Consider the following 144179-nt stretch of genomic DNA (forward strand, 5'->3'; position numbering starts at 1 on the left):
ACATCTGTGAAATCAGTCAGGAGTAAGGATATCGAGATGTTGATCATCCTTTGGATACAAAAGGTGTTATTAAAAAGGATAATCAGGAATTACTATGTAAATTTCCATTTTCAAACCCTCCAAGTACAGGGATTTTAGCTCCCACAACCTGCCCTCTTATCACCCTGGCTTTAGGGACAAACAGATTGGTTAAAAAATATACATCCTGTGCAGAGCTGGTTAAATTTTTTTGCATCAAAACTTTTATTTGATGGACAATGCCTTTTCAGTGAAATGAAGCAATTTCAATTGCTTTCAATTTATATTTCAATTAAACACATGGAAACTCAAACCTAAAAAACTTTTGGGTTTTGGCAACTAAAAGCCACATTTTTTGGATGAAAACAATTGGTGTTCAGACTTTATTTTCCTCTGAAAACATAAAAAATTTCAAATAGAAATTTGAATGAAAATTATTTTTGTTTCATTTCTGTTGACTTTTTTGCGGGGGGGGGGATAATTTCCTACCAGCTCGAACTCTATGTGCAGCAAAAGTGAGGATCACAGCTGGTAAGAAATTGCTGAGGGAGAAGAATAAGAAAACTAGGGTGATGATTAAGTTTAAAGTAGTGAATAAAAAGTGTAAGGATCCACTTAAGTCCCAGTGGATAGATCTGGAAAGCAAACATATAAACGTTTATGAGTGCTGAGATGTGAAGTTTTGCTTTAATCCACAACAACATTGTGCAGAAGACCTACAATTGAGTTATGTTTGTACCAAGATTTGAGTGACCTGTGAAGGGTTACACACCTCCTGCATTGCATGGGGACCCCCTGAGAGCTGTGGTCTATGGGAGAACTGGGGACAAGGCTGGGCCAGGATGGGGAAGGAGCAGAAGTGGGGCAGCGGGACTATAGATTTACTTTCCTTACTTAAGATTATCTCTAACAACTCTCCTTCTGCAAATCTTTCACTTTCTTGCCTTTGTGTTGCTATGTAAAACTCCAGTGTAGGTTTGCACAAAGTGCACAAAATTAAGAAAATGTGAAGGAAAGTACAGATCGCCATCAATACCTGTTTTTTATCCACCCCATGCAACCAAATAAAATGCCTTAGGACAAAAGAAGATCATGCAGACACATTTTCCTTTGTGCACTCCTTCATATAAAACAATGTTAATTGTACTTTATAATCAAACAACAGAAACAGTAATTTTTCTTTGATCTAGGTGCATAACACATAGTCTCTCTCTCAAGGAGGAGACATACATTTATACAGTGACTGGGAGGCAAATGCTTGTTGTCAATTTTACTTTTTGTCCAATAAATGGAGACACTGCAACTTGCAAGTGTAAATCGGGGCCTGAGTGAGCTCTCCCCTGCCATCTACTGATGACCTGAGGGAAGAGACTTCAGGAGCAGTGTAAAAAGAAAAGGAGTACTTGTGGCACCTTAGAGACTAACAAATTTATTAGAGCATAAGCTTTCGTGAGCTACAGCTCACTTCATCGGATGCATTTGGTGGAAAAAACAGAGGAGAGATTTATATACACACACACAGAGAACATGAAACAATGGGTTTATCATACACACTGTAAGGAGAGTGATCACTTAAGATAAGCCATCACCAACAGCAGGGGGGGGAAGGAGGAAAACCTTTCATGGTGACAAGCAGGTAGGCTAATTCCAGCAGTTAACAAGAATATCAGAGGAACAGTGGGGGGTGGGGTGGGGGGGGAGAAATACCATGGGGAAATAGTTTTACTTTGTGTAATGACTCATCCATTCCCAGTCTCTATTCAAGCCTAAGTTAATTGTATCCAGTTTGCAAATTAATTCCAATTCAGCAGTCTCTCGTTGGAGTCTGTTTTTGAAGCTTTTTTGTTGAAGTATAGCCACTCTTAGGTCTGTGATCGAGTGACCAGAGAGATTGAAGTGTTCTCCAACTGGTTTTTGAATGTTATAATTCTTGACGTCTGATTTGTGTCCATTCATTCTTTTACGTAGAGACTGTCCAGTTTGGCCAATGTACATGGCAGAGGGGCATTGCTGGCACATGATGGCATATATCACATTGGTAGATGCGCAGGTGAACGAGCCTCTGATAGTGTGGCTGATGTGATTAGGCCCTATGACGGTATCCCCTGAATAGATATGTGGACAGAGTTGGCAACGGGCTTTGTTGCAAGGATAGGTTCCTGGGTTAGTGGTTCTGTTGTGTGGTGTGTGGTTGCTGGTGAGTATTTGCTTCAGATTGGGGGGCTGTCTGTAAGCAAGGACTGGTCTGTCTCCCAAGATCTGAGAGAGCTATGGCTCGTCCTTCAGGATAGGTTGTAGATCCTTGATGATGCGTTTGAGAGGTTTTAGTTGGGGGCTGAAGGTGATGGCTAGTGGCGTTCTGTTGTTTTCTTTGTTGGGCCTGTCCTGTAGTAGGTGACTTCTGGGTACTCTTCTGGCTCTGTCAATCTGTTTCTTCACTTCAGCAGGTGGGTATTGTAGTTGTAGGAATGCATGATAGAGATCTTGTAGGTGTTTGTCTCTGTCTGAGGGGTTGGGGCAAATGCGGTTATATTGTAGCGCTTGGCTGTAGACAATGGATCGAGTGGTATGATCTGGATGAAAGCTAGAGGCATGTAGGTAGGAATAGCGGTCAGTAGGTTTCCGATATAGGGTGGTGTTTATGTGACCATCGCTTATTAGCACCGTAGTGTCCAGGAAGTGGATCTCTTGTGTGGACTGGTCCAGGCTGAGGTTGATGGTGGGATGGAAATTGTTGAAATCATGGTGGAATTCCTCAAGAGCTTCTTTTCCATGGGTCCAGATGATGAAGATGTCATCAATGTAGCGCAAGTAGAGTAGGGGCATTAGGGAACGAGAGCTGAGGAAGCGTTGTTCTAAGTCAGCCATAAAAATGTTGGCATACTGTGGGGCCATGCGGGTACCCATCGCAGTGCCGCTGATTTGAAGGTATACATTGTCACCAAATGTGAAATAGTTATGGGTCAGGACAAAGTCACAAAGTTCTGCCACCAGGTTAGCCGTGACAGTATCGGGGATACTGTTCCTGACGGCTTGTAGTCCATCTTTGTGTGGAATGTTGGTGTAGAGGGCTTCTACATCCATAGTGGCTAGGATGGTGTTTTTAGGAAATTGTGGAAAAGCAGCATCGCTTACCCCATAACCTCAGCCATGCAGAACACAGTGCCATCCACAGCCTCAGAAACAACTCTGACATCATAATCAAAAAGGCTGACAAAGGAGGTGCTGTCGTCATCATGAATAGGTCGGAGTATGAACAAGAGGCTACTAGGCAGCTCTCCAACACCACTTTCTACAAGCCATTACCCTCTGATCCCACTGAGAGTTACCAAAAGAAACTACAGCATTTGCTCAAGAAAATCCCTGAAAAAGCACAAGAACAAATCCGCACAGACACACCCCTGGAGCCCCGACCTGGGGTATTCTATCTGCTACCCAAGATCCATAAACCTGGAAATCCTGGACGTCCCATCATCTCAGGCATTGGCACCCTGACAGCAGGATTGTCTGGCTATGTAGACTCCCTCCTCAGGCCCTTCGTTACCAGCACTCCCAGCTATCTTCGAGACACCACCGATTTCCTGAGGAAACTACAGTCCATTGGTGATCTTCCTAAAAACACCATCCTAGCCACTATGGATGTAGAAGCCCTCTACACCAACATTCCACACAAAGATGGTCTACAAGCCGTCAGGAACAGTATCCCCGATACTGTCACGGCTAACCTGGTGGCAGAACTTTGTGACTTTGTCCTGACCCATAACTATTTCACATTTGGTGACAATGTATACCTTCAAATCAGCGGCACTGCGATGGGTACCCGCATGGCCCCACAGTATGCCAACATTTTTATGGCTGACTTAGAACAACGCTTCCTCAGCTCTCGTCCCCTAATGCCCCTACTCTACTTGCGCTACATTGATGACATCTTCATCATCTGGACCCATGGAAAAGAAGCTCTTGAGGAATTCCACCATGATTTCAACAATTTCCATCCCACCATCAACCTCAGCCTGGACCAGTCCACACAAGAGATCCACTTCCTGGACACTACGGTGCTAATAAGCGATGGTCACATAAACACCACCCTATATCGGAAACCTACTGACCGCTATTCCTACCTACATGCCTCTAGCTTTCATCCAGATCATACCACTCGATCCATTGTCTACAGCCAAGCGCTACGATATAACCGCATTTGCTCCAACCCCTCAGACAGAGACAAACACCTACAAGATCTCTATCATGCATTCCTACAACTACAATACCCACCTGCTGAAGTGAAGAAACAGATTGACAGAGCCAGAAGAGTACCCAGAAGTCACCTACTACAGGACAGGCCCAACAAAGAAAACAACAGAACGCCACTAGCCATCACCTTCAGCCCCCAACTAAAACCTCTCAAACGCATCATCAAGGATCTACAACCTATCCTGAAGGACGAGCCATCGCTCTCTCAGATCTTGGGAGACAGACCAGTCCTTGCTTACAGACAGCCCCCCAATCTGAAGCAAATACTCACCAGCAACCACACACCACACAACAGAACCACTAACCCAGGAACCTATCCTTGCAACAAAGCCCGTTGCCAACTCTGTCCACATATCTATTCAGGGGATACCATCATAGGGCCTAATCACATCAGCCACACTATCAGAGGCTCGTTCACCTGCGCATCTACCAATGTGATATATGCCATCATGTGCCAGCAATGCCCCTCTGCCATGTACATTGGCCAAACTGGACAGTCTCTACGTAAAAGAATGAATGGACACAAATCAGACGTCAAGAATTATAACATTCAAAAACCAGTTGGAGAACACTTCAATCTCTCTGGTCACTCGATCACAGACCTAAGAGTGGCTATACTTCAACAAAAAAGCTTCAAAAACAGACTCCAACGAGAGACTGCTGAATTGGAATTAATTTGCAAACTGGATACAATTAACTTAGGCTTGAATAGAGACTGGGAATGGATGAGTCATTACACAAAGTAAAACTATTTCCCCATGGTATTTCTCCCCCCCACCCCACCCCCCACTGTTCCTCTGATATTCTTGCATAATCACAGGTTTCAGAGTAGCAGCCGTGTTAGTCTGTATTCGCAAAAAGAAAAGGAGTACTTGTGGCACCTTAGAGACTAACAAATTTATTAGAGCATAAGCTTTCATGCATCCGATGAAGTGAGCTGTAGCGCACGAAAGCTTATGCTCTAATAAATTTGTTAGTCTCTAAGGTGCCACAAGTACTCCTTTTCTGATATTCTTGTTAACTGCTGGAATTAGCCTTCCTGCTTGTCACCATGAAAGGTTTTCCTCCTTCCCCCCCCTGCTGTTGGTGATGGCTTATCTTAAGTGATCACTCTCCTTACAGTGTGTATGATAAACCCATTGTTTCATGTTCTCTGTGTGTGTGTATATAAATCTCTCCTCTGTTTTTTCCACCAAATGCATCTGATGAAGTGAGCTGTAGCTCACGAAAGCTTATGCTCTAATAAATTTGTTAGTCTCTAAGGTGCCACAAGTACTCCTTTTCTTTTTGCGAATACAGACTAACACGGCTGCTACTCTGAAACAGGAGCAGTGTGTATATTTGCATAGAGTGATGGTGTAGCTGTGTCAGACCCAGGATATTAGAGACAAAAGATATTACCTCTCCCACCTTATTGGAAGTTGGTGAGAGAGACAAGCTTTCAAGCTAACAGATCTCTTCCTCGGGACCTGTAGTAGGAAGAGCTGCTTTGCCAAAGTGTTCAATTTTGGCTGCTTTGGGTTAAAATTCACTATAATATTGAATGCAGGGTGATTAAATGTTGTTATCCTTATTGTGTACATAAAGAGCAGCAGAACTGTACTGATCATGTTCTGATTGAAGGCTCACTGTAAAATTAACCTCACTTGCTAAATAGGGGGGAGCAGTGCCAAATCCAAGTGAAAGTGAGGGGGATGGGAAGGTCTCTGTTTAATAAGTCCTTGACACCATTTGACTCTCCCCTCTCCAATGTTTAAATACAGAACAGATCAAACTCAGTTGAGAGTCCTTGGTTCTGTTCACTGATTCCTGGAGCTCAAATCACAGATGGGCCTTAGACCTGGCGTCAGGTGTGGGGACAGCGCTGCAGTGAAAGAGAACGCAGAGACTGCATTAGCAGCGAGGTTCCCTGTTGCCCAGCGAAATCACTCAGAGCTGAGCTCATTAAGAACCGGACTAAGTGGTGGAGCCTCAGCTCATGGCATTACAGAGGCGGCAGCAAGCAGTGAGAGATATAAGGGCGGGAGCAGCGGCAACCAGCCGCAGACATAGCAGAGAGTGGCCGACGGGGGCAGAGGAACAGCGAGCAGCAGCAGAATGGCGGTGGGGAGTGGTGGAACACTGGCAAGTAGAGGCAGTGATTACTGAGAGCAGCAGAGGCATTGCTCCATGTTCCTCCCTTCCTCCTTTCAGGGTGGGAGGTGATCTGACGTGAATGCACCCTTGAGTTCCAGGACTTGGCTGACCTCAGGCAACAGAGAGTGGGGTACAGTGGAGGGAAAGGGGAGTGGCATGTTAAAGGGACATTCGTCCATCAGACTTTCACACTGCAAGGTGGGAAACCGAGGCAAAAGCCACTGCCCCATATACTGTGGAGAGGGTGTTTGTTTATGGTTTACATTCTTTTGAATAATTTGTTTCAGTATTTTCCCAAATTAATTCTGGGTTCCTTCTTCCTTTTAATAAAACTTTTCTTTTGTTATACGCAGACTCGGGGCTTGCAAGTGGGGAAATATTGCCTCTTAGATGTGCCCAGGGGTAGTGTTTAGTTTTCCCAGATTACTGGGTAGGGGCTCGAACCAGGTCTGTTTGTCATTGTTAAGAGGAACCCCTAGATATTGAATCTGGCCCCCATTGCTGCCAACACCACCTCGCAGAAGCGTTACGCAAGCCAAGCCATTGAGCTGACAACTGTGTCTTGTAACCCTTGTTTTTGAAGGGAAAGAAAGAGAGGGAAAGAGAAAGCAAGAAAGAAAGCAAGACAGAGTGTTCTGGAGAGTCACACCTGCCAAGTGCTGGCAGAGCAGAGCTCTCTCTCTCTCTTCCCCCTGTGTGTTTGTATATGTGTCTGGCTGGTGAGTCCTATGATCACATGCACCTCGGGCTCCTGCCTCCCTCCCTCCTCAGCCCTCTCTCTCTCTCTCTCTCACTGCACTACTTGCAACTTTTGCAAACTAGTCTAAGCAGAAGCACTTATCACAGACCGGACTCTTTATCCCTCCACAAGTCCTGGAATTCACCAGTGACCAAGGCTTGCAGTTTTTCCTGCTGAATAAGGATCTGGGACTCATAGTGGAGCTTTTGTGCTGCTTTAAAAAAATGATTCCCCTTAGCAAGAAAGGCTCCTGTTCGTCTCAACTCTGTCTTGCTCTCTGTGCCTTTGGGTTAGCACTGCTTGGGGATTTATCCCAGGCTTTGCCTGTGGAGGAACAGGATTATTACCTGCAGGAGATTATAAACAGGGATCATTATTATTCCTATCCAGGTCCCGATGAGGAATTTTCCCCTTTCACAGAGCAACCTGGACAGGAAGAAACAGCCCCCGTTGCAGAAGCAGAGGAGTCCCCAAGGTTCAGACCTGGCAAGAAAGAGTTAAAACAGAAGAAAGGCAACAAAAAAGAAAAATCCATTCTAGAGATTCCACCAGGTAACTTTCCACCTCTTCCTGCAAACTTTAAGAGCTCTGCTGAGTCTCACACTGACTCTGACTTTTAACATAAATTAATACTCTAATACTGATAGTAATAATAATAAATGCGCTGGTGATGATGACACATACTAACTTCTAACACCAAGCTTTTCAGCTCTTTGGAAATCTCACGTGCACTTTTACCCTTTCCCTCTCACCTGCCACATTAAGAGCTTTCAAAAACCCTGCATTTCATTAATCAAATGAGATTCCAGGTGGTGCATGAACTTCCCTTCTTATCATATTTCACATTTGGCTTGTTGTTGAAACTCCATTTTTGCAATCAAATGAAGAGAGACTCACTCCATGGTAAAACTGTTTGTCTGTCTTATGGTGATTTCTTATTGTACCCCGGGTCATTTTAACTCTAAATGTTCTTCACCTTTGAACAGGTGAATCACTGTCAGATTTCACTTAAAGCCCTCCCATGGAAGAAATGTAAACAGGGAATTTCCTTAAGAGAGATCAGTTACTAGGGGGATTAATTTTAATTATTAGGAGGTACTAATACATAATTTCATAAATAAATGAAAAGGCAGCCATATCATCTATCACTTCAGTTATTACATGTAATTTCTTCGGCTGAAAGAAGACAAGCTATTGGAAACCTACATATTACTATAATTCCCAAAACTCTGGTCAGTAAGCACAGTAGAGTGGTTTCTATTTCGACACAGTTACACTAAGGTGGCTGGGCAATTTATTCTACAGGCATTCTCTGATTGCATTTGTCTTGTTTAATTTCTTTGGAGGAAATTCGAAATCTAAATTATTTCACGAAGTAAGCAACAGTCTTATAAAATTAAGGGCCAAAGCCCTCACTCAGGCAAAACTCCCATTGGCTTCAGTAGGAATTTTGTATCCTTAAATACTATGGGATATGGCACAACATTTTCAAATTAAAGACACCCACATCACAGCAAATTGGAGAGATAAGGTTTTCAGAGTGGCATTAACTCTTCCCAATTGCATATAGGTGATATTAAATTAAGGGTTGCAGTTTGATTTTTACCGGTTTTACACTTAGTTACTTTCTGATCAAGAAAAAAATTGAAAACAGCTTTTTATAAGTTATGCCCCAAATTTACCATTTCTGCAGTGTTGAAAATTGTTAGAGGGCCAGCAGATCTTAGCTGCAGGTACAGCCCAGGGCAGAGGACCCTAGTGGCAGAGAGTCTGCCTGGGTGAGGGTAGCTGTGGTACAAGAAACTTATAACCTGGTGCTCCACTGGGGATCAGCAGCTAGACAGAAGGTTCAAAAGCAGATGGCACTGGCGGGGTATCTCTGGGATGTGCTGATTCAGCTTATCTGGTAGTGCATGCACTGTCTTTCCTCCCATTTTCTGTGGGGGGCGGGAGTCATGAGGGTTCCCCCGAGGTGCAGTGGCCCCTGTTTGTGTACAGGGTTCAGTTCACAGCTCTCCAGACTCCAGCAGGTATGTAAGAAGCCCCACATATGTACAGCCACATTATCCCCTTTGATCCAAATGGGTGTCTAGAAACTTTGCATGCTTGCACTTGTAGAATTTACTGAAAAGTCTTCCCTTGGTGAAGTTTGGTGAGGAAGTGATAGGCAGCTCATAACACTAAATCAGTTGATTCTCCAAGATCTAGAGCTCAGGTGATCTACCAAGCCCTGAGCCATCTCCATGGAGACTCTGTAGCTCCATACTGCCTCCAAGCTCCCTGCTGGCTTTCCCCCAACTTTCCTAGCAGCACAGTAACATACTCCAGAAAGCCCAGCATCACTCAGGAGCTCTGTGGCAGAGGCAAGGATAGCATTTGATTCTCTTCTCTTCCTGCAATCTTCTTCCTCATTCACACACTTTCCAACTTCTGCAACAAACAAGGACAGAGTCCTACAGACAGCAACCCCCTTTACACCACACTGATTCATTCCCAGGACAGGTCTCTCCTGTGAGGTTAATAAGATAGGGGTCCTGTGGGAAAAAAATAGTATGTGATCATGTAATTAAAAACTCTCGTAATGCATATTCACAAGGGGACTGAATTAATGGCTGTAACAGGGTGGCTTGTCCCTTTAAGGGCCAGAGGCCTGGGCCCATCCAATCCCAGTTACTAAGGAGTCACATCTGAATGGGGATCAGCTGATAAAGAATACAAGGAAGGGGGGCAGAGGGTCTGAGGAAGCTGAAAAAACTGCAGAGAAAGGAAGGAATGGCAGGGTCTGCCAGAGACAGGAGGCCTGGCAGCAGCCTTAAGGGCAGAGACTAAGGTCAGAAAGATAACTGCTTAATGTTTTCATTTTTGTTTGTTTTAGAAAATAAATAAAGCCCTGTGGAAGGGCCTGCAAGGGTGATCTGTTTTGAGTTTAGTTGAGGAGCCCTGAAGAGGGGTGAGATTGATGGAAGGGGGCCTCAGAGCGACCTCATGCCACAAGGGGGCGCTTCCTAACTTTTGAACACTTGGTATCCCAACTTTAATGTTCTTTTAATATAGTTTTTCTTTGTAATTTCCTAGGATTTTTAAAAAAGAAAGCTGTAAAAACAGAAATTCCATGCTATGGCATTGCATTGACACCCACATGATTCATCAGATGGGCTGGAGCCTTTAGATCTACCACACAGACTTCTGCCACTTGAACTAAGGGAGTAACTGGCAGCAGTATTAGGTGGTCATCCTCTATGTGGACCAGTATTAGAGGGGGATATGAGACACATTCCACACACATTTGTTGCCAGCAGAGGAATGGTGAGACTTGGAAATGTTGGTGCCCTTGTCCCCTCCATGCTGTCCTTGTGCCATTCTTGTTCCTCCCTCCAGTTTCTCATCCTAGTGTCTACCCCCTCATCCCTGGCTCCTCCCAGTTCCCATCCCCTCACCTAGCCAATCTCAGTCTCCTCATTCCAGTTTCTCTCTCCTTGACCAGTCAGTCTCAGCTCCGTGACTAAGTCCCAGTCTCTCTGCCCCCACAAGCTCCCAGTCTCGGTATCCTCATGCTAGTCCCAGTTGTTCCCAATCTCCTCTCCTCTCAGGCTTCCTCTTCCAGTCTCCATCACTCATTCTTACCTCCCTGGTTCCCAGTCTTCCACCTCCAGATTCCTTGTCCCAACCCTACCCACTTCCTCCCATATCCAGCTCCTGTTCCTTCTGCATTTCAGTCAGATGGCTTCCTTCTCCTCGCTACCTGGGCACTGAGAGCATGACGGACAATTTCCTTGGTTCTGATGATTGGTGCCACACAGCCTGAAGCAATTACAGGGAAAGTCCTGCTCAGCTCTTTCAGCCCTGGACTGGACCATGTTCAGTGCGGAGAAATTGAGCTGCCAACCTCTAAGAAGTCTCTGCTGAGCATGTGTGAATTGAAATTTTTCAGGTTTCAGAGTAGCAGCCGTGTTAGTCTGTATTCGCAAAAAGAAAAGGAGTACTTGAGGCACCTTAGAGACTAACAAATTTATTTGAGCATAAGCTTTCGTGAGCTACAACTCACTTCATCAGATGCATTCGGTGGAAAATACAGTGGGGAGATTTATATACACACACACACAGAGAACATGAAACAATGGGTTTTATCATACACACATACATACTTTATGTGACCATCGCTTATTAGCACCGTAGTGTCCAGAAAGTGGATCACACAAGAGATTCTTGTTAACTGCTGGAAATGGCCCACCTTGCTTGTCACCATGAAAGGTTTTCCTCCTCCCCCCCCCCCCCGCTGGTGATGGCTCATCTTAAGTGATCACTCTCCTTACAGTGTGTATGATAAAACCTATTGTTTCATGTTCTCTGTGTGTATATATAAATCTCCCCACTGTATTTTCCACCGAATGCATCCGATGAAGTGAGCTGTAGCTCATGAAAGCTTATGCTCAAATAAATTTGTTAGTTTCTAAGGTGCCACAAGTACTCCTTTTCTTTTTGAAATTTTTCAAAGACTTCTAGCATAGCCATATTTGGGCATTTTTTTTCAGGGTGACAGCAAAGGGCACATCCCCGACACCCACGTGACTCTCTGACAAATTTCAAGTCCCTGCTCCAAAGCATGGAGGCTCTAGAACATCTTAAATAAATTGTCATAAGATTTTTTTTTTTTTTTTTTTACATGGGGAAACACACATTTTCCTCTTACTCATGCTCTGGAATGTCTGAAACATTTCAACTGAAACTACCCAAATTAATTCAGCCTAAGGCAGATACCCAACATGTTGAAGCTCAACCTGAATGCCTAAGGACTGGCAAAGTTATAAGCAACTGAAAAAAGGGATCTTATACGGAGAAGTGTTGAAGAACCTTAACTATAGATGGCACTAGCAGCTTTTCTGTAATCTACACAAAATAACTATCCAAGGCACTTAGCGTGATCCAGCAATTATGTAGGTTAAATCTAAAACACCATCCAGTACAGTGCTACATGGATTAGTACCATTAAAATAAATTAAAGCTGTTAGTTTTCAGCACTGCTGAAAATCAAGCCACTTAAGTGCCAAAGTATAAATGTAGGTGCCTAGAATTGCACACCCAATTTTGAAAAATTGGCCTTATAAAGGTACAGATCATGCTGAGCTCATGACTGATTGGTGCTTAACTAATAATTATGAATCTAACTGTAAATAGGTGTAGAGGTGTGAGTATGTATGTATTTATATTTTTACATATATAAACAAACACTTTTCATTGAATAGAGATTAAATCAATGGACATACAGGAAACAAAACGCTCCTTTTTTGTGAAGCTTAGTGGAAGCAGGGGCATGTTGGATTAATTATATGTTGTAGCAAACAATAGACTGGATCTTGGCTGGAATGAAGGAAGGCAGAGGAATGGGAACGTGTGATCTGCCCTGTGGCTGGGCAGCTGGTAGTGATCAGTGCTAACTTTGAATTAAAGTTGGACTGAAATCATAACTGTGTAAAGGCTACAGCAAATTGCATATGACATGTACTTGATTAATTTAAGCTAATTACTGATGATGACTTGCATGCAGCTGTTTTACATTGTGAAGTATTAATATAAGTACAAGTTCATTTCCATTCAAGTCAATGGGCAAGTCTCCCATTGACTTTAGGTGGGCAAACCCAGGATCATGCTGTGGATTTATTTTTTATTAAAGCAGCATTTGCGAGCACTTGAGTTGCATAACAATACATCAGTCTCATCCTGCCCTTTGCCTCCCTTACGACTCTTATAAATTCAACGGTACCATGTAATCCTTGGAAAGTAAAAGGTTGGATTGACAGATCCCATCACAAGTGGATTTGTATTTTCTAATCCATTCTTGCTTATTTATGACCTGATCCAAAGCCCACTGAAATCAACTAGTCTTATTGGCTTCAGTGGATTCTATTCTATATCTGTGCCTACACCACATTCGTGGCTGTAATATCTGAGCATCTTCCAGTACTGCATTAAGCAACATGACTACATAACTCTCATTTGTTCTTCTCTCACCCTCTCCCCAGGGGCACAAATGTGTAGTGGAGTGTCTTGTTTTGGTAGTTTTTTAAATAAATATTCACATTACTATGTGTGTGTTAGGGGAGGCAAGTCAAAAAAGCATGTCTTGCACTTGAATAGAAAGGTGATGCGGTTTGTGATGGACTTTAGTTCCTGGGGGAATTTATTCCAAAGTCTCAGATGAGCCCCAAAGAGAGTTTTGACTCCTGCACAGACAAGCTTTACCTTTATTTACCTTCCTTTGTGCCAGAGGGGTGTAGTTATTGATCACAGTCTTCAATCAATTCAGAGTTTCATTTGGTTTTTTAGATATGTTCAAGGCACTCTATGGCCTGGGACAAGTATAAGTACTGAGACCTTGAACTTGATTTGAAATTCTATGGGAAATCAGTGTAGAGAGTAGAGAACAAGTCTGAAGTTCTTGCAGTAGCCTGTGTTGCTGAGGAGATTCTCTGCAGAGTTCTGTACCAATTGGAGTTTCCTAGGTGCTGAAGGCTTCATGCCCAGGTACACTGCAGTGCTGTAGTCCAGCCAAGAAGTGTTGAAGGCATGAATAACTGAGGTCAGGCCATCATCTGCCAGGACGGGACAGTCTCCTAGCCAACAAGAGATGATAGAAAGCATTACGCACAGATGTTGCTTTGTGAGAATTTAGCATCAGTGAGGAATCCAAGAGTATTCCTAGATCATGAACTGAATTGACCAAATGTGGATGAGTACCTTCGACCAAAGAAGAATGTGCTGCAGCTGCAAACTCCTCCAAATGCTTCCCTCTGCCCACCAGCATCACCACTGTCTTGCTTGTATTCAGCTTCAGCCAGCTGTTGGGTGTGTTCCTTCAGAAAGGACTCGACCCGTTTTAGCACACTACCTTGGATAACAGCTCTATATCCAAACCTGATCTGAGGTGAGAAAAGGGCCTTTTAAAAAAATTAAGATTTCATTTAATAGACTGGAGAGAGATAAGCATGAGACTGAATCTGCTTCTGGCATGCTGGTAGGTGGATTATGATTTGCTCCAGTTTATTAATTATTTCAACGTACTACTTTTTGGAAGGAAATAAGAGAGGATTTGCATGCATGATGGACTGAATTTGAACAGTTTGGCAGCAATATCCAGTAGCCCAGATTAAAAATTCAACCTGATCTTTTTAGTTGTGATTGGTCAGATAAATCGCATGCTATTGTTTCTGTTCTCTGATTGGATGAGTGTAACTCTAAGGCTTGAGAGGAGGACTTCAAGAAGCCATGTGAGCTTTGATTCTCTCAGGGAGAGGTAGCCATTTATGGTGAGGGAGGAAGATATAAGCTGCATTAGGTGATTTGTATAAAAAGTGAAGAACATCTGTGCTGACTCCGTGGGTGTGCCAGGATTGGAACACCCACATAAAAAATTAGTGGGTGCTTAGCACCCACTGGCAGTCAGTGCCCCCCTCCCAGTGCTTCCCAGCAGCCCCGCCAATCAACTCCTCCCCCTCCCTCCCAATGCATCTGCCCGCTGAGATCAGCTGTTCTGTAGCATGCAGCAGGTGCTGGGGGGAAGGGAAAGGAGCAGGGATGGGGCACACTTGGAGGAGGGGGTGGAACTGCGTGGGAAGAGGAGGGGTGGGAGTAGAGCAGGGGCGGGAAGAGGTGGGGTGGGCATGAAGGCTTGGGGGAAGTGGGTGGATGGGTGGGGGCGGGGCACCCCTGTGGCCTGGAGGAAGCTGCGCCTGTAGTGAAGTCTTTTTCCTTTGTGGGATACGCAGGCAGGGATGCCACAAGGAGGGCAGGGGCAGAGCGGGATGAAGCCCCCACTCACTGCCAACACATTCGGTAAAATTTTGTCCTCCAGCTGGGAATTCAACTGCGGCTGCAGCCTCAGAGGCAGTGCAGTGCCAAGCTGGTGGGTGGAGAACAGTGGTGGAGGAGCTCAGGCTGCTACTGGTGCCAGCTGGCTAGGGTGGTGCTGCCACTAGGTCTCTGTGCATTCTGCCTGGGGGGGCAGAGGGGATGCTGAGGACTCGGAGCTGGTTCTGGGGATGCTGGTTCTGGGGATTGGAGGGCGGGGGCGGGGGGAATGGCATTACCACTGCCAGACCTTTTTTTTAACTGTGCAGCCCGCTCAAGAGTCCAAGCTCTGCTGCTGTTGCCTAACAACATCTGAGGAGGCCCAGACTGGCACCAGGCTGGCTCAGTACCAAGCATCTGGCCAGATTGAAAGGACCAGACTGGCCACCACAGGGTGCTAGCGCAGCGTGGGGGCATGGATCAGAAAAACAACAACCCCATCCAACAATTCAACTTTGTGACTCATGATCAGATCTGGTAAGGCCCATTCCCCCTGCCCCGCCCTTGACCCACCCAATTCTAGCCCTTTATCTCTCCTCCAGGAGCATCTACCCCAATCTCCTCCATTTGCCAGGATCTCCTCCCCCGAAACCCTCCAATCCCACTCTGCCCTCCTCCAAATACCCCCCCCCCCCCGAACTCCAATTCCTGGTCCCCCACAGACTCTATGCCAGCCCCTGATTCTAGTCATCCCCAACCACCTTCACCCCAATCTCACATAAACACATCTCATGGCTCCAATCCTGCAAACACAGCTGTGGGACCCACACCTCTCTTTCTGTCTCCTTAAATACATTCCACCACTTGCCGCTCACTTCCTGAAGGCTGATTGGACTGTTTGCTCCTTCTTGCTTGTGAAATGGACATAGGCAACTCCCTGGATATTGAGAAAATAACCAAAAATTAGACCGCAATGAAATCATGGAAAATTTCCTTTGATTAACAATTTATCAGTCCAGACATTTAAAGTAAAAATGACTATATAATTTGTTGCTTCTTCATAGGCTGCAGAATTGCTGTTTTAGTTAGTTCACAAAGCTGGTATCATTCAGTAAACTCTCAGGAAACGTTAGGTAAGTTTTTGAGACTTCACCTTCCCATCCATCTGAAGCCCCAAGTGGTGCCTGACACGTCGTCCTTGTGATAATTAGGCTACTGAAAGATTTGTTGTCAAGTGCAAAGTTTAAATTTGATTTTTCTCTCATCATATTCACACAGAGGAGCTGCTTGTGCGTGTGCTGTCCTGTATTCAAAGGGTGCATCAGATACTTATCTGGCTCATTTTAATGTCCCATGCAAAGGCCCTGGTGAGCAGTGTCTCCCTGTTGTGTGAAGCAGCATCTATTGCCATATAATCTATATCATTCCTGGTATGAATATGTGAATGTGAGAGCTTAACATTTCACTTTCTGGACGTTCATGGAAAGTAGACATAAAAGGAGTCCACGCGTGGCTGACATGAGTTCATTTTAAAATTCAGGTGGAGAGCTCTTTGGAGCATTTGGCCAGCTCAGATACACGTGGACAGAAAGATAATTAATCATTGTAGTGGCACAAAGCCAGATGAGAAATAGAGCACTACATTTGCCCCTTTATTCTCTCCATAGAACCACTCTTGGACAATCTGGAGTACTGCACTAATATCAAAAGCCTAACAGAGTGGGTTTATATTTAAAAACAATTAAGAGGGGATATGCCATAAAGATTTGTACAGTGTTTTCAGGCTTCTTTTCTATTGGGATGGGATTGTTGAATGTTCTCTGCAGATGGTCATAGTCAACCTGTCTCCTGATTTACAAATTACCTCTATGCAAACCCAACCAAACATACTATTCATTCTCCTGGCAGGAATAAACTGCATGGAGATGAGAAGGGTTGTGCATGGAGGACACTGCACCAAATCAGAATATGGGTGCAGAACAATGCTGCTTTTGTGCTCACCAACTTTGGGAGCATTCTTGCCTTAGGATAGAATATTGGTGATCTGTGAAGATGTTGGATCACTGCAGATTAAATATACTCACCCCTTTTAAGGTCTGATCCAACTCCATTAAAGTCCAGGGAAGTCTTTCTGTTTACTTCAGTAGGTGTTGGATGGGGCCCTTATATGTTTGATCAAATGATGAGGAGGATTGACCAATAAATGTCACTGGAGCATGTGTAGACATTAAAAAATGAATTTCATTTGTACAAGAAAGAAATGCATATCTGGTTCCTTCGTACTGCAGCAAACAAAAGGACACTTCTGATTCCTTGCACCCATATTTCTATAGTTCTCATACCTGGGAAAAGAATAACAGGATATTCTAAACATCTGCTGCATTGGAAGGATTGGAATGCCATCATACAGAAGCAAACTGTTTTATTCATTGTGTAGTTAGCCATTGTTAAATACACTTGACAAAAAGTAAAACCTGTTTTTCTTTTCATCCTACAGCTAAAAATGGCAACAAGAAAGGTGAGAAAAACAAGAAAGGGAATGAGAAGATGCCAGATGATGGCTATGAAAGTCAAAAGGGCTATGAAGTCATCAGAGAAAGTACGTGTAGAGTTTCTAAAGTACCTTTTGGAATTCTTGGTTTAGCTGTTACTCTCTCCAGTCACATTTAAATTAAATTACAAACGATATTGAAGATATTGCTGTGAAATATCTAGATGCTGCGCTGGTTATGAAATGGCACGCTGAAATACCCTGTTAGCACAGCGTGCGCCAAAAGATGGGGACAAGGAACCACACCGTGTTAGTGTGGGATGAAGTGAGCTACAATTTAAGGTAAGGAGCCTAATTCTCATTTCCATTAAGATCTCTTTTAACACCATTCCAACAGTAAAAAGGCCCTTACAGTAAGTATCCCTCTTTGGAGTGATGTTTAAAGGCACCTTAGTGTAAATGAGAATGAAGCCCAAGATACTTTTATAATTTATAAAAGAACAAGGTATATTTTCATTTAAAACTAAGAGTTTGATGCTTTAAGAATGGTGCTAGATTAAGAACTGTCTTTCCAGAACAGCAACCGTGAAATATTTCCCATTCTGACATACCAATATGCCTTAAATCTGATCTGGAGGTCTCACCTCAACGTATGTAAGACTGGAACAGCCAAATGCTAATTGTGAGTGTGGTTTCTGTATTATGGATGTTTGTCCACTGTGACCTGAACTGATATTCCAGTTGATTTCATGAAAGCTAGCAAACTCCAGCAGACTGTCATGATTTGCAATTATTACAGACCTCAGGTGGAATTGAATCAATGATCTAGCAGAGAAAGGCTTTATAATATCTTGAGGAAATCCAGCCTTCCTTATATTTATGGGAATTTACAGCATAGGCATACTATAAACTTCTATTACTAGCATGGAGATTTAGACCAGCACTGGGAGTAACATGCATCTGATCTCTGCTCCTGCCTCTCAGAGTCCTAAGGTGTTTTTAAAAAGTTGCAGGTTTTGTTTTCTTTCAATTTTTAAAATATTTTCACATGTAGGTGTATGAACCTAAATTTCTCTCTCAGTATGTCTATTCAGTAGCTTCTCATTCATGGAGATGGAAAATATTGCATTCCTAGTGAATAGTTGCTGATTGATTAAATCATAATGGGAAAAAACTAAATTAAACATTTTGATTTTCATTAATGTGAATTGTCCAACAAATGTTTTATGTGAACATATGTCACCCTATAGGCTGTTTGTGAATTATCTGCAGTGTGTGGCTGCCAACAATGTTGTTTGGCCAAGATCAACTTAATATTTCTCTAAAAAAGAAAAGGAGTACTTGTGGCACCTTAGAGACTAACAAATTTATCTGAGCATAAGCTTTCATGAGCTACAGCTCACTTCATCGGATGCATTCCGTGGAAAATACAGTAGGGAGATTTATATACATAGAGAACATGAAACAATGGGTGTTACCATACACACTGTAACGAGAGTGATAAGGTAATGTGAGCAATTACCAGCAGGAGAGCGGGGGGGGGGGGGAGGAATCTCCACACTGTATTTTCCACTGAATGCATCTGATGAAGTGAGCTGTAGCTCAAGAAAGCTTATGCTCAAATAAATTTGTTAGTCTCTAAGGTGCCACAAGTACTCCTTTTCTTGTTGCGAATACAGACTAACACGGCTGCTACTCTGAAACCTGTTAATATTTCTCTGATTCTCCAGAAGAAGAACCCCGCTACAAAAAATACTACAGTTGAAATTCTCACAAATTTTAGATTAAAGGAGCTGAAATCATTTGGATGGTTTTGTAAATGGGTGAATTTTTAAGACTCCAGGTATCTTGAAAGGAAAGACAGTGTTGTGATTAAGACAGTAAACTGAAATTCAGGAGATATGGATTCATTTCCTGGCTTTTCCACAGACAATGTGTGTGGCCCTGGAGAAGCATTTAATCTCTCTGTACCTCAGTTCCCCATATGCAAAATGGAGATAATAACATTTCCTATGTTTGATTTCTCTATTCAGATTATAAGGTTCGACAGCACTATATAGATATTCCGGAGAGTGATAATTTCTTTCCCACCTGCCACTGACAGAGTAGCTCCCTGAGCCTTCCCCATCTTTTTACCACTGTGAGCTCCCTAGCTCTCTCTCTCTCTCTGGCTTCTCAGTTCTCCTGATCCTTGGATCCATGTAGGGGATATGTGTGGGCTTCCATCCCTAGCTGCTTCATGCACCCCCAGGGAGGAGACCTGAGGGACCCTCCAGCCCCACTAATCTCAGTGCTTTCCCTGGGGCCAGGAAGCAGATCTTCAGCTTCTGCTGCTTTCCCTGGTCCCACTGAAGGGGCCAGGAGGAATCTTGAGGCCCTGCTGCTTGGCACCTGCTATAGCCACCAGCCCCATGGAGACTAAGGTTAAGTGTTTTGTTCCCACTGCTCTGCCCAACTCAGACTGAGCAGGAGACTAAGGGGAGTCTCGAGCCCCTAATACCTCTGATTGGTTTCCAATATTTTGTTTGGCCCTGAAGAGGTGTCCTGGAGGGAGTCTACAGGTCCTTTGCTCCTCAACCTCATTTCTTTTACCTCCTTGTATATGCTTCAGGAAACAAAACAATCTTCCTCCTTGACTCCATTCCCCTTGATTTCTATGGAAGTTACGCTTGAGTAGGGAGTGTTAGGCTAGGCCGAGTATCTCCTGCCTCTAACACACTGAGTTTTACTGTAAACCATCTGAGTGTATGACTCACTACAGTGTGTTGGGAAATGACACTCTTTGGAATGTGAACACTTGAAAACCAACTAGTTCATGTTTTTTCAGCAATTAGAGTATATTTATGTTCACCTCTTCAGAGAGAGCCTATATTATGCTGACAGTTTTACAGCCTTGCTTTACTGTCAGTGTCTTCCTAAAACATCTGTCAATTGAGGGAAAAAGTTCAAAATATACTGAAAAATGCAGATGTGCCTTAACCACAAATGTCAGATCCAGATTGTGAACCTCTCTCCCCGCACCCACTTTTGAAGGGTGGATTGAGATTATCCCATAAAAGTGAGGGACAGCATCTACAAAGCTCAAAACTGGATCCAGGATCAGATTCAAAATCTCCAAAAGATTTGAGGGTTGTTTGAATCTGAATTTTGACTCAGGCCCATCATTCTTTGTAAACTGTATTGTAAGCCTACACTTATGGAAATCAAAATGGATTTACTGGGACACTGCAGTTAACAACTCCAGCACGCAAATGGAGCTTGAATTCTCAGCCTTTTCTTTCTTTTCATAATTGATATATGATGTAAAATGTTACCAGGAACAAATAGAATGATAGTTGACATCCACTCAGCAAGCTGGCATGAGCACTGTGCTCTGAAATATAGATTCAGCTCTGTTCGCCCTTGAAATTAAAAAAACCAAAACCAAAACCCTTTTCTTGTGTTCTTTAAATTTTTTTATGCTCCAAGACAAAGTTTCATTTAGAAGCTCTCTGTGCCAAAAATATAACATTACTTAAGCAAACTGTTCTGAATGTTGAAATATCCAGAAGAGACTCAGACAACTCATAGGTCAGTCATCCCAGCATGGTGAAGCTCAATCTTAAACTGCGTTCCAAACAATCCCAGTGGTGCTCTACTGGTGCAGCAGCCTTCAATCTGCCTGAGCCAGTCACAGGAGGTTCACCCAAGTCTAGGGAATCATCTGGAGATGTAAAGCCAAAGTAGCAGCTCTTATCCCACGCATGTTCCCTGGTGCTGGTGAATTGGGTGTGGCCAGGGGAACGGGAGAGTAGCCAGGGCTTCCCTCTGTCTTGATGATTCCTGGCTGTCTAATGGACCCTGGGGACTCTTGGTAGCAAGGAGACCGGTCCAGCGCGTCGTCAGCCTAAGCTCTAGGGAACAAGGATTTAAAGCCACTTATGCAGACAACCTCCACCTCTCCTCCAGTTGCTCTGTATGCTCCTTGACAGCAGTTAAGGATTCCAGCCTCAGACTCTTCCACATTCCTCATTTGAAGGGTGAGATTCTCACTGCTGCTCCAGAGTAGATAGCCTAGAGTGGTGTAATGGGCCCTAAAATCATGATTTCATCTGGTGGGAGGATTCCGGCAGCTCAGGTACTGTGGAAGCCAGCTGTAAGGCTGCCTTGCAAGGACCCCCTGCAACTCTGACATAAGGGGTAGAAAGAGGCATGATGGAGATGAAAAGGGTATGTCAAGGGAAGAATCACAGCACATGGTACTGCAAGGATTCTAGGCAGTACTGACCTGTAGGGCAGCTCAAGGAGGATAAGGTGAATTTGACAGACCCCTGCAGCATAAAACTTGCAGGCCAGGGCGAAGAGAGGCTAAGGCAACTTTTATACCACCATTGTGCTTTCCTCATCCCAGGAGGCCCCCACAGCCTAACTTACCCTGAGTTCTTTGCTGCCCATTCACCCAGGGAGAGCAGCACCAAATGGTCAGCTTTTCCGGCACTGCAATGTAATTCCTAGAAGTGGTGGCAATGACAGAAATGGGTATTAAAATTTACCAAAGGAGACAGCAGCATCCCAGTATTGCAAGGACAAAAATATCTTCCCTACCATATAGTACATGAGCTATGTTAATGGGAAGTTCATAATCAGAAATACCAAAGCCTTGGTTTGTTTTAAGAGAGAGCTGGACAAATTTATGGATGCAATTACATGTTGGGGTTATTTGTGATGGTAGGGGCCAGGACTCAACAGATCTGGGACTTCATTTACATTCCAAAAAGCTCAGGGTTTCAGCTGACCACCTGCAGTGGGCAGGAAGGAATTTCCCCCCTAATGTATTCTGGGATTTTTTTATTTCCTTCCTCTGAAGCACCAGGTGTGGTCACAGCTGGAGATGGACATTGGACAGGTTGGGGTGCACGGCTCTGAGGTGGCACTGAACATTCTCTTGGTCTCTTGGCTCCCATACTTAGTGTCTAACTGATCGCGATATGTGGGGTTGGGAAGGAATTTTCCCCTAGGTCAAAATGGCAGTGACTTTGAGGGGTGGGGGGAGGTTACCTTCCTCTGCAGAGTGTGGATGCAGGTCACTTGCAAGGATTTTCTGTCTATATTGCACTTAATTATTTCCCTGTCAATGTGGGGGACCTTGGGCACAGGGCCACCTTGGTCCCTCCTAATCTCTGCCTATGGCTCATAACAGTCTAGTCTCCTGTGGACTGTAATATGTTGGGCTAATTTTGGTTGTTGGGTTTAGTGTGTGTGTGCTGGGTGGTGTTGGTGGCCTGTGATATACAGGAGGTCATAGCAGAGGATCTGGTGGTCCCTTCTGGCCTTAGAGTCTGACTCTTTGTGCCCCTCCTTTCTCTTTCCTGCTTCTCTGAAAGTTACTGAAAATGGTGGTAACTCTTCATGTAAGCAAAACCAACAATGGAATATCAAGAATATTTGAGGGTAAGTTGACATATTTGTAGAATACGGGAATATTGTAACACTGAAAGCTTCCAACATTCCCTGTTACTTATAAATTGCCACAGCTATGTCAAGTTTGCTTCTGGTGTACTTATTCCCTAAAATGTGGTGTTTGTGAGATGTAACTGGTCAGGCAAGTCATAGGGCATATTGTTTGCTTCCTGACTGGAGGACTGAAACTTGAAAACAAAAAAAGGAGACTACTGAATTGTGACTAATGCACTTTCTGTAGGAATTTTCTGCAAGATAGTCTTTTGTACTGGAATTCATTCAACGCTCTGGACCTGAGACCCTTTCCACAAGTAAATTGGCACTTATACGTCAGTGTTTGTGAACAACAAATAAAACCCCAAAAAGTACAGCAGAGTTGTCTCAGTAAGCTTACTTACAGAAATACTCACAAATCCGCTCTAGGCATTTAGCAGTATTTTAGGATTATGCAGTTAAAAGGGAAAATGATGCTTAAATATCCTTTGTGTCCACTTTCCAAATCAACCTAAGTAATGACCCTTTATATTGTCTGTGCACAGTTCTGCGAATGGATCTGAATTCTTTGATATTGCCAAATAAGCTGTAACATGTAACTTTCTGAATGCTAGTCAAAAAGCAGTCATTTACTGGGGAAGAAGGAAGCTACGTGGCCCTTTCAAAGAGAACAACACAAACTTTTTCAAAACACAGCAAAAATGTTAGCAGCAGAGTCCTCACTAAACTGAAGGGTAGTTTTGTGGTTATAACACCACCCAGCCCCTTAAAAATGCAGAGATAAAATAGCACAATATCCATCCTCCATGTGCTCATTGCTCACTTTCATTCCCTGTTTCGGAGTCAGATTTCTTCCCCCTCCACATCTGAGTTAGAGAGTATTTCTTCATGTTAGACAAGCCCTTGTAGTGTAGTACAGAATGGGCCAGATTAGGCCTTCAGGCAGCAATAAAAGAGCTAGAGGGACAGAACTAGGCACTTGGGGTGTAGAGATTAGAAAGTGACAAGTGTTACAGGGTCAGAGGCTGACAGCTCCAGTTTCTACCTGCATGGAGGGAGGAGGCTCTTGTCCCTGGAATGATGACACAGGCACAAGCTCAGTAACAGCAGAACATGTGTTTATTGCTGGGAGAGGGGACAGAGGCAGCTCCCTTCCTCTGGCCAGTACTGCAGAACCCCCAAAACACCTTTGCTGTTCCATGGCCAGAAAGCCCCCCTTCTTCTCCTGGGTCAGCGGTTCTTTTCCTCCTGGAGGAGTCACACCCTTTAGAGGCTGTGTGGAAAAAATGTGGAGCTCCATTAAGACCATGTAAATGGGCACTGCTGCCACTCTGCTGTGGTCTGCCTTAGTTTCCCCCTGGATGAGGTAACAATAAAGTCCCAAGTAACAGCTTGGTCAAGGAGAAGCCAAACACTCCACTTTACAGCAGTATCTCTCCCTTTAATAAAGCCTTTTGAGAGAGCACTTATACAACAGCCTAAATGCTTTTACCACAGAGTGCAGATAACCAACTCCCTTAACAAAAATCTGTCACAGGTAGGCTGGGCATTTGACTCTCCTTAGAGGACCAGCCCTGTGATAAGCTCAAGTCATTAGCAAGAAGATTTTGACCCTAATTAGGAGGCTGGAATAGAGATGGGAGAACCTCTGCGTTCAGACATTTGGATTGGATAAGGGCCTAAGCATTGAAATGTTCATCTGAACCTTATGTGAACTACTGGAACTTTTTAGGTCTGCAAAACTGAGCTGGGAGCTTCATAAGAGCAGGCTTCCTTGCAGGATTTCCAGCAACAGTGCTTTGTTCTGATATAGGGTTGCCACATCTGAGATGCTGAAAAGCTGACCACTGACCAGTACGACACCACAGAACTGAAGGTGCCCTCCTACCAGGGCCAGCTCTAGCATTTTTGCACCCCAAGCGGCAAAGGAGGGGGAAAAAAACAAAACAAGCCTGGTTGAGCTGCCGCCGAAGTGCTGCTGAAGAGGAAGAGAGGGACTGCAGGGCCCGCCGCCTAATTACCGCCGAAGACCTGGATGTATCGCCCCGATGACGGACAGAGTGCCGCCCCTTTCTTTTGGCCACCCCAGGCACCTGCTTCCTTCACTGGTGCCTGGAACCAGCCCTGCCCCCTATCGTCTCCTCCCACAACTGCCTTCCTCACCCAGGTTTTTACCCCTCTTTGATAGTGAACCTCAGGTCTGTCCGGTCCCCAGTGCCAAGAGAAGCCACTGCAGTTTCAGCAGGTTGAGGGCCCAACACACAAAGCAGGACTACGCTCCTAGCCATGTTATTTGCGCAGTAGTTATAAGATCCCTGCATGGCAACGTGTGCGTGCAGTATACAGGGAATGTTGGTTCCAGGTAGGAAAAAAGCCCAGCTTTTCACCCACAACTAGCAAGGCAGTACAAAAACTGGCCACGCCAATTAAGAACCGATCAAGTGGCAACCCTATGATCAGCCTGGAACTGCTGAGAGCACTGCCTTTCTTGCAGTATTTTGGCATTTCTGTAACCAGAAAGCTCAGAGGCTTGTGAAAATGATGACTAATAATTTGAAATACATTAAGTGAACTTTTAAAACCATGAAACCTAGGTGTTGTCTTGAATTGGGAACAAAAATTCTTATTTAACCTGAATGGGCTCCCCCTTTTCTAGATTGAAGCCAGATAGCCAGGGGAAGGGGAAGTGGGTAATAGATGAAATAATTAAGCATGGGAGGCAGTTGAAATTGAAGTGCTATCTGTACAGTGAGCAGCTGTTTGAAATTCAAAGTACCTCAGAAAAATTGTCAAGAGCTGCCATGAGAAGCAAAACTAGTGAGATGTGGGAACAAGAAGGCCTGGATATAGTGTGCTGGTAAATTTACTTAGCTCTTAAAAAAAGCATGCCCTTTCCAGGGGTGGATTACGGTATAAATGAATGGTGTGAATGATCTGGGCTCCACAGTCAGTTGGGTTCATCAATGGTATATTTTCCAGTGGAATTCCTATGCCATTCATGGTTTTGTTTTCTCCAGCAGTAATCCCCAGTCCCTGCCAGCAGACTAGTTTCCAAAAGAACCCCTCCCACTTTCCTCCTCTCCAGAAATACTGCTGAGCCAAATTGGGGCCTTCTTTTCTTGGTTTGGGCCATGTTTCATTTTAATTCATCTCTGGCTTGGGTTTCCTCAAACTCTTAGCATTCTAATTATTTCTTGCACTGTTACTTTTCCTCTTACTTCTAACTTCTTCAACGTTCTTACATTTTTCAGGAGTTAAAGAGCTTGTAAAACTTGGGGTGCTTTTGTGATAAAGAAACTTACCTATTGGGTGAGTTTTCCCCAGTTTCATACAGCCCTATAAAACATCTACTTTTTGATACCCACGTGTATCCAAACAGCCCCCTGTTCTCTATCTAAACTTTCCCGGTTCTTTGCATAGAATGTTCAATGACCTATATGTTTGGGCCACTGACCAAGTCAGTCACTTTGGATGTTTTAGTACTATGTTAGAGACTGATTTGAACAAAAAATCCTTGGTTGAAAAAAATCTGTCTAATAGGAAAATGAATTAAAAACAAAACAAAAAACCCAACCCTAATTTATTTGTTTCCTCTAACATATTTAAGAAAAGGCAAACAAATTTCCTTCCTAGTCATTAAGTAATCCAGAAAAGTCTGGAATTAGATAAATTGCAACCATACAAATCTTCTCTGAATGGACTGTGTGGGTAATAGCTCTCCACATGAAGTGTATGTGTTTTTATTCAGGCCTCTCATTATCCCATATGAAATAGTGAATACAGATTTATTTTTAAAATCTGTATTTATTACAGAGTCAGACAAATCTAACCTTTATATTATTGAAACTTAGGGAAGAAGTTTTAATTTTTAAAAGCTATTTTAAGATGAGTTGGACTGATTTTAGGTATTTCCTGTAACCAGCTCTGTATATAGGTCAAGTACCTGTCTTCTAGAGAGTTAGAAGTCATTGTCAGAGGACTGTCAATGTGCAGGAGAGGAATAGAGGGGAACTAAGGCTTATGCATAATCATGGGCAGAACTTCATGTAAATAAACCCATCTAATCTTGAATTTAACATTGGTCTCTCTTCCTCCTGCTGGCCAAAAGAAGTTACTGCTGATTCAGGAAGAGAGAAACTGGAAGGGGCTGATATATGCACCCTTCTTGCTCGTTGTGACAAGGTGGAGGGCTGTGTTCCCTGGCTGACTGTTTGTTTTATTTGTATTCTCTCAGCTCTGGGTCAGTTCTGTATTAGCGTTTGTCCCCCTGCCCCCAGGTTCTTTCTGCTGCCTATGAGTGGGGAAAACTTTTATGGGCTTTATGGTTAGCAGCATGTTCTCAAGCAAGAATTTGTAAGTGGCAAGGAGTGGGTGGGATGGCTCAAAATTGAAATGTTAAAAGTTGCACTTGCAGTGTTGTCTTGGCCATGTTGCACATATGAAATATTTTCTGTTCCTGTTTTCCTTCGTAAATGCAAACTTTAATAAATGCCATAAAAATACCAGAGAGACGATGTGGTTGAGTTAAGCTGGAGGTACCTGAACTCATCATTCTGGATATAAAAGAGATTTATAACCTGCCGTGAACTTAAGACAGATCATTTCCTGTGTCTGCCCCATGCTTAGTAGTTTAATGTTTTATTTCAGCTGCAATGTGTTGTTCTATACTATCATTCTCTATCCATCAACTAGTTCACCATGTGGCGTGGTAATTCAGTACCTTCCCATGCTCCTCTGCCAATGTGCCTCAATCTTGACCGGAGGAGATACTGTTAGAGGTGATAGGACAGTTCAGGTTCCATATTCAGTCAGTCTTTGGATTCTGATTATCTTATGGGGCAATCAGTGCACCTTGTGATGCTTGTTTTTGTATTGTACCAAGCACTGAACTGAGACTATAGATTCATTTCATATTATCAGCCAGAGGCATCAGATGTGCACTAGCGAATTTCAGGTGCTACTAATCAATGTTAAATTAAAACAATGACCTATAGGCAAAAGACTGTGTATGCCATTACCGGTCAACAGAACCGTCTAGTTTCCATTCAGGGTCAGATTTTTGTTTCTCAGGTTTGTTCTGCCATATCCTAATTGACAGAGACATTCTGGACATGTGACAAAAATGCCTCACATGAACCTATTTTGCTCTCTTCAAAGTTTTTCAAACCTCAGACTGCTGCTTCTAAGGATGGCAGTGCATCTGCTTCAGTATCCTCTCCAGCATATGTTTCATATGAAGAAGTTCAAATTGGCCATAGCCCAGACCCTAGATTGATTGATTGAAATATGGGTGGTATGCATATCTCTTTAAATAACATTGATCAGAAAATGGAGTCACTTTCTGGTTCTGGCTCAGCTTTGCAGTCAAGTGTGACTGATGTAGAAAATACTTCCTCACCAACAAGGATGCCTATATTGATGGTTATGGAAGTTAATGATTCGTTGCCACTAAATAGGATCCTATTTAAAATCAAAATCCTGGGCTGCATCCTTAAGCAGTGTAAATCACCGAAATCAATAGAGCTATGATAATTTACACTACTTGCAGATCTGATCCATGTATATGTGGCCATGAGAGTTACTGTAGTCTCGCATATGCAGTGCCAATCACTCTGCAACCTGCGATGGAGGAGGGTAGGGTCTCTTCCCTGTGATTCCCCCATGGGGATACTTGGTGTTTAGCCTGGTGTTCAGGCTGTGCTCTTGATGGAAGAATCTAAGCAAAAACCCATAAAGCTGGCCACAGGTCTTTATAGATGTTATATATGTCACATTTAGTCAAGTGGAGAAGAAGCATTCTTTTAGTCAAAAATATGGGACTCTCAAATGAAATTCTCCTTATTGTGTCTGGCACAGCTGAAGACTAATGTGAGCAGTTTAAGAAAGGAAACTAAGGCTGTTTTTTTGGCAGCAGTCACACAGAAAAAGTTTGGATGAAGGGGAAATGATTCCATATTTCTAGTGATTGGGATGTTGGCTACCTAATTAAGAAACAGTTTACAGTTTTTGTGTTATGTCAATTTCCTGTGGCAGCACAGACTTTGTACTTTAGCCTTCATAATGATATCAGCATGGGCAGATTTGTTTGTTCTTTTATTTTTCACATAGTCTGATAAAGTATTGTTCTTTCAGTCAGGACCGCAATTTCATAAAAGAAGTATGTAATAAACCTTACTTGGTTGTTGATTGAATGATGGAAATTGTGTGCTATCTTGCATTGGAGCATGGCTACGCTGGAAAGTTGACCCACTTTAACTATACCAGTATAGTTAAAGCAATACAATCCTCCTAGTGTGGATGCAGTTGTATCCATATAAAGTTGCACTATATTGATATAACTATTCCCCTGTGAGAAGGGGAAAAAGTATACTGGTATAAAGTCACCCTTTTACAGTAGAAGTGCATCCACACACCAATGCTTTTACTGGTATAACTATTTGGTAAAGTTATATCAGTAAAATATGTAAGCATAGATCAGGCTATAATCATTCAGTGGTGGTTGTTTGGGTTAGCTGTCAAAAGACTGAAAGTCTTCATTTAACTGTATCCTTGACAATATGCTCCCTGGTCCTTTTTCATTTTCATCCTTTTGTCTTTGGGTTCAGAGTAATATCTAATGGTCCAGAATAATATCTAATGTAGCAGTAATCTTCTTAATTCATGTTCTTCTACTTAATTGCATGGGCAAGGTTGAGATGTCTTTTGTGTGGTAACTACTGTTTGTGGCCCCTCTGTGGAATCTTTTTGGCCCTGCAGTGTATTTCAAGGTTTTGATATTTTTAAGATACTTTAGACACATGCATATTCAAGAAGTATGCTTTTCCACCGGTAGTTTTTGTCAAACACCCAGCCCTTATGAGAGTGGTTTGCCTCTGTTTTTTATCTGAAATGCTTGGCTAAGTATGTTTGTTTGAATTTGCAAGAGAAGACTAATTCTTGTTTTTGACTACTGTGTTTAGTTTGGCTACTTTATTTGGAATCATGCATTCTGTTCATCCTTGTGCCTTAATCTAATATTGGATGAAAATGTTTTGAATTAATGGCTCACAAATCAGCCTCACTTGCACTTAATTTTGAACTCATTATAATCATTATTACTTTAATGGTTTTAATCTCTAGCAGTTAAAGGGAAGAGATCCATTTCAGAGAGATACCAAATACACTGCAGTGTTCTTTTGTAGAAAATGGGATGGGTTCCTCAGTCAATCTGGCGTGGGGATAAACGGGGATTATTTTTCTTTCCTCAATGGCACAGCACAACAGCAGTATCTCTGGGAGACATTTTGTCTCTGACAGGCACAGTTTGTTTCCAGGAGCCCTTTGGAAGCTCAGCTATTGCAATACTTTTGTGGAAGGTTGCAGTGCGTATTCCCTCCCACAGAGGGCAAGCTCTAATGATAAGTGCAGATTGAGCTCAAGCCATGGAGAAGACTGGCACCACTTTGGATGTGTAGTTCTTGAGCATTCTGCATGCAACAGCTGCAATTAGGTTCATCCGTGCAGGCAAAAGTGACGGAGGCTCCTTGTGCCCATTACCCTTGCGCCTTACCCAGGCACAATCCGACCCAAAGGTATTTTTGTGATTGTTGGCTGGTGACAGTCTGCCGTATGGCACTTCCATACTGTCTATGCCATAAATGACATAACTTCTTAGGCAAGATGTCTGTCAGCAGCAGCGGGCTCAGAAATTCCAGTTTATAATGTTGGCGAGCCAAGGTGGATGAGGTAATATCTTTTATTGGACCAACATTGCTTCTTGCTTCCTGGGCAAATGCAAGAAACAAAGATATTACCTCACCCACCTTGGCTTTCTAATATCTTGGGACCAGCACAGTTACAACACCACTGCCTGCAACAGTTTATAAAGCTGTATGTTATCTGAAGATTATCTGAAGCTCCTGAGTCAGAAAACATGGAAAGGAAAGCTTCTAAAACCAGGCTTTCTGGGAAAATCTGCTTTCAGCTCTGCAAGAAACACCGAAAGATCCCAGTGCTAAATGTTATTTTGGCATTTCTAGAGCTGACTGCAACCACTAAGGTGCATAAACATGACAAATAGTCTATAAATAAGTTAAGTGGACTTTTCTGAATCAAAAAAATGTTTGGTTTCATTTCAGGTTTGCGATATGGAAGTGGGGTAATACTTACTTACTTTATTCTATACTTATCATTCATTTTTCTTCTACTAGGGAATAAGAACCTTTTCAATATATCATGTGCCCAATTCTGCCATCTGGTGCACAGCATTTAGCTTACAGAAAGGGTGCAAGTTACAGTCAGTCTTTTCAAAAAGAACATACATTGCCACAAAATAAATTCTGCATTGTTCTTCTGTCATAGCAAGAGATGGACATAATGCAATATGCACAGCTTACTCAGATTTCATGACCTCTGTAGAAAAAGCAAGTGTAGTCATACAAAAGATAGGTGTGGCTAGGGCCTGATCACTTTCTCAACATGATTCCCTTTATCAGTTCAAAAAAGAACTAGATAAGCTCATGGAGGAGAAGGTCCATCCCTGGCTATTAGCCAGGATGGGAAGGAATGGTTTCCCTAGCTTCTGTTTGCCAGAACCTGGGAATGGGCAAAAGGGGATGGATCACTTGATGATTACCTGTTCTGTTCATTCCTGCTGAGGCCCCTGGCATTGGCCACTGTCTGAAGACAGGATATTGGGCTAGATGGACCTTTGGTCTGATCCAGTATGGCCGTTCTTACCTTCTTATGACCCCAGTGTGGGCAGTCATGTCTAGTGGCTAGAGCAGAAGTCAGGCCTAGATGTTGGAGCAGCAGTCAGTAGTCAGGAATCGAAATCCAGGATCCGAGCCAGAGTCAGGTGTCAGAGCCAAGAGTCAGAGCTTAAGTCAGGCATCAGAGCCAAGGGTCAGAGCTGGAGTCAAAGGCCTGATGCTACAGCCAAAGTCAGGAATCAGAGAACAGAGTCAGGATGGGTTACCTGGAGTGAGGCAGGGCTGGGGCCAAACAGGCAGAGGCACCATCACAGCTGTGGGCAAACGCTTTGAGCAGCCACTGAACTGCTGCTGTGCTGGGCTTCAGAGCTGGTCTGCAGACTCTCAATCAGGTGTTGTAGCCACCAGCACTAATGAGTTTGCCCATAGATTGGCTCTGCTTGCTGGACCCAATTCCTGATACCAATCAGAAGCAGTGTTCAATTCCCCCACCAAAAAACTGAGTAATCATTCAATTTAAAACATCAGTAAATCTGTCCTAGCATACAATATTTGGGGAGCTCTGTTTGGTGCTGGAGTTGATGTTAGAGTTTATGCACTGTGTCCATGATAGATAAGAGATGAGCCGCAGCTGCAACCTTAGGCCAAGATCTAGATCCAAATTTTATCAACATTCAGGGGAGCCTGGATGCAAGGTTTTGGTTCAGGTACATCTGATCTATACCCGACCCAATCCGAAAGAGAGTCATTTCTGATAAGGACAAGTTCTCTGTTCCTGTTTCTATATTTGATTTAATATAGGCTTACACTGTGTTTCCATTAACATGTCCATCAGTGAGAATTTAGGTAGGGGAATAGTTTTGCCTAATTTTGATCTCAATCAAATATTGAAGGGTTCAGAGTTTGACCCTAATATGAGTCGTCATTGGATTCATGCTTTTGCTTAGGAGAGACTGTTGGGGTAAAAAACAAAACAGAGGAAGCATGATGAAACAATTCAGTGAAGACAGAGTTAAAACATAGAGCAGAGAATGGACAGATTGAATACCAAATGCAGAGAGATTGTAAGGATAGAGCGGGGTGTGTGTGTGTGTGTGAGAAGATAGTGAAAAAAGACAGTGTGTTATATGTTTACCATGTATCATATATGTCTCCTTGTGCCGGCACAGCTTTTGAAGTCTCTTCTGTTCCTGCAACGTAGCAGAAACATTTGAATGGAAATACTCTTAAGAGTGCTCATCTCTGTCCAGGCACCATTCCAGATCTGATAGACATGTCTGATAGACATGATCAGCAACAGCACATTTGTTATATAAAGCAAAACAGACAGCAAAATTTTATGCACACTGATTCTAAGGGCTAAATCATGACCTATGTTATGTGCCCCTCAAAGAGAAGTAAGGGTGTTTGAGGAGAAGGGAGCCCCTGAGTGGGCTACCTGCATTGCAGATCACACTCTGTCTACCTTTACTGCTGCTCTGTGACTATAGCAAACTGCATGGAGCACAAGTTACAGGAGGCAAAAATTTGGAGGAGGCACCAGGAAGTCTGTCTGCACATAGCTTGAATGCTAGTTGCACTTGCAGCATCTCTATAAATCGTTGTCGTAATAAAGTGCCATTTTAGTTTTAGAAACACTGAATCCTGTTGTGTTATTACCTAGCACCTGGTACATGAAACAATGATCAATGACACACTATGAATCACGAGTAACTAGCAATTAAAGTGACCAATTCACCAATAGCTCATAGTCTGAAATGTGTTCCCATAAAATGTTCAGTAATTGAGATTTATTAAAGTTCATTCACGGATAATTTTTTAGGTAAGAAACACATTCATTGAATAAGTTATTTACCATGAATAGTTCTCCTAACTCTGTGTAAACAGCAGTCTTATGCCACCTCTAGGCCTGATCCAAAGCCCATGGAAAGACTCCAGTTGACTTCAATGAACTTTGGACCAGGCCCTCTATGCTTAACATAAAAAGAATCTCTCTCACCAGAGCTGCCTCCTGTGGTTACAACATACCTGCAGGGTCTTTTTTAGGTTTCTACAGTAGTACCCTAAGGGGAAGTAGATGTTATAGCACTGGGATAAACATTACCTCTTCCCTAAGTGGAAAATTCCCAATCTCTTAAAGCCCATACAGTGGTTGCTGTGTTTCATTAGAAAGTTGCATGGCTTTGATGGGAGGCTAGGGTACAATTAGTGCTTTCCTAGGATGGACTAGTGTTTTTAGAGTATATTTATTCCCCTACTCCATCTTTAATCTGGACCTATAAATTCAGTGTTGCACCTAGCATATCCGTGATTTGTTGTAAGCTCACAGATAGCCTGCTCTCTTTCAACAGTGCACTGGGAATTTCTTTATATGAAAGAAGAATTAAAAGTGAAGCGAGTGCCAGAGCAACCTTCATCTGCCTTTAGTAGTTCAACAAAATGGGGGTGGGCAGTTGGTGATTGGAACTGAAAGAAGAAGAAAATTATAGTGGGCATAAGAAATTGAGAAGACGAGGAGAACCACGCACAGCTAAATCCATGAACTTGGATCCTCCAGAAAAGCTAGAGTAGCATACCAAGTAAATGAAGTGAGTCATAAACATCTGTGAACATTTCACACTTATGTGAGCGCATCCTCAAGACAGCAGAATTTAGCTATAACATGTTCCCCCCCACAAATGGTCCAAGACTATAAATATAACTAATTATTTAGACTGAATGGAGAATGTTGTTCCATTCCATCCAGCTCCAACAAATGATGTCCATGGCAATATTTAATGACACAAAGCAATCAAAACATATTTTCAACTAAAATGCTCAGATAAAATCCTTTCAGGTGCACTGCATGTTTAGAATACTTTGCATGCCTGTGACATAATAGATTTTAAATGGTGAGCTAAATTTCATATGAAGAGGCATAGAATATGGACAGAATTAGTTAGAGCTTTCCATACAAAATGTTCCATTACTGGAAGGTGAGTTATTCAGCCACACATTTCATTGGGAAAGCTCAAAAGATTAAAATTTATATTAACTTTAGCCAAAGCCCATAGTTCTTAAGTTGATTCCAGTAGGTTTATTTTGTCTGTATAAGTACAGCATAAGGATTGCAGGATTTGCCTCAAAATAATGCAAGTAAAATATTAAAGATTAAGGTCCTGATCCAGCAAAGCACTTATTAACCAGTTGTTAAACTTTCAGCATGTAAGTAGCCCATTGCCTTCAAGTTAATGTAAAGTTAACCATGTGCTTTGCTTGATTAGGGCCTGAATCCTGCCTATGCTCCACATAGTGTTCAGGACAGGAAAAGTGGAATCTGAGATTCAAACTACAGAAACATCAGTACACTCAGTGTGGCTGGCCAAAGGGAAGAGCTAACAGATATGCCTATCATGTTTGCAGTGAGCAGGGGTTCAGGAAAAGGGGAAGTCTGTGCCCAACTCTGGTAAGCATGTCTCCTACCATCTATAGCAAGCACAAATCAGCAATGATTACAGTGACACATTGCTGCTGGCAAAAGGAACAGCAGAGCATCAAAATGGCCCCACATGCAATGGCAGGGTGTCCATTACTGGATGCACCCTAAAGCCATCACCACTGTTCATAGAGGGCAGGGCTTTGGTGATGAGACCAAGATTTGACCCACAGGTGTCTTGACATACGGTATTAAAAAAGTTAGCATTATAGGGCCTGATTTTTCGGAGGGGCTGAGTACCCACAATTGCTTCTGAAGTTGGGAGCTGTGACTGTTCAGCATCTCTGAAAATCAAGCCCATAGTGTTGATATTCACAGAAATTCCACTATTTTAACTACAATCAGTTCTAGCCAAACAGTAGTGAACTACTTGAGCTCAGCTTACTGAGGGCCTGATTCAACTCCTGCTGAAATCAGTGGGAGTCTTTTCCAAGCCCCAACATCAAGCCCCAAATGTCTAGCTAGAGATGTCTCTGGAAAAATATACAGAGCCAAAGCCATTATTGGTATATGGATGATTCTATATCAAATAAATATTGGCAGTGTCCTGACCTCCTTTAATCTTCCCCTGGACTGTGTGTCTATAACATAAACTCTAAATTAAATAAACATGTTGAAGTGCTGTAGGATTCTTATCTATTTAAAAATGATAAAGCTCCTGGAGCTAAAACACATTTAGAATAATAAAAAATAAATAAGCAGTTAAAATAAATTCTGCTTTCAAATAGCGAGGAGCCCGTCAGACTGCACAGGGAAAATATTTCTCCATTTACAGATCTGAATATCACTGTGTGGCTAAGAGTTAGATGAGCACAGATTTTTCTTGTGGGAATTCAATACGATCATAGAGACATCTCTTTAAAATGATAAATATGAATAAATAAATAACAAGGAAACTTTTTTCCCAATAGAAGAACAGAATATACAACTAGAATTGATGGGAAATCTTTTAAAAATAAAATAGCCAATTTGGTAGCTTTGCCAAAAGAGCAACAAAAGAGAACAGATTTCCAAACTGTGTCTATTAAATATAACAAAATATATGAAAATCTGTGCTTTTACCTGAAAAATTGACTCGGAAAAAAAATAAAAAGAAGAAATTAACAGTTGAGCTAGGCTAACTGACTTTTATTATTTCCATGTCCTCATAATAAATATTTGTCTGTTGCTGAAATGGATCTGTAGTTCCAAGGATGTATATTTCCTAAATTTGATGAAGAATTGTGAATGTTTAAGAACCAGGTTTAGCATAATTAATTATAATTACTTCAGTGACTGGGGATGTAAACTCATTCTGCCCACCGAATTATGAACCCATTATGTTTCTGAGCATTTGTTCTGAGATGTGATCCCACAGAAATCAGTGGGACTGCTTATGTGAGCAACTGCTCACTTAATTGTGAACCTTTGAGCGAGGCCTTGGTTCTCCACCAGTGTTGCCTACCTTTCAGCTCAGTGCACTCTAAATTGCAATGGAACTTGGGCTGATCAATACTTTGGTTTTGCAAGTACAGATTGCAGGACATAGTGTGTATTTGAAACCATCTTCAAAGTCCCTGCCTTACAGAAAAGTTGTGGCTAACGTCTTGGCTAATGATGCTGCTGCGTCAGAAACGCTGGCTGGTCTTAGCTGAGATATACACCATCCGCCAAGATAGCACTTGGCATTATCTGAAGGAGTGGACATTGTATCGTGGCTTCTAAGAGGTACTGTACCTCTAAATAATATGTTTGCCAGCAGACAAGTTATCGTCTCTAGTTAGAATAAACCAGGCCATATATTGATGGGTTTTACCTAGAACTTTTAAACATTTTCTGAAATTCTGAGGATACTTCCACACATTTAGGCCATGAGTCAGCAGGGTACTTAAGTGCATGCCTAATTTTAAGCAAGTGAGCAGTCCCATTGACTTCAGTGAGACAGTTCAAATGCTTACAGGTAGGCACGTGCATAAGAAACTTGCTGAACTGAGACCTCAGTCCCTAAACTATGTTTCTAACCCAAACCACTTCGAATTTGTTTTTGTTTTGTTTTGAAGAGTTTGAAATCCCAGAATCAAAGTCATCTCCTCACTCATATGATTTTGGTTCTGGGTCAGATCTGAATGCAGGAAGGATCTGGTTTTCTGCCTGAAATAGCAGATATTTGACAAGATTTCTACCATTTGAGACAGAAATCTCACAAGAACAGCTCTTAAAATACAAATACTGTGAAAATCTAAATGCAGACTTTCATACTAACCAGGAAATTAATTAATCTGTACCCAAATACTCCTTCCAAATCTAGCACCTATTACCAATTGAAAATAATACATAAAATTTTAGCATAAGACCTGTTTTTAGCCAAGCTACCAAAGCTTATGTTTATCATTATTTGCAATTTGTTCACTTCCTATTGTGAAAGTAAATTATGTTCTGCTCTCTTCCTCCATTGTCAAAGATCAGGGAATCAATTTTCTCTGTAAAGCTCTATCAATATAGTTGGATATTGCCAGATTTAGTTGGGGACTCATTATGTAGATAATGTGCAGGTTAAAAATGTCACTGAAAGCCAAAGTTGAATTTCTTGTGTTGCTATTATGAATCTTCCTTCTTCCTATTAAAGAAATACCCAGATAATCAGATAATTTTCTGTTGAACGTGGCAAGATATGAAGCTCTCTGAGTAGTTACACAGTTTCTGCAGCTTACACATGATTTTTTCCAAATTAACATGAACAGTACTAAAATGAATATTAAGATGATATTAAAATGTGCAGTGTTGAGAGGCACTGTAAATTTGATCTCTTTGCTTGATATTATTTGTGGAAAAGAAATTAGATTGCCTCTGTTTACCTACAGTAGACTGATTAAAAAGAACAAGTCAATGGCAAGTAAGCACATAAGGTCAATAATGCAGTACTGGCAAGGAGCCAAATGTCAAACTCTGAACTATTTGTTAATTTTATACATGTTCTCAAAATGAATTAATAAATTAAAAACTCAAGAAAACAAAGCAGACACCTAACCTAAAAGGAGACTCATATAAAGGACTTTTAATAGCTGTGCCTGTAGTGGACTGGCAAATTTTGATGGATTGCTGTGTCTTATATTCAGAACCTTGAAGATTATCAGACCAGGTCCTGGTGGAAACTTTCCCATTTCCACGCTCCCATCCCCAACTAATAGATTGAAAACCTTTGTTTGGTAAAATCTGTAAGTGGTACAAACTTTTCTTACCATTTGTGTTGTCGATGGAATTGACATGTAAGTGAAACAACTGACTCTCTTAAAAAGTTAGAAATCCTTTATGATAGGCACTCAACTTTAAAGCAAAATCAAAGATTGTCTTTTGTGAAAAACATCACGAATCCCATACACATTTGCTGCTCTGAAGAACAGACTTGATGACACCAAGATCACCACCAATATTAGCAAGTTAATAGTTGGTAGCAGATGAACCTAAAGCCAGGGCCAAAAAACTTCTTTGAAGAGTGATGTTGTTTCATTCCCAGTTTGGCATAGCTGCCAGAGAAAGAGGGAGTGAATGGAGGAAATCAGACGTTTTTATTTAAGGTCAAAATTTTCAATCCAGAGCTGGGGCAACATATTTTATTTTTCTTAAAGAGAGATTTTTTTCAGGTGACTTCATGGTTTTGTTGACTGTGCACATTAGCCTTCATCTATGGAGACTATAGTTGAAATTCTATCTTAAGTTTTGAATGAAAGTAACTGCTTTTCTCGGAATTCTTTGTAAGAGATTTTCCATGGCCCTTAGTGTGAAAGGCACTTTAAATGGGGCATATTATTAATTTATTATTTTATATATACCTTTTTATATTATGGTAGCATCTAGAAACCCTAATCATCATAAATGGGGACCCCTGCTGCTAGGTACTGTACAAACATAGAGGCAGATACTGTCTGTGCCCTGAAGAGCTTAAAACTATAAATGCTACACTTTAGTATCACTGGTTTTATGAAGTTTCAAGCATTGCAAAGATAAAAGCCATATGCATTCACTTCTATCATCAACCTTAGTGTCCAATCCTGCTAGCACTTACATGCCTGCCTAACTTTAGGTAGTTTTGTTCCCTGGGACTACATATGTGAATGTACTCAGGTGCAGAAGAGTTTGCAGGATTATGCCTTTAGATTGATTTCTAAATCTGTCCAGAGGGTTGAATTTGTAGGAGTGAGACAGGGAGTTCTTATTACCGGTTCTTCTCAGCTGTGTAACTTACTCCCAATAGAGGTCTTTCAGAACCCGAGGCTTTTCTTGTTTAGGGAACAATATAAAATGAAACACTCATATATAATGAAATATAATTAAAACAAACAAAATTCCCTCTAAGCTACTCCTTCCTCTGGTTTTCCCAGTGCATCCTGTCTCTTCTCTGTTTCTGTTAATTAGATTGAAAGCTCTTCTGAGCAGGGTCTGTCTGCATTTTGTCTCATGTGCAGCACTGAGCCCATTGTTAGTGTTAAAAATATACATTAATATTAAGTATTTATCATTCTAATGGTCCCACTCCTGTCTCCATTGTAGTCAGGAGTTTTGCCATTGACTTCAGCAAGACCAGAAACCAGCCCTATTGCTGATGAAGTGTTCAAACCTTTTATCTAAGGGTGAGCAAATCAATACTTGCACAGTTTGTTCTGCAGCATAATCCCAGTTCCATTTTTCCAGGAGGAGTTTACATCATGGATGAGCTAAGGGAGAGAGCAAGAAATCCTATGTCCTTTCTATCAGTTTGTGTATAATGATTGGAGATGGGCCTGGATCAGATCCTCAAATCCAGACATCTCTGGATTTCAGAAGAGTGATTTCAATCTAGACCTTAACCTACACAAGAACAGCCATACTGGGTCAGACCAAAGGTCCATCCAGCACAGTATCCTGTCTTCTGACTGTGGCCAATGACAGGTGCCCCAGAGAGAATGAACAGACCAGGTAATCATCAAGTGATCCAATCTTCTGGCAAACAGAGGCTAGGGACGCCATCCCTCCCCATCCTGATGTATCTACCCTCCATTAATTTTTCTATTTTTTTAACCTTGTTATAGTCTTGCATCCAAGTTTTACATGCATTGGTAATTCCTTGGTAGCTATGGCATATGTAAGGCTGTGTTCACAGCTCTAAATCAAAGCAGAAAGGGAGGATGGTCTAGTCATGGTTAGAATACTAGCATTGGGAGATCTGGATTCAGACTCCTGTGTGAATTGTTTCTCTCTATGCATCCATTTCCCTTCCATGAAAAGTTGATAAGAGAACTTTCCTACCTCCAAAGGCTGATATAAAGATAAATATGTTAGAGATTGTGAGGTGCACAGATACTGTGGTAATGGAGGTCATATAAGTATCTTCGACTAGAACTTTTCTGATTTAAAAAAAGTACAGTAGGATCTTTCTGATATTTTATCTTCCCAAGTAAAATCTCAAGGCTGGATTTTGCTGCAGTACTATACAGTACTGGCATCTGCTATTTTTGTTCCAAATTGTGCACCATTTGAAGCTTATAGAGGTGGCCTCTTGTTTCAAATTTGCCCTGTTTGTGCTTACTCATTGCTCCAGCAGAGTTCTACAGTGTGGTCTCCCAGACCTCTCTGAGAGATACTATTGTACAATGTGTGTGCATGTTTGAAGTCTCCAAAATGTGCTTTAATTGAAAACATAACTTGACATAGTAGTAAATGCCAAAAGAGAAAAATAAAAGGCCACTCTGCTGGCATTTTGTACCGACAAGCACTTGACAGGAAATACTGTGCATATCTGTGGAAAAGGAAGGGTATGGCAAAGAAAAAGAGCTATTAAGGAAAATTTAAAGGTCCAGATCCTCAACTGACGAAAATCAACATCATTCCATTGATTTCAGTGGAGCAGCCACCATCTCTTTGGTTTCATTGTGCTATACCGATTTACACCAGCTGAGGATCTGATCTATTTCGGTCTCTCTCTCACACACACATGTGCGCACACACACATATACAAAAGGTGCTTTGGATAATATATATTTGTTTGTTTTCCTCATTTTTTAATAAAACTTTGTCGTTTTATAGGTTGCCCACCGCTTGGTCTAGAGACATTAAAAATTACTGATTTCCAGCTCCATGCTTCTACAGTAAAGCGATATGGCCTTGGGGCCCACAGAGGAAGGCTTAATATTCAGGTAAAATCAATTTTCTTTGTAAGTGGTAGAATGGCTTAGGGTTGTAGTGTTCTGCAGACAGTGCTAATGGATGGTTATAGGTTTTGACTACCTTGTCAGCTCACATTATTCAAATGAAGGGGAAATATTGAATTACACTGGTGGATAGGGTTGATGAAGAGTTATGAAGTTGTGGGGTTTGTTTTGTGCTTTAAAAAGCTCTAAATTTTATGCTGCTTAGAATTCAGATCCTAATGAAATTCCATAAAGTAGAGAAGATGAGGTGGAGCGGAGCAGGGAAAAGAACTTCCCTAATGCGTTAACAGAGCACAAAAAAGAGACTGTAAGGAAATTTGAGTCGCAAAAACATTTTGTTTCATTATTTTCCTGTAAATAATGATCGTGATGAATAGAAAAAAACATTTTAAAGCAGTGGTTCCTAAACTGGGGTTCACGAAATATTACAGGAGATTCTTGGGAAAAAATTCCCTAATGGCGGACAGAGCTGTTCCTAAGGACCCCGGGCAGCATGGAGCCAGCAGTCCGGAGCCCCTGGACTTCCAAGAGCTAAGCAGATCAAAGCAAGCATATCTATCACACTGAGGAGATTTAAACTTCAAGACGCCTTAAAAGAAATGGGAAGGGAGGTGGATATTTTTTGCTGTTTTTAAAATTAAATAGGCAGCTAGTATTGTTTTTAAAATTATTATGAAGAACAAGTTTCAGCTTTGTTGTAACATGCGTTGTTTGCCTGGACTGCTGAAGACCTGAATGCTTGTGTAGGAGGAACTCTTTGAAATGGCTTCTTAAATATCTTCATGCTGTTTTACATCTGACACTCCTTGATGAAACATAGGAGCCTTGTTTTATAACAGGCTTATTCAAAGTGATACAAGCTACGAAAGTGAGATCTTGGAAGAGTGTTGCTGTTTTCATAATGCAATAAAACTACGGTAATGATAAATAATAATTAATAATAAATAGTGTGCAAATAAGCATGTCATAAAACAAATTTTATATTTCCAAGATCATGCTTTTATAATTTATACTCAGGTAAAGGAGAAAATCCCTGGAAATATTCATTTTTAGGAGGGGGTTCACAAGACTTGACATTTTAGTGAAAGGGGTTCACAGGTTGTTAAAGTTTGGGAACCACTATTTTAAAGCAAAGTAACTTGTCACCAGGCAGCTTTTCCCAGGTAATGATACTTCTACCAAAAATAAAAGCAATTTGGAAGCCACTAATATATGTTCTTGTGTCTCCTGTGTTGGCTACCTTCTCTTTATATGGTGCTATCTCTTTTATTCCAGCCTCAGTCTTGGCAAAAGACACACAACTTAATTCTAGGCACACGAATAGCATTATTTAATGGAATTGCTAATATGCAAGAAGAGGCTTAAGTGCTTTGTTGGAAACAAGTCCTCAGTTCCAAACTCTCTTGTTCTTAATTGTTTTTTCACTTTTCATAGTGCTTCCTTCTCTACTCCACTGCCTTCCAGTCTCAAATCATTGCTAATACAAAAGAGAGCACAATATCTATAGCTTGATAGCATTTACAGGACATTAGTCACCAAATTAGAAGTGAAGAGTTGCTAAAGTCCCAACTGGTTTTATGGTTCCAGTTTATTAATTCTAGCCTTTTTATCCATCCCATGAGTGTCTCTTTTCTAGCTGAGAGTCATTGTCTGATGGACTGAGTATGGGACTAGTAGCCACTAATTTTTGAGTTCTAATCCTGGCCTTGAAATTCACCTCCTATTTTCAACTTGACAAGTCACTTAATGTCTTTGCCTAAGTTCCCCAATTTGGGGGGATGTGGGAGGGAACAAACAAACCAGGAATAATAATGACTTTATATGGTTGTTGTGAACATTAATTGATATTTCTTAAGCACTTTGTGATCATTAGATGAATGGTGCTATGTAAGTACCAAAGAATAATGATGGTTACATTTTATTTATGTAGGAGAATGCTATAGAAATGGTAAAATTATTGCAAGGTACTGAGGTGCATACCTGGTTCCTTGTCTCATCAGCCTGTTTGATGTTTGTTTGATGCTTGTTGCTATATACTGCCTTTCATTTTATATTGTAACCTGCCTGCACTGTCTTCCATATGTAATTGGGATCTCTGGCTACCCTGGTGCCACCATGAGCTATTTAGTTCCTTTACATTAGAGAGTGAATTAATTGTGAAATATCTAGTTTTGGGGCTTTGGCAGAGGATTGAAGGAAGTCACACAAACATCTTGACACTGAGACCAAAGGCAAGGATATTGTAGGCCTAATTCACCCCTGAGTTACTCTACTTGTACGCTGGTGTAAATCCACTGAAGTCAAAGAAATTACACCGGCATAAAACTGGAGTTATGTGGTATGAATCAGTTTCCATATATTTATTAACTGATTAAGCAAATCAAGGAACATATTTAAAGGAAATCTACTTACCCTAGCTGAGACATTAGTGATAGAACAGAGCCATGGATCAGATGGCTTTAAGGAGAGTGGAATTTATCAACATTAATTTAGAAGTGACCTTTTCTTGCTGTGAAATTCTTTCCAAACTTGAGAATTCAGCTTGACACTTTTTCCTTTAGCCCAATAGAGTGGAATCCAGTTAATGAAGTAATTTGATTCAGGCTGCAATTACTTCCAAGATGGTTCCTTCAGGCTCTTCCCTCCAATGCACTCACCAAAACCAGAATCAGTGCATTGTTCAAAGGGCAAACATCATGGTGATGAATTTGTTTAAAGCTTGAAAATGTACTTTAAGTATAAAAATAGTTGAGGGCTCCAATCTCAGGTTTATGACTAGATCAAAACCATGGAATGTGAACAGAAAAGGGGCTCCAGACAACTATTCCTTTCAGAACAGTCAAGTGACACTCAGGCTGGACAGTTTCCATAACAACATTTGATTATTTTTTCGGGCTTCTTGTCTCCAGTCTGCTAGGTTACAGAGTTTTGCTGGGCCACAGAACTCCTTTCTTTCTTGGGTCTTTCTCTCATTTTGATCAGTGTCCAACTCTTCCTCTTGCAAATGAGCTGCTGCCACTTGCTATTTTCCAGCAGTTCTCCAGACACCACTGGCTGGGACTGTAATATCTGTATCAATTTTTAGATAGTGTTTCCATTTTTCTCCACAGTGAAGCTCATGCTTCCATCTCTGAAGCATTTCAGCCTTTAGGTCAGGGGTGGCCAACCTGACACTGAGAAGAAGCCAGATTTTACCAATGTACATTGCCAAAGAGCCACAGTAATACATCAGCAGCCCCCCATGAGCTCCCCACCCATACCCAGCGCCTTTTGCTCACTGGTAGCCCCGCCGATCAGTGCCTCCTGCTCCCTCCCCACACCTCCTGATTAGCTGTTTTGTGGCATGCAGGAGGATCGGAGGGAGAGTGGGAGGAGCGATGGCATAGCCGGCTGGGGGAGGGGGCAGGAAGGGGTGGAGTGGGGGCAGGGCCTGTGGCAGACCAGTGGTTGACCAGTGAGCACCCCCCGGCACATTGGAAAGTTGGCACCTGTAGCTCCAGCCCCGGACACAGTGCCTATACAAGAAGCCACATATTAACTTCTACAGAGCCTCATGGGGCTCCGGAGCCATGGGTTGGCCACGTCTGCTTTAGGTGGTTGCCTGAGGGCTGCAGTGAACTCTCCAACAAAGAGTCCAAAGGCCAGTCTTCTTTACTTCAAAAATATTTTTTCAGTTGTGTTCTTCATTCTCCAGTTTCAGAACTCCAAGGACAGACTGCCGAGTTGGAATTAATTTGCAAACTGGATACTATTAACTTAGGCTTGAATAAAGACTAGGAGTGGATGGGTCATTACACAAAGTAAAACTATTTCCCCATGTTTATTCCTCCCCTTCCCCCAGCTGTTCCTCAGACGTTCTTGTCAACTGCTGGAAATGGCTCACCTTGATTATCGCTACAAAAGGTCCGTCCCCCCCGCTCTCCTGCTGATAATAGCTCACCTTACCTCATCACTCTCGTTACAGTGTGTATGGTAACACCCATTGTTTCATGTTCTCTGTGTATATAAATCTCCCCACTGTATTTTCCACTGAAATGCATCTGATGAAGTGAGCTGTAGCTCACGAAAGCTTATGGTCAAATAAAATTGTTAGTCTCTAAGGTGCCACAAGTCCTCCTTTTCTTTTTGTGATCAAGTAGTTATTGCTTAATTGCAATTTCTTCAGATTCAGTTGCATTCATCTGGATTTTATGTGGCCAGTTCTGAGTCATTCCTCCTTATTGAAAAAGTTGGGAAACTGTATGTTATTTATTGACAGAATACAGTAAGTGTAAGATATTTACGGTTAGTGGTTTATGTGCAGGATGAGGCATCAGGTATTCCTGAGTTCTGATATAATCTCTGACCCTGAATAGTTGTGAGGCCTGGATGTCCCCAGTGATGGAGATGAATGTCCCTGCGAATCAGAAGTAGTGGAATGTGTTGATCCCATTTGCATGAACTCTCTGTTCTCCAAAACTACTTTTGGAGGAGAAGGCAAGGGTTCCACAGCAGGGGAGTCTTTCCTCCAAGTGAGTCAGTCTATCACAGAGACATTTGCACAGCTCAGAAGACTTCATGGGTAATTTCTGCTGGACAGAGACTTTCTGAGACTGCTGGCACAGAAAGGTAGGTTAGGTTGAAGCCCTGTTCAAAATCAGGCCAGTCATCTCTACATTAAATTTATATTTCAGGATCTTGGCTTTTTAAATGATTTTAGAATATTTTTTCCACTTTGGCCATGATGTTTTCTTTTCCAATGTATATAGGTCATGAGAAGGGGCAATCTATCAAAATCTTAGAACATCTGTGTGATCAAAGGAAGGAATGGAATGAATGATGATTCATATTCTCTTTTTTCCATGAAAGGCTTTTGAGTTGTCAATGATGATTTATGAAGACAGCTTTGCCTTCTTTTCAGGCAGGTGTTAATGAAAATGATTTTTATGATGGTGCTTGGTGTGCAGGACGAAATGACCTATATCAGTGGATTGAAGTAGATGCTCGAAGGCTAACAAAGTTCACTGGCATTATCACACAAGGAAGAAACTCTCTCTGGTTGTAAGTACATGCTTATTTTGCTGTCTATGATTCTAAAGTTTGGATCTAAGTTTTAGTTTTTTCTCAAGAAAGAAAGGGAAAAAGAAGAGATGATGGGACATGATAATAGTTAGAGCAAGCAATTAAACAGAAAAAAGATAAAATGCATGCTGTTTATACAGTATTGTGTATATGGAAAACAAATCTGAAGGTAGCAAATTACCATACCCTTAAACTACACATGTCAATAAAGCAGGACAACACACTTTGATAACCCTCATCATTACCACTTAAGTGATGAGTAACCCTGTGAACCCAAATACGATTATCTAAACCAGTGTGCAATTTTCTGATATTAAGTTTCCTGTCTGTTTTCCAATATTTAATAATTATCCATTTTTCATTCATGCTGGGCATTAATATCTAATCCCTGAGATTTGCTAGATTTACATCAGCAATCACCAGTTAATTTATACTTTGTCGTCACATAAATTGTCAACATTTTCAATAATATTTATTTGCACATCACCTCATTTCAAAAGAAAAGGAAGACTTGTGGCACCTTAGAGACTAACAAATTTATTTGAGCATAAACTTTCATGAGCTACAGCTCACTTCATCGGATGCATTTCAGTGGAAAATACAGTGGGGAGATTTATATACACAGAGAACATGAAACAGTGGGTGTTACCATACACACTGTAAGGAGAGTGATGAGGTAAGGTGAGCTATTACCAGCAGGAGAGCGGGGGTAGGGGGACAGACCTTTTGTAGTGATAATCAAGGTGAGCCATTTCCAGCAGTTGACAAGAACGTCTGAGGAACAGCTGGGGGAAGGGGAGGAATAAACATGGGGAAATAGTTTTACTTTGTGTAATGACCCATCCACTCCCAGTCTTTATTCAAGCCTAAGTTAATTGTATCCAGTTTGCAAATTAATTCCAATTCAGCAGTCTCTCCTTGGAGTTTGTTTTTTAAGTTAAAACAGACTCCAACGAGAGACTGCTGAATTGGAATTAATTCCAACCGCTGTTCCTCAGACATTCTTGTCAACTGCTGGAAATGGCCCACCTTGATTATCACTACAAAAGGTTCCCCCCAACTCTCCTGCTGGTAATAGCTCACCTTACCTATCTTGTTATAGTGTGTATGGTAACACCCATTGTTTTCATGTTCTCTGTGTATATAAATCTCCCCACTATATTTTCCACTGAATGCGTCCGATGAAGTGAGCTGTAGCTCACGAAAGCTTGTGCTCAAATAAAATTGTTAGTCTCTAAGGTGCCACAAGTCCTCCTTTTCTTTTTGTGGATACAGACTAACATGGCTGCTATTCTGAAACCTGTCATTTCAAAAGGAAAATAATCTGAAGATATTACAACAAAACATGATAGACATTTTGATCAGAGTTCCAGCATCTGCTACTGCACTAAACGATTCTGATTGGAGTCCATGGAGTTGAGCTGTGGCCAGTAAGCTTGCCTCATTCTACAACTTCTCCAATGGACATCCTGCCAGAAATTGTACAACGCCTCCTCTCTCCTTGGAGATTGTGGCCTATGTACTACCCCATTCTGGAACAGCAGAACCCAGAAACTCAGCTGCTGGGCTTCCTGTGCTGTCCCCTGTAAATACTGGAAGCATTCTGGAGCTCCATGTCTGGCAGCAGAGTGAGGGATCTGACTATGAATCTCACACAGTTAGTGTTTTGCATTTGCAGTTATCTGTTTTACGCACATAATTGCACATGACCTCTTCATGACCAGGCCCCTTGTTAAAATGTATAGATTAGGCACCTATAGTATTTTTGAAAATTCATCCTGTTATGTCTACTATTTAAATTGTCTCTGCACTGGACATATTACTCTAGCAAAAGGCTGATGGTTCATGTGGGACTTTTAAGTCCTCAGTTGGCATAAAAGTGCAAAATCACTGAAGGCGTTGAGGAGACAGCATATAACAACACAGAGAGAACTGGACTGAGACTCAGCAGGCCTGGGTTCTATTTCAGACTCTGCCACTGGCCTGATGGCTGACCTTGGACAACTTACTTCACTTCAGTGTGTCTCTGTGTCCCCATCTGTAAAATGGGGATACTGATACTAACCTTCTTTGTGAAGAGCTAAGTGGAATTTTTATTATTTGCTTCCCAGCCTGGCCCCACTCATGAACAACAGAGCAAATGCTGCACGTACTTACTGGAAACATTAATTAGAAAGGGAAATCTATCCCCTCTACTCCTTTCTCTGCTAGAGATTTCCAGGTGCTCACCTACTCCCCACCTGTAGCCATAATTGGGTCCAATGGAGTTGTACATGGGGCAAAAAGAGGGAGAATATATTTTAATTTTCTTTAAATGCTTCTTTCTCTGTGCCTGATTAACATTGATGCAAGTGACATCAAATGTGCCTCCACTGAAGTCAATGGAGTTACCCCACTATAAAACCAATTAGAATTAAGCCCTACAAGTACAATGTTGTCTTAAGGGAGGTAAGCAGGAGGTGACTATCAGTATATATTTTGCATCTTCATCATGCAATATTCATTCAAATCCCCCTTTGGCACCTCTCTGCATTATTCAAGTACATAATCCCATTGGTACTATTGCAACTACTGCATTGAGTACGGGGTTGCAGGAGTTAACAAGATCTATATCTCATACTGTAATAGATATATTAGAAAAACAATCACTCTGGTAAAAACAAACTTTCCCTTTTTATACTATAATTTCTGGTATTGATTTTCTTTTTCGCACTGGTGTGGGAGTGGGAGCCTTTGACAATGAGTTTGCTATAGTTATTTCTCATTGTTCTGTGATAAATAGGTAATTACTATAGCAAAGGATCAGATATCTCCTGTATTTATACATTAGACATCCCCTGCACCAGCTATCATTTATACCAGCACATAACTTCTTTGTCTTGTCATGTTGCTGGTTTTTAGGTAGGTATATTATGCAGTTTGGAGCAGGGCATGAGACCCTATTTACATTTGACACACATTGACTTGGTTTTTAAACTTCTAAACAAGATGCCTGATCCTGTCCTCATTAAAGTCAGTGGGTAGAACTCTCACTGACTCTCAGGAGGAGCAAGGTGCAGTTTCCTTCTCCTCGTGGCCCCATGCATCTGCACAGTATCTGTCTCAGATATTCAGGCCAGGCTCAAAATCCAGCCCTTCTTGAGTAATGACAATGTGCACACTTTCAAATAGCTCCTGGGGCCTGATCCTGCTTTAGTAAAGTGCTGAGCCTTTATTGCCTACCACAGGAACAGGATCAGGTCCTTATTTAATATTTGACTCCCATTTGTAAATTGTAACATTTATTTGTGCTATTTGATTTGGTTAAACTCTGCTCTTTAATCTCCTATCTCAGAGATGGTTTAAAAGCAGAGATTCCATGTTAAGCTTAAGAGGGCTGATAAATGAATCTAAAATGACAAAGTGTCATTTTAAAACACTCGAGGAAAAATGATAATGTTTACTGCAATGGATGTTTAATGTTTTCTGCAATGGATGTTTACATTTTGCTGTCAGCCTTCCTAACATGAGGTGTATGTGTGTGTGTTTGCATTTTATAGATACAATCTATCAATTTTCAAGCTTTATCTGGGCACATGCTTTTATGGTTTTCAGAAAAACGTAATACTTTTTAACAGGTTTTAGAGTAGCAGCCATGTTAGTCTGTATTCACAGAAAGAAAAGGAGTACTTGTGGCACCTTAGAGACTAACAAATTTATTTGAGCATAAGCTTTCGTGAGCTACAGCTCACTTCATTGGATGCATTCAGTGTTTTTTCCACGAAATGCATCCGATGGAGTGAGCTGTAGCTCATGAAAGCTTATGCTCAAATAAATTTGTTAATCTCTAAGGTGCCACAAGTACTCCTTTTCTTTTTGCTAATACATTTTAAATGATCTAAAAGAGATGGTGTAAATCTTCGTCCAGATGAATGTGCATCTGCTAAGTCATGAAAGTTTATCTGAAAGCTGAACTAGTACAGGGTTCTCAGTATATCTTTTTTCTTGGTTTTATTTGTTGCATCAGGAAGAAAATGTTATGTTGTTGCTAGCTATCATTTATTCATCACAAATGTGTGTGGCACCACAGAGAGCAAGTGTGAAGAGCGGTACTAGCTCTGAAGGGCTTTGCTTCAGAATAGATGACTGACTAGGAGAGATGACAGACAAGTGGGATTTAAGGAGAGGAAGGATAAAAGTGACTAATATTATGGGATTGCTTTGGCTAGTTCAGAACACATAGGTCTTGAATTTTCAAACACACTCATGTAGGCACCAAAATAGGTGTCCAGATTTTGAGAACACTTCAGCATGTTACATGCAGTGCTCTCTTAATCTGACTGCAGATGTCACCGTCTGAACTTCTGGATGCTGAACTCTCTTGTGAAAATCTGGCCCACAGTGATGTCAGGTTGTTATGTTTTTTGTTTTTAAATATTTTTATTCTTTCTAAATGACTGTACCCTTTAATGTGTGTCTACTTTCCTTCCTTCCTCCTTGTTTGTTCTAGCAAGTAAGAATGGTAAAAAGGGAATAGGGAAATGGGGGTGCTAATGATGAGTTATTGGGGGAAAGAGAAGGTGGATAGAGAGTGATAGAAAGGGGAGGATAAAATAGAGATAGTGAGGGAGAAGTATATGTTGGATGATGGATGGGGAGTGAGGTACATAAGTAGGGGAAGTGATAGAAGCAGACGTTAGAGTCCAAAAGGAGAAAGTCTAGTACTGGGAACATTTGGTGATATCAGGAGGTGAAAGTTCTCTTTTCTGCTGCCTGCATTAATGGCTGTAGGACTTCAGGTGGTTTAATGGCTTTACAGTCTCCCCTAGTAGCCGCTTCTGACAGGGTGATTGGCCTCATCATGGTTTGGGTATGTTGTGTGGGCTGTTGTCCCAGAGTGGCTGATCACTGGTCTGATGTAGGTAGGCGGGAAGGGGATTCGTAGACTTGAATCTCTTCCCTGGTTCCTTGCTGCTGTTGACTGGGAGGGCAGCCAAAGTGGCTGTTTATTGCCCAAAGGTCTATATAAGAAGATGCTGTTGTATCACCTGAGGTACGGTCCCATTTTTAATTAAAAAAAAAAGACACAAGGAATATTCCTTATTCAAATGAGAACACATGTTGGCAAAGAGAGCCAGGGAATACCCATCTGCTGAATTGTGCTCTGTTAAAGGAAAAGATAGCCAAGCTTGCTAGCCAATGGGAGACTTGATTCAAAGCTCGGAGAGTTTACCAGTGAGAAAAAAACCTCAAGGCACCAAAATATACTAGCTCCTTGCAATCAGACAGGTTATCACAGGGTCAAGGAACTGATCAGATCAAGTTGAGTTAGCGCTCTGTGTTGTTGGAAATAAAATTTAAATGGTGGACTCTTCCCCTACCCCATTTACACAGGAATACAAGTCTGAAATCTCTCTAGAAATGCCATGTTTCGAGGGTGTGGTCTGTCATGTTACTTAATAAAGAATTACAGAAGAAGTCACTTTCTCTTAACACTGAACATGGAATTTTATTATAGCAAGAAAAAAAATTAACTCCAAAGCTATTCTCTGTGCTTCACTGCAGAGCTTCTGCCTAGGTTAGAACCTGCTATAGATTTAAAGAAACAGTACACATATCCTAGGGTGACCAGATAGCAAGTGTGAAAAATCAGGGGTTGGGGGTAATAGGCACCTATATAATATAAAGCCCCAAATATTGGGACTGTCCCTATAAAATCAGGACATCTGGTCACCCTAACTTATCCTCAAAAACAGAGGGCATGTGCAGAGGGCCATCTCCACCAGAGCTAGCTCCAGCATTTTTGCTGCCCCAAGTGGCAAAAAAAAAAAAAAAAAAAAACTAGCTGGCGAATGGGGAGGCGGAATCCTGCCCACTGAACATGGAGGGGGAGTGATGGTGCGGCTGCCGAATTGCTGCCAGCGACTGAAGAAGAGTTGTGTCCCCTCCGCGGAATTGCTGCCGAGCGCAAAATATGCTGTGACAGAGCAGCCTCCAAATTCCTGCCACCACCGCGGGCGGATTGCCGCTCCAGAGCCCAACATCCTGCTGCCCCTTTACATTTGCTGCCCCAGGCACCTGCTTGGTTTGCTGATGCCTAGAGCCGGCCCTAGTCTCCGTACCCCATGGCGTGTGGCAGCACAAAGGTCTTTGCCACTCACTGAAGAGCAGGAATATTGGTGGGGATGGGGGAAGATGGGAGCATGGCCAATGAGCCTATTTAAGGTATACATGCAATGGCTCCAAAGCTTGTGTAATTAATGGAAGCAGCTGCTTGTCCTTTATATCCAGTAGTGGCAGCTGAAGCCTGGATTCACTGGTGATCAAGTCCATACAAACAGTTCCTAGGGATAAAGCCCTTCTAGTTCGTTTATGGAAACAGTTTTGATCATGGAAACAGGTTTTGGCCTTAAGGGCATATCATGGAGAGCATTCAAGTTCATTCTCCTCCAGGGAAAAAAAAACAATGGATGAAGTGAAGAGCATGCTGGGACACTTACTGGGTGGAATATGAAAAGCATTGCCTTGTCCCATTTATTGCCTCATCACAATCCAATCTATTCTATTCCTATCAACATCAGCATGGTTATTTGAACCACAAAATGTCTGGGAATCGGGTCACCATTCAATGTACCTCTCTTGTGAGTCCCATCGTGCTGCAAGTTCCTTGCAAGCAGTGACTCATTTGGAGGCTCTACTCCCTGTAATGCCTTGTCTGAAGTGGCAGACCAATGGCAGCAACCAGTGAGGCAAAACTGAAGAGAAACTTACAAAATTCAAATAACAAAAGAGAAGAAATGAAGGGATGGGAAGAAGGGGAGGAAGAGAAAAATCAATGGAAAGCAGGAGAGGAGGAATAAGCATGGAAGTAAAGTGCAAGGAAGTAAAAATTAGAGAAATAGAACACTAAGGAACAACTCACCCTACAAAAGGGTGACAAAAGGTACAGAAAAGAGGGAAGGAGTGGAGAGAATGAGAAATAGAGAAAGGAATGCCATATGAGATTGGGATAAACTGAAGGTTTATCAAGAAGGTTTATAAAGAAAAGGAGGAAAGGGAAATGAATGAAAGGACGTATGAAGAGAAGCAAAGGAAACAGGTAGATGGGGAGTTGTAGAAGAGAAGAGGCAACAGAGAGGAGAGGAGAACAGAGGCTGCCAGAAGCAGGTCAAAATCACCAGCTCTCACCATGCCCCCTCCCTTGCCGCTAAAGTAATTGCTGTGAATTGCTCCACCTCAGTTATTCCCACGCAATCTGTTACCTTGTTCATTCCTCCCCTCCATCCCTGACTATGGGACTTGCTCATTCTTCCCAGCAGCAAGTGAACACTTGTTTCTGAGCAGAGAAAGGCCGGTATGGAGCAGCAACTCTTGGAAGTGAAGAGTGGGAGGTGGGAGGAAGGGGGAAACAAACATCAGCATTGAATAATTCATTCATCATTCTTATTTCCTTCAGAAGAGAGAAGTAATTTCAACTCTAGGCCAAATTCTGCACTCAGTTATAAATAGAAGTCACTTGGAATTCCACCCTTTTTATAACAGAAGCAAAATTGGACCCCTAGAGGAGATTTCATCGATGTTGATGAGTCCTCTTCCTTCAGTGATTAAATAAACACACAGACTCAGTGAACAGAGTTGTTTAGCTGCAGGCATTGTTAGGTAGTCTGAAGCCATATGAAAATTGCCTTGTTTAATTCGTCATCATCAACTCTAAAAACTACTGAGGTATGTCAAAACTTTTGCAAAAGTTTGCCAACCTCCCAAGCAAAGCTGGGTCCAGTTGCAAGTGAAACTGGAGGGTTTCTGATTTTATCCTGAAATGGTGTGAAACCCAAAAGTGTAACAAATGTGGGTTAAGATCTATGCAAAGGACCAGTATGGTAGTGGATAGAATGCCAGCCCTTTCTGGGTTGTTGAGTGTGACTATGTCCTAGGGAGTAATGAATTTGAGGAGCAGCTTCATTGTTTCAGCATGAATACCAGCTGATTAAGAGAGAGGCATTAACGAGGGCTCTTTGAAAAGCCATTTTGCCTGCCTTCTCAGACAAAAGAAAGTTGCCAGGGTGACGCAACCTTTTAGAAAGGGATGTGAAGTCCTCTCCTGAGAAATGGATGATATTAGCTGATGGGCTTTATTTGAGATACAGGGGGGTTGTGGCTGAGTATTCTTGGAAGAGTGTGTAATGTGTAAAGAGTCATTGCTGCCAAGGTATCTTTGTGTTTTTTGAACCACACTTTTTACACAACTGTTCAACCCTATGCTGAGTGGGATACCATAAGCATTCTTTTGAAAATGTGCAGAATGTTTTTGAAGAAATTACATGAGGATATTTAAAACATGCACTTTTCTGGCAGAAGAGAGGTAAATGTGAATTGCTGTTAGTTTCCAAGTTATTATCTAAAAGCCTTAGGGAGAACTCTCTCTCATTGCCCAAACAATCTGTGGATAATTTAGCACATCTTTTGTACTAGGAATAGAAAAACATGTCTAAATAGAAGTGTACAGTCCGAGGACTGCTTGAAACTGCTGGAGTTAATGTCAAAACTTCCGTTCTCTTGAGTGGGAGCAGGATTGAACCTGTGAACATCATTCCTTTTAAACATAAGGTATTGCCAAAATAATTCCTTTCATGTCATATTAAAGGCCTGCTGATTTAAAAAAGAAAACAACACACTTCAAAAATTACCAGCCCAGAAAAACTTTAAAGACTAATTTATTTTGCAGGTGTTTTTGTGCTGCGGTTTTGGTTTTTATTTTATTTTTTTAATCTGGTATTTTACTGTATTTTCAACTTGATGTGACTGGGTAGGGACTGTGAATTTTGGCTCTGTAAAAATATATAGCCCCTTATACTGTATATACAGATTATGATGTATTTGAGGATCCTTTTTGCTTTGTTTTGCTAACCCCATGATGAGCTTGACAGGCTGGCAATCAGAAAAAAGCTTCTTCTGGGTTGTAAACTGAACATATTTGAGGCCAGGCCATAGGGCCCCTATTCTGTCTGCTGATGTAGCCTCTTAACACCACTCTGCCAGTGGTAAAGGAGCCATAAGGGAGGCATAGACAGTCTTCCATATCTTAGTGAGATTCTGCAGCTGGTGTAGGGATGGTGGAATGGCTCTATTACCCCCATGCCTTATCCCTGTCATAGCAGGGCGATTGATAATGTGTCAGAGGCAAGTGTTACTTCTTACAAACTGGCTCAGTAACTGACTGTATGGTCACTGGCCGGTATGAGTGGACCCAGTCACTGGGTCCCACATGTGTACAAGCCAACAGGATCTGGGTGGAGTCTAGTCACTGATTCTTGCTCTGAGACACTTAGGCATACTCCCGGGCTCAGACCTCTCACCTGACCCCCTTCTGTGGGATATGGAATGCTGCCTAGACTCTGGAATCAGTGTGTCAGACCTTCCAGGCCACCCAGTCACTTACAAATACCCCCTCAAAGTTCCATCTACACTCTCTGGGCTTCTCAATTTAATCCTTTGAAGGGACAATGTGGCAGGACAGAAAGTAAATAGGCTTACAGAAGGAACTGACTTTACTCTTAAAGCAGGTGAGAGTTTAGAGATCTTTGAAAATTACAATAGTTCTGAGATGCACCTTCCCCTAGACTGAGCTTACCTGTTTTTGTGAGTCTAAGGTTCATCAGCATTTCAGGCTGGACAGAGTCTCTCCTGCCCCTCCTCTCTCTCCTGCAAGTCCTTCCTTTGTGTGGCAGAGGCACACAGAGCAGGACCCCACTCTTAAATATGGTCCCTATCTCCTTGCCAGTGGCTCAGTCCCCAGTGCAAAAGCATGGTCCCTGTGTTCCTCCAAGACCAGAGACTGCTCCTTTCTAGCACTCCCTGAGGTACAAATCAGGCAAAATGGGGTGGGGAGGAAGAGGGATTATAACCCTGCCCCACTTTTACCTTGGGCATTGGAGTTCACTGGCTGTGAGGAGAGCATACTGCAGCCCAGTAGCGGGTGTGACAATGTTTTCACTCCCCTGCTCACCCTGGAGCTCTGGGTAGGATTGTGCCTAACAGAAGAAGAAAGCGTCATGAGTTGATGCAGCTCCCAGCCTCCTCCAATGGGAAGAGTGTCTAAAAGCCGCAACTATCCTCTTGAACTGGAAGATATAAACAAGAGAAAGTAAATACGGAACCCACTTTACCATTCCTACTGAGTAGCTTCTCTGACTGTAACCATGCTCGTCAATAGGACCGGTAACAATGATAAATATTCAACAGAACTGACTCCGGGTCTGATTCTGCTCCCACTGAAATCAGTGGGTGTGTTGTCACTGGCTGCAGTGGTTCATGAGCAGGCTTATACTTATATACAGGTGCAAATGAAAATGTCTGTGTTGGTTCAGTGCATGTTTCAAGACCTGACATAATTATTTGTGATTTGGTGAATTGCTTACCAGTTATTTCCCACTTCTTGTAGTGTCTTCAATGATGAATCAAAGCAATCAATGAAAAACTGGCATCATTTTCAATATCTGGTCTGTTGTCTTTGTGTCTGCTTCCCTGGTAACTCATAGCTCCATCTGCTATCCTGGTAAAGTCACAGATAGTGATATAAGGAGATCTTTGACACAGTTGTTTATAACTTTATGGTATTTTAAAACTAAATAAGGTCATTTAACACTTGTAGGGCCCAGTATTGTGCCATCTAAGTCAATGGTAAAATTTCTGCTGGTTAAAATGGGAGGAGGATTGACCTTTAGGGGTATTTTTAAAAATAACATTTGTACAATGGGATATGCTCTCCCCTCAGTGAGCATGAATAGTTTTCATTAGCAGTTTCAAAACATGTTTTTTCCCCCTGATTACAACTAGATTGTTTCACTTGTTTTTCACAGCACTAGAAAATGTTCTACCTCAAATATATATGTAATAGTTGAATATAAAAATCTGAAGTACAGCTGTAAACATTATTGGCCCAAATGTCCCCCCTGCTACACTTATGTAACATCACTGACATCAATAGAATTCTTTGCACATGTATCTGAGGAAAACATTTGTCCTGATAATTTTAAAAAAATCATACTCTTTCTTTTCAGCAAAGAGGGTAGAGTTTGATAAAGAGTTTCAAACCAACATTCATTTCAGAATTAAAAGTTACTGCAGTAGAAAGTAACTGGTATACTTTTGTAACAAAGCTGTTACAAAGCCCCTCAGTGAGCATGAATAGCTTTCATTAGCAATTTCAAAACATGTTTTTCCCCCCGATTATAACTAGATTGTTTCACTTGTTTTTCACAGCACTAGAAAATGTTCTACCTAAAATATATATGTAATAGTTGAATATAAAAATCTGAAGTACAGCTGTAAACATTAGTGGCCCAAATGTCCCCCTGCTTATACCCATGTAACATCACTGACATCAATAGAATTCTTTGCACATGTATCTGGGGAAAGAATTTGTCCTGACAATTTTTAAAAAAAATCATAATCTTGCTTTTCAGCAAAGAGGGTAGAGTTTGATAAAGAGTTTCAAACCAACATTCATTTCAGAATTAAAAGTTACTGCAGTAGAAAGTAACTGATATACTTTTGTAACAAAGTTGGGTCTACCTAAGATGGCATGGCTGTTGCCATCCTAGGTCATGGAATGTAGCCTATGCAGGAGCCCAAAGTACTGAAAGGATTCCTCAGAATGCTTTGGATCTGTCACTTACTCTGGCTTCCTATGGTGCTAAGAACAAGGGAAACATAAGACCTACCATACTAGGTCAAACCAGTGGTGCATCTAGCTCAGTATCCTGGCCTGACATGGGCCAATACCGGAGCTTCAGGGGGAGTGTACAGAATAGGGCAGTTGGAATGATCAACCCTGTCTTTCCTTCACAGCTTCTTGCAGCCAGAGTTTTAGGATTGCCGCAGTCATAGGGTTGCATCCCTGACCATCTTGGCTAATAGCCATTGATGGAGCTATCCTCCATGAACTTATCTAGTTTTTCTTTGAACCCAGTTATACTTTTGGCCTGTCACAATATCCCATGGTACTGAGTTCAATAGGTTAATTGTTTTTTGTGTGAAAAAAGTACTTCCTCTTATTTGGATTAAACCTGCTGCCTATTAATTTCATTGGTTGATCCCAGGTTTTTGTGTTTTTGGGAGACAGTAAATAACACTTCACTTTTCCCAACAATGCTTGATTTTATAGATGTCAATCATGTACCCCCTTAACTGTCTCTTTTCTAAGATGAACAGTCCTAATCTTTTTAGTCTCTCATGTGAAAGTCGTTCCATCCCCTTGATCATCTCTGTAGACCTTCTCTGAATCTTTTGTAGTTCCACTATATCATTTTTGAGATGAGTTGACCAGAACTGGACACAGTATTCAACATGTAGGTGTGCCATGGATTTATATAGTAGCATTATGATATTTTCTGTCCCTTTTCTAACAGTTCCTAACATTCTGTTAGCCTTTTGACCTCTGTTGCACACTGAGCTGAAGTGTTCAGAAAATATCCATGGTGACTCCAAGATCTCTTTCTTAAGTAGTAACAGCTAATTTATAAAGTGAAGCAGTAGTTTTTGATGCCTCTTCTCTTTTATGGAAAGTTGTGAAAAATATGATCTCTTTTAAATGTGTGCATGCAGCACTGAGAGCAGATGACCTACCTTTCAAAATAAGAGCTAACATACTGTGGATTCAATAGTGCAGCACAGATTCAGAATATAATACTTAAAGATGAGTTATTTCCATTGTAAAGGCTGTTTTTCATGGGGGTTGGTAATTCAGCCATTTTAAATTGTTGCACACTGAAATTTTCAGTGTGCTGGGGAATTTTGTTAATGGGATCATAACGATTTAATAATGTTGGTGAGTAATCAATAGTCATCAATGCAATAAAAATGTTTAGGGCTACATTGTGCCTCTAAGGCACTGCCCATCGCAAGTACCATTGTACCATGCCAGGGGGGAAATAAAGAGACATTCTGCCTTGGAGGATCATAGTGACCCTCAGAGCTTCCCATTTGCATCGTGAGTAAGAGTAATTTGTGATGTTTCCTTTAAAAAGCTAGATCACACACCCCTCATTCACCAGACAGCTCTGTGATATGTACCATATGTCCACCAATTCCTCACTTCTCCTCACACTCTTTTTAGCAAGCTGCACCCAGGGGATAGCAGGTCTACCAGCAGCCAGTGCAATTCCTTGAGCACAGATGTTGCAGTCTTTTTGTAAAAGGTACAGGCTCCCTGCTTCCACTGTGCAGCCATGTCAGGCAGGGCCAGGACTTTATCTTAATTACAAACCATGTTATCCTCCAGTACTTGGGATGTAAAGCATAGTGGGTATGTTTTACTTGATGATAATACCGAGTCTGTCAGTCTAACTGTATCAGCATCCAGATATGGTGCGGTGGTTACCATTCCACAATCAACGGTTACCATTCCACAATCAATGGTTACCCCAATTTACTACACATCTCCAGGAAACCACAGTTCTGCACTATACTTAAAAAAATAATAGCTACATTATAGCATAATGTTGGTTTCAATGTAGGATGAGTTGTTAGTGCTACAAATACTGGCTACGTCACAAGAACAATAGTTACATCTTATACAGGGACTGCAAACATGTTTCAATAAAACTTTAACAAATTCAATGGAAATGTCTCAATGTTTTATCCAAATACTATAGTAAAATCAGTAGCTCCTATGCACTGACATGCAAAGAGCTTTTATGAAGTATCATACCATTACAAACTATTATTTATCCTGACTCCCACTCAGTGCCATGACTATGGAAATTGTGACAGCTTTCTTGAAGTTGATAAGCTCTCACTGCAAGAATTGTCCTAGCTATCATTGAAATCATGTTGTAGATCCTTCATGCCTAATAGGATTTCATTGGAAATGACTAAATTCAATGCATAGAAATAAATCTAATCAATAATCCAGTGTTGACATAATCACAGATTAATTATATATTTATGACAGTGCATTCTATTCTTAATAAAGGATGTTTTGCATTAACTAGCACTGATATTGCATCTTCTATGATACTGTCTTAATGGAACCATATAATGATTTGAATTGGTTTTATTTTTAAATGGAGGAACAAAGTCCAGATTTTTAAAAGTATTTAGGCATTTGTGCTCTTAGTGTTGTAACAAGTAACTGATTTAGGAGCGTAAACCTCATTTTCAAAAGGAATTTAGGCACTTAGGAAAATTGGTGAGCTTTAGGTGTCTAAATGCCTAAATCCCTTTTGAAAATGAGGTTTACGCTCCTAAATCAGATAAGTGTTGCAATGCTGAATGCAGCAGTGCCCAAGTACCTCTAAAAATCTGGACCAAAGACAGCAAGCCTTCACCAGCTAAAATGTGGAATGCCCTTGATTTATTTATTTAAATTTTGTACCTATATTAATGTCACTTCCTGGTTCTTGTATCCTGGGAGGAGCTTTGACACACAACACAGCTTGGAGGCCATTTTAATTAATGCTTTAATCACTGTTCTCTTCAGGATACTTAGCTGGTGGTCTAGGGTGGGTGGTCTTGTCTACCTATTCTGAATTTTATTTATAGGGCATCAGGTTCCATTGATGGAGACAGCATCATATTGTGTTTGTAAATTTTTTTTATGGCTTTGTAACATATGTTGAGAATATTTTTTAGGGTGCTCACTGAATCACTAGCTGACAGTGGTCAGAGAATAAGCAATTGTCAGTCCCAAGATGAGTGTTCTTGAACATTTATGCTTGCAGGCAGCATATAGGTGGGGAGCATAGTTTGACATGGACAGAACTTGCTTTAGGCAGTGAGGCTGATGAGAGGTACTAGAACAGCAACAGGCCAAACACTTGCACAGGGTAGAGTTCTGTCAGTGCTGACATATAGCCACAGTAGAGAAGAGTAAGATGATGACCTCTGACTGAAGTTTGTTTCAATTTCTTAATTAAAAGATGACATAGAAACATTTTGAAACAAGTATACATAAAACGTATACAAATACCATGAGGAAGGTCATTCCACTTCCTGGTCTGAGATCAGATAGCAAAATGTAACCCTTCTGCCCATCAGAATTGGCAGCATCAAAGGCCAGGTTCAGTATCTAGGGGTTTGGTTTCAATAACACAATGTGAAACCAGCTCGAGCCCCCACCCACTGACCTGGGACAATTACATACCACCCCTCTGGGCCCCTCTAAGAGGCAACACTTCCCCTCTCGCAAGCACAGAGTCTGAGTGTTGCAAAAACCTTTTAATAAAGGAGGGAAACGATGCGGCATTATGTTGGGGAAACACCACAAACAGGATCCATACCACAAACCATAAGCAAAAGACCCACCCCCAAGTAATTTTGGCAGTATCCTTTTCCCCTCAGGGTCTTATGTCCAGCAATCCAACAGTCACCCCACCCACAGTTTCTGTCCTTGGTCAGTGCAGCCCCCGGTGTTCAGAAGTTCATCTGCAAGTTTACCGCCCAGCCTGGGTGGAAGTGGGGGGAAGGTATGGAGGACATCTTACATGCTCCACTGGTCAGGTTGACTTCTGATTACCAGGCATCTCCATGGGGTTCTGCTGCAGTCTTCACCGCCAGCTGTGCCTCTCCGCTATCCTCTCCACTATCCACACTGTTAGCCATCCTGCTAGCCCTCCCTCATTTAACACAGCTCTTAGTCAGTTCAGCTGTTAGTAAAGGGGGGGGGTGTCCTCAGTGCTAGCACGCTCAGAAGCACTAGCCCAAAGTAGGTCTAATGCTTAGACCTAGGAATCAGTGATTCCTAACAAGATTCCTAACTGAGTCAAAATTAGCTCTGTTCTTACGCAATGGAGAGGGGAGGGGTCAAAGTGGCATTTTGGGCCCACACATGCCTGTCCCCAGCCTCTCTCAATTCGCTGAGCTTTAAAATCCATGTCCGTTGCCTAGCAAGTGCTACTTAGTTGAGGGCAAGACTTTTCATCATAAAATGCCAAGTATAGTTCTACTGTCCTTGATTCACTTAACCAGGATAACACCACTTTATTACTCCTGCCCCAATACCAAAGAGACTGGGAATCCCACAGCAGCCAAAGTGACCATTTGGGCAAGCAGTCCATCATGCTAGGCAGGGTGGGTGTGCCCATGCAAACGAGATCAGCCCCTGAAGTCCTTTTCCACAGCTCACCACCAGATGTCAGGGTAGAGATCATTCTGACTCTGCTTACATTACCATATCTGAGATAGAAGCTAAACTCAAACAGCTTAATGGAGCAAAAAGGATATTACGACATGTGATACCTGATGAACAAGACAGACACTTGTTACTGATACTTACATTCATAGACCGGACCAAAGTTTTCAAAGGCCAGCCTCCACTTTGCATGTGCCAAATAGCTCAATCAAATTTGCAGCTGCATCTTCCTGGTGCTAACACCTGCATGCATGTTAACACCTGCATATGCACTTTAAATAACCTAACACCTCTCTCCATGATGTTTTCATTTGCATCCCTTCTCAATGGGATTTTCAGGGGCATTTTCTAAAACTTGCCCCTCACCCCCCACCCTAGGTCTGAGATTATTCAAAGTTCTGTATTTCTTGTGGATACATGAGGAGGCCAAGAAAATTTACTCAACTGAGCACTTAGCAGCCACACAAAATGCTAGAAACAGGCAAGAGACACAATTAAGAGTAGAAAATGTCACCAAAAAAAACAAAAACAAAGTTTAAAGTGAAGGTGAACCAAACTTTTGTATTTATTGTCCAGGAAGATTCACCAAGGGCAATGTGGTGAGGGATGTATTTCAGAACAAAGCAATTTCCAGGTGAACTTTTTTTGTGCAGAGCAAGCTGTAAATGATAAATATTCTCAATTAGATTGTAAACTCTTAGATCTAGTCACTGTCTCTTTGTTATATACTTGTGCAGCACCTAGCAAAATGGGACACAAGGAAACTGCAGCTGATGCCCAGCAAACAAGAGCTACACTTGCTGACTCAGCAGGATCAGCTCACTGGCAGCAGACTGCTGATTGGACACCTCCTAGTATAAAACTTCCTGTTGCTGCCACAACCTTTGTCTAAATAACTAGTTGCCAAGCCCGATGCTGACCAAATCCAAGAGACAAAGTCTCTGCTTCCTTGCCTGGTTCCCACTTCATACCTGTTACCACATCCTGCTCCCTTGCCCTAACTCTAGTTATTGGCCTTCATCCTGCAGCATTTAAAGACAGAAACCAGGAATCTGATTAGCTCTTAGTGATCACTAGAGCTGAAATCAATGATAAGCTGGTCTGCAGGTTGAGCCTTACACCTGGTTAAGTGTTGCATGACTCTTACTCTAACTCCTCTTCAACCCTTGGCATGGTTTCTAAATCTGACTGTGGCTGCCACCCTTGGTGTGACTCTTAACTGTAATCCCAGCTCTACTTTAGGCTCTGACTGCTAGATCAGTGCTGTCTGTTGGCACTACCAGAACACAATTACTCATAATTAATTGCAGCAGTTACAAGAGTGTCAGATATATTTGGGCATCAGAGAATTTGGGCAACTGGGTAAACACAGAAATAATGAAATTAAATCCCATTTAAGCCCTAAGGATGAAATTCTCAAAAGAATTCAGCACCCAGCACCAGATTTTCAGAAGAGCTCAGTACATTGGTGGAGATTAGGTTCTTTTTAAAATCTGGCCTTAAGTGTCACCATGACAGCTACTGGGTCCTGAGTTCTTTTGCAAATCTGATTCTTATTTGGATCCTACATGGGTACTGAGCTCTTTTAAAAATCTGGCCTCAATAGGAAACAATGAGCACTTGAAAATCTGGCCCTGAGCTCTTCTGAAAATCTAACTCTGTGAGTGCACAGGCTCTCTGAAAAGTTTCATCCAAACTCAGTATAAAGCCTTTGGTCACAAAAGCATAGCTCAATTATTATTTTTTATTATTATTTTAAAAGTTAAACATTTTAAAATTTCAGTTATTAAAAAAAATACCCCATTGTTTGACAAACTGCATGATTTAAACTCAATATATTTATTTTAATTAATTTTGGTTACATATTGGCCCACATGTGGTTAGCCTAAGAGCTTTTGAATGTTGCCTATAGGGAGAAGCAGTTGGATAGTGGGCGTTTTAATATTAACACTTTTTATATATCTGACTACAAATTCCCTTCTGACGCAGAAGTTCACTTAAATTCCAACATGCTATTTTTGTCATCCATATCTATCTATCTATCTATCTATCTATGTGCAGTGGTGTTGTAGCAGTGTAGGTCTCAGATTATTAGAGATATAAGGTGGGTGAGGTAATATCTTTTACTGGATCAACTTATGCTGATGAGAGAGACAAGCTTCGAGCTTACACAGAGCTCCTCTTCAGGCCTGAAGAAGACCCACTGTGTCTCTCTCTCGATAAAATGGCATTCATAAGAAGATGTTGGAAAACTTCAGCCTGGCCTAAAAATCTGTTTTGTCTTGCTACGTTTTTTTTGTTTCATAGATCTCTGATTGAAAATGCATGCTATAACAGAGGATGCAAACCTGTTCTTTCCCCATTTTTATTTTCCATTCATTTTTGGTGTTTGTAATGCAGTTAAATTGGATTATGATGACAGCAGAAGAATAATTTGATCAGCTGGAGCCAAGTCCATTGTAGACAGCATTAAATCTCCCTTTGTACTGTAGTCTAATCTCCAACATCACTGCTATTTCAGTCCTGAGCCACTGCCAGTAATACTGAATTGTGTTAAACTGTGTGGTGACTCAGTGATGTGGACAAGCATCCATTAGGGATTGGGACGAGATCATGAGACATTTTATTGTTGCTTAGTTAGCTCTTCATCGTTATAGAGATTTACATTACATTTTTATGCGCTTAAGCCAATGTTTAAATAAAACCCCCGAACAATTACAATTCTGGATCTATGTACTGGCTAGAAAGCAGGCAGATAACAATTTGCAATCTATCTCTGTGCCATTTCTGCCCCTGGCATTAACTGTATTGGTGTAAACCAGGGTTGAAATGAGCTCTCCTCTGCCATCTATTGATGAACTTGGGAGAAAGACTCCAGGAGCAGACCATATTTGCATAGACATACCTACTGGGCCTAGGTGATCAGCAGACAGACCTGCTTTACCAGAATGATCAAATATGGCTTTTTTGGGTTAAAAGTCACTTAAGTTTTAGATGCAGGGGTAATATTATCCTTAGTGTCTGACTATGTACAGCTGAACTGTACTAAGTAGGAACTTAATTGAGGGGAGATCACCCTAACTTGAAGCTCACTCACTAAGCATGGAGTATTGATGCCAAAGCTAAGTGTAAGGGGATAGGGATAGGTGTAGGTGTAGGTTGGGCACTCTGTTTATGGAGTCCTATGTACCATTTGACAAGCATTTAAAGACAGAAACCAGGAGTCTGATCAGCTCTTCGTGATCACTCGAGCTGAAATCAATGATAAGCTGGTCTCGGGGTTGAGCCTTACACCTGGTGTGGAGATGATGTTGCGGAGAAAGACAACGCAGAGGATGCAGCAAATGGAGCAGCAGTGAGCTTCCCTGTTACCCACAGAGCTGGGCTAAGAACTGGGCTAAGTGGTGGAACCTCAGAACCCGGCATTTTAGCTAGCAGCAGCAGCAGTGAACAGCGGCAGCAACTGCAATGCTGGCAAGCAGCAACAGGTGGCAGCATCGCTCCACCACCCATTAACTCCCAGGACCGGGAGGTGGACCCGCCTGAATGCACCCCTGGACACAGACAACAAACTGCTAGTGGGGCGGGACTTGAACTGGTTCTGTTGTGTAATGCTAAGAGGAACTCCTAGATATTGAACGTGGGCTTTGTTTCTGACAACACCACCTGGTGTTACATTAGTTATGTTGGGTTGTGCTATGTCTATCAGAGAGAAGGGACGATGAAAAGGGCGAGTAAGAAAGTAAGGGTGAGAAGATGAGAGAAAGGAAAGATGGGGTGCAGGGCTGGTAAATTGGAGAGAGGAAGAAAAGGGAATGGAATTTATAATGTAGTAGAAGTAGGCACATTATAATGGAGTGGGGCATAGCGGGAGAGGATACCTTATTGTTCTTGTGGCATCAAAGTACTTTGAGATGTGGCCAGTAGGTTTATGGTGTGAATGATATGAATGTTTCCTATTTAAAGAGTGGAAGATGAGTCCAGTAGTCAGAGTGCTAGCCAGCACTATGGGAAACTTGGGTTTTACTACCTGCTCTGCCACAGACTTCCTGTGTGATCCAGGGCAAGTCAATTAGCCTCTCTGCCTCAATTTCCCATTGTAAAATGGGGATAATAGCACTTTCCTATGTCACAGAGAAGTTGGGAGGTGTTTAGATACAAGAGTAATGGGAGCACAGAAGTACCATAGATGGATAAATTGCATACCATATAGAAACATTAAATAACAACAACAATAAAGAGATCCACCATGCCCAGTACATTTCAGTTGTGTTTTGATTTTTGTGTCTGGCTTCTGTGAGATTAATAAAATCTTTGCAGAGATAATAAAATCTTCACAACAAAGACAGAACATTTTTGTCTTTTGTAGATACATTGTTATAACGGAGACAGAACTGTCTGGCAGAAACGACTTAAAAGAAGAAATGTTTTTTGTAGGAAACATCTGAATCAAGCTGAATTCTAATAGATCGATCTTTCTTGTCATCTGTAGGTCTTTTTCCTTCATGCCTTTTGGTTTGTGGGAGGATCATGCAAGCTGCATTTAAATCTATATCTATACTAGAACATTGTGGAGTAGACACAACAAAACAACATCTACGCCTTTAATGGCAGACTGTCTACCAACAAGGTTTATACTGTCTGTCCTGTGCACAAAAAATAGCTTGATAGGGAATTCAGTATTTTCATGATGCTGTTATAGGGAATTTCCATGTATTTGGTTTTCATGTATTCACAAGGTAGATAAGTACCTCTGATTTAGTATACTACAGGACTATTGTAGATCAAGATATTTGTAGAATTAATTCAACATAGCTTCTCAGCATGTTCTCTATAAAAGAGCTATAGATGCCTAAAATACTGAAAAGTATTCCTATATTCCCTTTAATGGGAAAGTTCTGTTGTTAAATATTTATTCATCTTTATAAAGAGCCTTGAGAAGTTTTGATATGAAGTGCTATTGAAATTGTTATTGTCTTCAAATCTCAATGCTAATGTCTAGTCTAGTGCATGTGCTAAATCCTGAAGTAGTCAGTTCAGCAAGGTGAAACAGAGCTGTTGCCCAGTGTTTCCTCTACAAAGAGACTCCTGCTGGTTATGGCAGGATTTCTCAGAGAAAGTAGAGAACAATGCACTATGCAACTGCTCCTGCATTATTTAATTCAAAGGGAGTTTTGCAAACAGAGTCAGTGGGAGCCAGATCAAGCCACACTGTGGGGGAGAGGGGGTTACTTTCTTGCTCTGAGCAAGAAGAAAGGTGTGCTTATTTGTTGCAGTTTATCAGATACCTCCTAACCCAGAGACCGCAGCTAAATGAGGGCCAGATGTGTGGGCTGCCACATTAGCCTGGCTTATCTTCTACCACCAATCCAGTGCAATCCTTTCAAGCTGCACATGTATCTGGGGGTAAGATATAGCCACATTTGTATTTTAATTGACAGGCTTCATCTGAGAAGCATGTTACTTGTTATCACTTCCAAGAAGTTACAGGTTCAAGTCTGATCAGTGCCCATTTTCCTTTTGTAGAAATGTGGACATTTACAAGTGTGTGAAGTGAGAAAATCAAAATGGAGATGGTAACATAAAAAATACTTCCTAAGTCAAGAATATAATTTTAGCCTCCACATGCTTTCTTGGTGTCAGTAAAATGAGCTATTTCCTTTAAAAGAAAATGTTAAGGATCAGAACTTTTGCCACGATATCAAAAAAAGAGATGTTTAATACTGTCATAGGCTGGTGGTTTTTACATTCTACATCTGTGCTGCAGTATTATTATAACATTCTCAGTTATATGGAATTTCAGCTGTGATCTGGAATCTTGACATTAAGAAACTCAATGTTTGATTTATTTTTCCAATATATTCAAAATCAGTTTCTTAAGGAAACCAAGGCATAAGGACTGGATTGTATAAATAAAATGAGAATGAAAAATAAAAATCAAATAAAAATATTCTGTGGTAGATTGCAGTAAATGACAGGAAAGGGAATGATGCCTTTGGGTTTGCAATAAAACCTTTTTTTGTCATCCATCCTGACTTTTTGGTTATGGATCCTGTCCTTGACAAGTGGCCATGGAGAATAGCAAAAAATAAATACCTTTGTGTGTGTGTGTGTGTGTGTGTGTGTGTGTGTGTGTGTGTGTGTGAGAGCACATTTCAAAGTGTGGACTTTGCTCTTGAGCTTTGTTTTCACTTTTTGATGGTGAAATTTATTTTTCTTGTGTTTTGACAGGGATTGTCTCCTAAATTCCTCATTTCCATCTCCGCTCGATGTAAATCTGCCTCTGTAAATCTGTAGAATTTATGATCACAGTAGCTTTCCTAGGGCAACCACCACATTATTTCACAAGATCAGGAAAGGAGAGATGCTACTATAAGTGAACTGAATGTATACAGAGCTCTGAAGTTGCTCGTTATATTGTTTAGTTCATTTTACAGCCAGAAAGACTTGAGATGCCAGCATGGTACTTTTTAGAACTTATATCCTAGTAAATCCCCTGTCTCTAGAGATCCTATATTGAGATACAGAAAATTAATACAGTGTTCTGGGTAGGGCACCTAGATTTTAACGATTATTTAAAAAATACTGCAGCAGCATGTGTATTGTGGGTGCTTTTTCAGCTTTTAAGTACAAAGGCAAAAAAGTAAGGCAAAAAGTCCAGTCTCTCTGATAATATTCAACTTTTTGCTGTTTAAACTAGTAGAAATGGTAAAGTTCAGATTTTTTAAAAGGCTGAATATTAATTCAAAATGCAAATCATTTAACTGGTCTGGAAAACGCTCATGGGGGACAGATTTACAAAGGTGCTTAAAGATGCACATAGGTACCTAATTTACAGAGACCTTTTAAAAAGTCCTGCTGAGAGCCTAATTCTTATTGATTTTCAGTGGAAGCCAGGCACCTAACCTGCCTAAGCACTTTTGAAAATCCCTCTAGGCACCTATATGCATCTGTAGGTATGTAAGTATTTTTGTAAGTCTGGCCCTAAGTGCTTAGTACCATCCACAATCTTATTTACTTTAATGAGAATACTCCTACTAGTAAGATAAACTCAGTAGCGGGTAAGGCCCCACAAGTCATTATTTTTGTTAGCAGGGATTAGTTAAATCATTATTTGGGATGATGGAAGAGGGAGGAAAACATCAGTCTCCAGTCTTGCAGAAGTTTGGTGAACATGGGATGAGATTGTTCAGAAGGCTAGAAAGCTGGTGAAGCTCCCTCATGCCACCCAGCCTCCATTACTACCCACCAACAAACCATAGTACTTCCTAGAATTAGCTAGGGGCTAAATTATGACTTTAGCCCTAGGTAAAGGAGCTGCATGAGCTACATCATCCCAGGCATAACCCCAGCCAGGCACTGTGACTCAGACATACCTCTCTGGGAAATGGTTCCTTCCCTGATCCACGCTGGCTCTTGAACCCAGGAAGAAAGGGTTGGGAAGGAAATAAGTGGCTGCTGCCCTTCAAAGGGTGTAGCTTGCTTCCTTCCTTCCTGACTAGCCCCTCTGGCCCATGAGTAGGGGGGTTGGAGGCAATACTTCACCCTTTCCCTACACCCCTCTACTATCTCCACTCCACTCACAGTAGGGAGTACCAGAGAATAGGGGCTGTGCTCCATATCAGATTGACCACAGGATCTGGATAGGTCTGATTCACTTGAGTATAGAGGCGTTGGCTTCTTACTCCTCTGTAAACCCCTGATTAGCTGAGTAAGACAAGGGCCATAAGGTAAGAATGGGAGGTCCTGGCCTGGGGCTGGCTATTAGAAGTAGAGAGGGTCTGGCTGCAGGTGATGTGGAGGGGAGGGCTCCTTAAAAGTTCAAATCTATGGAGTTTGGACCATATTATTCCTGTTTTTTATTCATATTGCAGTAGTGCCCAAAATCCCCACTTGGCTAGGTCCCCATCCTGCTGGGTATTCAGTAAGATACTTCTTTGTGAACTGGAGGGTTTGGTTCCTTTCCATCAGCTGTGAACCCAACTTCAGGGTTCAGTTCAAATGCCCCTTCTTAAAACATCAAACTTTTCAGGATTCATGCACCTCTAATTTTTACACTTGGAAATGGAAACAGCCTGTTTTTAGAAGTAGGATGAGCCACTGAATGGAAATGCTATTGTTTAAAATTCAGGGGATTTTACTCCTAGAGTTTTTATATACTTTTTTCATCCTCACTGACAGTAATGATAGGAATTATAAATGTTTTGTGGCTGGGGTGGGCAACATTCATGGATAATGCAAATTCTTTGGAGTTGATTCATATGGTCTGGATAAACCATCAAATGTGCTAGAATGTGTTTAGACACTGGGGGAAGGAGCAGGCTGATCGTCTTCCTAGAAACCCAGAACATTATCTTGGTTGTGCTGTTCATTTCCATCTTCTTAGGTTTTTAAATCATCTGCCAAAACCAGCTCTGCATTTCAGTTCACCAGCCAAGTGCTGACATTACTTTGCCAATTGGCATTTCCATAATTAGCAGGTTTATGAGTGTTGCTATATTAAACACACTTGCTTCAATTTACAAAAAAAAAACCACAACAAACAACAAAACCCTTTGCCTTCTGTCTAGGAGTGACTGGGTGACATCTTATAAAGTAATGGTGAGCAATGACAGTCACGCATGGATCACTGTCAAAAATGGATCTGGAGATATGGTGAGTACCACAGAACAGGAGAGCCACAAGGAATAGTGGGAAAGCATTACTTAGGGAAAAAATGAATCATATTGACTTTTGATGTGCCACGTAGTAATATATCTTCTTGAAAGGCTCTGTGAGGCTGAAAGGGGAATGATGTATGTATCCCCCTAGTCCTTCTCATTGTCTGAGTGCGCCTGCCCCAGCTCTGCCAGTCCCTGACCCACTCTGCAGTGTAGATCAGCAGGGTATCTGATCTGCAGGATACCATCTATTATTTTGAAGAACTGGCCCCCTCCCACTCCTTGCACATAGGAGGGGATAGATCAGATACAATTTCCAATCCATGGGCCAGATCCTTAGTTGGTGTAAATCCATTGATGTAAGTTGAACTACACTGATTTACAGCAGATGAGGATGCCTGCAGGGTGCACATTATTTTAGAGAGGCTGTGGAGAACATGGGGCTGTGACACTCCCCTTTTACTCTGGCCCATTAATAATTGAGCTGAGAGCGTGTTCTCCCTGAAAAGCAATTATCTCTGGGTTCCCCTCACCTACCTATCAGGGCACAATCTCATTCCACCTTTAAGTTCGATCAAGTTCCAGATGTTTTACCAAAGGTTCGGAGAGTCCTGTGAACTGAACTTGACGTTTTTGTATGTTTGTACCTGAATAGATTTTTGAAGGAAACAGCGAGAAAGAGATCCCGGTACTCAATGAACTGCCAGTACCAATTGTTGCACGTTATATCCGTATAAACCCTCGGTCATGGTACGAAGAAGGGAGTGTCTGTATGAGACTGGAAATCTTAGGCTGCCCCCTGCCAGGTAAGCACATTTCTCCATTACGATTGGCAGCATTGCCCACAAACTTTGCCAAGACCACATTACTCAGCTCAGAAGGAGTCCTAAAGCCTATCCTGGCATTAATAGCTCTCTATTGAATGGGCAATCAAAGTTGTGTAAAAGGTAACAGAAATACATTCTACCCAGCTACAGTGATAGTGTCAGTGTAATTCTATTCAATTGCAACAAAAAGATATTTATAATGGACTGTGACAAAGTTCCTCCTCTGCCTTGGTGGGTCCTGTGCTTATTGGCGGAGTTGCTCGCCTCAGAGATTCCTCGCAGCCCTCAGTTTGGCCACTTTCATGGCTCAAATCTGCCGTTCACTCAGTTAGCCTCATCACTGGGCAGCATGGGAAAAAGGAAGAAGAACAATCCCCGCAGTCTCTTATGATCCACCTAGTGGATCAGTGAACAGGCCAGAGACCTACCCCTCTGGTGGAACCCACAATCCAGGTCAACTCCTCCGGTATCAAGTAGGGAGTTGAGGGGATGGGGGGAACCCGGGCCTGCCCTCTACTCTGGGTTCCAGCCCAGGGTCCTGTGGATTTCAGCTGTCTACAGTGGCTCCTGTAACAACTGTGTGACAGCTACAACTCCCTGGGCTACTTCCCCATGGCCTCTTCCCAACACCTTCTTTATTCTCACCACAGGACCTTCCTCCTGATGTCTGATAATACTTGTACTTCTCAGTCTTCCAGTAGTATGCCTTCTCACTCTCAGCTTCTTGTGCCTCTTGCTCCCAGCTCCTTGCACACACCTCACAAACTGAAGTGAGCTCCTTTTTAAACCCAGGTGCCCCGATTAGCCTGCCTGTCTTAATTGATTCTAGCAGCTTCTTGATTGGCTGCAGGTGTTCTAATCAGCCTGTCTGCCTTAATTGTTTCCGGAAAGTTCCTGATTGTTCTGGAACCTTCCCTGTTACCTTACCCAGGGAAAAGGGACCTACTTAATCTGGGGCTAATATATCTGCCTTCTATCAGTCTCCTGTAGCCATCTGGCCTGATCCTGTCACATGGACATTATTAATAAACCAAAATTACACATCTGATCTTATGAGGGATTGCTCTTATGTTCAAGCTGAGGTGCAGATTCATAAACCTTATTGAGTGCATATGTACCAGTGTTAATGGAATGATGCATTGAAAGGCTCGCTTGTGAATTGCCTAGAGTCACAGATTTTAAGGCCAGAATGGATCACTGTGATCATCTAGTCTGACTTCCTGCATGAGATAGACTGAATGACTTCCCTGAATAAATTCTTGCTTCAGGTCTGATAGCTATGCTTGGAGTAGAGCATATCTTTTATGGGGGAAAACCCAACCTGGATTTAAAATTTACCAACTCTTGGTAAATTTTAAATGTTGGCAAATGATTTCATTTTCCTTTAAGACTGTGGAAGTCACACATCCCGAAAGTCAACAAAAGATCTTTTAAATATTAGATATTTCATTAGTCATACTCATGCAAAAAATATCTAGTGCCTCACAAGGTACCATATACAAGGTGGAAACTAAGTCAAGGCCATTCCAGAAAAAGGGCGTTCAAAATTTCACAATGCCTCAAGCTTACATCTCAGTTATGGGTTATCATAACATAGCCTAGTATCGGGCTTATATACAGATATATATATGTAGATCTGTTTGTTCCAGTCTTTTCTACGATTTTCAACTGCTCATTTTAAATCTTTCATCTGCTTTTTTCTTTGAACTTGAATTCTGATATTTTGGGGATAGCTCTTCCTTTTTTTTTTCTACAGGGGTCTGTGAATAGTATTTTCAGAAATACTAGAAACATAAAAAGAACTGCCTTTCCAGAGCTTATCAATACTCCTTTAACTGCTCCTGTTGGGAGACTTGCTGCCTCCAATTCCACGGTTGATGTAGGGTCATCCCACTGAAAGTACAGCAGAAAGAACCTAGTGACTAGCAGAGAGTAATGAGCGCCTCAGATTTCCATTTGAAGTATATTCCATGTGGCTTTGGTTAGTGTGTCTATAGGCACATTCTTTATAATACTGGATGTCAGACAAAAGTAAATGAGAAGCTCTTATTATTACCATGGAACCAGTAGCAAGTGCACAGGAGAGACAAGCATAGTGTTGTCCATGGGATAATGAAGATGACACTGATACCATGCTGGAGAGCAACATGTGCCACAGGAAAGGTGGAAAGTTCTTACAACCGTTTATTTTCAATTCTGTAAAACTGCATTTGCTTTATTCAAGCCAAAGAAGAAAAGAGCCAAAATGTGGTACTTTGGAAAGTAAATGTTTTTAATAATAGAATAACTATGTTATAAATACTGGAAAAACTACAATTGACAGGTCAAATTCTGCTCTCCCATCATGAGATAGTTCACAGTAACTCATTTGACTTCAGTGGGTTACACTAATTGATAATGATAATGTAATTGAGATCAGAATATGATCCATTGTAACCACAAACTCACCTTCACTTGGGTTGAAGTGACCAAGTTCTGATTTCCTTTTCACCTTGGATTAGAATGGAAGCAGTTTCAGGTCCTTACTTATATCCATGTTTCTGCATGTTAGTTGTTTATGGGAGCCATTCTATGCAGTGGCTGTTTTTGTTTGTCTTTGGCATTAGGGCAGACAGTTTCAGAGTCGGTGAAAAATACTCATTAAATATGGAGGGTTGTTTATTTTTTGAATGTTTGAAAAGGCTTAGGATTTTCATGGGGATTTATATAGTAGGCAATTGGACTGGGTGGAACAACATCTGAACATTTTCAGAATCCCATGTGAATGCCGTAACCACTAGGCTAAAGATTACTAGAGGTGTAACTCTGAACTGGCTTCATTGGAAGCAGCAGTAGGCCTCGGTGCATTTGAAAATCCTACCTTTAAATCCTTACCTAAGCACCTAATTATGTTTCCTGATTTCTATAAGTGTTGAATATCCTCATGCCTCCCATTATATTCCATAAAAAAGTTTATTCATGCTTACGGCAATTGGGGGTTGAAATCAAGAAACTTATTTAGGTGCCTACAGCGAAGAATTTGAATAATAAGAGCTTGAATTTATCCTTTTAAGTACTTCTTTGAGTTCCTAATAAGTAACCTGATTTTCAAATGTGATGAGCACTAATTTTCAGAGGAAGGATAATCACTGGAAGAAAGATTTTTACCTCTAGGGCTGTGGGGCCAATTTAGACAAAATAAGAACCAACACATATCTTCATTCAAAACTCAAACCAAACATTCAGGAGATGCTAAAAAGTTTAGCTACCTTGAAAATACGTTTACCTTTTTATGCATTTCCTGGAAATAGCCAGGACTGGAAACTACAGTATATAGCACTGAAAAACTCATGAGAAAATCTTTCCTTATAAGATCTGTAGTCTGATTTATGACCAAAGTGAGGATGATTATCTGACCTGAATCTTTTAAGATGCTCTCATATTTATCATAAAAATATTCATGCAATACTCATAATATGCATTTTTGTGTATTGTAGGATACTTTTGATCAGCCCCTCTTGCTAGAGGGAGGATTAAACTATCCATTAGCCCTACTGAAACTCTACAAACATATTACACACCCATGGAGGTGTGGCTCAGCAGACATATCAAGTGATTTTCTGTTTCATTGAGGACAAGGCATGTTTATGTGTAGATGGAAAGATGCAAAAAGTCTTTCCTGCAGCAGGAGGATGGTACAACAGTCACTAGCAGAAGAGAAAGGTGATGAAGGCATCACTGGTTATTTAATTTCCTCCCTGGTTTCCAAAAATGTTGCTACTTAGACAGATACAGACTGACACATACAGTCTTTTGCAGTTGCCTCAGAGGGATAGATGTGCTTTTCTTTCCAGTCTTTTCTCAAAGGTAACATAAAGCAAAAAGGTTTCAGAGTGATAGCCATGTTATTCTATTAGCCAAAATAACGAGGAGTCCTTGTGGCACCTTAGAGACTAACAAATTTATTTGGGCATAAGCTTTTGTGGGCTAAAACCCACTTCATCAGATGCATGAGTGAAAAATACAGTAAGAAGAATATATATTATAGCACATGAAAAGATGGGAGTTGCCTTACCAAGTGGGGGTTAGTGCTAATGAACCAATTCAATTAAGGTGGAAGTGGCCTATTTCCAACAGTTAGGGTTACCAGATAGCAACTGTGAAAAACCAGGACAGGTGGTGTGGGGGGTAATTGGTGCCTATATAAGAAAAAGTCCCCAAAAATGGGACATCTGGTCACTCTATCAGCAGTTGACAAGAAGTTGGTGAATACCAAGGGAGGGAAAATTATTTTTGTAGTGCTAACGAGGCCAATGCAATCAAGGTGGCCCATTTCCAGCAGTTGACAAGAAGGTGCGAGTATCAGCAGAGGGAAAATTTCTTTTTGTAGTGACCCATCCACTCCCAGTTTTTATTCAGGCTTAATTTGATGGTGTCCAGTTTGCAAATTAATTCCAGTTCTGCAGTTTCTCGTTGGAGTCTGTTTTTTTGTTGAAGAATTGCCACATTTAAGTCTATTATTGAATGTCCAGGGAGATTAAAGTGTTCTCCTACTAGTTTTTGAATGTTACAATTCTTGATGTCTGATTTGTGTCCATTTATTCTTTTGCGTAGAGACTGTCTGGTTTGGCCAATGTGCATGGCAGAGGGGCATTGCTGGCACATGATGGCATATATCACATTGGTAGGTGTGCAGGTGAATGAGCCCCTGATGGTGTGGCTGATGTGATTAGGTCCTATGATGGTGTCTCTTGAATAGATATGTGGACAGAGTTGGCAACGGGGTTTGTTACAGGGATTGGTTCCTAGGTTAGTGGTTTTGTTGTGTGGTGTGTAGTTGCTGGTGAGTATTTGCTTCAGGTTTCAGGGGCTGTCTGTAAGAAAGGACTGGCCTGTCTCCCAGGGTCTGTGAGAGTGAGCGATTGTCCTTCAGGATAGATTGCAGATCCTTGATGATGCGCTGGAGAGGTTTTAGTTGGGGACTGTAGGTGACGGCTAGTGGCATTCTGTTATTTTATTTGTTGGGCCTGTCTTGTAGTAGGTGACTTCTGGGTACCCTTCTGGCTCTCTAATAAAACGGAAAGAAGCTGGATATGATCAAAAATACCCAAATATTGGAGGAGACAAAAATTCAGTTGAGGTTTTCATCTATTTACTATGTCAGAGAATGCTCACCCCAATAGATGATTCTTTTAATAGAATAAATTCATGACATGATATAATTTTCAGAATTCTTGCAAGTTGATCCAAGAGGTAAAAATAACTTAAACTACCATATGTACAAGTGTATAACCTGTTTGATGGCATGCTCTTTTTTGCAGTGGTTGCTTCATTCAGTAGCTTGAAACAATTACAGAACATTTCTTGCTTGATTGTTTGTTTGTTTCTTAAGTCTACCAGTGGATTCACTATGTGCCATATTATAACTCAAACCCATACCCTACTGATGAGCACTCATCTACACAAGCAGTTCCAATGACTTCAGTGGGATTACTTATGAGAGTAACTGCTCAGTGTGGGGTCACAATCTGGCCCTTTGTGTTTTAATTTTATCCTTGTGGAACCAAAGCCTGAAGTCTTTACTTAGGCAAATTCCAAATTAGCTTTCCTGGAAATTTTTGCCTACATAAGAGCTGCATCAAAATAAGTCTAAATTCAATAGGACTTGGGTGTAGTCTATGTAGTATATCCCTATATATTCACCAAGGGAGATGTATATCAGCACAGAGTAATATAATAGTTACCCTCAGAATGGTTCCTTCCACCTTTCATTGTGACATAAAATATTGTTATGAGCAAGTACTCTCTATTCTTAGAAGGGGAAAGCTTCTAGAATTCGTAAAATTTCTAGAACCAGAATAAACTTTAAACGTGCTTCTTATTAACAGTTAAGAAAACTTTTGAAAGATGATGGCTGTGGAGTGGTGCCTCGATTCTTAGGGTGACTATACATCTCATTTTGGCTGGGATAGTCCCCTTTTTAAGCCCTGTCCTGGACATCCTGACTTTTTTGGCAAAACTAGGCATTTATCCCATTTGCTCTTGCCAGCTGATGACCAGTTGGCAAGAGCAAACAGGACAAATGCCCCATTCTGCCAAAAAGGTGGGGCATACTCCTCTAATGGGATATGGAGGAATGTTCGGGGGGGGGGCAGGGAGGGAGAGCGGCGATGCTAGCCACGCACAGCAGAGCTCAGGTGAGTGGCAACACCAGGCAGCTTGAGTCAGCCCCATGCAGGGATTGTGGGGAGTGGGGCTTGGGACAAACCTGTATGGGGGCTCGAGTGAGCAGCTCGGGCCAGCCCCACATGGTGTCCCATTTTTAATTTGAGAAATATGGTCACCCTATTGATTCTTCTCTGGTGTATGCCGGTTTTACACCATTGTCATTCAACTGAATTAACTAGAGTTACTCCTGCCTTATTGTGGTGGAAATAAGAGAAGAATCTGCACAATATATCTAAAGAGTGTGATTTCCTTGTTGATTTACAGTGTCGTGGTAACATTCAGAAATGTAATAAAATAGAACATGTGAAAAGAAACTTATGATTTACTCTAGTGGCTGTCTGTACATTTCTTCAAGATGTGTTTAATGTCCATGATATGTTTAATTTGCTGGAGAGAGGTCAAACTTGTGCATATTCATTAGGAACAGGGTGCACATCCCCAATCAATAATTCTGAGATTTTCAAAGCTGTCTAAGGGATTTAGGCACTATCTTCCTTTAATTTTAATAGGAGGTATATCTAAATGTTTTAGACTGCATTGAACATCTCAGCCATAGCATTCTATAAAGGACAACTTTTCTAATAGGACAAACAAAAAGCAAACTGCAGTTGTAGAAGCTCTTTGGCACTATAGTGTGAGTACAGGTTTCAAACAGCAAACTCCATGAGAAGTTCAACTTTGTAGAAGTCACAATGAAGTTGAGACAATGCGATATTAGGATGAGTACAAATTCTGTGAATTAAAAAAAGAGAATTCTTATCATTTGGTCATGTTAGTTTCTTTGAGAATGATGATTTCACCCTCCCATCTTTGTGAGACTCTCTTCATACACAGCATTTTATATCAAACCCTAGAGAACACTAGAAACTTTTAAAAAATATATTACTACTCTCTGCTTATCATTATTATTATTTATACTATGGTAGCACCTAGGAACCCCATTCAAGGTTCAGGGCCCCATTGTGCTAAGTGTGATACAGACATGTAACAAAGAGACAGTCCTTGCCCCAGAGACCTACAGTCTTCCTGACAGGATACAATAGGAGACAAATCTAACAAATAGGGTGAGGCAGAGTGGGAGGATGACAGAGCTGAGCAGAAAGTTATAAGTATTTGTGTTATAAAAGTAGTTTAGGTTTATGGAAACCCCTCAATGTTCTTGTGCTGAGAAAAAATTAGATATTATGGAGATGATTTCTTTCTCTCTCTGTCTCATACACACACTCTTATAGAATTGGAGATGGAAAAGGTCATGTGTCCATCCCCCTGCCAGTGCAACTGATTTCTGTATTTTACCTGATCTAGTTTCACTTTGGGAGGGGTAGAGGTAGGAGGATGTCAGAAACTATTCTTTCAAAGTACCTTTGCCAGCCAGTTTATAAATTAGCTGTGGTGCTGGCTTAAATGGAAGTTGACAGTGGAAAAAAATCAATACAGTCTTTTGAATTCATCGTAATCATACAGACTTTCAGGGTGTCTTTTTCCTGCAAGGGGGAGGGATTGTTTGAAATGATCCAGGAATGAATAAGTAAATCACAACTGAAATGCTACAGTGGTTTTAGCTGCATGGAGTCTTATTTTCTGTTTGCATGATAGTAAACAGTTGTTGCCAAGGGGGACTTAATGTACAGCAGATGAGAGTGGGTTTTTGGTTGGTTGGGTTTTTTTTTGTTTTTTGTTTTTTGTCTTCTGCATTTTGCTCTATAATTTCCTAATCTATATTGCTGCTGCAACAGAAACATCAATGGTCAAAACAGACTGACAATAGAGTTAATGTTTGTTCACAAGAGATCTTAGAGTGTGCAAATTTTAGAAGTAGAACCAGAGGTCCAACACTCCCTTTGTATGACTATTTTCATTTTCAGGGATTTCAGTGGAAATGGGAGGTCCCATTTATTGCCTCTTTTTGATTTGTACGTTTTACTGAAGCTTTCATAGTTATGTTCTAACAACAGCGCTGAAGCAAATTCTTAAAGTATATCAGCACAGCTGGTGTAGACTAGAACATGAAAGTGCAGAATAGAATAAGAATGAAAAATAATCCCTGGTGTGGGTGAAAAACTCAGTTAACATTTCAGAAATGGTTCAGGTTCACTGCTTGGAATGAGCAAAAGCTGGAGTTGGGAGTGTTTCTGATTTTTTCCTAACTGGTTTGCTCATCCAACCATTTTCTTTAGCTGAATTGCCAGTGCACTCACCTGGAAAGGCAAGAAAGCACAGGTTTTTGTTCCACCTCCATCTTCCCACTTGACACATTATTAATTGTCAGCTTGTTGGTTTAATTAGATATGTGATGGCCTGCCTTCTGCTGAGAAATGTTTTCATGGAACACATCACACAGAATAAATTTTATCCACATGGTAAAGAAAATAGTCTGTTAATTTTAAATTATAAAGCCCCAAAATTTATGCAGTGAGTTTAAGAAAATACTTAACTAGAAATAATTCTTATTACCAAAAGTAGGTCCATTATTTATTAGGCCCAGTATTTTGCAGGCAATGCATAATCTCTGAAAATGCTCATCAATAACAACAAATAGCTACTGGTTCTCTACAGTAACTAATTATTCTAGTAGAAACATAACATTTGCTGGAGCCGCTTTTTCCTCTGAAGTGGTGTTTCCATTCTTTCTTAAATCCATCAGACTGATGCCTTGATCATTTTCTAGTGTCTTTTGCCCTTTTACAAAGCACTAGAATGTGTTTTTTGCTTTTCCTATTACAGTTTAGTTGTTAATGCTGCGCAAATGTCTCCGTTACTGTAAGCTTGCTGCCTACTTGGTCCTATTTGGTTTAATAAGTTGATTTGTACAGTAATTAGTAATATTTCAAAGCTGCTGTTTGTTAACTTCAGCTACTTAAAACAGTCTTCATTAAACGTGAGTAGGAGAGTGGCATTCAGAGTAAAACGCTTTCTCTCCATGCTTGGCGTCTTTCCCTTTCGGAACGGTTAATAAATATGTGCAATTTTTAAAATTTCTTTTCTCAGACCCAAATAATTATTATCACAGAAGAAATGAAATGACAACCACAGATGATCTTGATTTTAAACACCACAACTACAAAGAAATGAGACAGGTAGGCCACAGAGAATGCAATTTCAGTTCTGGCATGTGTATACGTGGGGTGGGTGTTGGAGTGGGTATTTTAGGTAGTTGAGCTCTGTCAGCCCCTAGATTTTGTAGAGTATACTAGGGGAAAGGTGAACTTATGGGCAGTTGAGAACTATGCATTTTCCAAATCTATCCTAACTGCAGATAAGTCTTTTCCAAAAATGCTTCTGCCAAGTTATTCTGTGAGGGCTTACAAAGGAAATTCAATGACCATCAACAGAACTTGATATTTTTCATTTATTACTTTTGGGCAGAATATTGGGGTGTGTTATAAACCATTACAGGAAATAAATTCTTGACCTCAGAAAGCAAGTTTTTTTTTACTTTAAAAGGCATATGGATTTTTCCTAACAATGCATGTTTTGGCCATATGGTAGATTCAGAGGTCTCTGAGGTCAGTAGGAGCCTTTTCATTGATTTCAATAGGCAGTGGATCAGCCTGCTAATATTTCCATCCAGTGTCATGTTTATACATCTGTTATACAAATATATATTTAAGGACTTGTACTAATATTTTGGAGTTATTTAAGCTGAACATTTTCCTCTCAAATGCCACAGGGAAAACATTAACAAAGTAATGAGTGGAAGGTGCAAGAGAAGGATATTTAGACTTTGTCACTAGCAAAATTGTGTGCATTGAAGGAGGTATTTTATGGAGAGATGTACAAAATAAAATATTATAAATCTGGAAAGATTATTTACAAATCAGAGATTTTTCATGTTACAGTTTCAGCTGTGAACATACTGTCTTACCTGGATTTGTGCATTGGTGTGCTATACTCTAAAATTTTTGTAAGTTCACATCAGTATGAACACCGCATGCTAAAGAAGATATGATTTTTCTTTCTATCGCTGTAGTGACTATTATTACATCAAAATGGCTTTTGAAACTTTACATTTAAAATTTATGTGACATTTGCAGCTTTAAAATTGGCATTTAATATACAGGACTTTGAAATGTCAATGTATTTTAAACTTGTCTCTTGATGAAAAAAATCAATCTGGTCACAAAAACAAATGCTGTAATATATGGCTAAAAGTTCAGTTTCTTTCTTTGTCAACCTTCCAGCCAATCCTAACAGGTTTTTCCACGGTGGTGGTGGCATGTACCCATGCATGTTGTTCCAACAGTCTGCTCTTGTGAATATCTGGAGTGCTGAACATTGCAATATGCTCATTCCTTGATAGCGCACCAAGAGTTCTTGAGTAACGGAATTGTGGCATATTTTAATGTATTGTGCGATCATATGAATAAAACAGAGAGGCAGGGTCAGATTCCTTACTTGGTTACCCCAGTGCATATCTACAGTAATTCAGCTGAAATCAAAGGAGTTATTTTGGATTAATACCGCTGTAGATGCAAATAAAAATTGACTCTGGGATGAGGCACATCAGGATAGGTACCAGCAGGCTCATATCATGTAAATGACCATGAACCAAAAGAAAGATAATACTGTCAGTCTAATTTTAGACTCACCATCCTTAATTATCTCCCTTTAATTCAAGTGGGGGGCGTGGAGAAATCTAGATTTATATCATCCCAGATATAGGTCTGGGATGTGCTAAAAAAATATTTCTTCCTGTCTTGCTCTTCAAATATAAAGATAATATGCTTGGACTTGAAGTATGTGAATCATTATCTGAATGCTGAATCTTCAGTGTATTTGTACTGCATGAGTCATCATTCATTTTTATTGAGCAATTGTGTACTGAGTCACACGTTTAGTTCACTAGAGATTTCATGGCCTATATTTCTAGCACAAAGATTAGACAAGTAGAAACTCAATTGGCATAATTAGTGTCAAGAACAATAAATGTAAATGCATTTTAGATACTAATTGCACAAAGACAGGTTGGTCAGGTTTGAAATATCTTTGAAAAACAGCTTAATAAAAGAATTATTTCCCTACTTCTTCTATAAGGAGAAAATCAAGATGTGATTAAACAATGGTAAGGGCTGTGAACTGGACAGCTGTGAACTGTGTCCTTCGCCGTGCTTTCTCAAGTTGTATGCTTCTGTGTAGTAGTAGCTCGTTTTGTAGTGCTGTTGTCATTGGGCAGACGGTTCGGGGTATGATTGGAAGAGATCTAATATCACTGCAATATATCTTTGGTGACACTAGAGAATTTAATCATTGTCTTTGAGTCTTTAAACAGACAGCCTGGCATAACAGCTTTAAGAGACATGTAGGTTTCCCCATGTGTTCACTGTGCAATTTATTAATGACAGCTTTGTTAACTACTTCTCTTCTGACCATGTTAGAAGAGATAAATAACGAATGTGTTTTCCAATCTGGTTGTTTATCATAGACACTAGAGAGGGACCAGCAGAAAGTGCTTCATGGACCACATTTTGGGAACCGCTATCTTAGACTTCAATCCATAAGCTATTTACAAAAGGCAGGTAATTTTACCCCAAGTGCATTCAAAGCTGTCTGTGAAATCAGTGCGAACATTCCCCATGCATCTGAGAACGGGGTTTAGCCTACAGTCTAAAAAGTATGTTCATGTTACATTCATGTTTGTACATGAGCATGTTAGAATGATTTGAAAAAGCATGCACTCCCCAGAATAATTTAGGGAATGGGCATTTGATCACACATGGATACCTGCAAATAGGATCATTAAGGCAAAACTCATCTGCTAAACCAAACCCCTAACTACACTCAAGGCAGATGAAACTTCAGATGATTTGGGAGTAGATACTTTTTATTTCCAGCAAATATTTTTCACAGCATTTGGTGCATTGTGAAGAGAAAGGGTCCTGAACCAAAACCAGGAATCCAAACATCCCTAAACTTCAGAAAAGTTCAGATCCCAAATCTGGGCCCTGTCTCTATAATGGACTAAAACAAATGCTCAGGGCCTCATTTTTGTCTGGAAAATATTACCTGATTTCAATGGGAGTTACTTGTATCCTCTGGGAGAGAGAATCAGGCCCCGAGCAGCCCTGAACTTTGAGAAAGTTGATCCAGTGTTGCAGCTCAGGCCTATCTTTAATTATGGAGGTGGTATGATGATGATATGGAAAATTCCTCTGAATTCAGCAGGACTGTGTATGTTATCAATAGAACAGCTCCACTGGAGGGTGAAATACAGCCAGGTCTGGAGGCTCAGAGCAAGGTCCAGCACACCCCCTTACCCCCACATTAGGACTGTGGGGAAAGGGTCAGTCCTGCTATTCTGAGAGTGTTGTAGCCCTCAGATACAACTGAGGTGGTTTCTGCATTAGCCCCCAAAAGTCCAGTGAATAAAGGGGCTCTGTAGTTAGACCTGGGAAGGAACCACAGGACTGGTCCCTCAGTGAATCCAGTGGTTCAAAACTCCTTCATAGAGTGCATGAAATGGCAGTGGTCACTACTCAAGTCCATAGGCCAGAAGAGCATTTTCAGCTGAGCTGTATTGCAGTCCTACTCCTTCCCCAAAGATTGGGTGGCCAGTTAGTTCTGGACGCAAAACACATTCCCTTTGTGTGAGAAGGGGAGAATCACACCCTCAGATCCCAGTCCAATGGGCAGAATATATGCAGTTTTCCCAGTGTGTTAATAGAGTAAATAATTGCTGATTACAAACAAATAACAATTGTCAATTAGCAAAATTGCTCCTGGAAATGCTTTATAACCCTGCTGGTTGTTAATAACACTCAGACTGCATATTACCATAGATTGCCTTTGACAGTTTGTGCAGGCAAAAGGAAAAAGCTGTCTGAGCTTTCAGATGGCCTATTGTGCAATTTATATTGTAGATAGGAAAGAAAAATGAGTATGAAAAAATGTTCTTTCATATCCCTTATTCAGTACCATTACCCCCTCCATGGAAGACCTTGCATTGCCAAAGATCCAATGGCATTTGTTAAGGAGAGAGAGTAACATAGAATACTTCGGTTGTGAGGATTATTTTGGAACACTGTTTATTCTTTATAAAATTCCACAGTGAGGGGCTGACTCAGTTTTAAGAGTAAAAAATTATAAAAGTTACTCCACAATTAGCATCATGTGCACCATGTTTAAATATAGACTGAATTTTTATTCCCAGTTTATAAACTCCTTAACATTTGAGTTTATATGGAAACATGAACTATTTCATTATACCTGCACTGCTGGGCTCTGTTAGAATACTAAGAGATAATGAAAAATGTAATTCATGATACACCTATGCCCCAATTCAAAAATTAAGTATGTGCTTAATGAGCATGTTGTTCATTAAAGTAATGGAAATATTCCCAATGATTTCAGTCCCCAGTTCAAGGGCCTGATTTCAAGGTATATTGAAGTTAGTAGAAATATTCCCATCAACTCCAATGGATCTGGATCAGGCTCATCGTGCTCTCCTGAATAAGAATAAACTTAAGTTCTTAAGTGCTTTCCTGATTTGGAACCCAAGATACTATAGTGATAGGCATATTTGAGATGCTTCAGCTCTCTTCCCCTAGTCCTTCAAGGGGCTCTGCATTGCTCAGAGGCCTGTTCCCACATGAAAATGGAAAATGGTGCAAGGCTCTGCCCATGTGGAGTTTTTTTGCAGAATCAAAGCCTAAGTAAGAACTGATATGGATAGTTATGAGTCAAATACATTTTTTTCATTTCATTATCTATAAATTAGAGAAAGGGAATTCCATCCTGCTATAATAGAGCTCCTTTTATGTTTCACAATGGCTATACGTTTTACTCATCTGGCTTTGTATGGTAGATAATTCAAGATAAAAATGATTTGCTTTGTGCAGTAAATACACGTTTCTGGTCCAGTGTCCTATTGACCATGCCTTTTGAGACTACCATCAGAAGAACAGTCACTTAACCAAAATATTCAAAAGTTTTAAAAATTATTCTAATTTTAAATATGCATTTTTAGTTGGAGTACCAAACATATTAAGGTGATATATTCTAAATGATAAGAACAGAGGCTAATGAGTTACCAATATACAAAGTAAGACCAAATTAAAGAATAAATGAAAAAAATAGAGGAGTGGGAAAAGGAGGAGGATGGGATAGGGGAGAGAAAAGTGATGGGGAGGTCATGTTTAATCAAAAAATGGTTCTAGTTTTATTCCATTCATTATGGGTAAGGGAAGTTCCTCATAATTATTTTTCACTTTAATTATCACAAAGTGACCCTTCAAATGTAAACTCATACTTAAACAGGAACTTGCATAATAGGGTCCCCCAAAACTGCTGACCAGATATCCTCAAACAAAGAAAAATTGATGTTTGTGCCAAGATAGGTAGGTGAGCCAATATTAGTGTTACTAATCAGCTTATTACACATACAAGTTGTGCACACAGCTAGCCTATGGATTCACATGCTCTTATTACTGGTAACTCATCCTCCTTTCCTCCCCTGCTACCATTGTTTCATCCACCCTCTATTTCTTTTAGATGATAAGCCCTTTGAGGCAGTGACAGGCTTGTGTTTTGCTAATTGTTCGTACAGCACCTAGAATGATGGGGTCCTGACCCAGCTGAGGCATTTAGAAGCTACTGTGATATCAAAACATTGACAGTGGTGATGGTGGTGATGATGATGATGATAAAGGAATTTAAGTAATAAAGTAATAAAGGAATTTGTCTTAAATTAAGATGGTGGGAGTGTCATTCTGCATTGCAGTTTCCAGATGAGGATGGACTTTATATTGCTGAAGAAAGTTGTTCTTTTATTTGTAAAATTGGTCTGTATGTTTAGCGAATGTACAAAAATATCACATCATTTAGTCTATTTGCAATGCGATTATAAATAGAACTGCACTCTTTTGTGGGTGGAATTTAGGTGATGTTTTCACCAATGTGAATTGTGTTTTCCCCTTAGATTTGCTAAATTGGAGCCTGGGTATTGGACATATCTAATTATTGCGTTCCTAAAATTGTCAGCCCTGTTGTCATCCAGTATTGTTTCTAAATTAATGCTGTGAGAACAAAGTTATGTTATGCTACAATACTTGCTCAGTAGGGTATGTACAATCTAGTAAAAAAATGATTGTCTAATTCATATTCCCTAGGATTCCAATTTACGGTAAAATCCTTATTTCTTTAAATAATCCTTTCCAGTGAACAAAATCAATGCAACAAAATCAAGGCCCTTCTTATAATTCAAAACTGTTTTCTATTATTTCTTATTAGGATCTCATGCTTTGAACTCGCACATTTGTTTCTTTTAATCCAACTGATACTTATGTGTGGGTACAAAAATTGAACTCACTTGTCACTAATGGTCAAGCAGTATTTGGTGTATAACACTGACATACAGTTAATTTGCAACAAGACAGACATTACAATACTATCAGTTCAGCAGGTTTGAATGTCATGTACATTAACTGCATACTCACTATAAATCTTTGAATTTACAGATGTGTATGAGAAAAACAACCACCAAGCTAGAGAAATATTACCCCATATAAAAACTATGTTAATCTTACAAGCCATGCACATATCTGATGCTACCTTGAGTCAGGCAATGTCACATGTAGTAGCATGTGACTGGCTTTGCTACAGATACTTAACCCAAACCTCTGAAAAGTTTTAAGGTTCAATGACATATTGATGAAAGATGAGAAATTTACCATTCTTTCCTGTATGTCTGCACACAGTGGGGACAGTTCAGGTTATGTAGCATGCTCTCCCCCTTACAGCTGAGGCTTATCTTGCTATTCTTTCCACATCAATATTAATTCATACTGTGATCCTATCACAGATTTCATACTGTAATCAGAGCAGAGTTGGACTTGGTCTGTACTCAGGTGGAGACCTCCAGATATAATCAAAATGCTGCAAAAATGTTTTTAAATGATTCAACAGGTGATGTTCTTCCCTCTTACATAACCAGAACCCCAGTATGAGGTCAGGGGTACAATGCTTCTGGAGATATCCTCTACTGGACTGAATATTTGACTAGGGGCCTGGAACCCCTACATTCCAATCACAGCTCACCACTAACTCACTGTGTCACAGACCCCATTGTAAAAAAAAGGAAGTAATTATTATACTTACCTATCTTACAGGAGTGTTGAGAGGATTATTTACGTAATTATTGTTAGTGCTTTGAAAATGTCAAGTGCTATATCCAGGAGTACAAAGTATTATTATTTTTATTTATTTGTATTATGACTGTTCCTCCTCGCAGATCCTTAATTTAAATAATGTCAGATGTAAGAAGGATTTTGAACTTCACCCACACAGTGCTGTTCTAGCAGACTGTTATACTTGTTCTAGCTGAATGAAAATTTGGTTCTGAGCTAGCAGACCTATAACAGTCTCCGAAATTGATTTTTCAACAATTTGTTTTCAGCTTCAACTTTTTGTTTCAACATCTCAGAAAAAGTAAAATGAATATAGTATCTTTCCTCTACATCCAGTTTTGGATTATAGACTCATCTAAACCTTGAATGAATTATAATCAATATTGTGTGTATATATATATTTAGTACATATATATAAAATATAAATAAGTGCATCATTTTTTCTTTGACAGTTGATGAAAGTTGTGAATGAAATGTGTCCGAATATCACGAGAATTTACAACATTGGAAAAAGCCACCAAGGTCTAAAGCTGTATGCTGTGGAGATCTCAGACAACCCAGGAGAACACGAAGTTGGTTAGGATTATATTCTGATTAAATCTATTTCAGGGTGGTTTTATTTTATTTTTTAATTCCACACATCTGCAGCAATTATCACTGAAGAAACTTAGGTTCACTGCAGCAGTGATTTGGAATGTTTGTGGGAGGAACTTCAGCATTGTATTTCTAATAGGAGAAGAAAAGATTGAACATAAATAGAAGACATTTTGGGAGTGGGGTCCAATTAATTAATGCTAATGGGTTATTATCTTTACAAATTTTTTTAAAAAAATATAGAGTGGATTTTAGTGCAGTGGAATGTGATTGGCTTACAGCCCTCAAGACTGAAGTTTCGTGTTTGTCTATAGAATATGTGTACCACAAGCACAAGCAGCTCAAATTTCCCTCCATTGCCCCACGAATGTTCTGGGCATAGTGTCTGGTGGTGAGACTGTAGTTCAATCTACATTCCATCTCTCAGTTGAGAATACCAACAAGGATGCTGATATGATGGGGGGATTGGTATGTAGAAGGGAGGAAGTTTCAGCTGACACAAAGGTGTGTAGCAATGCGCATGATGGGGAACTGTCCATCACATGCTGTGTGCATTGCAGTGCTGTGCCTTAGGTGAAGAAACTGCACAATGCCATTTACAGTCAAGGTTTAGCTGTACCCATGTGGTGTGATCTAACTCTGTGATCTGGACTGAGACCACCAAGTCATGTCACATAAGCCACTGAAGGCTTTAACATTTTAATGAATATCAGCTATCACTGACCAGTCACTTTGGCTGAACTTAAACCAAGGTGAAGGGTTTCATAGCATAGCATAGAACTACTTATCCATTCAGTCCATTTAGCCTTCATGGACTGCATTCACAACCAGTGTCCCACAAATGCCCATGTAATAATTATGATTATGTCTGTTTCCCGGGCAGAATCTAACATTTAGATGGGAAATTACTACACACAAATGGTTGCAAACTCAAATATTTCAAGCATATTTGTGGAGGCCACTTGAAAAATCTAGTCAATGGTCTTCATATGCAGTATGTGCATTCCTTTTTAATTCATTAGGTGGCAGTTAGTTCCATATTTCCTAGTCTAGTGACATTCTGAAGGATATAATTATTCCAAACAATTCCAATGAGATGCAAATAAAACCTCCTTCTCCCATAATGTGCCTATGAAGGAAGAATTTGGTCACTAGGTATAATAGTCTACAGTACCTATTGTTTGTTAGTGCTATATATGGTTAAAGGGGAGTTGAATACATCCTGTAAGAACTATGCAGTATGGGACAACAAATATTGTGGCATTTAATAAAACGTTGCCAAATAAGTATGAATCATTGTTTTAGATTAAAGAATGAAAAAGAGTGCTTGAGGTCAGAGACGTATTCTACAGTCAGCAAGAGACTCTGTATTATGTATCTATCCTTTATTTATGGAGAGATTTGTCATGTTATCTTTTAAAATCATAGATCTTTTAAAATGGTGTTCTATATCAGTGTTTTCCTATAATTGGAAAATACAATAAATTTTGCAGTATGTTTTTAAATGGAAAATGTACCCCAAATGCTTTACATGGTTGCTGTAGATATTATCAATACATAATTAAGTTATGGATAGGAGCAATGGGAAAGAGAAATTAAGTGGTATAGGTAAGTTAGAAAAGAGACATTTTTTTCAGCTGAGATGTGTTTATTTTGGGGGCTGATCCAATCCCCTATGAAGCCAGTGGAAAGGCTCCCATTGACTCCCAAAGGTGTTGGGTTGGATCTTTGGTTTGCTCCACTAACTACATTTCTGTCCTGTTTGTTTTCAACAGGGGAGCCAGAATTTCGCTACATTGCGGGGGCTCATGGGAACGAGGTGCTTGGACGTGAGCTAATGCTTTTGTTAATGCAATTTATGTGCCAGGAATATCTGGCTGGGAACCCACGCATTGCACACCTTATTGAGGACACCAGAATTCATCTCCTTCCTTCAATCAACCCAGATGGATATGAGATGGCATATGAAGTGGTAATGTGACTTTCCACATTACTAGCAATTATCTTATTCATAGTAGATTGGTAAAATATGCTCCCATTATCATGATTTAAAAAAAAGAATGAAATTTGGATATAATCCAAATGAACAAAGTCAATAAAGCAACACTCTAAAAGGAAAAGCAGAACCCACTGAGATACCTTATTTGTAAAAACTGGAGCGAATGGTGTTCCAGATGATCTCAGTTGCTGTGAGGGCACCTAGGGAAAGAGACTGCCTGTAGGATAGCCAGGACACACACCATATAGGGTAGCGTAGTTCAATATGAGCATCTTCAGTTGAATTTGGACTACCTAATGGTAGTCAGTGCTGTCTATAGTTCGCATGTGTGATGTGTACCACCTGAGAAGCACAGCTAAGCAAACAAGCAGTTGCAATCTACACCAGCTGAAATTTCAGACTGTTCTGTAAGTGCAGCCTAGTGGAGAATGTATTGCAATCCTTCAATGTGGAAGGAACAAAGGCTTGGAGAATTGAGGTATCCACATCCAAGTGGAAAAATTGCATGCCCCCTGATCAGGTACATATGGAAAAATCTATCAGGGTTACTCCGTAGATGCCAAGAATCCAAAAGGACCCAGAGTTTGTAAATCTCAGTCTCAACATATAAATGTTCCCTCTCCATAAAGGGAGTATCTGTCACCTCTACCATATCATCTGGAAATTTTCCTCCATGCCCACTCTTTGTCTTGTTCCAAATAACTGTTCTTTTTATATTTTTAATTTGAATGGATACTAGATGATTACAACTTTTCTTCTTCCGGTTCTGAACTTATATGGCAAACATCACGGTCGAAACCCATGACAGTTCATGAAAGCCAGAAATATGTTTATGAAATTTTGAGTAATTAAGATGAAATGATATGAGTGAAACTAGTAAAATGAAATTCTGTAATATTTAACTGGCACATCTATCTCAAGAATTTAATTTCATTCACTTTGGGGAGGAGTGTATAGCTAATAGTTAATAAATGACAATGATCTATTTTAATATAGCATCTTTCATTTCAAAGGATCCCAAAATGCTTTATACCCTTTACTGCCTCTATATAGACTTGTGGATAATTGTGTGTATCTTTAACATAGTGGGTCAGATCCTTGATCTCTGCTAAGGTTGCTTTGTGCTCTTGAAGTGACACAAAGAAATCTTAAACTGGCCATAAAAGGGCTACTGAAGATTTCCCCAAAATAGTCAACTTTATACTGCTTTCTCTAGCACGGAGGGAACATGTCAGGGACAGGATGGGACTAGGATGGAGCACACAGCCTTATCCAATCAAGTCATCCCTGTGCAGCTTCCAGCTGCTGTAATTTAGAGCAGTCCATAGTTCACTACAATTAGAATGCATTTGCCTGCCAGAGAAGTACAGTCGCTCGGGATAAAATTCAACACAGACAGTAACACTCCATAGCACTACCAGCCAGAGATAGAATAGAGTAGTTTATCCAGTTGGAACTTCAGCAGAAAGATTAGGCAGACAGAATATAATTCCCAGTGCTAGAATTAGAACAAGATAGCAGGCACCCATACTCCTAGAAAAGAGTTCATTAGGATCCTACATAGCTACAAACATTTAAGACCTTGAATTTATGTTTCTACGGAAAGATGCATGCAGCTATTCAGTGTAACACAAGCTTGATTGCCGATAACACAGTGAACGATTTGAAAATTTTGTCACAGGGTTCGGAATTAGGAGGCTGGTCTTTAGGAAGATGGACGCAGGATGGCATTGACATCAACAATAATTTCCCTGATTTAAATACCATGCTTTGGGAAGCTGAAGATAGGAAGAAGTTTCAGAGAAAGGTCCCAAATCATCATATTCCAATTCCAGAATGGTACCGTTCTGAAAATACTACAGTAAGTACAAGTAGCTCCAGAGAGAAAAGAAGGTGGCGTGAACTAGGGATAAAACCTCATAAGACATTTGCATAAAAGCTTTTAAGAGCCTATTTTTTTATTCAGAAACTTAAATCAGGAAGAGAGTTAGTACACATAGCAGTGCATATTAAATCTTACATTCTCCCCCCTGAATTACATTAACTTCATTTTTTTTAAATAGTGAGAATTATTGTAATTATATTAATTTTGTAAGGTATTTGTTTATATCTCTGGGCCTCTTTTTTAAATTTATTTTGGAGAGACTGAGTTTTCCATCATTTTAATGAGCCGTCTCCATCGGTTTGTGAGATTGCAGAGCTCTTTAGAAAGGACAAGACTAGACATCAGGCAAATTTCCCCTAGGTTTCCTATTGAATTTTCCTTAAAATAAATAAATAAATAAATAAATAAAATCTCTTAACAGATCAGACTCCATCTTATATGCAAAACCATCTCAATGACCTGTGTTAATTGCACATATTAGATAATAATGCAAAGACATTAAGTCATTTCTGCATGTCTTACTTTAATTGTGGCCAATATTTCAAATGACTGAATATAGCCATCTTGAGATGAAATGAGGGGAAGGCACTTAACCCTTGTGAACTCTGTGTGATTTAGAAATATTTTCATACTTAAGCCTCTCTGGTTTGCAAATTCTTTCATTTCCATTGACACGAATGGGAGCAGAGGCAGGGCCTTGGCTGCTGCTACAGAGTGCATGCACTCTCACTTCTGAACTGACTGTTTACCAGTTTGGCATCCCAGCATAAGGTTGAGCAATATGAAGGCTGTATTTTATACTGGTTGCTAGCTGCCTCAAGATATACAGCCAGTGGCCACAAGGATGCAGGGAAGTGCTGAATATATCCCCCTTTCCCTTTCTCACTCCCTTTCTGCTAGCTACAGGGAAGAGGGTGACACAGGAGTTGCAAGGCTCTGTGCTAACAGAGGATCCCCTTGTATTCAGATGATCCTCCCATTGCCAGCTATGCTGGCTTTAGGGTCCCTTTGCACCAGTGGCTTAGCATTAAGTGACCAATGTGCAGCTGAAGATTGAGGTCATAGTTTCTAAGTGATAGGAGCTTTGCAGCTAAATCCTCATATATTGCTTTAGTTTTAATATCTCAAAATAGAATATGAACATAATTAAAGAAGGAACAAAATCAAAAGCTTGACTCTGAACTTCTTTGAATTCCTGAGAGTTTGGGTTCAAATCCCTGGCTCTCATTCTATAGTTCTTCTTATAGCTCACTCTTCTATAGTTCAAATGGCCCTGTTTTCCAAATTCTGGTGCAGAAGCAGACAACTTTTCATGAAAAATAAGAGATTCTTCCAAGCATTTAGCCTGAGATGGTAAGTTTCACAAGAGAAGGGGGACTTTTCAAGATTTTCAGCATTTGCTCCAAAATTGTATGAATACTACTCATGGGATTTCAGGTCTATTGAATTCAAATGTGAACCCAAACCCTAGTTCTGATTTGGCTTCAGACCGTATGTTAAACCTAATGCAGAATTGAATACCATCTCTTTGGTTACAGTCCAAATAAGTGAGGACTACTGAATTTCACACCTCCCACTGAAACTATTGTTTCTTTTCCATCCAGGTGGCAGTTGAGACTCGAGCAGTGATAGCATGGATGGAAAAAATTCCATTTGTACTGGGTGGCAATTTACAAGGAGGAGAACTGGTTGTTGCATACCCATATGATATGGTTCGATCTACATGGAAAACTCAGGAGCACACACCTACCCCTGATGACCATGTATTTCGGTGGTTGGCATATTCATATGCCTCCACCCACCGACTAATGACAGATGCCAGAAGGAGAGTATGCCATACAGAGGATTTCCAGAAGGAAGATGGAACTGTTAATGGGGCCTCATGGCATACAGTTGCTGGAAGTAAGTGTCTGAAGAAACTTTCCCTAGGATTCATTGTAGAACAAGCCAGTTAAATGCTATAACACTGTAATTTTTGGTACTTGTCACACAATTCATGGCAGGTAAACACCTCCACTGAGAGAAGAATATACCTTAATGAAATCTGCCCTTTTGTGTTTCATAAGATGTCCATGGATTGACAGAGAGCTGTCAAAATTTCCTTGCAAATACCTCATTTACTGCTGATGTTTTCAAAGGTGTGCATGTCATACTTTATTTATTAAACACATTTAAAAGTTGCCTGTCACAAGTCAGCCACATCAAGTGCCATACGGTCCATTCCAAAATTAAAATTGATCCAAAAGACCCAACCAGCCCAAGACTACAGACAGGAAGGAACCTGCCAACCTTAAGCATGTCACTCCACCAACAAAACGTACCATTGCCTTGCAAAGGATGGAGGAAAAGAGGAGTAGCAAATGCCATAATCAAAGAAGTAGCCCCAAAATGATAAATAACAAGCAAGACCAAGAGCTCTAATAAAGAAAATGGCATGTAAAACCACATACTTGTATCAATTTACAGTTGTTATTGTTGTCATACTTAATGTAAATTGATACAAGTTTGAAGTTTTACATGCCATTTTCTTTATTAGAGCTTTTGGTCTTGCTTGTTATTTAGCACCATCCTCACTGTATAAACAGTGCTACTTTTATTGGATCAGGCAAAGTTAATTTTAGCTGGCATTGAAGCCAAGCTTATTGCACTTTAAAATATTTTTCACTATGTTAAAAACAACTGAACAAATTCAGGGGAAGAGATGGTGAACTGTCCACATTACAAAAACAGTTCCTGCAGATAAGGGTCCATGCATTATGCAAATTCTGAAAACTTGGAAAGTTGACTGCCTAATTATTGAATTTGGCTTTAATTTTCTTAAATGCTGTATAAACCTGATTATGAAGATAATAAGATAAGGCTGGCAGTATCACTAACAGCTATAGCAGTAAGTAACTGGCTACAGCATAGATGCTGAGTAGTATATGATTTCTTAGTAACAATTTTATATTGAATTTCGTTCATTGAATTTGTTTTGTTCCTATATGATGCTTCACATTATTTTTAATATTCTGTTTTCTGGTGTTATAATGAAGTCTCTGGGGTTGTTTTGTGGGGGATTACTAGAATATTTTTTCTATTTTTCTTCTTTACACCCTGAGCAGTGGACTGGGATTCAGGAGACCTGAGTTCTATTCAAAGCTGTGTCACTTTCCTGCTAGGTGACTTTGGGCAAGTCATTACCTCAGTTTCCCCATCTGTAAAATGGGAATAAGGATGCCTCCTTTGCAAAGTGGAGTTAGGTATTTAGGAATAAGCTGATCATAATTACTAACGAGACTAGTGAAAATGGTTTAAGTGAATCATAAACCAAAAAATCTGAATTATTTTTAACAATTAATACCAAAAGCCTCATTAACCAGAGACATGACCTGAGTTGCTACATTCAGCTCCAAAAGTGCCTCAGATTTGAGGGTGAGAAGTTGCCTGTCTGCTATGTCAACATTATTTCTACCTAGTCACAGATTTCCACATGGGCTGTTCTCTCAATTATTCCTCTTTTAAGCCACGCAGTTGCGATACTTATTCTTTCTTAAACAGCTGTTCATGTAAACTCTGTTCCCAAAGTGACATTCCTGAAAATAGCTCAGGGTCTGCTCTAACTTACTCTCATGTCGTTTAATGGGCTTCTCCTCAGCCCAAAATAGCTGAATTCAAAGCTGTTCAGCACCCTCCCAGCCCCCAGCCATGCCCTTGATATGCCCCTACACTGGGTATTGTGAAGGAGCTGGTGTACATAAACCCTGCACTGAGAGAGTTTCCCAGAAGCTCTCTAGCCCCTTTATACTACCAAATGACGCGGGAGATGTAGTAAGCTGACTGTAAACAGCTTCTGCAGATATCAAATGCCTCAGCATTTCTTGGGTATTTAACTACATTATTCCCTGTTGCATACCATGGGCTGCCATGTAAATGATCTCATCAATCAGTCTAAAAATAACATCTAAGCACTGGATAAGCTCCTTGTACACTATGCGACATATAAATCTTATCTTTGATTTCCATTGCTGGATTTGGGCATTCAGACAATATATGGAGAGTTCCTCTTGGCAACACTGAGCCATTATTTGAAGGAGACGTGTGAAAACAGAGCAATTACTGTGTAACACAAAACATTTCACCATAGGTTATCCAGGATGAAATACAATATGTGAAGAGAAAATGTTTGTGAGCATTTCTCAAATGGAAAGGAAACAGGCTTCTGCAGAGCAGCACATGCCAGCGTCTGAAATTTTAGTCTTTCCCCATTAACAAACATATAAAAATTTAACATCTGTGTTATATAATTCTCCTACTCTGCATCCAGAAGGCACTGAGGGCTCATAAAATATTTGACTGCTGCTGCATAATAATTGGATTGATTCGATCTTCTTCTTTTTTTAATTCTCTTCAATCAGGTATACTTGGTGAATGTATTTCCTGTTAATCTTTGCCATTAGGAAAGAAATCAGTTAATGATCATTAATGAGCAATTTTCTTCTTAGCCTTAATTTTTTTTATCATCAGTTTGTTTGGATAATGAGAAATTAATCTTCATTCCTTCCTTTCCCCTGCACTCAGCCTGGTCATTGAATTGTGTTATCTGTGTTAGTTTGGAGAATGTTAATAAATGAAATTCCCCAAAGGGAGATTCTTCTGAGAATCAGCAGAGAAATGGGAAAAATGGAAGTGGATTGGAGGTCTGCATCTACATACAGACTTCCTCAGTGCTCAGGGGAATCTGAGGGTTTAGAGTTTGGCCCATTATAGAGATTGGAGTTAGTTGTGAAGTGTGGACACAGATTGGAGCTTCATCAAAGTTCAGGGGTGGTTGGTTAGGACACATCGCGAATGAACATCTTTATTAGGAGACAATGATACTAATTCTGATCTTTTGCAGGAGCCTGTATAGGAAACAAAAATGCAGCCCATAGTTCTCTCACGGGGCCAGGCTCTATACATGGAATAGGTCACCCAGTACTTACAGGTGAAAGGACACCAAACATATCCTGTACGACCTTTACTCTTCTCTATTCCCTTATCAGTTACATATGACAAACTCATATGTACTACTTCTGTAGGAAAATATTTGCACTATCCACAATCCTGTTTATTGTTAATAACTGAAAACCAAAACCACACTCACTCTGCATATGGGCATTTAAGAATGGTATAAATGAGCTTATTGCCCCCACGCCAGTGCTCACTAGTAACAAATGACCATCCCTCTTCAGCACAGTGTAGCTACTGAGTGGTCTACAAGAGTTTTCATAGCTCCAGGGAAAATACTCTGCTGCTGACCCCTCTGAGTTAAAACCTGCACTATTATCAGCAATTGTGTTTCTGTGGAAAATTACAGGAAAAAGATGGCCTTTGAGATAGCTAAGTCTTTCCCGCATTTAGTGCTTTGATGGTGAGGACCATGAGAAGAATTCAGCTCTCAGTTTTACTGATGTAGATTAAGTCAGTGGAGTTACTCAGACTTCCAGTTTCAATGAAAGTAGAATTTGAACACTGGACCTTGAACTGTACTTGGGATTGGAATGGCAGCCTATGTAAAGTGTGAAGAATTGGTGGTATTTGCTCTTGGCAGTACCTTCCAATTAGCAGACAGGATGCTGCATGCTGTACCATCTATAGTTTGTGATCCCATCTTGTGGGTTAGGCCAAGATATGTTGTGTTGCAATTATCCTGCCTGGAGGAGACAAAAGCTTGGAACACTGCAATTGGGGCATCAGAAGGGAAGAACATAGTGAAAGCTGACGTTTCTGGGAATTGCTACTATATGGGCATCTAGGCTTAGTTTAAGAATCCATTAGCATTTAAGAGCCCATAAAGTTTAGCACCTCCTGGACAACTGAAGAACATACACCTCAGTAAAAGGAGAGGTCATATTTTCCTGCTATTTCCTCAAGTGCTTCCTTCTTTTTCATCAGCATCACATCCATCTTATCTGGAATAAGCTTAACCCAACTATTTTTCATTTAGATCCCAAATTTTGTTAGATCCTGGGACAGCAAGAAGGTGACCCCACTTTCAGCACTAAAGGGGACTGAGATTAATGCTGTGTGTCATTAGTGCATTGATGACAAAATAGTCCATACTTTCACACATTCTCTCTCAGCAGTCTCACATATACACTGAATAAGAGAAGTGATAGGACTGAACCCTGCAGAACACTGCGACCAAGACTCCCATAGTCTTCAAGGGGCTTTCAACAAAGCTTATACTGAGGATGAGTACAGTAGCTACCTCTATCTCGCTCTCTCTCTCTTTTCATCTTGGTTTATCATGTTCTGTGCTTCTCAGTTCCTTGTTTTAAATGGGATAAAATGAAGATGGACCTTTGTGTCTATAGGAAAATTTTAAAAGTTTATATCAAGTTTCATGGAGCTATTATGGCTTTACTTCTTTAGAATTGCAATTTAGATTTTGTTTCTATTGGCACAATGTTATGAGAATCAATTTAATATATTCATGGCATTTTTAAAACAGCATTTTCCTGCCAGAACTGCCGTCTACCTTGTGCTATTCAGATATTCTGCTCTTTGATTAAAGTAATCAGGTCTAGTGCCCAAAATAAACAAGATGAGCATTTTATGGTTCTAAAGCTTTTCTTATTTTATTACATCAACAGGTATAAATGACTTTAGTTACCTGCACACAAACTGCTTTGAGCTATCCATCTATGTGGGCTGTGACAAATATCCCCATGAGAGCGAGTTACCTGAAGAATGGGAAAACAACCGGGAATCCCTGATTGTTTTTATGGAACAGGTATGAAAGAGAATACCTTTCCTAATTAGAATTCACTTTGGAAGGGGCCTAAGTGAAAGTCTTAATTTGAAGTTACTATAACCTGCTGTGTTTTCTGGTAGGTAGGTTCCAGTCCAATGGACCCATACAGTTTTCAGAGGTACTTACTATAACCTTGCTATTCCCCCAGGTTGTTCACAAATCACCTTCTACCTGATCCTGCAGAGACAGATGCTAAAGAGTTCAGAACTGTGCTGATTCCTATAGGAGCTCTCAGTGGGTTGCCCTCCACAGCTTTTCAAATCAGCCAATGGGATTCAGACACATATCTTCCATTAGCTTAATTATTTATCTTCCATTGGTTCTCATGCTGCTTTGGAAATCTCAACCACAGCGCTTGCATAGCATTACGGATAAAGCCCAGATTTGACCTTTAAAATCCAGAGTGCTCCTGCTAAAAAGAAACTGAGAAACTTTGTACAAATACTTATAGAACTAGGCATCATTTAAAACACTAGAAAAATCTTAATATACTTTCTTATCTAAAGTTTTCCAGTCCTCCGTATACCCCTGGTGATCTCACAGGGCTAATATGTTTTATTTCAGTTTAGTAAAACCCTATGTGGTAGCTAATTTTTTCACTAAAGGTTTCACTTATGATCTGTGTTTTGAATTATGAACATTTTTGGCATTTATAATAGAAACCTTACCCTTCAAAATTACTGGCAGAATTTTTTCAAACATCAGACTATTTTAGTTTAAGTGGACAAAATAATGAAGCATGTTAAAATTTTACCAGAGTGCAGTGCTTGATTAAAAACAATCACATGAAAATCCGTTTGACTTGCTACTTTTACTTGTTTTATCTGGCTCTGTCTCATGTTCATAACTGCAGAAGCTCTAAAAAAAAAAAGTGAAGTCAAAAGTGGCTGATGCTAGAAAGTGAATTTTATGTTGATAGTGATATTTCAAAACTATATTATTTGCAAAGAAAATAAAAAAAACTAACTGATCCTATTGACATACATATATTTTATATGCGTTGAGAATGCATGCCATTTTACCTACTGCAATATGCAAACATGGGGAGAAGGTTTAGATTTTACATGTGAGAAAAAAATGTTCTTTTTAAATTTGGGGCTAGATTAATTATATCTTTCATCCAAGATTTCTGGCGGAAGAGAACATAGTCATTATCAAATTAATGATTTGCTTTCTCATGCAGATGTGACTGTTTGATGATTCTATCATATTTGCTTTTCATTGTTGTGTAATAGGTATCCATTTATTTGTTCCATTACTAGGTCCACCGGGGCATCAAAGGCATCGTAAGGGATTTATCTGGAAAGGGAATTCCAAATGCCATTATTTCAGTAGAGGGTGTTAACCACGACATTCGCACAGGTAAAAAAAATACTGCATTCTGAACCATCTGACCTTCTCGGTTAGGCTAGGCTATGGTGTGTTGCAGTGACGAGACAAAAGCTTGGAATGCTCTGATTGGGACATCAGAAGGGAAGAACATAGTGAAAGTTGACGTTTCTGGGAATTGCTACTATATGGGCATCTAGGCTTAGTTTAAGAGTCTATTAGCTTTTAAGAGCCCATAAAAGTTTAGCATCTCCTGGACAACTGAAGATTAGAATAGATAAGTTTATGGAGGAGATGCTATGATAGGATAACATGATTTTGGCAATTAATTGATCTTTAAATATTCATGGTAATTAGGCCCAATGGCCTGTGATGGGATGATAGATGGGGTGGGATCTGAGTTACTACAGAGAATTCTTTCCTGGGTATCTGGCTGGTGAATCTTTCCCATATGCTCAGGGTTTAGCTGATCGCCATATTTGGGGTTGGGAAGGAATCTTCCTCCAGGGCAGATTGGAAGAGGCCCTGGAGGTTTTTCACCTTCATCTGTAGCATGGGGCACGGGTCACTTGCTGGAGGATTCTCTGCTTCTTGAAGTCTTTAAACCATGATTTGAGAACTTCAGTAGCTCAGACATAGGTGAGAGGTTTTTCGCAGGAGTGGGTGGATGAGATTCTGTGGCCTGCCTTGTGCAGGAGGTCAGACTAGATCCTAATGGTCCCTTCTGACCTTAATATCTATGAATCTATGACATACACCTCAGTAGAAGGTGAGGTCATATTTCCTGCTATTTCCTCCAAGTGCTTCCTTCTTTTCCATTAGCATCACATCCATGTACGCAAATCATTAGATTTAGTGCAAACAAATATATGGCTGCATTGTAACTTTACAGTCTTCCCTGGGGAAGGGACCACACATAGCTCCAGTGCCCTAGGAGCACACCGGAGAATGAATTGTCACTCGATTCTCCTGGTCTGGAGGAGGCATAAGTAACTTCACTCCTTTTCATGGAGCGGCTACTCTGACCAGAAGGTAGGGAGGGGAGCCAGGGCTTCTCCCGCTTCTTGTCCTTCTCCTCCCCCTCCCTGCCTACTTGCTTATAGTTGTGGGTATTGGGTAAGTAGCCCCTGCTCTCTCCAACACAGCTGAAATCACAGTCTGAACAAGGGAGGCCTTACTCCCATGTGTGGTCAAGTAAGGGCAGTGACTGTCTAGCCAAAATTAATTAGAGCACCATTAACAATAGCAAAGGATGCTTCTGTGGTTAGTAATCATTAAGGGAACATGAAAGATTTAGAGGTCTAGTTTGGATGAGCGTGAAAAGGTGAAGCAGCTGCTGTAGGAAGGGAGGAACCTCATGCTCTTCAGAGGTTTACAGTTCCACTATGCACGCTTGGTGGAATCTTCACAGTGTTCAGTGGGGCCCGGTGGAAGGGTTACTTCATGCAGGGTGAATTGCATTAATAGAACATTGCTGATCCAGATTTCTATTAAAAAAAGAAAGTTAATAAATGTGTGCATTCAGTATTTTCTCAGTATTAATTAAGCAAATGTGAGCCAGCAAATTCAGAATGCACCCAGGGCTATTCAGAGGGAGTTAGATCAAACATTTGGACTTTCCCAAAGTACTTTTGAACTAGTTTATTATTATTATTATTTATTTGTACTGCAGTCATGCCTACGGCACCCAATCATAGACAAGTGTCCCTTTGGGCTAGGTGCTGTGCTAATACAGATGGAAGAGGTGGTCTCTGCCTTGAGGAGCTCACAGTCTATGATGAGTGACAACAGATGAAGGAACACCAGGAAATGATACCACAGTAACGACTGGCATAATAGACAGTGGTCCCAGCACAGTAACTGCTTAATAGTTGTCAGGATTTTTGTAAGCATCATAACAGAAGACCATTTTACTGAGGACTTTGAAAGAGGACAATGAGGTGGCTTTGCAGATGTTTATGGGGAGCTTTGCCCAAGAGTGAGGTACAGCATGAGAGATAGCATAGAAGTGTGTGTTTGAAAATTTAACAAGTGGGTGAGGAAGACTGGCATTATTGGCAGAGCAAAGGTGAGAGCTGATTTTTGATAGCATCTGAGAGATGGTAGGTAGGGTGGGGCTAGCCTCTGAAGAACCTTGTAAGTGAAGGTGAGTAGTTTGATCTGGTAGGGAGTGGAGAGTCAGTGATGGGATGGAAAAGGAGAGGTGATACGATCAAAGAAACAAGCCAGGAAAATGATATGTGCAGCAACATTTTGAATGGATTGAAGTGGGGACAAGATTGCATTTATCAAGGACAGGGAAGAGGATGTTGCAGTAGTCGAGAAGTCAGATGATGGTGTCTAGATAAGAGTTTTAGTTGTGTGGCTGTGGAGGAAAGGCCAGATCTCAGAGATGTTATGTAGGAAGATATAGAAAATTTTTTGATTTCTCTGATCTAGACAGAGGGCTGAAAAGAAGATAATATTCAGGTTACACCCCAGAGTGATAGGAAGGAGGATGGTCCTCAAACACTGAAAAAGGGAAGAGAGGCTGGTGTGAAAGTTAAGAGCTCTGTTTTGGACATGTTGAGCTTAATCTGATGGCTGGACATCCACAAAGAGACATAAAACAGGCTGAGATTTTAATTTGGACAGAAAGAGACAGGACCAGAGTGGAAAGGTAGATCTGTGAGTTGTTTGCATTGAGATGACAGGGAACAGCATTAGCTCTGATGCTGAAAAATATAATTCTTGCAAAGAGCACACCTAAACCAATACCAGTTCTATCAATCTCAGAAATACCATATGCAGAGGTGGTAATTTTGTGAACAAATGTAAGGATATGATGGCCATATACTCAAGGGTTGGTTTGGTATTAGAATGAGTGAAAGCAATTAGCAATATGATATACTGGATATTTCATTATCTACCCATTATTGAATTTAAGATCTGCTTATACAGTTGTATGACATAATTAACCAATGGGGGCTATGGAATACCAGGAACTCCAGCAGTTCTAGGTAAGAAAGTTCTGAATCTCAGATATCAACTATTTTAGGTTAGCTGACTCAATAATATCAGCAAATTTAGCTCAGTTATAATAAGTTTTATTTCAACTTTACTATGTCTCCACTGTGAGAGAAAACATTGAATTGCAGATATTTAGTAAGGCAATTATGTCTTCTTTATATATTTCAAAATGGGGCCACTAGAAAACAAAAGAGGGAATGAAAATAATCAGTTGTTTTTCCACTAACCTAGAAGGCTGTCATAAACTGTAGGTTATATTACTCTGGTAAATGTTTACTGGGAACTGAACAAATGCAATGGATGATTAATCCAATCCCTCAATATACTGGGTTACATTAGATACCACACTGGAGAATAGCAGATGATTTGGAGAAAATGCAAATCTGAGTGTATATGGAGAAGAATCCCATGTGAATGTATAATAACAGAATTATGGAAGACCCCACAATCTGCTCTGTAAACACTTATGGATTTTGAGGAAGTTTAGGTGCAGGTCTGAATCAGAATTGTCTGGTTAAGGTTCACTGCTAACTATTAATAATAAAAAGAGAAAGTATAATTGTTATTCTTTTCCATAATCTGGGAAGTGTAAAGAATTGATACTCGTATTTATAGATGGAAACATGGAACTTCTATCTTGCCTTACATTAACTAAATAAAGGGGATGGGCTGTCATTAGTCTTTGAAACAAGAAATTTTATGAGATAGTCACTAAGCTAAAATGATATATAGACCTGCAGAGAAAAAAATAAATTATCTCTGTGGGATCTCATTCTTCTCTCTTTTATACCTATTTAAATTGGGACTATTTCCATTGAATCAATGGAGTTGCACTGGGTCAAAATTGGTTTAAACAAGAGAGAATCTGGGCAACTTTCTTTACCTTTTTAAGTTTTGCTTTAAAATGGATTATAGCTATTAAGTTTTTAAAATACCTGCTATTTTCTGACATGTAAATGGAGTCAACTACCCTATTAAGCAGGTGAGAATTGCTTTCTATTAACATTTATTTGTTCCAGGACATTTCTCCTCTTCCTTCTCTAGTGCAGAAAGAACCTTCTGTTACTTTCACTTAGCGGTACAATGTATCTGATGGGAGTAGGAAGGGGTGACACTGTGCTGATAATATTAATAGGTTAATTGAAATTATTGATTTTGTGAGACCAGGAGCTTGAACACATTGTTCCCTTTTTTTCTTGCTGCACATACAGCTATTGATTGGGCAGAGGTGATGATATGGTTTTATAGTTACATGTGAACTGTGCTCTGTCAGATGACCCTGGGAAATAAGTTCATTAGTTGGATCAACAAACCCGTTTGGACACTTTTTTCCACTGCATTTTTCAAAGACCAGCTAGCAGAGGTCATTGGATATCTCTTATTGAGATATAAAATTAAAAAAGTTATTCTAAATATATTTTATTTATATTTAGGGCCTGATTCCAATGACCTTATTAATGTCAAGTAGCACCTTGCTCCTCTTATTATTCCATTGGCTCCTTGCGGTGATGGGGTTCACACATCTCCATTACCTAGGGCTGTGCATTCTAGCCCTTAGCATTAGGCCCACAGTCCTGTGGAAAAGCTGCATCAGCCCAAGAATAGCCTTGGGAGGCATAACGTGTCAGAGGCACCTTTCTGAGGTACAGTTCCCTCTTTGCATCTCCTGTGCTCCTGGCCTTTACCAGCAGCAAAATGCAACACCACTTGTGCCAGCTCAGCTGTGTTGAGTAGTCTATTGCGGGGGGGGGGGGGGGGGTGCTGTCTATTAAAAACATTTAGCAGCAGGAAATAAGGAAGAAAAGTCAGCACTGCATGTCCAGCTCCTTTCAGCAGACCCCCGCTAAAAGCTCCATGGGCGAGCTGTGTCCAGAGACTGTTTGGAGAGCCTCTGGGTGTATATAGGATCCTAGCCCATTACAGGGAATCAATGTCAAGCATATAACCTACACTGCTATCAGTTCTGGAAGGGTTGGTGATTTCTTTGAAATTAAAATGGAAGTGGAATATTTCCCAAGTAAAAAGAACATTTTGCCTGTGGCAACCTGCCACACGTGAAGCAAACAATTACTGTTTTACTAATCTCAAAGCTTTGGTTTATGGTGAGCCACATTTTCTGGTTTTGTTTCATATAGTTTCACACCCATCTTTTGAACACCAAATGTCAAAGTGAAACTTGGTCAAAATTGCAGTATTTCTTTCTCTCTCTCTCAGCATTTCTCGAGCACCTGTTACCACAGTGCCTAGCTTTTGCATGGTTTTCAAAGCAAACCATAAATTAACTCGAATTTGCCTGAAACTCTTGTAGAAAGCTTTATTTCAGAGAATCTGATAAGAATTTCAGGGTTTGTTACAACATCCAAAACAAAGATTTTGCACCTAACATTTCTCTCTAATTGTTCAGCAGATTTTATTATTTTAGTGGGTTAACTAATAACAATACATTATCTTGAAGCACTGCTGGCTGCTGCCTAGTATTCAACTATCTATGGGTGTACACCATCGTTCCTTGGGCAGGCAAATTAACTTCATAGTAGGGCCCTTTGTTGGTAATAAAACATTCAGCTAGATCCTCAGTTGATGTAAATTGGAATAACTCCACTGACTTAATGGAGCTACACCAGGTGAAGGTCTGGCCCATTGTAATTTATTCCTCCGAATTTTTATTTTATTATCTGTCACATTGTTATCAAGATCAAGATGCCTTCTGGAGTCTATTTACATATATTCATTTGATATCTTTCGTAGTATGTGTTGTCATTTTAACTGAGTACACTATCTCTTTATGTTTACCAAAGTACCTCTTAATATTCTCTAACCCCCCCGTATTTTTGATCATATGTCTCTACCATCTGTACAGGAATTTTTGAGGTAGTTCATTTAGCCCAGAGAATGAAATTTCTTAGTACCCTGAGATTAAATGATGGGTAACAGGAGCAAACTCTTGGAATGAACTCTACTTGTTTTAAAACAGAAAAGAGCTAAATAAGTAAATCCTGCCAATAGTTTGTATTTAGCTCTATAATTATTTCCTGATGGTGGTTAAATGTGTAGCTTCTTTTATAGTATTTCTCATGCTATGCTAAAATACATGACAAATGCTTGTCAGAAATGTGTGGATGCACCAAAGGCTAATTGTGTCGTTAGGCACAACCTTGTCCAAAGTGTGATGCATAAACTGCACCACCAATGCAGTATCCTACAAGGCACTGTGGTCAAGAGACATCTCTCTGAGACAGAATTTCCTTTGTTTCCTTTTGCTCCAGAGAAGTAAGTAATTTGCTGCTGGCCTATACAGCACCAAAGTACCAAAGGCGGATTACAGTTACGTGGGACCTTGGGCCAGAGCACATGGGGGCCGCTCCGCACCCCTTCCCATTTTTTTAGGGCCCCCCAATTGGACAGGGCCCCTGGCACAAGCTCCATTGGCCCAGAGTCTAATTCGCCACTGCAAAGTACGACACCCTTCTGCACCAGCATAGCGGTGCAGGCCAGCATAATGGGGCAGAGTCAGGCTACACTATTGCCCACGCACTTGGTCTGGGAGAACATACGCCCAATTACTCCTGTGCACTTGGAACCAAAGTGGATTTTCAGGGCCAACCCCAAACCAGCTCTAAGTTCCTGTGGTGGACACTACACCAGTACAGGACAGGCACAGCGAAGCAGAGCTCCATCATAATCCCTCCCCACCTGACTTGCCCCCTACTCCAAAGAAGTGCACAGTAGCCAGATATCAGCAGAGAATATGGCCCATCTCCTATTTTAAAACACTCTCAAACTGGTTGGTAGAAAAATATGAGCCGTCTTTACTCTAGGAGAAGTAACTTGACCAGGTGTGTCAGTTACGTCCTCTTTCACAATAATGCCAGGAGATGATTAGCACTGGTTTTTGGTTTTGTTCTTTTGCTGATTGCTGCTATGTCAAACCATGATGCCTAGCTTATCCAGCCCCAATATACAATTTTAGATCTTTACACAGATGCAAGAAGTAAAATATATAGCCCAGCTCTAGCACAGCCTATATTCTTCTTCCCAGCATACAATCTTTTCATCTTGATTGTCTTTCATTTTAGCAACATTGTATTGTAAGTCACCCAGGGGCAGGGCCAATAATAGTAATGTCATTTCACATGAATATTACAATAACTCTTCCTGTGGGAGATGTCACATTTCTTTATACATAGTATTACATCCTAGGAACCCTTGAAAATGCACGCCTACAACTTAGGAGGCTTTACTAGGTAAATTGTAAAACAAATACAATTTTACAGTAAGAAGCTAAGTTTCATTCCTTCTTTCAATCCATTACAAAACATATTTGCTGCTTAAAATAACATCACTAGAAGACCAAAGAATGTCCAGATTATTGGGTAAACATTAAGCCATGGATTTCTTCTGTAAGGAAAATAATTAAGGCCCTGATTCAATGAGGTACTGAAACATGTGCTTTGCTTTATCCACGCAAGTAGTTCAATGGATTACAATGGGACTACTCATGTATTTAAAGTTAGGAATGTGGTTAAGTACTATGCTGAAAATCATGGCCTAAATTACATATGAAATTCTTTCTGTCTATAAATTGATATTATAAAGCAAAAACGTGATTGCTGTATGCTAAGGGCAGGAGTGAAAGGACCCCCAAGTGGCAAAGATGGCATATCAAGAAATTATTGTGGGTGTATTTTAAATCAACAAAATATCAAACTGTTAAGATCAAACTTAATTTGGCTGATGGTGCTGGGAAACAAGCTATTTTTAACCCTTCTCTCAGCCCTGTGTATATCTCACCTGTCCAGAGAATTCTGTTTGAGAAATCAGTACTATTTTTTTATGTACAGTGACAGAAAATTAGGATGGGAAATGAAAACTGTAATGGATTTTCATGGTGGTATTTTGTTTTCATTGCCAGCTTCATTTATATTTCCATGGTGAGGGCTACATAGTCACACATGGGAGCAGCTAGGTCTAGGTTACTTTTCCAAATTGTGACTTAACTTGGAATCAAGCACGTCTTTTTTTTCCCCCCCATTTAAAGGTCATTTAAAAGGCTCCAAAGAAAGAGCAGTGTTTTGCTTAAAACATTCTGTTATTGAGAAGCAGGGCATTGTCAAGCTACATATGCCATGGGCCAGATTCCTGGGGCCTGTCCTGTTGCTTTGTGTTGCTCTGGTGGCCCAAGACAGCTAGCAGACTGGGCCACCTGCTTGGTGTAGGGGAATCCTTGGGTGAAATAGAGCCAGTGTAGCTAGCCCTATACAGCTCCTCTTATGGCCCCTCGTGTTGGGATGTGGCTGGGCACGGGACATGGCCAGAGCTCCACTACACTCCAGCAATTCTTGAGTGTGGATGAGCCCCAAGGCTGTTTCAGCTTGTGCCAGGAGCCAAACTGCCACTCAGGTGATCCCAAAATTGGTGGAAAAGAAGGTTGTAAAGAAGGAATACAGCCACGTTTGATGCCTCACTTCTTTCTGGGTCTGGTACCAATCACAGCCAAGGGGAGGTTAACTGGATATGAGGCTCAAGTCATACCTGTATAACTTCAGGCCACAGACCTAACATAGACCTTTATAGTAAATAAGTGTTGACATATCTGTCAAAAGAGCAATAGTCTGAAAATCTTCTTTTCTGATTTCTTTAACAGCGAGTGATGGGGATTACTGGCGTCTCCTGAACCCAGGAGAATATGTGGTCACTGCAAAAGCGGAGGGCTATACCTCTTCCACCAAGAACTGTGCAGTAGGTTATGACATCGGAGCCACTCAGTGTGACTTCACAATCAGCAAAACCAACCTCGCACGAATCAAAGAAATCATGGAGAAATTTGGAAAGCAGCCCATTAGTCTGTCAATCCGACGGCTGAGGCAGAGGGCTAGGCAGAGACGCCAGCAAAGATAGACTACTTTCTCTGTTGTAACACATGGCGTTTACAAGCTCTGCTTAAATTAAAACCAATTATAGTAGTAAAAGATACATAGCCAATGTTAATACGTTTTTGTCTGTTCGAGGAGTTCTAATTAGTATATTTGTATTGAAGAATCTCTTGAGCTTCCAAAACTTTTCTCCTCTGAGGTTTTAGGGATACAGTGTTTGTTCCCCGTATACAATCCAGCTAAATGCACATTGGGTGGGGGACCTATGCAGGATAGTGGAATGGATTCCTCCCCTCTCTGCTGTGCCAACATCACAGTGTCACTGTTTTTCAGGTGTTGCTATGCTGTGGGCACTGGATTTGCACCTTATTGACTTTTAAGTAACAAAACTGCATAGGAAGGTAGGATGGATTTTCAAGAATAATCCACATCAATTTGGGGGAGAACAAACTAGAGAAATACAGGCCAGCTCCTCAGTTGATGTAAATCAGCTCCAAAGTTGCTACATTGATTTATACTAGAGGAGGGCCTGGCCCTACATTTTTTAGTTTCCTGTCAAAATTCTAATAATAAACATAATATCCCTTGTATGCTTGGTAGCAAGAATGCAATGTGCATTTTCAAGTACAATTCTGCTAAAACAATGATTATTGCTGTTAGAGCTTTGCCTTACTTAATACGTTCTTATGATTCCTGGAAAAGATGATCACCAAAGTATCATTCGGAATTGAAGAAAATAAACTTCAAATAGAAAATCTTTGGTGAAAATACATGTCTGCTATATTTAATTTATTTCTTCTTGTCAACAACTAATCTTGTACATGAAGAAAAGAGAGATAAATGGTTGCAGAATCAATAATATACGCTAAAAGCAATCATCAACCCTTGCATAATAACTAGTTTTAGTCCATCCTGTGGAAGCTATTCCAGCACATACTTGTTCTGTAAATACCATTAAGCAACAATGCTACCACAGCTGGGACCCAAGGAAATAGCAGGACTCTCATTAAATTCTGTATTATGGAGATGGTTGCATTATTTATTAAGAGCACGAGTCTCTCTCTTTTATATTACTGAAGTATCCAGGGTCAAGCCTTCTTAAATTCCACTCCAAGGTGCATTTAAATTGGGTGGTGAAGTCCCTGGATATTTCAGTTTTCTGGTGCAAATCTTGGTGCACTTTCCTTTAAATTTAAAAAAGCAAAGGCTTTCAATGAATTGAATATGAAGTTAGACTAGATGATCACAATGATCCCTTCTGGCCTTACAATCTATGAATATGTAAAATGAATAATTTAGCCCCCATGTTATTTATTTTGATGTTAAATTTTATTTATTTCATCCTGTCCTCATCCTTTTAGTGTTCAATATGCCACAAATTTTTGTAGTGCCAACACCTAATTGCATCAGCAAAGTTGCCAAGGAAGACCAGGAGATTTTTGCAGTTGAGTAGGAGATTTGTGTGCCTGGAGAGACATGGGGAGGAATTTGGTCAGCAGTGCAATAATTAGTAATGTTGACATTTAAACTGACATGTTTAGGTTTCAGAGCCAGCACCCCTAGTTAAAATAAATGGGGCAGTTCACACCACACCTACTTAATGTTTCAGTTTATTGGCAGACTCAAAGCAACACTGAATGAGTTTATACTGAGTTCACCTTTAGAAGGTTATCTTCAAAACCATAAAGATTAGAAAGGTACATCTTTAAAAGCCTAATTCTGGAGCACAATTCTGCTGCAAGGGGTGGATTCCATGGCAAATTCTGAAACCTGTGGAATGTTAGAATGTATGTGGCTTGAGGACCGTGGCATCTATTGTTTCCACTTTTTCTTCTCCAGTACTTACTCCTGGTATTGACTTTTGATGCTGGATCTTCAACCAAAACATTTATTTCTTACAGGAGGTTTTCTGTATTACAAGATCAGGAGAATGGAAGGGAGTTGTACAGGAGATGAAGGTGCACTTACTTCTCTCAAAATACCCTCCTAACAGCCTCAGAGGTGAGGAGGTTTTGCCTGTGCCAGTAGGGGAAAGAAAATCCTTGTCTCTTTTAAGGATTGCCCCCTCCCACCCCTCTCTTCCCCATGGTCTAGAGGAGAGAAGCTAGGTGGCTGATTGGTTGGACAGAAGGTTGCAGCATAACCTTATTGGCTACCAAAGGGTGCCATTCTGCACTGGGAAGAAAACTCCCTCTCCCTTCCCCTTGGGATTAGAATAGGACAGGGTTGTGGGGCCTTGCTGTGGGCATCATGCTAGTTACTTTTTGGCACTGGGTAGGAATTTTTCCTTCACTGCCAGATTGGCCTGGGGCCAGTGTGCGGGTTTCTCAACTTCCACTCAGCAGCCTAGGAACTCAATGGTAGGTTAGGTTGTAAAATTCATTTTGTCACAATTTGGTAGGTGCCTAGTGCACATACTTGTTCAATATGGGGTCCGATGAAGCAAGCTGTAGCTCACGAAAGCTTATGCTCAAATAAATTTGTTAGTCTCTAAGGTGCCACAAGTACTCCTTTTCTTTTTGCTAATACAGACTAACACGGCTGCTACTCTGAAATATGGGGTCTGGTTCCCTGGTAAACTAGAACTGGAGGTGGATTAGGAGAAGACATCTCCTAACAAAGGTGGAGAATGGAGTTGGAACTCCTAATGTCTGCTACAATGAGAAAACAACCCCTGTCCCTGCTCCCTTAACCCTCAAGTGAGGGGAGGCTGATGGGGTTCCAGCAACAGTGCTGGGAATGGTTTAAGAGGTGGGGGGGCTGTTAGCAGTCCTCCCCCAGCAGATAGAAATTATGGAAGGAGGGATAACTTGCACTGGATGGGTTATTTCTGGATAATTCTCAGATGTGTTTCTTAATAAAGCTGCAGCTTATTTAAACTATATTCCTGGTGTCTTGTCTTGTCTTCCTGTGCTGCCCAGAACAAATATACGTCTGCAGATGGGTACATGCACAAGTACAGGAGCGCGAGTCACCAAAAACTGAAGTTGGAAAGTATAATGCAGGACTTATTACTCTGATTCCAATATGGACAAAATAGTTATGGAGATAACTAATAGTGCCTGTATTGGTGTGCCCATTCCACTCTTGCATATCCAGCCTCTTGGCCCCGCTCCTCACAGACTCAGGGACACTCCAAGCTGGTGCAACTCCTGTGCTCTTTATTTGAGTCTGTTTCCCACCACCAGTTTCCTATGATATACAGGCTATTTACCATGGCTTGGCCCAACACAGGCCTGGTCAGGAACAGAGTAGCAGGCTCCTACCTCTCCCTGAGCCTCCCTTCCCTCTTGGTCTCCACCCTCCTTTTCACTCACTTCCTCACAGGCTAATAGCTCCTGCCTAATGAGGCTGGCAGGTACAATCAGTGATTAGGCAAACCTAGGCTCTTTACCCAGCCCCAATCCATTTCCCCTGATTGGGGTTGGAATGGCAGGAGCTGATTGAGGCTTCCCCAGTAGCACCCTGCCACACTCCCTTATTCAAATTAAGTTGTACCTTACTCAATGCACTGGGACTCAGGAGATCCATGTTCCAGTTCCAGTTCTGCCAGTCACTTCATCTCACTGCCTCAATTCCCCTGTCTCTAAATGGTGATAGTGATATTTCCTTCCTTTACAAGCGCTTGGAGACCTGTGATTGAGAAATGCTGTATAAGAACTAGATTTATTATTATTGTTGTTGTTGTTATTATTTAAAAATGCAATTATATCACCCCATGCTATTCTAAGTACCAAACATATTTTCAAATTTTAAAAGATAAATTAATTATAGATGCCCTGACTACAAAAAAAAAAAAAACCCAACAAAAAACAACCCCACAACACATTGGCAAATTTTAATTTCTGACACCAACAGGCCTTGTGTATTTGTGTTTGATATGTTCAATGTCATGAATTTCTATTATCTTACCTTCACACACTGGTGTTCTTTGAGATGAGGTTTTTGGCTAATGTGAGGCAGTTGCACATGAATGCAACCAAAGTATTTCCTCTGAAATTGGTGAACCATTCTCAATTTGAGAATCTACATTACCAAAAAGGTGCAAAACTTATCACAGACATTCATTTCTGAGAACAAATATGCATCACATCCCTATTTATTTGAAGCCAGACTGTGCCTCCTTTTGTTCAAATTAAGTAGTACTTTACTCCATGAGAAGTCATGTCTCTTTCATTGAAAAATTTGTACTTAGTAAGTGTATGGAAGGTGGCAAAATCTGCTAAATAATAGTAGTTATTAATACAGATACTTAGGAGCAGAATGTGCACCCCTTTCTCAGTTATCTGTGAAATTCTGAATGCTTTCCAAAGGTGGGTAAACATTATTATTTCCATTTGACAGATATAGAATCGTAGGCACAGAAAGTGACTTGCCCATAGTTCATGCAATGTGCCAGTGGTAGAGCTGGGTAAAGAAACCAGGTCTCCTGATCCACATCTATGGGCCCCATCTGGTGGCTCTTTCCATCTCCCAAAGGCTAGATAACAATATCCCTTCTCATATTCAGTAATAGCACCTTACTCTGCAAGTATTCCATTTGTGCCCATGGGACTATTTGCAAAGTAAGGCACCCTGTAGGGCAGAAAATCCCCTACAGTGCAGGTCAAAGTTAAAGCTCCAAGGGTAAAGTCCTGGCCCTATTAAAGACCAAGGGAGCTTTGCCATTGAATTCAATGGCTCTAGGATTTCAGCCCAGGACTGTAACTACTTATGCATGCTATACAATAATACTGAACTAGGGTATCAGCTCTTTGTTTCTGTAGTGACTAGGAGATACAATTATTGTTCAAGTTCAGAGACACATTTTGAAGTAGCAGGTGTTACTATCAGAATTAGAGATAGGCCCAAACCACAAGCGTATGCCAATAAAACCAGACATCACCATCATGTTTCCATTTAATCTACATCCTTATAATAGATATTCTCTCTCCTTGAACATTGCATTCTACTCTTTCTATCAACCCAATAAGAAAAGGAGTACTTGTGGCACCTTAGAGACTAACAAATTTATTAGAGCATAATCTTTCGTGAGCTACAGCTCACTTCATCGGATGCATTTGGTGGAAAAAACAGAGGAGAGATTTATATACACACACACAGAGAACATGAAACAATGGGTTTATCATACACACTGTAAGGAGAGTGATCACTTAAGATAAGCCATCACCCACAGCAGGGGGGGGAAAGGAGGAAAACCTCTGCAACGCATCATCAAGGATCTACAACCTATCCTGAAGGACGAGCCATCGCTCTCTCAGATCTTGGGAGATAGACCAGTCCTTGCTTACAGACAGCCCCCCAATCTGAAGCAAATACTCACCAGCAACCACACACCACACAACAGAACCACTAACCCAGGAACCTATCCTTGCAACAAAGCCCGTTGCCAACTCTGTCCACATATCTATTCAGGGGATACCATCATAGGGCCTAATCACATCAGCCACACTATCAGAGGCTCGTTCACCTGCGCATCTACCAATGTGATATATGCCATCATGTGCCAGCAATGCCCCTCTGCCATGTACATTGGCCAAACTGGACAGTCTCTACGTAAAAGAATGAATGGACACAAATCAGACGTCAAGAATTATAACATTCAAAAACCAGTTGGAGAACACTTCAATCTCTCTGGTCACTCGATCACAGACCTAAGAGTGGCTATACTTCAACAAAAAAGCTTCAAAAACAGACTCCAACGAGAGACTGCTGAATTGGAATTAATTTGCAAACTGGATACAATTAACTTAGGCTTGAATAGAGACTGGGAATGGATGAGTCATTACACAAAGTAAAACTATTTCCCCATGGTATTTCTCCCCCCCACCCCACCCCCCACTGTTCCTCTGATATTCTTGTTAACTGCTGGAATTAGCCTACCTGCTTGTCACCATGGAAGGTTTTCCTCCTTTCCCCCCCCTGCTGTGGGTGATGGCTTATCTTAAGTGATCACTCTCCTTACAGTGTGTATGATAAACCCATTGTTTCATGTTCTCTGTGTGTGTGTATATAAATCTCTCCTCTGTTTTTTCCACCAAATGCATCCGATGAAGTGAGCTGTAGCTCACGAAAGCTTATGCTCTAATAAATTTGTTAGTCTCTAAGGTGCCACAAGTACTCCTTTTCTTTTTGCGAATACAGACTAACACGGCTGCTACTCTGAAACCTATCAACCCAATGAATGCTATCTGTCCTGCATTCGAATGGACACAAACCTACAGTTTTTTCTGTTGGTAGAAATAAAACACCATAGTATGTATGATTCCATTTTATTATTATGTATCCTTTTCAAGATTTACACAAATAAGAAGGACTTTGCTCAAGCTTTTTTTGACATTTTTTAAAAAAAACCCAGTCCATTCCAAATAATAACAAATTCAGTCCATTTCAAATAATAGCAAATTCAGCTGCCTAACCGAAGCAAAAGGTTAATACAAGGAACACCAGCCTTCAGCCATCTCCTCTTTCTCCAAATCCTGGCAGGTATAAAATAAAATAGAAATGTGCCATCTTTTCCTTGGTTTTCCATGTACTAATGTCAGTTACAAAAGCACTCACATCCATTCTTGAATTCTTAGCCTCCTTACATATCAGAATCATTGTCCCCCTAAGTGTATGTGCATATATGTTTCACTTTACCTAATTCAATCCAAGTTAGTAACAATTCACATTTCTAAGAGCATTACTGTAATAGTCTTTGTTATATGAAATTGTACAGACAGATCTCAGCTTATGTGGAGCAGTCTGGCTCATCTGAAGCCAATAGAGCTGTGTCTGTTTACACCAGTTGATGAACTGGTCCTTCTATATCAATCTTTACTGAAGCAGAGTTGTTCATCCTTAGTCTTGTATCAATCAGTTCGCAGCAGAAGGGTGAGATATCAGTATTTTAATATCTAATCTATTAGAAGGTTGGGCAATGGGTGTGTAAAATCAATTTTAAAATGAAGCCAAGGAATATAAATTATGTGCTCACTTATACTAATGGATTTCTCCATCTCTAAATAAAGTCAGTTCAAAGATTCCTATTGGCTTAAATGGGAGTTATCTCAGACCCTAATAAAATATCATGTTTTATAGTTCTTAGTTCTCAGCAAATTAAGTTAAAGATGCTGTGGAATCTTTATCCTAGGATCTTCCCAGTTTTGTGTGCTTAAGTCATAGTCATATCCATATTCTAATGTACTTTCTCTATTTAATTTCCTTTTAAAAGGCCATTTAACTCAAAATGACATTTTTTTTTCACTTTGACATTGTAACACGGTTTCTGAGCGGTGAAATTGTGCCTGAAGGCAGTGAAGCCATCACATTTAATGAAACCTTTTGCCTGTGCAGATGAGACTCAGAAACGGTAAGCAAGTTTGCCCAGGCTGTTCATATAGTTTCTATCCACTAGGCACTGATAGGAGCTTTTCTCCTTCTTCCATAAAGTCTAGAGAGACTCAGTATTGGCTTGAGTATTGTTTGACATCACATTTCAACCCAATGCAATTAAAAATGGCCATATTTTTCACTCCTAAGTCTTTTAATGTACAGTATTTATACTTATAACTTTTATCCTTCTAATTTATACTTAAGCACTGAAGCAATGCATAAAGCCTAATGGAGAATGATGATGAAAATTAAACAGGGAAAAAATTCAGTGTTTTTTTAAGCTACTATAAATGTTTTGGGGTAAAATTATCAAAGTGTCTGATTCAGGAGCCTGAATACCATTTTCAAAAGGGACTCAAGCGCTTAGGAGCCTAAGTCCTATTGCCTTTAATAAGACTTAGCAACCTAAGGGCCAGATTTTTCAAGATGTTTAGGCACCAAAAAATGCAGATAGGCACCTAGTGAGCTTTTCAAAAATGCATAGGCAGCTAACTCCCACTGAGAGCCCATGCACAATGATCTTATGTGGAATATAAATTGATCATTAACAAAGCTCTTGTTCTTAAAAACTGTCCCTTCCTCTTAAAATTCCATTTCTTTTTCAAATTTGTATTTTATTTTCCCAAGTAGTAATGCTGTTGTTCAGAGAAAGCAGTTGGATGACATTTACTTCTTTTTTAATATGCTGTAATGTCAGGCACTGGGTATTTTAATAAGTTATTATTTTTAGTCTCAATGCCTTTACAGCAGCTGTTTTGTAAAACTCAATGTGCCAATTATGTCAACATCAAATTCATTCTTATCAACCCAATATTATCCTAATATCAACAGAATACAGTATTTTAGTATTCAGTGCAAACCATCATTTAAGGATCTTACAAAAGTGAGTCAGCCTTATTGTTAGTGAGTGTGAATATGAAAAATGGAATTAAATTTTCATACCCTAGATGTGAGAGAATTTCAATAGCCAGTTAATGAGGATCAATGACAGTCATAATCTCACTTGAATAGACCATAGAGTTTTAAATTCAAGATCTGTTCCTTACCTCAGGAGATCTGGATCAGATCACATAGATTTAGTTGTTATTACATATCATATGTTTAAATAATTACATTCTTGTTTAGCAGGATGGGGAGACCTTTAACTCACTGGAGAATGAAAATAACATTTTGTTCATCCTTCAGGGACCTGATCCACCTCTCAGTGAAGTCAATAAAAGTTGTTCTACTGACTACAATGAAAGTTGGATCAGGCCCCAAAAACATGTTGTGCAGTGCAAGCAAAACTTGTAAATTGAATATACTTCCAGTATGATCAACTGGATGGGAAAACTTGAATATTATTCTTGTGGACACTAATTTTAAGAACCCATCTATTTTTATCTGAAGCTGCTAATCATTTAGAAAGGATCATCAGCAATGCTAAATTCTGCCATTTCTGTGTGGCAACTATTAGACGCTCTTGGTTGTTCCAAAATTGAGTTGAAAGTTTCACAAGACTTTCTGAAAGAGTTTCTTCCTTTCCTCTTTCCTTTCAAGCTATAACCAGGATGTGCAGATATACTCAAAAATGAAATGAATAAATAAAAGGTCAGAAAGCGAGAGAAGTTAGTCAAGTTTTTTGGGGAACCTGAGAAAGGTTTTTTGTTTGTGTTTCTATGACCAGTTTGCTTCTTATTTTATTAAAATTACTTTGTCCATCCCTAGTATTTACTATAAGAGATCCTTCCTCTCCCCACAGCTTCTCTGTGCAGATGGGCATAAGCCAAACAAAAGTCAAATTGCTATGTTCCAGCAGTGCGGGGGGAGAGGAAAGGGAAAGGGAGAGAGGACATACAAAAGATAACCTATGGACTTTGAACCCACTACTAATGTTCAGCAGGAGATGAAGTTGCAGTTAAAGATGCAGGGTCAGACTAGATGATCAGAATGATCCCTTAAAAATAAGAATCTATGTTTAATAGGCTTGAGGAAAACACTATGCTAATATTAAGTATAATTTTTCTTTCCTCTTTTCCATACCTCATCTTACCTCTCTACTGTGGCACAGACCACCATTTAGATTTTTCAGGATTGTGATGTATATATTGTCTGTGCATATTAATCAGAGTTAAACCTCTCAGAAATTGTGTCATTCTTCTACCAAACAAACATTTACTAAATGTATCCACTTGTATACATTACAGGTTACTTATAACCTTTGAAACAATTGTGAACATTGTCAATCAAAATTCTTGCTTACAGACTAGACTTTTGGGGAAGGGAGGGGTCTTCAGGTTTTAGTACTTTTTAAAATCACAAATTCAAATGCAAAATATATTATGTGTGCTCACATACATGCATCCCCCTAGGCTCTTCCTTGGCTGGATTACCATCACTGTTAGTGGAATGGTGTGTAGACCCTCTTTAGGACACCTTAAAGTTGGGAGACAAGTGATAATCCCACAGTCTTCTTCAAACTCCTTTTGAGATTGTGCAACAACCGTTCAATTTTCATAGCCTACAACAAATTCTAGACCTCTTCTCCGATGAAGGATGGTGAAGGAGGTGAAGGATCCTACAGTCTAAATCCAACAAAACCAGTCGAGTCCCTGGAACACGGTCTCTACAGCAGACCCTTCTGGTCTTCATGTTGCACCAGTGCTGAATCCTGCAGTCTGGCTCCCACCCTTCCTATTTATAAACCCTTGAGTTCCTATTGTTTCCACTCTCTGAGAGCAACTCTGGGTGTGTTTTACCAGGCAGCATGGCTACAGTGGAAGTCACCTACATAGTTTTAAACAAGCAGTGAGCAAGTCTACTAACCAGCACACTCTGGCTGATTCAAGCCCATCCTGCCTGGCTCTGGCAAGTCTGCAGGCACAGAGTCCCCCAGTACCAAAACAAGGAACTATGAACCCTCCTCACTGTTTCTTCCCTTATTTACAGCACTAAATGCTGCAATGCGAGCATGTGGATACCACATGCATCTTGCACATCTATAAAAAACAGAAGTGCAAGTGAATGTATAGTCATGCCAGAGTGGGAGACTTGGAAAGTGAAAAACCCAGACTCCCTACAGAGCAGGGACGGTATGTGCATTGTCAGTGTAAGCGTCACCATGCTGCCCCACCAATTTGTCTAAGTCACATTCTGGAGGGAAGGTTGAGGCTCTATGACGATTTAGTCCCTGGCTCTATTGTTTGTTCTGATGTAGAATTTGTACATTAGGACTGAGACTATGGACTCCTTTTAAATAGGGGACCAAACAACCTTCAGATGGCAATGTCTTCCAATCACTATCGACTTTAGCTAGCTGTGAGCAGCTAGCCTACAGGTAAAAGGCTCCATTTCTCCAAATAATTTGGTAGTAGTAATTCTTAGAACAATTTTGGTAAGAATCCTGAAAATTAGCTCAATGAACTGGTAAATGCCATGAACTTTATCAAATCTGTCTTTCTAATGAAAAGACCACCATTTCAGTGGGCATTATGTGAATTGTACCATGGACATCTGCACTAACTGTTCCCATGTCACACAAAATTTCAAGTGAGATCTATCATGAGTTGCATTAACCATGAACTATTGGCTCTTGATATAAAAAATATCCCATTGTGTAAAAAGAATTATGTTAAGATAACACTTAATGATTTCACTGTAAATTTCATTCTCTGCTGTAGATAGACTTCAGATATACGTGACTAATATAAGTCCCAAAATTCTCAACTTAATTTTCCCATCTATACAGCTAATTCAAATCCACAGCCACATCTCATAAAGTAGCCACACTAATGCCAAGAGAAATTTCATCATCTCAAGTCTGACATCCAAAAATGGAGACATCTGAAGTCAGTGGCCACTTTTGACAATTTGACTGTAGTTGTAAAATCCACCTAGCTCTTAGTCTAATAGCAAATCTTTTTTGCTTTGTTGTTGTGAAATGCTGAACTACTTTGCTTAATGAAAAATAACCTTGAGAAGTTGTTTAGGCTCCAGGCTTGACTTTGAAATTTTGCAGTAGGATTTCATTACACTATACTGGTTAATATCTTGTACCCTGCTAAACATGTCCACAAGTAGTTTAATGAGTGCAAGTCACTCTACATTTTAACCTCAATAGCCCCAGCACTATAAGCTTTTAATGAAGTGCAGGACACACACAGTTTAGAGAAAATCCAGCATAATAAAGTCCATTTCTGAGTAATGAAAAGCATTCTTACAAATTAAATGATGAATTCCTCTTTTGGCTTCAAGAACAATCTATCATTCCTTAAAGCAATGAGACACTCCAGAGAGTACATTTCACACGTCTGTGTCTCAGGTGTATTATGAATCATTTGGCTATGGGATGATTCTCTATTAACATATTGCAAATCAAACTTAATAGGCACTTGGAAATGTAGTGAATTTCAGCTGGACCAATTGCTTGGTGGCTATTAGCTCTGCAGCCTGGGATACCTAGTTAAAAGCAGGCGATCACATATTGAAGCAGCAGGTGCTGGGATTATTACTTCATTTACTTGATGCACACCACTAGCTGCTGTTTGAGAAAAATATTATGGGCCAAATCCTCAGCTGATATAAATCTGTGTGACCAGGTTAAAAGCTGGCCTTCCTATTTCCTGAAAGGAAACTATCAGTTTTCTCAGGTTCAGTGCTTGTGCTGTGAGGCAGATGAATGCAGGAAGACAAGAAATGCTTTGAAGCAGAGAAAAACTGAAGCATGGTAATGTGGATTCTAATCAAAAGCTTATATACACAATTTTGTGCTGCAAAGTGTCTCCAGAACACACTTGCTCATGAGTTTTCAAAGACTCTCTGCTTTTGATCCTTTTATCCAGTGAACAAGTATCACAAGAGCAGTATTTCTAGGGGTATTTCAGGTTTGTAGATTCTGAACCAAACCAGGAAGTGCAGAATCACACACAATGTGGCACCTCTTCCCAAATGTTAACTAAAACATTACAAGTGCCCCCCCCGAAAAGTTCTGTTTAATTTTGGAGAAAAGTTATGATATCCTCAGTCACTTAGCTATCCCACCAGTGTTGACACAAGCGGGACTACTTGCATGCTTCAGTGCTTGCCACCATGAGTAAGGATTGCACAGTCTATGGTTAGAGCTGGGTGCAAGATCCATGTGCTATCCAAACAATCTTGAACTTATGTGTTTCTCATCAGGTAGGAAAGGGTGTGGAAGTTTGCTGGAAATCCAAACACGCTTATGGATCAGAATTTTGCAAACAATATCTTTTCAGTTGGCTGAACCAAACACCTACATTTGGATGACATCAATTGTGGGGTGTTGGAAACCTATATTGATTTGCAAAAAGAAAAGGAGTACTTGTGGCACCTTAGAGACTAACAAATTTATTTGAGCATAAGCTTTCGTGAGCTGAAGTGAGCTGTAGCTCATGAAAGCTTATGCTCAAATAAATTTGTTAGTCTCTAAGGTGCCACAAGTATTCCTTTTCTTTTTGCGAATACAGACTAACACGGCTGCTACTCTGAAACCTATATTGATTTGCTGTCACTTGGGCCCATCTCAGATCATAGTGGAGATGGGGGGAGGGGGAAATTATGAGAAAAAATGTAAAGTATTAAGAAAGAAAGGAAAAATATAAAGAGTCTCTTATGATCAAAATTGGTAGGTCCAATATGGTACCGAGGGCTCTATTCCTGACTCTGTCACTGGCCTGCTGGGTAAGTCATTTACCTCTCAGTGCTTTAGATTCCACATCTGTAAAAGAGGAATAATGATTCTGACCTCCTTTGTGAAGTGCTTTACAAACAATGGATGACAGGAAAGCTAGGAGGTATTTGTTTTTATTTACATATGCATGTGTACATGTATTATATATAAAGTATACATTATGATTGTGCTTGTTCTTGATCCTCATTGCTGTCTTTATTCTGGAACTGATTTCCAGTTTGTCCCTTAAAGACCAGGAACACAAGAGTAGGGACAGGAAATTCACTCAATCTTTGTGGGTGGAAATCGCAGGACAAATCTACAGAATGGAGAAAGAGGGCATGAGGGCAGAAGGATAGGTGAAAATACTCTAGGGCAAAGATAAGCGGACTTTTTTTTTATTTGTATAGTACAAACAGAGCCTGGATTCAGAAAATGAGGTAAATTAAGCATCTACATAATGTCTATAACCACTTTATAAGTGGGGCCACGAGTCAGATCAAGAAATACGTGAGAGACGTTGTGGTGTCAAGTATCGGGGGTATCCGTGTTAGTCTGCACCCACAAAAACAACAAGGAGTCCGGTGGCACCTTAAAGATTAACAGATTTATTTGAGCGTAAGCTTCCGTGGGTAAAAACCCCACTTTTTCAGATACGTGGAGTGAAAATGATGGTGTAGGGTAGTGAGCACAGGACCTGGACCACCTGAATTCTAAATCCAACTCTACTAGTGATTTGATGTGGAGTCTGTGGGAAGTTAGTCAATAACCATAAATGGGAGTGTTATTTATCTATCTAGCTCACAGGGGTATTTTGAGGATTAGTTAGTTAATTAAGCTCTTTGCAAAATTTTAAGCATTACATGAATGCAAAATATTAATAACATTTAGTACACTTTATGGAACAAAGAGCCTTTTTCTGCACAGGCTGTATTATATCCAGGAGATATAATAAATTCCCATATTCCACCTTCATGAATAGCCATCCTGCACTGAGCATAGTAAAATAGGTCCCTCTGAGAAGATGCTGGAAGTCCATGGACAAATGATATCTCATTTATTATTGTAGCACTTAGGAGCTCCAGTTGTGGGCCAGGAGCCCGTTGGGCTAAGTGCTGTACAAACATGGAATAACAAGACAGTCCCTACCCCAAGGAGCTCCCAATCCTATATTCACTCACCCCAATATAGATACGAGCAAGGTAGAGGACAGAAGTGTGACTTAAACAAAAGCTAACTGAACAGAGTGACTAGGAATCACTTTTCCATTCAGAAAGGGGGATGGTATTAAAGGTGTGCCCTAGCCTATAGAGCTGAGAGCATGGGGAGATTCATGAAACATTTAGATGCTAGCTTGACTGGCCAAAAAACAAGGACTGAATGGCTTTACCCTTTTAAACTATTTCTTACGTATTTCATTATACCAGACATCACTAATTTTGCTGCCGATGTGCATGATTGATTGAGAGAGAGTTTAACCTACTGGCATAACTGTAGCTTGTTGGGCCTCGATTAATTGAGCTTTCCTCTGGAATAAATAATTAATGTTCTTTTAATGCTGTTCAGACAAGCATTAGTTTTGCTACAAAGACCTGTTGACTCTGTTGGCACTGGAAGTACTGTAAGCTTCCTAATGGGTAAGATTCTGTCTCTCAGAGGCACAGCACAGAGCTTGCTGTCCAGGGAGTAGAGGAGCTACGCTGTCTTTAACACACCTTTCCTGCTCCTGGGCTGCTGTCTGCTTTATGGCAGCCTAACCCTGTGGGCCACAGTGCTGCCAGAATCTCTGCAGCACTATGCATTGCTGCCCTCAGCCCCTGGCACACCTCCCACATTGCAGCTTGCAAGGGGGATTTTGGAAGGCAGCTTTACTGCTGTCTTCTGTAGGTCTTGTGCTTGAGGAATCCTCTCCTGGAAGGATCCAAGGCTTTTAGAACTACTTTACATCGCTTCAGCTCTTTTAGCCAATATAAAGGAATTGGAGTGGGATGTGAGGGTTCCACCAGGATTTTTAAGCAAGATGCAATATGCTTCCTTCATTTATAGGGAAAATTGCTCTACCATACTATATTTCTTAGATGAAACTTATCAAAGATGATTGACCAAAGAGAACACATTTGAATACACCTCATGGATTTATATCTCAAAAGACTTAAAAATGCATTTAAAAATTACATTTCTTCAGAGCTAGAATGAATTCCTAATAAAAATTGACCAATAGTTATTACATTTTGGGGTTGTAAAGTAGCATAGTCAAATATTTTGGGGGGTGTGGGCAGGGATAATCCTGGCAACTCAAGTTACATCTTGGATCAGCTGTTGATTTGTGTCATTTTCTTTTCCGGGTGGAAATAAAGCCTTCCCCTAAAGGAGAGATGCCTACAAAGTGATATTTTAGCAATGTATACCAAGGGATTCTGTCACTATTGGATTTGAGTATCAGGCAAACAAAACACAATCCTAGACTTCACATTGGGATTTAAAGTATTTTCTTGTCACTTGGCATCAGTAAGATGACCAACCTCCAGGCCAGGTCAAATGTTTCTTGATATTCTGGGACTAATTTAAAAAAGTGGAAGCCTATTTTCATGGGCAAAAATGCACAGTCAGTTGGGCACCTGCACTTGTGCATGCCATTGCCATAATTTCACATGTAAAAAGCTAATAATGGGGTTACCTAGACATTGTGTACAGTGAACCAATGAATGCAAACAATTACAGCAAATGACTCCTCCAAAGCAACAGCTCTGTTAAAGAGAACTCATTCTTTATGAGTGTCTCTTCCTACGTGCAGTATAGAGAGGCAATCTGTAAAAGCACTAACAAAGGTGTAAATCAGAAGTAATTTCACTGTCCTCAACTGAGTCTCAAAGCAGGGTCTCATTGTTAAGACAGCCGAATGCTGTTCTGGAGAACTGGTTTCTGTCCCTGCCACAGCGTTCTTGTGTGCTGCCAGGCAAGTCACTTAAACTAAACTTTTCACAGGGCATCACTAATTGTGTGTTCCTTGTTTTCTGGGTGCCCAATTTGAAACCCTGGGATCTGCTTTGCGGAAGTGCTGAGCACCCACAGCTACAACTGAAGTCAGTGGGAGCTGGGCTTTGAATATATTAAGTGCTACATAATGCTAAGTACTCTTTAAAAAAAATCAGGTCCTAGGCATCTCAAATTAGGCAACAAAAATTAGTGGATATTTTTTACCTTAATCTCTCTGTGCCTCACTTCTATTTGTAAAATGGGGATAATAGCACCTCCTCAATCCTATGGATGTTGTGAAAATAAATGTACTAATGTTTGTGAAGCACTCGGATACTGTAGTCATGAATAGGGTTTGAATAGTGTGCAGTTAATAAGGCTTGAGGTCACACAAAGAAGAAAATATTGGAGGAGAAAACAAAGTATTGAATTGTTGCTCACTAAGCAAGCACTGTCCGGTCAGTTTACAAAGCTTAAAATAGTTGCAGTAGGTAGCATTCTACATAAAAGATTTAAATGAGCTGCATTTGAAAAAAAGAGTAACTTGACTCATTCCCTTTGAAACTGTGAGTGGTAGAAACATTCTGTACTTTCCTGTAGCCTAATAGAGAAGAATATGTAAGAAATGCGTAGGGTATGATTCTGATCTCACTCAGCAAAGAGTCTCACTTGTATAGCTCCATTGAGCTACTCCTAATTTACACTAGTGCTAGTGAAATTAGAATTAAGTCCATGAAATGTGCTTCATGGGTAATTGCTCACTAGGTTATCTAGCCATTCGTAGCAAAAAAATCCAAACAACTCAAACGAGAATATTTCTTCTATATCTGGATGAGATGCAGACATCCTACATGCTCCTGTCAAGTTATGTTATCTCCTTGGGTTGCTGAAGTACATAAGAAATCAATGTTCACAAAAGCCCTAATGGATAGGAATGTCTACAAAATTTGAAAAAGGGTACCAAAAACTATTCTACATCAGATGTGATGGAAGCAATATCATATTGACAAGTAGCATTCTGTAGTTGCTTTCAGCCAATTCATAAAGCCCATGGTCTTATTTTTGCATTTTGAGATCTAACCAAAAACAAGTAAAGATGCTCACACATGCATACGCCCATGTGCACACACTTGTTTCTCTCTCTCTCTCTCTCTCTCACACCACACACACGTACGTTAAAACCCAAACATACTTGAAAAGCCTCAAACAAGGTTTAGATATACATATCTTTGTAGAATTATCTTGGAATTAAGCCACTGTATTTTTCAATTAGAGTAAGCAGACCCAATCATTAAAACAATCATTTGGTTGCTGCTGAAAGCTCTTGAAATGTCTGGAGAATGATGATAATGATCATTTTCTTGATGAAATTAGGTAGTTACGGAATTTCTAGATGTGCCATTGCCAGATAGCTAGTGTTGGTAAGTGAGCATGGTACCATAAAAATAATTAGTCTAGGAACTGGCCAAAATACGAACATCTCAGAAAGCCTTAAAACAACTTTCTGATTACATTTAGATGGATTTTCATAATTTTACTTATGATCTTTTAAAAAAAAATAATTCTGGCCTTCCGAATGCAATACATTTTAGATAAATTGCAGGTGCACTCTGAAAGATTTGGGCACCACTCCTTTCAAACATCAGGGCTCTCTGTAACAGTATTCTTTATTACATACAAAAAACCCATCTCTATTTATAGAATATTGAGGTTGAAAGTTAAAGCACTCAAAATGTAATCAATGCCAGAATTATGTGCAACCTTAATTTAGCCCCCTTGCGCATATACATGATGACACAATCTTTAGTTATATGATCTCATACTATTTTTAACAGGACCCCTGCTTCATTCATCAAATCAGTGCTTACTCCATATCTCTTTCTATTTTCCTTAATCAGTGCATAACCCCAGGTAATTGTTAATACATAACATCCAAACCCTGAACTGAATAAAAAAAATGTCTTCATGACTGTTTCTATGGCTCTTTCACCATAGTATGTGAGTATTTGATAAACACTGCTGAATTTATCTTTAAAATGTGCCTTGAAGATTAGGTGGTATTATTGTTCCCATTCTACAGCTGGGAACCGAGGCAAAGAGAGATTAAGGCCAGAATTATCAAGTGTCAACTAATTTTGGATGGTCAACTTGAGAGACACCTAGGATCTGATTATTCAGTGTAATCAGCATTTTTATAGCGTTAAAGCACAGCTTTATTCCATTAGCTCAAATGATGAGGCTTAGGGCTCTGGCAGGGAAAGGCAAGGGTTCAAGGACCTCTGAAGGGTCTTTACAGTTGTATATGATATTTTTTTCCTTTTCTTTTAATTCATTTCAAAGTGACCTGATTGGAGGGCTAAGTCACGGGAAGAGGCAGATCACCACAAGCCAGGAATGACCACTGATAGGAAGTACCTGCTGGGGGGAGAATTGCTACACCAGACCCAGCCATAAGGAGGAGCTAGTGGTGAGTCAACCCTTTCACATTTGTGCAATGTGAAAATCTCTTGAATAAAGATCTTATCCTTAAAACCACTGAAATCTGACAATTACACTGTGAATTACACAGTTGTTGCACGTTTTCATCTTCTGGCATACCTTTCATACACACTGGCAGACATGACAGTTGAGAAGGTGTGAAGGCTGGTCACGTGGAAAGGAGTATACTTCACCCCCTTAAAATGCTATAGTTCATTACTGCACCTTGGACCAATGGCTTTCAGTGCTTCCCTGGAGCCATACCCTTACTATGGATTTTCTGCTACATGTATAATCTAGCCTTAATTAAGATATTACTTATCAAGTGATGACTGCAAACACTGGGCAGAAAAACATGGTAATAGCAATAAGATTCCTTTGGTAGTAGATGAATCTAAAAGCCCGGTTGTGTATAGACTATATAAGGAATGGATACTAAAGGGTTAAAAGAAGGAGCAATCACCTCCTCAGCTGTAATTTATCAGCAGGCCATAACAGCATAGATAAAAGGCTGCAGAATAAATCCAGCCAGAATAGTATGGCTGCTGGTGAGACCTAGAGCTACATTGCAGGGGCTCCATGTGGTCAGGCCAGAGGAAGATGCCCAGAGAAACCAGTTCTCTGCCAGTAGGCATCAGATAAAATTCTGAAAGGCCCTGAGGGTAGGAAGCTGTCCATGGAAACAGTAGGAGTTTGAAATAAACAAGTCTCCCCGAGCTAGGACCAGAGAAGAGGGTGGGTTTGGGTTCCCTTCCCACTCCTGCATGGATGGGGATAGAGACTGCCAAGAACACTAAATAGGGGTGGCAACAATAACAGGAATATTGGACTTCACCTTTGTGTTCCTGCTTTAACCTACTTTATTACAGAGGGTGCCCTCTGGCATTTGAATCCATTTCTGCCCTCTTAAAGACAGAAGGGAAGAAACCTGTTAAGGGGAAAGCACAGGAAAAGAGGTTAGGAAAGGGACAGAGATGAAGGCCCTAACTCCTGGGACTATTGATCGAAGGTTCACTAAAGGGCCTGGTAGAACTTTAGTTGGGGCCAGAGCCCTTTCAGTCCCAAAAGGGAAGAAAGACAAGTAATCCAGCCACAGGGCTGGAGTTACAGATGAAGCCTGGATATAGGTTCCATCCCTGAATGAGCTAAGGGAAACTGAGGCGAGGACCAGCACAGTTATGTGGAAGGCTGCCAGGGATGCTATAAGGCCAAGATTTCTCAGTTACATCCATTAACTAAGACAGTTCTTTGGATGGTCACGTTTTCTGAAAAGTTGAATTCAGACAAGACTAGTGTGAGATGTTTTTTAAGAAGTCAATTTTTGTTTCTTTAGAAAAGGACAACTCAGTGTCTCGATTTATTGAGTGGGTTTAAGATAATATACTTGCTACACCTAAGGTCTCTGTAAGAGAATCACACATTCTAAAATATTTATAAACCTGTTCTAGTCCTTTAAAAGGTGTGGTGGTTCTTTAATGTAAGGCATTGGAGCAGACAGACTCACTTTTCTTCACTAGAGTGAAGGGAGGTCTCTTGTGCCCTGTGTGTGTTGACTATTTGCTGTCTATTTCTTGCCATAGCAGCGGAAGATATTTTCAAATGACAAAAGTCCCCAGAGGACAGAGAGAGAGAGGGAGAAGGTAAGTTTTATTGTACAGCTTTAACTGCAGGTAGGCTGCATCTATTACCAAATTGTTAAAACTGCTGGACACCATTGTGAACAGGATATCTGGTGACTCACAAAACAACCCATATGTTCTGACCAACTGTGGCCCCATTTAAGCTCAATTTTACTGCAAATTAGATTTGAAAAAGGACAGTTCACTGCCATCCCACCTACATTTATAAGAAACTGTCTTAAACTAAAACCACTGAACACTCTTTGGTAAGGTTAGGTTTCAGATCTTCGGCTGAGTTTCATTATTAGCCCTTTTGCTCTCACACATGCTGAACACCGTGTTGGTGCATCTGTGAATTTTGGTGGTTGCTCACAACCTAGATGATAACATGAATTTTTCATCTCAGGCTCTGGGCACACCTGTACTATCCTCCTTCGTCTCTGATTCAAGATCCAGGATCACAGAATTTAAGATACATACATACAAAAAAGGCAAAAAGTCTAGGAAAGCAGAGCATCTAGCCCAGACATGTTCAGTAAGACTTCACAACAGCAAAACTTAAATTAGATTGTTTTACGTGTAAACTTTAAACCCGATTGAAAAGCAGGTTTCTCTAGTCATAGCATAGATAATCCAGTCTCCTCTTTCCTTCTCTAAAATAACAGCACCTCTTCACGTGCCTTCAGAATGTGAACTCTTCTTTGACATCATCTCCAGTGCATGAGCATACATTTGCTTTTCTTCAGTGTTAGGTGCGAAAGTTTTTGATTAATCTCTTTGCTTTCTCTGAGCCAACATGGGACTAGATTGTGACTTGGATTACATACTGGTAAGAGAGAGCAATTAAGAACCTCTTTTACACCTCTACTAAGGCTACCCAGTGAATGAAATGCTGACCCTATTCAAGTCAATGGGAGTTCTGGATCTCATACCTCATGTTCAGGTGTATAGAAGTTAGCAGGGCTACCTGCCTGCTTATTCCTTTTCCAGAGCAAGAGGATGGGGGTGAATAGAAAGGGGAGTGAAATGAGCAAAGCAGTGGATCTGTTCTCCCATTTGCTGGCCAGAGTAGTTAAACCAATACTGCATATAATTCCAGCAGTAAATTACCACTCCCCAGGGGATGGCTGGAGTGGAAGGTGTTGTGCCAATGAGTGACAAGCCCTCCATGCAGATACTGGGGCAAAGCAGTTTATGCTTACTTGGGCCCCAGGTCAAAAATCCAGAATTCATCTCTTAAAAAAAAAACTCTCATGCCACGTTAGTGATTTTAAAAAGAGATCTTGAAAAAAAGATCAAGAATAAAGTAGGAAAAGCACTGTAGAACCCAGCATTTCAAGATATGGAGTAAGACAGTAGTGTGGCTGTGTGGGCATGTTGTATACACTTCATGTGTTTTCTTTTGATAGATGGAAGCAATTGTGGACATGTAGCCCTCAAGGAGCGTCAACATTGTATCGTTGCCAATTGTTTGACATTAAAGAAACCCAGAACTCTACAAATGTAGACTTGTTAGAGTAACAATCAGAGCACAGTGTAGGAGTCTGTAGTATTCCTGGCTATTTGTCTTTTAATTTATTCCATTGAAACTAGGCTGCTTCCTACACATGGCTGGGAATGTGAAACAAAGGTTTTAAAACCTCCCAAAACTACTGGAAAAATCCAACATGTGGAAAGCTCTTGTTTTGTGCGTCCAACCTGCTGTCTTGAAATATATTTTTGTATTGGCCTTATTTCTATTGGAGGGCTATTCAGAAAGAGAGCAGGGCTTTGGGGAAGAAATGAGAACTGTCCATGTACTAGAACCGCATGAAACCCACTTCTTTTAAGACAAATTAGCCAAAGACAATTCCCTATCTCTCCTCTCACTTCTCTCACTCACAAAGACAGAGGTGGCCAGACTTACAAGTGGTTAATAATTCCTTATTCCTGATCTGCGAGTGTGATCATGTTCTATATCTAAAGATTGTGAGTTTACAGAGCACAGTTCATCCCTTCTTGAATATTTTAAAAAGTATCTAGCACATACTGGGTGCCACCGTAAATAAAATAAATCAGTCACTTGGGCAATATTAACAGTGGTGCCAACTCTTGCAATTTCTTTGTGAGTCCTACTGTATTTGGTGTTTTTCTTAATGCCCCAGCCCACAGAGACAAGTGATTACATGATAATCTCAGTTTCTATTGTGTTTTTTTAAAAAAAAACAGTATATCATAGTTGCTGAGGAAAGGCTAAAAACATGTCCCCTATAGGCTCAGAAGCCAGAACCAAATAAAAAGCACCTCAAAATATCTTTTAAAATCTAAGGATTTTTTTAAAGCCAATGTCATGAGTTTTGAGCACCTAACTCATGATGTTTGAATATTTGGGGCTGGCAATATCAATCTCTCTCTCTCTCTCTCTCTCTCTCTCTCTCTCTCTATATATTTTAACAAAGATTTGATTATAGTTGTGTGTTTCCAGGTGGCATATAATTCTGATTAACAATGCAATAATAATCCAGATATGTTGCTGCACACCAGGGTAACATTTTGATACCTCCCTACATGTGCTATAATTTATGTAACTAACATGAACTATGTGCAGATAGGCCCAAGTCACCATTGCTCTGAACACCACCGTGTTTTGGAGGAGCGAGGCTTTTTTGTGGTGTTTCTTGTGGTGTTGTTGCAAGCAGGAGTAAGGAGTACAGAGAAGCACATCTGGTCACAACAAAGCAGGTAGAAAAGGAGTACTTGTGGCACCTTAGAGACTAACAAATTTATTTGAGCATAAGCTTTCGTGAGCTACAGATCATTTGCATCTGATGAAGTGAGCTGTAGCTCACGAAGCTTATGCTCAAATAAATTTGTTAGTCTCTAAGGTGCCACAAGTACTCCTTTTCTTTTTGTGAATACAGACTAACATGGCTGCTACTCTGAAACCTGACAAAAGCAGGTGACATTAATAACATGGAAGTGGCACAGATAGCCAGCACTGCTTCTGGGTGTAGTAAGGCTTTGAGTGCTGTTATACTATACCAATTATTTGCTGTACTGGCAAACACTGGTCAGTGGCACATACAGAAGTACCTCTTGTCATTTTATAAATCCAAAGAAATCAACATTAACCCTCTAAGTGCCTACAGAATAGGTTCTGGAGCAGGACTGACTTCCTTGGTTGGGCTCACCTCTAGAAATGTTTCATTCTACTATTTTCATATGTAACCAATTTTTGAAGCGTCAGTGTAAATTCATGAACATTTGTTCTTCTCCTTCTCTTCCCCAACCACCTTCCTCCTTTAGAAAATTAATAGTTTCTAAATTTGTGCACCATAAAGGGAATATTGTGGAAGTCTGTTTAACTGACTTGCTTGGAGTGAACATTCAACCACATAGATCAAATCTTATTTTCCAAAAGGTAGTTCCTGCTGGTGGGGTTGATGGTTTAGTTCCTCATTTATAATGATCGCTGAGCATTTGACCCTAAAATCCAGACAGGAAATGATTTTATTTGGTGTCTTCAAAGGGAGGAAAGAATGTCACACCTTTTTTGGGTGCCATTCAGCTGCAGGTAAAGCTGGCAGGAGTGCTAATTAGAGGCTGTATCAGTTTAGCTGACCTGCTTTGGCATTGAAGTGTTTAGCAAAACTCACTCTGTCTCTGCACAAAGGAGGACTTGCACTATTCCTCTTAGGAAGCTCACAATTTCATGGCTCTGCATGTAGTAAACATTTGGAGGTAAGGAGCATACAAAAATAAGACTCCTAATGAAATGAAAAATGAAAAGGGGGTTTGCTTTTCCCTTTTGCAAACCAGCAGAATTATTTTTATTTCTTTCTATTACAGGGGGGTTTTCAGGCCCCCATTGTGCTAGGTAATGTATACACACATAAAGACAGTCTCTGCCCCAAAGAATTTACAATCTGTATAAAAGGAGGAGGGACATATTGGGGCTGGGGAGCTTCATGACATGCACCCCTGAAACTTCTGGTAAAACCTTTTTTTATTTTTTTGGAATAGTAAACCAAGTCTCCTGAAGAATGTGGGAGAGAGCAGCTTCAAGAAGGTAGCTAGAGCACAACTAACTTAGTGCAGGAAGCTGGCATATCTCAGTGGAGATGATGCAGGGGGATTTTAGGGTTTTTTAAAAAAAACACTCAACTTTAAAGGAAGTTAAAATGGCCAAAATAAAAATAAACTGCCACTCGCCATCTTAAGGAACTATTTTCAAATTCACCAAGCGTTGACAGTACTAGCCTAGAGCTTACTCTGAACAGAGCTTCCTGTCTGCTATCACTAGGAGTATTTGTAGTTTTCAGATTTACTGGGATGATGTTCCATAAATTAACCCACAACTTACATACTGCAAACCACACCATAAGATAGCTTTAACAATATACCTATTAACTAACCCTCTTTAGATGACAGGTTTCAGAGTAGCAGCCGTGTTAGTTTGTATTCGCAAAAAGAAAAGGAGTACTTGTGGCACCTTAGAGACTAACAAATTTATTAGAGCATAAGCTTTCGTGAGCTACAGCTCACTTAACCATGGCCTTAATTTAAAATCAGAATCTTATTTACAAGTTCTCCAGGAAGGACTAACCATTCCTAAGGTAGAAAGACACAGGACACTTGAAATGTCACTTTTACCCACCATACAATTTGCCACAGGGCAAGATGAGCACCGTTCCTGCAACCTCGTCACATACAATACATATACAGCAGCTGACTTGTGTTTCTCATCACATAAATTTCTGCCCTCCATATCTAGGCAGTTATCACCCAGAGTACTGAAAGCAAGCAGGTAGACCACATACACCAATGGGGTCTAACTACCTGAGTCCAGGCTTCCCTGCCTTACATACTGCAGACAATTGAAATGGAAGAACATGAGTGAGAGAGTCGTGCTAGAAGTGGAGAATAACGTACAGATTCTATACTAAAAAAGAAACCACTGTTTTTACCTGTTTGATTTAGTGGGATTATTTTGTTCATATCCTTGATCTGTGCTGCTGCTACCTCTGGCCTATGTGGAACGGAAGAGCCCTCTTGGGATCTTCTTTTTCCCTACTGCTCCTTGCACCATGTCTTATTCTACTTTACTTTTCTCCACTCATATGTATTCAGGGACCAGAAACAATGCCCTGTTACTAATAATTAGTATTCTTTACTACATATATTATAGTTATGATCAGATGCCCCAATCAAGGTCAGGGCCTCCTCTGTGTCAGGTGCTGTACAAACACATGGAGACCAGGACCGCACCTCAAGCTTACACATGTCAAATAGTAGATTCCAAAGTCCCATACTGGGATTATTACTCACTCCAAACAATATTTCTCAGGCAATCCATAGGATGAAATATCTTCATACAAAATATTCCTGGAGCAACTTCTATAATGAACAAAAATGGTACCCTTATGGAGGACAACTTGCAAACAGAAAAAAGGCTAAATGCAACATATGAATTCTTCACAACAAATAATTTGAAGAGCTGTGTGTGTGTAATGAAACTAGATTATTTTTAATGTGAAAATTATGGCAGATACACAATCACTTTAATAGGATGATTAAGATCTGTAGCCTCCAGGGAAAAGTGTTTGAATAATGTATGCACCTGCAGCCATTAAAAGAGGCAAAAGAGGGAGAAATGGCAAGCACTGTCTCATCACCTCGTTTAGGGATCATGACATCTGTCAATTGGAATTGAAACACAGGAAAACAGAAAATATAGTGTAAGACAGTCTGTGATCATGTAATTAAAAAGGCAACTGCAAAGACATTATTGGCCAAGAAAAATAAGGCCTTATACTCAACTCAGTGGCATCTGTCTGTAATGTGATAATTTTTGAATACTGCGTCCAATCAATTCCAAAATTTCAAGGAATGTTCTTGGCTTCCATGGACAGAACTCATGTTGATTGTGGGGAAAATAGGAAAAACCAAAAGGGGAAGGGGGGGACACACACTGAGTCCTTGGCATCTAATTAGTGCACACACATCAACTTCACCCACCTCTGTAATTGCCTATAGGCCGAAGAAACCTGATGGAAGCTGTTAACACCTTCCAACATCACACCTCCCATCTCAGCTCTTCTCCTCCTCAGTAAAGTTTTAAAATGCTGCCACCCTGAATTACTTTTTCCAGACAGGAAGAAGGGAGCCCCTGGGAGCAAGGGGGTGCACCTTGGGGCCTAGGAGCATGGTGGGGGCAAGAGAATCCTGCTGCCACCTCAAGGTGCACTACCTGCAGATCACAGAGAATGGAAACCAAAATTAAAGACTGGCAAGGACCAGAAGTCTCACATTCCTTACCTCCAAGTTCAGTGTGGGGAAAGTTTTGGCCACTTTCACTCAAAATAACAAAAACACAATCTCAGATACAACAGCCAAGAGCTATGTGTAGAAGAGAACTGAGCTTCTGAAGGTTCTCCTAGCAGCCTGGCTCAAAGTGTTATCCTGAACCACATTTTTTTGTCTTCCTCGGCCTGGGCTTACTTTCCTTAAAATCTCCAAAAGTTAGTGTTTTCCCCTGGCTCAGTGAAGTTCCCCTCAATCCCTGAAATGGTGCCTAAAAATCTGATCCAAGGCATAGACTTGTGAACCCATTATAGCAAATTGTGATGATAGATACCAAAGTCTCAGAATAGGGAGGCCTCCCAGAGCTTGTCTCATGCAGAGGAAAAGGACAGAAGAAGAATCTGACATCATGTAAACATTCTCAAGCAGATGGCAGGTTTATAAACTATAGGGAGTTTCAGGTACTTAGTAAATCACCACAGTGCAGTAAAGGTAAAATTAGACCACTCCCTTGTTCACAAGCAGCAGGGTACTAGGTCCAGTCTCCTTTGGTCAGAAACTAGTCTCTTATCTTGGGCAGGGATGTATCTTAAATCCCTGGAAGCAGCCTTTGTACCAGGCATAAAAATGTAGGGGCTGACAATTTGAGAAAACAGGGAGTTCTCCTGGGAAAATGGTCCCATCCCTATGTGTTTGATATTTAATGGTAGGTGGCAAAATACTGACATACACCTCCTTGTTTCAGGAGAGGAGTTTCTCCCTACAGCCTTCTACAACTCATGAGCAACCAGCCTTTACATTCTCTATGTTGGTGAAACAGATTTATAAGGTACATGTTCCCTCTTCTGTCAAAAGTGTGTCACAAAGCAAGGAAAAATGAGGCACAAATATAAATATCTGTAGACCAAGACCCTCCTGGTTCTCGCTTCCCTGAGCCCAGATGTGGCAAAAGCAAGGCCAGACAAACCTGTTAACTGCTCATACATGGGTCCACCCTATCCCAGCAGTAGCAACCACAAAGACAAGTGGTTGGTGCTTCCTCTAAGAATGTGTTTGGGTGACACCTTTGCTTTAGCTGATGAAGCATTTGAATTTTAATGCCCTTATACACACAAACTGCCCTGCTTCCTGGTTGTCTTAAATATTTATACAACAGTTTTCTGAGGAGATATTTAGTTTGCTGGAATTGCTATTAAGATCCTATCAGTTCTGGACTGGTGTAGAAACAGGAATTGTACAGGATAAGTGGATTTCTGCATCTCAGAACACCAAGACAGAATGACTCCCCTAGTTATCCCATACAGCAGTCTGGGATTCAACAACAAACTTCCCTTAACCAATGACATATTGGTGGCAGTTCTTGTTGGATGTCAGTCTTATCTATGGCTTTCCCTCTAAACTAGGAGCCAGATACTATGATGCCCTTACTCAAGCTGAGTAGTACCTTACGCTGCAAATTAAAATCAATAGGTCTACTCTTAGAATAAGTTCTACTTTGTGTGAGGAATGATGGGAAAATCTGATCTAAGTATCATCTTTAATGGTTGCGACAATGCCACTGGAGAGAGAGGTGGTCACAAAATCCAGGTATGGACCTCAAGGGCTCACAAATACCCTGCACAGTGATTGGTTGTGGGTGCCTGTCAAGATGAAAGGTTTCAGAGTAGCAGCCGTGTTAGTCTGTATTCGCAAAAAGAAAAGGAGGACTTGTGGCACCTTAGAGACTAACAAATTTATTTGAGCATAAGCTTTCGTGAGCTACAGCTCACTTCATCGGATGCATTTGGTGGAAAATGTATCCGATGCAGTGAGCTGTAGCTCATGAAAGCTTATGCTCAAATAAATTTGTTAGTCTCTAAGGTGCCACAAGTACTCCTTTTCTTTTTGTCAAGATGAAAAAGAAGATGCTATCCATTGCATATAGCATAGTGCCCTAAGATTTTCAGGTAACACTTTTCTTTGTAACTTTTCTTAGGCATAATGTCTTCCTACTGGGTCAAGCAGAAATGTATACATCACTTTCTTTGTTTGGTAATTGTCTGAGTTCAGCCTCATTTGCATTTTCCTTTAGATTTAGACACCATCTGCTGCTCTGTTTTCTTTTTCCTACTGTCATAGTCACAAGCATATAATTACCATACTCCTACTCATTTTTTTTCTTGTTCTCTTTCACTACAAGCTTAATTTCTGTGAGAGTTGCTGTCTTTAGCTTGCTTAAACCTGTAATTATTAGAAGACACTTAATGAGATCAGCAGCAATATTCTATGCTACGTGGATATTCTTGAAATGGAATAAACAAGGACAGATGACAAGCTAAAAGACCAAAAGCAATCTTTACATCAGACAAATGTAAGGAAAGGTCAATCTTTTAAAAAACAATATACAAGCAATTAGTATTTTGAGGTCCCCATATTAGGGGCTTTAGACGGGTTACTTGTATTTGTTCCTTGCAATATGTAACTGCAAAATACTGTACATCAATTTAAATGGCAAATACACATAAAGTTCAGTATTGCTTTTTGCTTCTTTTCCCTGAGATCAAAAATTTGGATCATGCCATGAGATGCAAAATGCTGTCATGTTTGTCACTAGTTTCTAATTTAAACTTACAGTTGTATTTTTAGGAGATCACAAGAGACTTGCTGGATACAAAATTGTGCAGTGACTAATATGACCTCACTGCTGCCTCTCATGGAGTATTGTGGCTCTGAATTGATGGTGTGATTAAGGATTCTTTCCTGGCAAAGCACCTTGTGATAATGATTGCTGTCACTGTTAACATTATGAACAGCATACTTTTTATAATTAATATTTTGATCCTTAAAATATCCTGGCACTCCTATTACTCCTATCTGAGCACTTTGAGAGGTTGGAAGCTGACAGAGAAAGCTAGCATTAATGCTCTGATTCACTAATAGCAGCAATTGACTGAATTGGGTTTAAACACACCAAAATGGCTACTTGCAGGCAGATTAAATAACAATTATGTCTGGATTGTGCGGCACAGGTTCCTATTCAGTCAAACCCACCTTCTAACTAAGTAATAATGCACAACAGGGTACTGCATAAAATGTTATAGTTACTTTCCTATAAGGTAAGAATCTGAATGGCAAGTGGCTGGAGGATTACTTAATGGTTATGGTTACAATAGAATATCAGGGTTGGAAGGCACCTCAGGAGGTCATCTAGTCCAACCCCCTGCTCAAAGCAGGACCAATCCCCAATTTTTGCCCCAGATCTCTAAATGGCCCCCTCAAGGATTGAATTTATAACCCTGGATTTAGCAGTCCAATGCTCAAACCACTGAGCTATCCCTCCCCCGTTTATAGTCTAAATCCTGGAGAGTGTCATATCTCCTATCCTTCATAAATCAAAGGAAAAATTAGATGTTCTGAAGCATATTGGAAAAAATATTATTGGGAGATATTTGTAGGTCTCTTTTTATATATATAAAAATATCCACACACCCACCAAGGAGTGGCATTGGAGTTCTTAACATGGCTTTGAGAGACACATGAAAGGAGAACTTTAATAAAGAAGCAAAACTTACAATGTTTTCAGGATCAAATATAAACAAAGTGGCCCCTGTTCACCCCTCTTGGTCTGGCCACTTTGCACCATTCCACTGGCATAAAGTGTTAGAAATCAGGCCCTAACGGAACTGCTGATAATTCCTTCTGAGTAGAAGAGCTCTTGACTGATATAAAGTGACATAGCCATCTCCTGTGCCAACTGTCCCATGCATCCTGGCATATGGGGTGAGGAATATACGTTGCGGCATATTGGACTGGGGGAGGAAGGGATAGTGTGCCTATGCTACACCAAGTCACAACTGATACACATCTCATAGGGTCCTTATCGATGGTGTCATTTAGAGCATCCCCTAAGCCTCTCTAATTTATAGAATGGGCCAAAGCCAGTGTCCGTGCACCAAGAGAATCAAGAAGGTATAACAAAGGTTCTCAAGACTCCTTCATTTACTCCATGGTTAACAAGGTTGTCTTAAAGAAATACACCTAAGTATTGGAGTTCATCAGGCTTCCAACTAATAGTCTGAGATGGAAATTAACCTTCCAGGCACATAGGCTGTTGAGTCTGGTATTTACATCCTAGTTCACCAAAGAGAGTTCTGTAATGTTTCTACTGAAAGCCTGTCTCTCATTGGTCATCATGATCTTTTCAGAATGTATGTGCAGATAATATGTATGGAGATATGTGTACATATATTGGAAGTCACGTTCTTAAGGCCTTGGTGTTAAGGGCAGGTCACTTAGAAACAGAATGCCTTGAGACAGACTTTGTCAGACACTTATCTCACTGGTTGACCATTGTGTATTGTGTGTTTTACAACAGATGTCTATTAGCATGCTGAGTCAAATGGTAATGAAAAGCTTGCGGGAACTTCAGAAGGAAAATAAATAGTAAGAGAGAAGCAGAATGTCTTGGGTATATTATAGCTGCCATTGCTTGTTCTCTTATCCTGTTTCATTAGGAATCTCTTCCTTGAGGTACTGCCTTGTCAAAGGCACAATGTACTATGCTGAAAAGAACCATCAAATATTGTAATCTCCTCTTCTTCCAGAGTTTCTTTCCTTTCTATTGAGAAAAAGCTAAACATGGGTAACTGCTTGTTCTCTGCCACATAATGACATTTGATTTCCTTTCTCGAGTCTTGCCTGTTAGAATTTTTCTGCAAAAAAACCCCCTGAAAAAATTGCAGAGACACTAATATAAGTGACTTGAATAAGTGGCCTTAGATACTAGCAGCTGTATAGTGCTTCCTTGGCATATCTGTATGGCATACCTTGGCGAGCTTAGCTCAGATATAGGTGGGAAAAATATCAGCCTAGGTGAGCATATACATGAGACCTTTTCTCTCTCTGTCACAACTGCAATCAGTGGAAGTCCTGGGGCTCGATCCACCTTCATTTAAAAGAGGGGGCTGATATGGAATGCTCTCTATGAGAGACTTTTAGCTCTGGAACAAGCCCAACTTCACACTGGAACAAAATACCCTGGGTCTGTTGACCTTCAGGACATATGGCATGGTGCATTTATTTGGGCATGCTTCTACAGAGGGGTTTGATGGAGGTAAGAATGCACGAAGAAGAGGAGATTTTTAGTTCATAGGAACTAGATTTCTGATGATGGGGGATTAAGCTGTTTAGTTTTTGTCTGTTCTTGGAACTTTTTATCAGGAGCACAAAGTGCTTTGGCTAGGACCCCCTTTGATTTCGTAGAAATGCAAAGAAATAAAAAAACCCTCCCAATTGATATTGGTGGTGCCATATTTGTCCCTCCCAGAGCAGGGACTTGCATATTGCGCTGTTGAAATTGTAGGCAGCTTTATTCTGAACATCAGGTAACAGAAACTGGCGTGAGGCTCTAAACTGGGTTCCAACAAGAAGCTGGTGAAAGAAAAAAATTTTTCAACCATCTGCATGCCAAACTCTTTAAATTATGGAGCATTTACTCTCCAAACTAATTATTCTGTCTCTGTTAAATTTCCATGCAGAGCCTTCCAGGAATTGGTCTCCTTTTGCATGTGCCTCCATGACATGAAAGGCAATGTTTGATGTATTTTGAGTAATGCAAAGAGCAAGTTGTAATGGAGACCAGGACTAAAAAACCACCAGTAGATTCACTTGCACAGATGGTAACAGCAGCTGCATGGTTTTTAACCTTTTTCATTAGAAATCAGTGAAGGCCTTTGATTGGTGCTGATCCTATTGACGGAATTTCATTATTCCATCTTGAAATTTGAGGGCCTGGTTTGAATTTGGAGTGGGATACAAATTAAAGTTGAACATGAACAAAAACCCAATAAAAAGCAATACTAGGACTGGCCAGGGGAAGGTGGGGTTGGGGATGAGGGGCTTGGGGTATAAGAGAGGGCTCTGGGATTGAGGGATTCAGAGGGCAGGAGGGGGATCTGGGGTGGGGGCAGCTCAGGACTGCAGGCTCCAGGCAGCACTTACCACAAGCAGCTCCAGGAAGCATGTCCCCCTCCAGCTCTGAGGCACAGCCAGGCGGCTCTGCATGCTGCCCCATCTGCAGGAGCCACCCCTGCAGCTCCCATTGGCTGGGAACCCTGGCCAATGGGAGATGCAGGGGCAGTGCCTATGGACTGGGCAGCCCACAGAGTCACCTGGCCACGCCAACACGTACTATGTAGGAGCCAGATGGGGTCATGCCGGCTGTTTCCTGGGAGCCGTGCGGAGCAGGGCAAACCCCCGACCTCACTCCCCAGCGGGAGCCGAGGGCCAGATTAAATGGTCTGACAAGTCGGATGTGGCTCTCAGGCTGTAGTTTGCCCACCTCTGCTTTATGAACTCCAAACTTGGCCTTGTTTCCCAGATTGTGAAACTTTTGATAAAGCTGGGCCAAATTTGTACTGCATTTTGGGTTCCTTCCCTTCTCCTTAGGTTCCTCCCTGACCCACTGCTATCTCCTTGGGATAAAAGCTCCAGTAGCTTTTTACCACTCACCAGTGCTCATAACTGGCAAATCTCCTTCCACCACCTGGCCTCTTCCTGAAACAACTGGCTGGCCTGCTTCTCCATCTTTAGTCTTTAAAAGACCAGTGAGGTAAATCATCTGCCCATCAAATAATCTGTACGGAAGGTCTTCCGTGTGATGTGCTTACTCCAAAAGTATGGAACAGTGCAACCCCAAAGGGCTTCATAACAAGACTGGGAGCTTCCTACTACAGCATTGCATTCTGGAGTGTCCGTCCCATAGAGATGCAAAATTGTAATGTCAGTAGCCTCAATAGGGCCCACAGAAAACTTTCAGTTCCTACTGCTATGGAATTAGAAAGCAGGCAGGGCACCCATCCTTACAAGATCTTCCCTGTAACCTTTAAGCAGAAAAGGTCTTTCCTTGAAATCAGCTTTCCACTGCCCCAAAGAAAAGAAAGACAATATAAAGTGGCCCAAAATTTTAGACATGAATCCTTGAGCTGTGCTTGCAAATCCTGCATCAATTCAGGAAAAGGGATATTTCTGCATGCAAAATACGTAATAGTTTGTTCAAAATGGGCTTTTAGGTATGCAGTTACCCATTTGCCACATGCAAATCTATGTTCTATGGTATACAATGAGTACATACATTCATCGTGTAGCAGTTTATCCTCCCATATTTTGGCTTTGCCCTGACCCTGAAAAAGGGAGTTTACAATTAGTGCAACCAAAGATGGGCCCAGAATAAAACCTGGATCCAGTTCCACCCTGCCCCCTGCAAAAAATTTTGGATGCTGTTTGAAATTCAAACATAGATCCAGATCTGAATTTTGCAGTATCTTCATCATGAGTCAATTCAAAATCTCAATCTGAATTGCCCTAAAACGTGTGGTCTTCAAAATCCAGATTAAAATGTGAAAATTACAGCTTGATCCCTCTTAGTTTCCAGTTGGAATCCATGTTAACTGACTTGGCCATCTCTGTCTCCTATAGACTTGGGACATAACTTGGACATTGTGGGCCTGATCCTATGAGGAATTGAGGGAAATCAGTATCTTGCAGGAAGTGCTCAGCAAGTTGTGGGATCAGGTCAAGTTCTGAGTATACTTAATGACAAATACAGAGTGGCACTGCCAGTCACTCAGCAATCACCAAGAGGAGAGGAAAGATTGGCTGTGGAAATGAGTCAGCCTTTTATGCTAAATGATTGCAAGATGGCAAAGACTAAAGTAGAAGCAAAATTGGTATTCAAAATGCTATCACATAATTATTGGACTACAGTGTGACATTAGGCCTGTATATTATGTAACAATACATCTGAAACTGCTTGGTTTATCAAGGCTACTTTTAAAAGATAATTGGTGAGGACAAAATAATTTCTCCCTAAAATAATAGTTGATTGCTAACCTATTCTCAAAAACAATCTCCAATCCATATAATTGGAGACATGCCTCCCCCCACACCCATGTGGCTTATTCCTACTCCAGGACAAAGAGCATTACTGGTACTTTTGGTGTTAACTTGAATGTAAGCCATCTGTTTTCAATTATTTTACTGCCGAGGATAATCAAGAGTAACATAATGTTACTGTTTTATTTATTGTACTGCTGCAAAATGGAAAAAACAAACAAACAAACTGAAACTGTCTCGTGTGGGACTCCCACTGCAGCTGGCGCATGAA

The 144179-nt window shown here is 40.5% G+C and overlaps 1 protein-coding gene across 2 annotated transcripts; it reads left to right on the forward strand.

Moving 5' to 3' along the window:
* The first annotated feature begins 7135 nt into the window (after positions 1 to 7135).
* Positions 7136 to 112520, forward strand: CPXM2 (carboxypeptidase X, M14 family member 2). Of its 2 annotated transcripts, none has more exons than XM_038411664.2 (14): positions 7136 to 7696; positions 17427 to 17528; positions 41058 to 41167; positions 46083 to 46222; positions 70925 to 71009; positions 71670 to 71820; positions 81037 to 81125; positions 88622 to 88745; positions 90539 to 90735; positions 92444 to 92623; positions 94252 to 94549; positions 99265 to 99404; positions 100688 to 100787; positions 109408 to 112520. In XM_038411664.2, the coding sequence occupies exons 1-14, from the start codon at positions 7369 to 7371 to the stop codon at positions 109659 to 109661; spliced, it is 2298 nt and encodes a 765-aa protein (XP_038267592.1). In that variant the 5' UTR covers positions 7136 to 7368; the 3' UTR covers positions 109662 to 112520. The 2 variants fall into 2 exon arrangements, with proteins under 2 accessions (XP_038267592.1, XP_043374866.1); XM_043518931.1 differs by lacking the exon at positions 7136 to 7696 and adding an exon at positions 7983 to 8047.
* Positions 112521 to 144179: the final 31659 nt, after the last annotated feature.

Source organism: Dermochelys coriacea, chromosome 7 (genome assembly GCF_009764565.3).
Source record: "Dermochelys coriacea isolate rDerCor1 chromosome 7, rDerCor1.pri.v4, whole genome shotgun sequence".
Taxonomy (NCBI): Eukaryota; Metazoa; Chordata; order Testudines; family Dermochelyidae; genus Dermochelys; species Dermochelys coriacea.

Excerpts from the sequence above, each read along its gene's own strand:
- CPXM2 (XM_038411664.2), top strand. The coding sequence starts at position 7,369 with ATGATTCCCCTTAGCAAGAAAGGCTCCTGTTCGTCTCAACTCTGTCTT. Across the intron at positions 81,126-88,621 it reads ACTACAAAGAAATGAGACAG|TTGATGAAAGTTGTGAATGA; the intron begins GTAGGCCACAGA and ends TTTCTTTGACAG. Across the intron at positions 88,746-90,538 it reads CCCAGGAGAACACGAAGTTG|GGGAGCCAGAATTTCGCTAC; the intron begins GTTAGGATTATA and ends TGTTTTCAACAG.